We start from the raw sequence: 139,413 nt of genomic DNA on the forward strand, positions 1-139,413 counted from the left end.
AGCGGCTCCTTGGGCAGCTCCATCGTCATCCCAAGGGCCTTGCTTCTGGGGACCGCCACAGGTTCCATGCGAGATGTCCCCGGGGATGCGCCCGTCTCCATGGGCCCGCCGTGCTCCGGGGTGCATTGGCCTCGCTGGCCACGGCATCCCCCTCCCTGGCCACCTGCCTGATAATGGCAGTGTGGCGCCGGGGCCACCAAGAGCGGGGACCAGGGCTAGCGGCGCGGGAGGGCGAGCTGAACCCGCGTCGCCCACTCCCCACACAGGAGCATCCGCTTTCGGGGGGCCACCACCCCCTCCCCGCCCCAGCCGGGTGGGAGGAGGAGAAGGAGGAGGAAGAAGAAGCGCTGAGCCCTCCGCCCCCTGCGGCGGCGCGGGCGAGGCGTTAGGACCCGGCGGCGGCTGGGCGGTGCGGGGCTGGGGCCAGAGCCGGAGCTGGACCCGGAGCCGGAGCGGTGCGGAGGGAGCCGCCGCCGCTTCTCCCGTCCTTCCTCCCGCAGCTGCCGCTGCCCGTCGAGGCAGCGCTCCCAGGCTCCCCCGGGCCGCTCGGCATGAGGAGGATCAGGGCCAATGCCATCGCCATCCTGACGGTCGCCTGGATCCTGGGCACTTTCTACTACTTATGGCAGGACAACAAGCCCCGCTCGGCGGCCAGCGGTAGCGGCAGCCCCCGCAGCGGGCAGCGGGCGGGCGGGCGGCCGGAGCTCCGCCGGGAGGAGAGGACCGTGCCCCTCGCCGTGAGTGAGCCGCGGCCTCGGGGAGGGGGTGGGGGTGGAGGTGGAGGGCGAGGGGCTCCGCTTTGCCTCGTGTTTATTTTAGCGTTCGTCCTTGTCGCCATGGCAGCCGGTACAGGCGGGGAGCGGGGTGGGCAGAGCGCGGGGGAACCGAGCGGGTGAAGTCTCCGCGAGTTGGGCTGGGCCGGGCTCCGCTCCTCCGGCTGCGAGCGGCTGCCCGCGGCGGAGGAAAAGGGCGCCTGAAGCAGCTGGCGGGGGGTGGTTGGTTCGCGTTCAGGAGGCGCGCACATACATCCATATGCACGCATACACATGGGTGTGATCGCAGTTGTTTCCCATCGGGACCCCTCACCAGCTCTTCCTCCGGCCAGAACCGGGGGGCTCGGGGCAGCTGGTACCCGCCTCTGCCTCCGCTCCCCCTGCTTTGCTACCGAAACGGGGGACCCTAGGCTCAGCTCCCGAGTTTTGCCTGATTCAAGCCAGAGACGAGACAGGTCAGGCTCAGGCTAGGGTTTGGGCAGAGCAGGGGGTGGGGGGGCCACCTGAGGGGTGGTAGCGGTGCCCTGATGCGCTGCTTCAAAATTGCTTTCAAAGCCCTGCACTCTGCCCTCCCTAAAAAAAACGATGGTAAAATCGAGCTTCTGGCTTGTGGATGATGAGGACCTTTCTGCTCTGTCCGTGGAGGAGGTTCATGCTCCTTCAGCCTGTATAATAGCGTCAGTGAGGCTCTGCCGGCAGTAGCTTCATTAGAAATGAGCCAGCCCCTGGAGCAAGAGTGGCCCAGCAATGCCATTCCCAAGAGTGATCCAGCTGAAGTGGTTCGGGAGCCGTGCTGTGTGTCACTCTTTGGCTGCAAATCCATTTATGAGCCGGTTACGCACACATGGAAGCGAACAAAAGCAGCAGCCGGGTCGGAGTCTGAGCACGGCTGGGTGCCAGGGCTCTCTGCTCCCCTGCTTGGCTGGCACTAGGATTTTTGGCCTGTCTCTCTCTTTTCTCTGCCTGTAAAGTGCGGGTGGCAGGTGTGCGTGGAAGTGTTTAGGAAGCCTCGTGAATGTTTGGAAAATTCTGTCAGAGAAGCCCCAGCTCTCGGTGTGCAGGGTAGAAACCCTTCAGCTGAGACGCTCAGCCACTGCTTGCAGCCACTGAAACTCAAAAGTCACAACCAAGGCTGTTGGGCAGAGCGAGGATGTTCTTCTGCTCGTTAGGGCTGGGGCTGCCAGCGGTTCAGGCTGTGAGACCCTCTGTGGAGCAGGGCTGTGGAGATGGATACAGGCGAGGAGCTCTGGGTGAGCGCTACCGTTGCCGGAGCCCTTCGGGCGTGCTGGGAAGTGCTCTAAGCTGGCCAGGGCCAAGTTGAACAAGCGGCGGATTTGCTGCCTGTCAGATTCCACCTCAGCGGTGGGGGAAGCTGCCCCTGAGCCCCTGATTTCTTGCGCGTGCTTGAACATGCTGCTCTGGCAGTTTTATTTCTCTGTTCCCCCGCTTATCCTTCTATTTTTTTTTTTTTACTGGATTTACTTCACTCCCTTCAGAGGGTTTGTGAGGTTACATGAATCCATATCTTCTGCCAAGCACCTTAAAATCCTTGGGAGGCGGATGCGGTGGCAGTGCCGCGCGTTGCGATATCGCTGTGCTGTTTGGGGGGCGGCGATACGCGCTCATGGCTAACCACAAAGCCGCTCATTACAAGCTACAGCCCTGTGCAACAGCTGCTCCAAATCTGGTCCTGCTCGCGGAACGACGTAAAGCATCCCAGCTCTGCTGCACGCCTGAAATCCCAGAGCGGGGAAAATAATAATCCTTTGCCTCTCCTGTCCCTCTGCAATTGGGGTCCCAGGATGCGCCAGCCCCGGCCCTGGGGTAAGTCCCGGTCCCCTTGGTAGGCAGCAGCTGGGACGAAGGAAGACCCTCTCCTGATGCACCTGACAATGGGGCACAGTGGAAGTACCACATCCTGACCTGCCACGGTCCCTTTTGCATAGAGAAGGGACACAGGAGGGGTTTGTGGTGTTTGGGCTTCCCCTTGTGCGTGCGGAGTGGTTTCCCTTGGGTTTGGTGGGCTGCTGCGAAAGGCAAGCTGGTAAAGTGCAATACGTGTGCTGCTGTAACTACGCAGGGGCTTGGCTGTCGCAGAGCCTCACAGGCTTCGCTGCAATCTGCTGCTGGGGCAGAGACAAGGGAGCGACTACAGGTGGGCGCGGGGCAGGAGGATCGGCGGGGGCCTGGGGACAGCACCCCCCTGCAGTCAGTGGCACGTAGCCACTGGGGTGGCTGAGCAGTTGGTCTGGTGGGCTGGGTTGACCGTGTGAGCCCGTGGAGCTGGTTATGCAGGGGCTGTAGCTGTGCAAAGCGGCCTGCAGCACGCATCCTTACCCCGGCTCCTGGGTGCACTGCGTGCGGGCTGTGGCACTGCCCACCGCCCTCTCCCAGCCAGCGCGGAAAACGTGCCCTTTCAACCGCCCTGTTGGAGAAATGATTAATCTAGAGAAGCGGCTGTCCTTTTGCAGTGCAGAGCCCTCAACCCCGAGTTCATTCCCCACGAAGTTAGGTTACTTGACTTAATAGATAATGGCAGTCTTGTGTAAGAGGAGGTGTGCCTGTGCTCCGCATGCTTCTCGTGTCCCTTGGCCTTCTGCAGAGCCACTGAGACAAGCTGCCCGTTTTCATCCAGCTTTTGGTTCCCTCTGCTCTGCGTGAGTGATGGTGTTGGAGTTCAGGTTTGGGCTCATCTGCAAATAAGGGTGACTCATGTGACTTACGGGTCTCTGGAAAATATTTTTTCAATTTTCTAAAATTGGCTGCTTTTCTGTCTGGGACAAAAAAATCTTGTCTTTTGGGTGAGTGAGTCCAAGAGTTCTGCTCTTGCGTCTATGTTGTGACATTTCAAATCCTGGGTAAATTAAGGTGAATTGCATGGTTTTAAAAAATTGAAGTGCTTTCTGGGCTTGTGGTTTTCTTCTTTGTTCTCTCCCAATGCGAAGAATAAAAATCACCTCAGGTAAATACTATAGTCGATTGCAAGTCTCAGCTTGAAATAGCTTTGTTATTTGTTAACCTTGTGTTTATTAGCAAAATTTTAAACTTAAAATGTGGGTGTCTGACTCCCAGAGTCAGCAAGGAAAATCTTTGGGTGTTAAAGTTGTGGGGGAGCTGTCAGAGATCAGTGTTCCCGAAATGGCTCGTGCGTTAATGGTGATCCTCCAGATCCCTGTTTTGTAGTAAAAAATTTTGAACAGTGGGCTCTCTGCAGTAGCCTCTCCCCAAACAAGTCCTACAGGTGCTTGAAATAAAAGTGCAGAAATTGGTAAAGGGCTAGGGTGACTCGGTGGCATGCTGAGCCCCTGCACACTTCCCCTTCCACCCACCACAGAGGGTGGAAACATGAGTGAGTACCACGGTCCTAGGAATGCATTTTTTCTCTGGAGCACGGCATAGTTTCATATCAATTAGGAGGAGCCCAGGGACCTCTGGCAGTTGGTTTGCATGTTGGATGTTTCTGGAGGATGGACTTCTTCCCTGGGCTCTCTTCTGTCCCTCCCAGGCAGGAGGTTGTCTTCTGCTCTGTTGAAATTTCCCAGGGGCAGAAGCTGTGCAATGTATCTTTTTGAAGGGCTTCAGCATCATTTCCGCGCTACGCACAGGCAGTTAATCATTCACCACGTGCTGCTCATCCGTTTTAGCACAGTGCTGATGGGCAGAGCCTGGGACCTGTTCTCCCGCCTCTGAAGATTGCAGCGTGGGAAGCTCGCCTGGTATATCTGTGTCCCACTGGAGAGAGCAAGGCCATTGCTGTCACATGGGCAAAGCTTGGTGGTCGGAGGGGTGGCTGGTAAGTGGCTTCAAAAGGGGAATTTTGCTCTTGGCTGTCTGGGAGCTGAGGATGGGAGTGTTTGCTCCCATTCCCCAGTCAAAAGCTGGATGTGAGGCTGCCCTTGGGCTTCTCCAGCTTGCTGGCTTCTCTGCGGTGGTAGGAAAGTACCAATGCACCTGGAAGATGGAGACAGAAAGTGCCATTAGTTAAATGCTCTGAATCATGTTAGGCTGGTGCCCAATTACTCTTTGGTGCCGGTATGTTGTCTCTTTTGCTTGTCCTGCCAAGTTTTGTGATCTGTGTAGCTCCTCTGTGACCCCACTGGCGCCTGTTTGGCAGCTGAGAGACCCAGTATTGTAACCCTGGCTCAGGCTCCTGGGCTCAGCCCTCCTGGCTGCTCCCTGCCTCTGTGCTCCACCATGTAAAATGAGCACAGGGGAGATGAGATCAAGGCATCCGTTTCCCTTGTAGCAAAGGGTTTCTAAATGCTCTGCAAACACTGCTGAACTGAGCATCGCCTGCCTGTGGTGAGACAGCGAGCGGGAGAGTCCTCTGGGATGTGCCGCTGAGAACGGGAGGTGTCTGTAGGCATCGAGCAAGTTGTCAGGGAAAGATGTCAATCGTTTGATTCTGCCGTCTTGTTTAGCCAGAAAATAGGCAGTGCCTGGGGTTTAGCTGCTTCACTGAGTAGCCGGCGAGTTTAGCCGCACTTGTATTTGCCACTGTGTGAGACCACTTTGATGTATCCTTTTCAGATCCTGGTAGACCTAACTAACTTGGCCGAGCAGTGCGATCCGCTGCGCTTGTTTTCCGCTGCCTTTGGCTGTGAGTATCTGAATCCTGTGGAGCAGGTGCTGGCTGATGTTCACCATTCGTGAATGATTTTACTCCCATCCCGTCATCACATTCCCTCTGCGTGCAGCTTTGAGGGGGTGCTGTTTCCCTAACAACTGGGATAAGCTGCAGCTTTCATGGATCAATAAGTGATGCCATTTTTCAGGGACTTGTATCCCGTGGGGCTCCTGCATGTTTGCCTGACCGGAGGCAGGTCATGTAGCCTCAGGGATGTAACTCTGGGAATCGAGGTGGATCCTAAAAAAAAAAAGTAAAATAAAACAAGAGAGGGAAGAGCGCTAATTCCTTACATTGACATGTTGTCAGGCTTGTGAAGTACAGGTTTGATTTCATGTCCTGCTGTGCCGTGAAGAGAGAAGGCCTAATATTTAACGAGATGCCACAGCTCATTTCAGCAGCCTCCTTACCGTTTGACTCTTACCAGCTTGCTTGTTCTTGAGTCTCCTGCCTTTTGGGGCAAGGATCAGGAATGTGGCTCTATAGGTTTCTTTTCGCTCTTACGCTGGGCACCGTGAGTTTGCACACGTGTGAAGGCGGCACAAGAGACTGGCTGTAGGGTCTCCCCGGGGCTGTATGGATCTTGGTGGGACTCTTATAAATGCCAGATGACAGGCTTGTGCCAGCTCCCTGGGAAAGGATGACTTGGTAACTATTTCTCTGGGGGTATTACTGAAGGAGGAAGATTCAGTGACAGTCTGACAGCTTAATATTTTATTTACAGTATTTATGTTTTTAAAATGTGGGAATGAATGCTGCTTACCTAAATGGCAGAAAATGATTTTATATTTAATTTGTCCCAGTGGCCCATGTGGCACATTAAAAAATAAAAGAAATGGTTCACAACAATAACATTAATAAAATTCAGTTGGCAGTGCTGGCCTTCATTGTTCGTCAAAGTGACGAGGTAGCTGCAGCGAGGCAGCAGCGGCTTGGGGAGCGTGGCAGTCTGGGCAGCCTGGGACGGTGTGTAGAGGTGTGGGGAGGTGAGATGCAGACCTCCTGAAGATTATTTTTTTTTGCCAAAGCCATTCCATTAAATAAGTGGGTGAAGCAGCTGCAAGTTTTAGCAAGCTGAAGCGTTCTTCCAGTATGCAGCTGTTTCCCCAGTTAGATTTGTCTTTGCATATACAAAACTGCGCCGAGATTTAAAAGCTAAAAATTTACCAGTGTTTGCTGGAAACAGAAGCCATTGAGAAACATCTCTGTTTGCTCTTTGCCGTAGTGAAACTTGGCCCGGATGCTTGATCCCGAGGCGAGCAGGGTTGGTAGTCACTTGGAAGGCAAGGGGAGAAGATCTGGTTTTGTTTCAGTGATGCCAAACTGGGACTGCCTGTGTTAGAGCTGTGAAAAATGACTTAATTACTGCTGTTAGAAAAAGATGCAGCGTAGCAGAAAGACAATGAAATAAAGAGAGGCAAACATGCTGGGGATGAAGCTCGCCAGTGCCGTGCAACTGAGCTGCAAACTCCTCCTCCTTACAGGCTGCTGTGCCTCAGTTTTCCCAAAGTCTAAAATGGAGATTTTGTCTGCCTCACAGGGCTTTCAGGAGGCTTAGCTTGCAAGTTTTGTAAAGGGCCGGCGATGAGATAACCTTAGCAAAACATTAGGTTAAGTTCACACTTTGTATACCTTTGAACCAAGAATGAGATTAGCAGAAACGTAGCAGGTCAGGAATGATGTGCTGCAAGAGGAAGATGTTAACGGCGCAGCACGGGCTGCTCCGTGCGCTGAACAACAGGATTTATGAGGAAAGGCTGCATCCTGCCTGCTGCTATTTTTCATTGTATTTTTATACGCACATATTCTTACATCTAATAAAAGTGATAAAGGACAGGAGGTGGACTGTCCTCATCAGCTTTCCAGATCCCAATTATGCATGTGTCTGTAGAGACAGTGAGATATATAGGAGTATATTTAAAAAAAAAATAAAAGGAGAAAAACAAAGTGGTCTCTTGGGCCCCGTCTTTGCAGAGAAGTTACTCATGTTGTGATGTGCTTTGAGCATATGGGTAATTTCTCAGTGTTGGTAGAGCTTGGGTTTTTGATAGGCAGCTGCTTTCTTTTGGCTGCTTCAGGGGCATCGTCCCTGCAGAGACTTGCCCCAGCTCCTTCTGTGGTCGCAGCGCAGGTCCCGCAGCACTGTTGGTGTCTAAGCCTCGTGCTACCCGAGGATTCGAATGAAACTGCCACCTGGGGCTGGCCCTGGGTAGGGAAGCTGTTTTGGCTAGTCAAGTGGTGCTTGATTGGTGGTCCTGCCATGATGGAGCTGTAGGGTAGACTTTGCAGTTCAGGCTTCAAGGCTGCCATGGTCAGGCTGGGTTAATCCTCCAACTTCTGAGTCTGTTATAGCACAGGCACTGATGACATTAATCTAAAACTGCAGAAAATTATCTGCTTTAATATCTTGTTTTCATTCTCTTGCTTTCCAAATTTTTCATATTGTAAGCTGAAACATGGGCTTTGTGAGGAGGCTTTGTTTTAAGGTAGCAGAGAGAGCAAACAACTGTGCTGAAACCTGCATCAGCTGTTTTGTGGGCCTGGGAGGAAAAAAAAAAAGGAATATTTTTCTTGCTGTTTTATTTTGGATAAGCTGAATCCTGAAATAGCCAGGGCTTGGCTGGAAAAGTGCTCCTACCCCATGTAGGTGTCTTCAGAGGTTCTCTGAAAAAGTCTTCCTGCAGGACAAAATTGGAAAACACTGATGCTTTCCATCTGCTCGCATGCTGAGTGCCCCGAATGAAGTATTTGGTGCCAGAGAGTGTCATGGTCAGTAGTGCCGTGCTGTACCTTTGTGCCTTCTGGTATCAAGTATACAGTAAAAAGCCTTGTAAATGAGGAAGAGCATGCAAGAGCCGCAAAAAGCAGCGCAGCTCCTTGGGTAACTGGAGAGTTGGTCTCCGAGTGCGCTAACGGGGATACAGTGGCAGTGCAAATGAGAGCCATCATATCCATACAATGAAGTTTGAAAAATTCTGTGCTCCCTATGTAGCTTCCTGAAGTAATTTTAAATTGTAAAAATTAATAGTAAAGTATCGGAATTAGGAAATGTGAGTGTTGCAAGTGCTCACTGCAGACTCCTAGTGCTTGGTGGTGTGATCATGCTGTATTTCCCAAGTGCTGTAGTATGCAGGTGATTTTTTTGTTTGTTTGTTTGTTTGTTGTTTTTTTGTTTTTTTTTTTTTCTTTACACCTTTGTGGGAGATTTTTCAGATCTAGTTGTGTGGCAGGAATTACCAGCTACACCAGGCTGCTGATGGATTTGTCTGTGTATGTTTCCTAACCTTCTGGGTTGTCTCAGTTTGGTTGAAGTACCTGTTCTATACTTGAAGATAGGGCATAGCTTCTCAAAGTGGTCTCTGGGCGGGTTGGTAGGGGCAGTGACAAACAGGTAGGGCATAGCCCTATCCCCGGCACAGGGACGCTGAGTTGCCACATCCCCACTGGTGCTACACTTGCTTCTGTAACGCTAAGGCTCTCAGTTTTGTGTTTGGAAACAGCAGAGTTTCCAGCTGCAGTACCAGCTGCCGGCTGGGGTGTGCACAGTCTTGCTTCTCCCATTGCTCGGAGCGCTGCGGTGTTTATACTGAGCTTGGGCTGGCAGCAGAAGGATGGATGCTCTGCAATGAGGTAACCCTTTCAAAAACTCTGCCGGAGCAACTCTGAGCAAGCTTGGCGTCTGTTCACATCCTCTCTGCATTTGGGTGGCCTAAGTCTGGTTGTGCCATGCCCTGGAATGCCAGATTGCTGTGCCGTGCCGGCTAGCTGAGCGTCCCTGTGGAGCATTTCCAGTCTGTGCTGGGAGAACTGGACCACATTGGCTAGGCGCTCCCAAAGAAATTTTGGGAAGGGCTGGGAAATCAATGTTCCCTGAGGACTAGCTGTGGATCTGTCAGGTCAGGCGATGATGACATGTGGTCAAGTGAGGTCTAGCCTCTGAGAGCTTGCCCAACACCTATCAAAAGCTCCCTTTGCCTGAGGGTGAAAGAATTTTAAGTCAATGGTTGGACTGCTGGCTTGGGTCAGGTTCTCAAACAGACACAAATCTCATGCTACATGTTAGGTGAGCCATGAGGAGGTGGTTTACAGTGAAAGCAAACACTGTCCTTACAGCGCAGGGTAGAGGTTGAGTTACATCAGGTAGTAGGAAAAATCTGCTGATCTGCTTGCATCACTAAGCTTCTAGCATTATTAAAAATAATTATTAATTGTAAATTATTTACTCATTAATTTTCTTGGGCCCAAGGCTTCAACTTCAGGAGGGATGTGTTAGAGTTGAAGCGAAACACGGTGGGGTGATACAAATTATTTTGCTTGGCAGGGCGAATACAGAAGACAGGTTATTTGCTACATTCTTCTTTTTGCTGCAGTTCAGCTGTTAATAGTGTAGCTCTGCCCTGCGTGGTTGGTACCACTCTGACTTTTGCTGCCCCTTGTACCTGTGAATAAAGGGTGCTTCAATCTGAGCGCTTCTGCCACCCCCCCTGGTTTTGGATACATAAGTCTTGGCTTGGCAATGCCATGGCAGTAGAGTCCTCTTGCCCACCGCTGGCATCCTCGGGGCAGGCGGTCTCACCAGCTCTCACCTGCCCATACTCACTGAGGAACTGGCAGGGACAGTGTACTGTGGGGACCTTGTTAGAGGCGTACAATGAGTGCAAAGCTGAGCCCTTTAAATCTTGGTGCCCTACTTATCTGGGATTTAGTCCTCCCAACCTGTCACAGCCCATCTCATTTTTCCTCCTCTTTCTTTTTAGTTAGAGGATTATAATTGTTGCATTGAGCTTAAAGGGGATTGGGATGCTCTGTATCTTTCTTTTGCTTTTCCCCAGTATCTCCTAACAGACATCATAAAGAAGGGCCAGGAACGGATGAACAGGTATTAGCACCACTACAAGTGCTGAAGAAGGGGTGAGAAAACTCTCCCTGACCTATTGTGCTTGTGTTCTTGCAGGGTCTGCATGGGATGCTCTGTGACCTAAGCTCCCCAACATGCTGGCGTTAGTCCGTGTTCCCACATTGCTTGGCGTGCAGGAGCATGGACTCCTGGCAGTCAGTTGTGCAGGACCAGCAGCTGCAGGAGGGGAGAGTGCTGATGGGAACTGGTGTATGTATTCTTCTGTGCCTCCTGTACCTTAGGGTCCTTTTAAGGTGTTGTTCTAGTTCCCCATCTTACAAGTGCACAAAAAGGAACTTGCTGCTGCCAGTGGGTTGCATGTTCAGAAAACACGGTATGCGGATGCACTCAGTTCCTTCAGCAGAATCCAAAATGGTAACATCCAAACTTTAAATGAAATATCTTGACTTTTTTTTTGAGGGGGGGTTGTAGGTGTGTGGTGCTATTAACCATGGAAGAATCCTTAGAAGTGTTAGACAGCAGAAACACAGAGTGTCCGTTTGAACTCCCTGGTTTCTATAGCACTGAATCTGAGATATTAGGAAATAACACCACACACAGCATTTATTAAATGTCCAGGAATTTGCTAAACTGAGTCTTGTGACAGATTCATTAAGACTAAGTACATTTTGAGGATCTACATTACATCATCAATTTTCTTGTCTAGCTTTCTGTTAATGCTTTTATAATTCCCCTAGACAGACACCTCCCACTGCAGTATTTAACTTGCTCGCCCTGTGTGAAGCTTTAATTGTGGTCCTCACCATTCTCTGTGGCAAGGACAGCCATGAAGCGTGCTGCCAGAAGGTTATTTTGGATCATTAAAAGCAATTCATATCTTTCCAGTCTTAAGTAGGTGAGTTGAATTTGAATGGAAAATATTTCTTATTAAGATCAGAATTTGCTTTATTGGTTCAATGTTTTTCTTCCCAAGGTAACTTCCCATATCTTTTTGTCCTGTATCTGATCGGGGGAAATTTAGGTGCATTTTGGTCATTGCCAGTCAGTCGGGGGCCATTTGAGAGTCAGATGCTGCTTAGCCTGGGGTGGGCTTGGCACCCGGGCAATGCAGGGGTCAGATCTGTTCTGGATTGCGACCAGAGTGACTCCAGCTGTTACGTGGGTCTGCTTGGCAAGAGCTGGGTGAGTGTTGGCAGCGTGCTGAGCGTTCAGGTGCAAAAGGTGAGATGTGGAGAGGAGCTGTTGTCTATGAACGCTCAGCCGGCTCCGGCAGCTGCCAGCCTTTCCCTGCCCTGGCTGTGACTCCATATGCTGGGGTAGTGCATAGACCGGCTCACAGCTGGACTTCTTTTGGGGCTCTTCTGGGATGGGAGAGCGAGGCAGGGGGACCTGCTGAATAATAAACCGTTAGGGGCTGCCGCAGGCTGGACTTAGCAGTTGGCTTCCCATCCTTTTCCGAGCAATTTGCACCTCAAAGGGACACAGCCTGAGATCTCCCATATGTCTTGCTCCTAGCCCAGGCCTCACGTACAGCCTGTGCTGCTGGGTCCCTCCTGCTTGTCTGCAGATCCCTCCGTGTAGGGGTGCTTAGGTATCCGGACTGGGGGCTTTTCTGTGCAAGGCGAAATGTAGATGAGTAAGATAGAAAGGTTGGGGATAGAAAGTGTTCTTCCTTGTGTTTCCCTGATGTAGAGCTGAGATTAAGCCTCAACCTCTGCTAAAAGGAAGAAAAGAGGAAAAAAAAAAGTTATATTCATTGTTCAGATCTGCTAACGTCCGGTTTTTAACTCTGATTAAAATACCAGTGAACCCAAGACAGCTCAGACATTAACTGTGTACCAACATGAATTCAAAAAACTTGACACTGGATTCCAGCTACTACCCAGAGATGATTAAAACTCGTTTTGTCCTGTGGGAGCTGCTGTTGTAACTGGCTGTACCTCATTCTTGTTAGTGTTTCACGCTTTGCCGTGGTAATTTATTTGGACCACCTCCCCATCCCTCGTAATTTCTGCGGTCAGTGATGGGCTGGCCACCTAAAACCACTTTGGCACTTTGTGTAACCCAAGGGGGCTGGGACAGCTTGAAGGGAATAAATTTGTCTCTTGGCTAGGGGGGGCAGGGGCGGTGTTGGAAAATTCTGCCCCCCTCCCTCCCCCACCAATTACCCCAAGTGCCAGGTTTTGGTGTGCATTTCTTTTTGCATGCTCATTTGCAGGGAGAAGCAGCATTTGAGGACAAGCTGCTGGGAACAGGAGTAGGGAGACAGGTTAGAAAAAGCTTCTAGATGATTCCTGTGTGTGCAAGTGTTAATCATTAAAAGTGTTACTGCTGAACAGCATGGCTTCTCGTCATGATAACCTGCTCCTCCAGGCTGAACAGGAATAAATCTCAGGGTATTTGCTGAGCTCTGGGAGCCGGACTTCAGCCTCTCCCACCTCAGCCCTCATACTGTTCCAAGCCTCCTTAGCGGGCTGTGGTGGGCAACCCCTGTGGCCGTGGGGCTCCTCAGGGCTGCTGCTGCTGCTTCTCCAGTCTTAACTCTGTCTTCAGTGAATTAAATTCTCAGCTTAACCACGGTAAAGTGAGGTTCCCCGTGTCACGTTGTTTTCAATGCTGAGTGACATCCGTGACCATTCTAGTTCTGTGCTTAGACCAGTAGCCTGTGTGATTTGCTCTTCTGGGGGACAAAAATACCCTTATAGGGACTTTAATAATTCTCTCTGCAGAAAAGGAGTGTTTTCATCTGGGAATACACTCCTGGCATTTGTAGTATGTACTAGGTTTTTTGTCTTGCTACCAAGTTCTTTAAGCAGATGGGTAACAGCAACGTGAGTGCCTGCACACTGAAACACTTACACCCCTGTCCGCTGGCACGTGGCACAAGTTGTATTGGGCAATGCCATCTGACTGGGCATATGGCCTTTCTGCCACAAGTTATTAATAGTCAAATGCAAGCACAAACAGCAGCATCTACTCTGTAGGAGCAGAATTGTGCAAGGGTGAATTCAGCTGGTTGTACTCATTTCCCCCCAAACAGGAGTCTGCCTGTAGCACATCCACTGCTGCTGCTGCAACCCCAATTTTGTGTTGAGGAGGGGTGCTTAACGAGTTCAGGCTCTGGCAACATCAGCTAGGTGATGAAAAGTTACAAATGGATGAGTAGACCTTTACCCCTGTTGTTTTGGCAAGTGATACTGGGCAATATGTGTGGCTAGTAATTCTGTGATGGAGGCAGGGGAAACTTATCAGTCTAAGGCGTGAGGGCCCTGGGGTACCTGAGCTGGATAACCTACTCTCTGAGGCACACTACAGACCATCTCTCCTCATCAGAGACGTGAGGAGCAATGTTTCTGGGGCAGCAGCAATATGCCACCTCAAGAAATCTCCTAACAGCCACAAGCAACTCTGAGTCCCTGGGGAAGTCTGTCCTGTTTGACAGAGACCTGCTGTTGCTTCCTGAATGTCTCCATATGGAGCTATGGTACTGGGACAGAACTGGTTCTTAAGAACTGGTTCTTAAGAGTAGCTCTGCCCTGTAAGCAGAAATGGGCTCTTTGGAGTTACTTGAGGGGAAAAAATGGCCAAAATAGACTGAAAACCCTGACGGTTAGAGGAAATACCTTTGCTTCCAGGGAAGGGTGAGTGGAAAGTCCCCACCTGTGTGGTAGGGGCACTCAGGCTCCCCGTAGGCTGTGCTGTTTTTTAGTTTCCAGAACTAGCTTATGCGAACTCAGAGGAGCTTCTTTGGTGCTTCCCGTGGATGAAGAAGTGTGGGGTGCAAGGACTTTAGTATGTGCTCCTAGTGTAGGGAGGGAGTGGAAGTATTAAAATATATTTAAAACATTTGAATGTTTGCTGAAATGTAGACTTGTCTTTCTTACTTTGTCACTTCAGCTATTTGAGTTTGTTAGGAAAAAAGAAGGGTTTGTTTTTTTTTTATTTATTTCCTCTTTACACATACAGTGCTGTTTGTGTCAATCAGAGAAAGTGCAGGTTTTAAAATAACTGTATCATCCCAGCAGCCTCCCTGCAGATGCTGACTGCCTCCTGTGGTGATGGCCCACACTGTCTCTTAGAACCTCTTGCTTGTTTAAGGAGGTGCAGAAACCATCCGATACCTCTTCCTTCCCTCTGTCCCGTTAAATAGGTTGACAATAGAATACGCAGGATGCACAAAGGATTTAGTCTGTATTGAGCCAGATTGAATGCTCAAGGTCCAAAACCAGAAGGAAAGATTATTGAAGGATGCTGGGATTCTAGAGTAGCATTCAATGTCATTGGGCTGGAGCTGGCTGCTCCTTGCTGTAGAAGGAGCTCGGCCACAACCCCTCCTTTGAAGATGTGTGATTTGGGAGGAGAGGCCTATCTGCTCCTCCAGAGCTAATTTAACAGCTTGCCTCCCATTCAGGCAAGGGAAATGCCATCAGTGGAATTTTTCCTGTTGTATTGAATGACCTGGCTGTACGTCATGGCCTAAACCGCAGAGAGCAGTGGATGGAGGATGATTTTCCTTCAATGTTTTCTTTGCTGCGTGGGAAAGGGGTTGCTCCCATCTGATTCAGCTGCTAGGCAGCCAGATTTCTCTCTGCTGGTCGATAAACAGGAATTGCTGTTTTGTCCACCAGAAACTGGGGTACTGGCTGCTGCTGTTACAACTTAGTTTCTAGTGGCAGATTAGTTAGGAGTTAGACATTGCACCAAGCCAAGGACCTGTCTACTAAAGATGTACAGGCTGAAAGTGAATCTATGTTTCTGTGTTACGCAGACTTGTAGTGGCATCTGTTCTGCCCAGAAACAGTCCAGAGACTCAGTCAGAGACCTCGCGAGACACTTCAATTGCTGCTTTTGGTAATAAACATTTTTTTTTGCGTTGACACATCTGGTGCACTTGGCTCTTCAGAAATGTGGTAAGTGCTTAAGCATCTTCTTTTACAGATCAAGAGTCTGAGGGAGGCTCAGAAAGGTTAAAGTCTTGATTTACACTGATTGCTCAGGCTCCATTGACTTTCTCTTTGAATGTCTTTCCCACAGGGCGTTTGACTGACTTCTTCTTCCCTAAAGCTTCAGCGCGTGTGCAAATAGGCATGGCTCTTTTGCAGGGAGGCGAGGTGGATTAAGGAAAAGAGAGAGGAGTATACCCCGCTGATGCACAGTGCCAGCATGCTTTGCCCCCCCAGGATGACGCTTCTCCTCTTGGGGTGTCTTTGGGATGCTCAGGTCTCTGTTTGCAAAGGTTTTCAAATTCTGATCTCATAGAAGTATTTTCCATCTTGCAGTGCTGCAAGGTGAAGGCCCTTGTAATGAGTGGCTTGAATGAGGCAAACAGTAAGGAGTTGTCCAGGAATGCTTCGTTGGCTCCTGCCTGGCAGAAGGAAAAGCGTCGCTGTGATTTGTGCTTGCCTAGCTATGCAACTGAATTTTATCCTTGAACTGGGTTCCTGGTTTAGACAAAATCCCTCGGGTGAGATGCATGCCATTTGCACAGGGTTCATAATTAGAAGAATTAATCATAAATGTGGGCATCTTTCTCTCATTAATATGGCAGGGGATAGAGTTAATTACATCAGCAGAAATGTGTCTGTTGTTGTTTACTATTTCTGTGAAATGTGGCAGTCCTTGGTGTCTGCAGACAGAGATGAGGTTCCATATGATGTTGTTTTGCTGCCACTATTGTGCTTTTAATTATTTAATGAATTACTGAGGTTTGAGGTGAGGTAGCTCCACAAGGCTTTCGATGTGCTGATCGGGAGATGCTTAAAATGTGCATGTTCGAAAATGCCTAATCTGCAGTGATAAAGGGGGAAAATCATGGCCCTCTCCTGAAATATCTGTGTTCTCCTCTCCCGTACTGCCAGTAGCAAAGGAAGGGATAGAGTGCAAGGAGGTAGTTTGCTATGATAATTTCAAAATTAACAGCTTAGTTTGGGATACAAGTAGATCTTGCAATCTGCTTCTCTCCCCTCTGTCCTCCCTCAGCTGGCCAAGGGATACCATTTTTAAAGTGTCTGAAGAAGAGGAAGTTCATTGGCTGTGCAAAGCTCAAGAATTGGAGATTAAAATTGCTTATTGGGTGGTTCTATGTGAAACCTAGCTTCCAGCACCAGCTATTATTGGTGTATGTTCACGTTTTGAAGGGTCTGTGTCTTTTGCAGAGAATAATGCGAGAACATCTTGCTGGCTCCAAAGCACGTAAGCATTATTTGCAACGCTTGCCAGTGGGGTGCTGCAGGCCTCTCCTGTGAAGCTAGTGGGAACAATTACACCACTAGTTGGTTTTTGTGGGATTTTTTGGCCAATAATTCCCATCTGTCTCCTTAGGGAAATCTTCTTTTAGCTGATTTGGAGAGGAAGAATCCTCTCCAGATGGATATCATGGTATGAACAGATTGCTAGGGAGAACTGTTTCCTTCCCTTGCCTAAAAAGGAAGTGAACGTATGGAAGCTGTCTCACAGAGACAAGTTTTGAGCCCTCTTTTAACTTGGCAAAGACTTTGCTTTCACCCCAGGAGCTTTGAGGAACAATACCAGCGTGGCAGGCAGAGGCAGAAAGGGAAGCCCGCATAGATGACTTGCAGGAAAAATGGACAAAGTGTGTTTTGAGGAGGTTGGTGTTGTAGCAGTTGGGTACAAAATGTGTTTTGAGGAGGTTGGTGTTGTAGTAGTTGGGTACACCTGTACTGCCCACTCTGGCTCTCACAGTACATAAAAGTTGTGATTTTCAGCTGCTTCTGTCCTGTACGCACATAAACTGGGTAATCAGTGGTATTACTAGAGAGGAGATGTGTGTTTGTCCATGTGTTTAATTAAGACCTGCTCTTCAGTGAGTGCTTTATTGCAGATGCTCTCTGCACACTTCTTGCACTTTTCTTTTGGATTTAAAGTGTTAAGAAATCTTCTTTATCCCCTTGTTTTCTGTGCTCTCATGTCATGAGTTAGGGATGAAAGTGCCTCCTCTGCCAAATACGATCTGATGGGAGGTCTCGCCTGGAAGATTTCTTTTGAGTATGAGATTTTTCAGGTGTAAGTGGACATTAAGTTGGACTTTAAAGAAATATTTCAAGATGAAGGAGGGTAGAACAAGCATTTCTGCCTGCCCTTGTTCTCAAGCGTGCAGTGCGTGTCACTCTTGGAAGGGGAACAAGGGGACTTGTTAGGATGCCTGAAGAGTCACTGACCTGTGGGCTGTGGTCCCTTCTCTGTCCAGAAAAAAAAAATAAAAAGAAAAGAATAAGAATAGTTTCTGTGCTGTTTTTTAAATGTCTAGCTTGCCGTTTTGGGGGCCCAGACATTAATGATTTTAAGATCTGTCGCACGTCTGAGGACGAGAGTTACAGACTCTTAGAACAGATAAGAATTTAGTTAAAATAGATAAGATTTTACTGACAATCCATAGCTTATTGGATTCCTGCATGTAAAATCTCATGAACAGCATTGAGGATTAATTGGGTAGTCTTCTCTAGAAATATTTATTCTTTAAGATGTGAGTAATGTAAAATTGCATTACTGGATCAAAAGAGCATAAAAATAGGAGTTTAAAGTGGCTGTTGCCAAGCAGACAATACTGTTATCTGCTTTTAATTATAGGACAATATTTTCCTTAAAAAAAATAAAAAGGTGAATCCAAGTCTTTTGTATCCTTATGGTGAATGGAAGCAGTTAATTAAAATAAACACTTTGGGTTTGAGAATTGCAAGGTCTTTCAGATGAAGGGTTTACATAGACTTGGAAGTAGGTGTTTTATGAAGCTGTTTCCTGCTCTGCGGTTCTGTCTTTGAGCTGAGGTGGAAAGGAGGTGTTAATCACTTCTCAAGGGCTCTGCCAGACATTGCTGCGGTCTTGTGAACATCACTGATTGTGTCCTCCAAAAGACCTTGCTGGGGCCATGCAGCTGGAAGAAGGGATGGACAGCTGTGGTAGCTTGCTGTGAAAGAAGCACGAATATTTGATTTAAGAGCCTGCAGGCACTTACTACTGCTCCTCTTGCTCTGTTAAGTTGCTAATCTTATCTTTTGCTCTGCAGGTTACCGTGAACAGCTGTGCCATTCCTCCAGATTTTGCCAGCTGCCAGCAGGCACAGTGCTTGGGAGGTGAAGAAACACAGGAGAAACTGTCTGCAAACGATGCTTGCATTTCCTTGTCTCTGGGGATTGCCTCCCTTTTGGGCTGTGAACAAGGCAGGGGCTGAGCCAGTACAGCCCCATACCAGCAGGAGACAGGGACTGTGCGAGGTCATGAGAAGACTGGGGGCAGAGTGGTCATCTTCCAGTAGCCGGGCTGAGAAGACACTGAGGGATGCGAGGTGCATTTGGAAGGAGTGTAGGGAGAAACAGGAGGAATAAAAGCCAGATTGGTCTCCAGCGGGTGCTGGCTGTGGTCCCTGAGGAAAAGCGTTTTTGCTCTCTTGCCTCTGATGTTTGTACTCAAGGTTAAAGCACTTTGGTGGAAGTGAAGACACTGTTCTGGGAATGTTTTGCTTCAGATAGGTTGACTGCAAGGAGAATTCTTGTTGTTAGCCTGGTATTAACCTGGGGCTATGAGATGGATGATGACTCTGTCACTTGCCTAGTAAGGTGGAAGTATGCAGCGAAGGGTGACATGAAGTCATTATCAACTAAAAGAAGTTAAGGGAGTTTCTTTCTCTCTTGGTTTAGAACTTGTTGCTTCACGTAAGTTAACACAGTGCTCTGGGAAGAGATCAGAAGGTTGAATGTGTGTAGGAAAATGGAGATTGGGGACAGGTGTTCTATATATGCTTTTCCCACTTGCCGTTTCCCTCCAAAATGTATCAGTCATTTGGGAATTGGTTCTGGCATATTGCTCTTTGTTATACTTGGGGGAGTCTGTTAAAGGCACATCTGATGGGTGATGAAGTTCTTGTATGAGCTTTCATCTGTTAAGGTGTTATCAGGTTAAAGGTGATCGTTTGCTGTGGTGGTTACTGCACCCCCATCTCCAGTTGAGCGTTGAGTGGAAGGACCGGGTAGAAAGGTGCCATTTGGACTAGCAGCTCTCAGTTCAGCTCTGAGGGCTGCTGGAGCGGCCTTGCTGGAAATATCCTTGCAGTTTGAGTCACTGGCCTAAATGCTGGCTCCATAACCTGGAGAGTTATTATTAACCTGGAGACAGGAAAGTCTCACGACCCCTTACTCAGTGCATCTAAGTGACATGGAATGGCGAGAGCTTGCAGGGTGCCAGGCAGGATGAATAAAGAAAGTGGATTTGGAGGGGAAGTATATTGCAATCTGGCAAGATGGGACCAACATTGTTTCCTTGTGCTTTTTCCCTTGCGCTCTAGACTGCAGAAACCAGCAGCTATTTAAACATCCCTGTAGACTTTTCTCACTTTCAGATGAGGAAAGAAAGGGACAGTATTTTTTTAGGAAACCTGAGGTGTGGCTACGTGCACAGTTTCTGAACTTAGTTGTCTGGGAGATGTGTGTGTGTTTGTGTGGGTGTATCCTGACAGCCTTGAGGTTCATGTTGCAGCCCAGCTATGAGTGCGTGCTGTAATGATATTTTAATTGTGATAACTTCTGAAGACTTTTTTGTTCAGTACAGAGGATTTTCATAATCTTTGTACTTACTTTCCTGTTTTATTTAAAGTAGTAATTCAGATCTAGTGTTTCTCCTGCTGCTCTAAGTGGTACAAATGAAGTAGTGACAAGCCCTTTGACCTCCTCAGCAAAACTGTTGGAGGTCTGGGGATGCCTCCCTCTGTCTACCAAGGCAACTGACATACTTGCCTAATAAGGGACCCAATCAGGTTCATTTGGCTGGTGCGTTTCTGTCCCCAGCAAGCAGAGGTCCCTCTTGGACACCTTTAGATTGAAAGCCCCAGAGCCATCCAACAGAAAAGGCTGGTGGCAGTTGGCCTGAGGACCCAGCTGCCTGCCTTCCTCTTGAATTTCTCTTGTCTGCAGCATCCCTGTCAGGACCTGGGGCACTCAAGAGCTGGGGACAAGCCAGATGTCCCCTCCTGTGTAAGGGTGGGATTGCCCAAGACAAGATGACTCATGTGCGCATCCTCTGATGAAGTCACCAGGGCAGCAGTGACTTTCAGCAGGTAGAGCCCTCTTTAGCTGGAGGTGATCTCTGAGCCTTGCAGCAGAGGCTCTACCAGCAAAAACTAGTGAAGCTCTTTCAATTTCATTGATTAAAACTGCAATAAATGAGCACTTGCTTGTGATGCCTAAGTGAAGTTCTAGTACCTCAACCCATGAGATTTTGTTGGATGTTTCAGTGTTCCCAAGCTAACAAGCCTCCTCTAGATAGGTATGTCTTTTCTCTTGCCTATCATTGTGTCTCAGATCTGGCACAGTAGGATTTGATCTGTGTGGCACTGGTTAATGCAGAGATATAAATTGCTATTGCATTACCTTCGCCACGGTGCATGATCTGTGTCAATTGTCTCTCTCCAAGTCAGCCATTTTTTAAGCAATCCATCACACGCTACAATTTTGCTTTTGGTGAGGAAGACCTCTTACTTTACTGCAAAAAGAAACATAATTTCTTCCGTATTCTATGATTAAAGACCAGTGGACTTTTGAAAGATACCTTTCTACTTTCCTTTAACAAAATTATTCATTCTGTTGTTCCGCATGGCTGACAGATATATATCAACCCCAGGCCTTTGGCATCGCAGTACAAACCTCTACTGCCTGTGTTTAAGGACTGATTATCCATTTGCAGGAACAGTACCAGGCAGTTGTCCTATGCAAACCGGCCTACAGAAATGGGTTGTGTGCAGTCCTAGCAAATCAGGAGGATAGGTGTGCAAAAATTGCTCCGTTTTATGATGGATGTACCTTACAAAGATTTGATACTGTGAGATGGTCTTCTGTTGTTTAACTTAAGTGCTAGTTTCTAATGAAGAGTGTGCTGCTAAACTCGTATTCTGCTCGTTCCGGTTGGGGCATTGGTTGCTAAAGGGTCAGCTTTCCCGAATATACCAATTGCTTGGCTCTTTTAAGCTTCTTGCAAAAGGATACCTTTCTTTCCGCTTCTGGAAAGATTCTCCCTTGGATATCCTTAAATTTCAACATGACCACAGATAGTTATGCTTACTTATGGGGGGTGAATGTCTGGCAATGAGCTTGTTTCATCTTTTGCAAAGCCTTTGGAGTAGCCAATGAATGACATGCTGAAAACCAAGCTGTTGACCAGTGTATGTTGATACGGCAGAAAACACCCCTATGATAGCTGTGTTAAGGCTTACATGCATCACTACCAGACCCTGGAAGTAGATTCTAGGGAAGGAGTCTAAAGTTGGCTTTACATTATTTGTGCTGGTTTTGTAAGCTGCTTTTGGCTGAGCTGGTTATGGGAGAAGCTGAAAATGGATGCTCGTAACAATCTGATGATTGTTCTGAGAAAAGTTAATCACAAGAGCTCCCTGAGGAGGCAGGGAGGTACAGCAGCATGGTACTCATCAGCGTGGGTAGGTTGCTACCTACACCTTGCTGGGTGCAAGCATTTGAAATGGCTTTGGTGAATGAAGTGGGCAGAGCCCTGCCATCGGAGTAGGGTGTGAGTCAGGAGCTGAGCATCTCCCCTCAGCACCCTGCTCCCAGGTAGGAGACCCTGCTGCATCTGCAGCACGCTGTGAGCATTAATTTCCTTTTCACGTAACCGGGAACTGGCTGTGTTTGCACTGGATGAGAACCTAGCTTTAAAAAAAACATAAAAGCAACAAAACAAACTGAAAATTACTATGGTATTGCTATGGTAACAAACATCTAGAAGTGCAGGCAGATCTCTGTATCAGCTGCAGGCTTGGGCTTTATAGCCTGGGCCCTGATGGTTGCATATGCAATCAGAGACAGAAATGATGCTGTAAAGGGAAACACCAGTGGGTTTATGATACCTTAGGATCTTTCAAAAAATGAGACCTACTGCTCCCTCTGCTTGAGGCAGGCTAGGAGCAGTTGCGGGCTGTTGGTGCGCCTCTGTTGTTGCCTTTCCGCTACCCACCCAGGCAATGAGAGATGAGGGGCCAAATGCACTTCATACCACTGTTACGGCTGAGCAGACGTGGCTGATTATGGGATTGGTGCTGGAGTATCCTACATTGTGAGTTTAAGGACACCTTGGCCTCTCATCAGGTTTTTGGGGGCCTTTGACTAGTTGGAAAAGACAAGTTCATTTCGCATATAGTGTATCATTTGCAGCTTCCAGCAGCATGTTCAACAGCAGGGCTCAGAGAGGGCAAAGGGAGCTCAGCCTCTTCCCTGGCATGGTGTTTAGTGCAGTGGTTCTGGGTTTTGCTTTGCTTTAATTCTTGTTTTTACTATGTTATGGGCAGTGTTAAAATCAGTGAAGTAGGAGGGGAGGTGCCAGCAGCAGAGAGCTTTGAGTTTCTGGCTGCCATGGAGCCGGTTCTTCCAAAGCACCCCTTAAAGCATAGAGCGTCTTGGTAACTCAGCCATCTTCCCCTCCACAAGCATCTCTCGAAATATATGGCAGGACTGGGCAACAGGGCAGGAGAAAAAGGGAAGAAGCTTCCACTAGGGCAGTTATGGAGATGCAGGAGACCCCGCTATAATTGTGTAGGCTGATGTTAGGAGAGAAGATGACCTGTCCTGAGAAGGCCTGGCTTTGAAGAGGAGAAAAGACCTTGCAATGCTGTCACCTAAAAGAGGTCTTGTTTCCCTGTAGCCCTCCCAGGGGGATGATCCTGACAGGATCCTGGCACAGTGTGCATGTGAAAATGAATCTGCCTCTTGGAATGCAAGGACCTCTCTGGCTTGCTGCTGCTCCAGCTCCCCTTGGGACCCAGTCGCAGGCTGATTCTTCCTGACTGCCATTTCTGGCTTCAAATTAGTGGAAGCTAAGAGATATGTGAGATAACACTGAGGTCTTGATCTGGATGCTTTTGGCATGCCACTTTTTTCTGTTCTGCTTCACATGTGATTGCAGGGAAGCAGGGGAAGAACATCAGGGCAAATGTTGGCATGCGATTCTGTGCAGTCATGCCAATTCATGTTTGTACTGGACATGTGTGGTAGGACTAGCTTTGCACTGACAATTGTACATCAGGAGTGCCCTCTGTGCTGAGTGCTCAACTCTACAACCTTAAATATGCCTTTAATATTGGTTTGGGAAGGGGCAGAGGAGAGAGCTATATGAAGTAATACGTATATATATTGATTGACAGTGAAGTGCCCTTCGTCTAAGGTGGATAAAGTCCTGAAGGACATGTTCCTGTAGAAATTTGGTACATCTCCCATCGCTGGCTTCAGAGAGCCAGAGCAACTCATGTTGCTTGAACATCTATTAAGTAGGAAGAAAGAGTGAAAAATGCTGTCCTGGCAACTGGCTGAATCCTGAGCAGCGCACGTTACTCAGTGGGCATGAGAGCTGCTCTGCGCCTTCCAGTTCACGCCCTGCGGCTGCAGCGATCTCACTGACAGCTGCCTTTGTGCTAATCAAAAATATTTGAACTGTTAAACCATTTTATTCAGTAGGAGGTGCTTCTGTCCTAAAGAGTGTTGCCCTTTATTGGCGTTGGATGTGTTGCTGGCCAGACCACTTTCTGCAGTGCAGATACCGACTGGCCGGAAGAAACAGGGCACGCAGGTGAATACACTGCCTGGGTGTTGGTGGCCATAGTCCCACCGTGTTCAGGCTCTTTATTTAGAGGACTTCTTACACCCAACCAGCTATAGTAAGAAATGCTTATTCCAGATTGTGTAATGCAGAGTTACAAGTTAGTTCCTCTTTCACATTCACCTTTTGTCATTTAAGGATAGGCCTCCCACATCTTTTTCCCTGTCTACTGGTTCTTTCAAGTTTTTCTGCGGTTGGTTTTCTGGTTTGGTTTTTTTTAAAGTTTATTTTGTGATATCCTTGGTGCTGTCTGTCCCTATGCTTGCAATCACAGCTCTGCTTTTGATTTTATGAAATTTTTTTAAACCTACTTTGAACAAACCTGTCAGCACATTTCCTTTGTGTTTCTTCATCTCCGTGTTCCATTCTGGAGCCAGAAATACAAAAACCCACAAGAGTGAGCCAGAAATGTGAAGAATGTCTCAACATCTTTTTCTATTTGGGAGAAAATGAGTTGTGTTACGGGCTCCGTGTCTCTAACAAGCTGTATTGCATTTAACCTTTACCTTGCCCCCACAACCTCCAGCTAGAAATTTATACATTATTTGTCTTCTGGATAATGAAAGCTATTTAACAAGGTATTAGTTAGAACAGTTTCTAAACATAAGCTATTTTCTAAGCAAATAGAGATTTGGAAGAAGGAGAATTTCAGTGTGTTAAGCAGTTTGACTTTTACAGTAGATTGTAGTAAAATCATGAGTGTGAATGACGGAAAGTTAGTGGAAGACTAAGGCCTCCATGAGCACTATCCGTGTGTTTCTCTCTGTTTATATTTTTGTTGTGGTTGAAATGCTGTCCTGCTGATGTCACTGGGAATTTTGCCACTGGATTTCGCTGGTAATTTACAGCACACTTAGATTTTTAGATGGTGTTCTTCTGAACACAAACAATGCCTCATGCTGGGAGGAGCAAGAAGACCTCACCGAGCAGAGCTCATCCTGGTGAGCAACCTGTGGTTTTCATGGAGCTGTGACAGGACTGAATGTATCTAGATTTTATTTTTCACTCATATTTAGGAAGGCCCAGGCAAGATTCTTTGACTATCACAGCACAGATGGCTTTTTGGAGCTGTGCACTCTCTTTGGTTAAATGAATCTGCGTGGTGAAAAATGCACCTGCCCAGTGCTCCTACCCATTGGGAGGTAGCCAGGCTGTCACCACCCAAAGATGTGAATGGAGATCGCTCAGTCCTACTCATTATACTCAGTTGTCATAATTTGGAAGAGGAGAATTTTTTTAAAAAATCAGATTTACCTTGAGAAGGGAAAACTGTTTTCCGTGACAGGATTGGTTATAATCACACGACAATCCTCTGGGAAGCCAAAGGTTAGGTTACAGCTCCAGCTATCAGAAACAGAGCGCCACATTTTTGTTATGACCCCATGCATGAACTTAATTTGAAAACTTGCTCACAGAGTGGGAACCGCTGAGCTGGTGGCTGGGTTGCGAGCCAGCCGCCCGTGGTGGGGGGAGGCTGTCAGAGGTGCAGTCTTTGCGTGGTGTGAGGAAAGTGGGACCCAACTGCAGGGCTCTGGGAGCTTTCTGAAAGTGAGATTTGGGCAAAAACTCACTCTTTGAATATGTGGAGAAAAATGTCAGATGTATCTTTTAATAAAACCAGGAGCTCCCAAAATCTGCCTGATCAGTTATATGGTTTAGCCAGGCCAAAAACCAGCTATAGACGAAGGTTTTTGTAGCTGTGTTATCACTGACCACAACCATTCAAACGTTACTTGATTTGAAAATCAGGTTTTATGTTCTTTATCTTCACCTTCTGGGTTTTGAATTTCTAGGTATCCACCTTTTTCTCTTCTGCAACTATGATAGCAAAAAATTATCCTTTCAAAAGAAAAGTTGTGAGTTCTCCTAACAACATGACCCAGGAGTTGCATCTTTACAAGATGATCCAACAATATGTGATTCACAACAGAACTGTGACCACTGTGTGTGCGGAGTCAGATGATGTCTGCCTTTTGTATTGGATGAGGATTGACAGAGATTTTAAAGATCCTTGCTGGTCATCGCGATCATTGACTTTATTTTGCTGCAGTTTGCACCTGCAAAGTGGGACAAGTGGCTGTGTGAGGGACCACTGTGCTTTGGGCATGAGGACAACTGTGGTTCCATGAGCAGTGGTTTTGGCCGTACCTATCTTGAGTGTATTTTTGTGATGCCCGCTTCAATGATTCTGCTCTTCCTTATTTGCCCAGCTCTTTCTTGGTTGACAGTGATTAAATGGCAGAGCAGAGAGGCTGTTCAGGAGGCCTCTATTAATAATAATTGAAGTCTAGAATGACAGAGGCCTGCATAGTGTAACACAGGTTTTTTTTTCATATTTGACAGGCATATATGAGCCCATTGCATGATTCTTCATTGGTATGCACCATCCTTGATTAAATTTGCTATTGGGGAGGTGAATTAAATGCCTTTGCAAATGGAGACCCAAGCAGGAGCAGCTCTGAGCGTCTTGTCAGTTCAAATTGATTGCTGAGTCCTGGAATTGGAGCAGTGCAGTAACTGAAAAATTAATCAATTAAAATAGAATATCATTTGGCTGCTAACCAAAATACCAACGGCTTGATGTTCTCAAATCTTCACTGACAAATAGAGAATGAGTTTTTCCACTACTAGAAGACAATGTTGCGTGCCGCAGGGCTGAATGCATGGCAGAGGATGTATCTGAGTGAACAAAGTCTTGTGCAGAAGGACTCATTTTTGCAATGAATCACGGATGCATGTGTACCATCACCATTGTCACTACAGGAGTACCAGTACAGTGCCTGGGGATAGAACCTCCGAAATACAAGTCCACTTTGTGAGCTGTAGGTCATTCTTGAGCTTCTCTAAGAAACCAGGTCATGATTTGGTGGTAGCATGAGGAGTTATATTAAATCACTCTGTTAAACACCAGTTTTGTTGTTGGTTCACAGACAAGTTGCATTTTAATATTGGGCCTGGCTAACTCCCAACCAACAGGTCCTGCCAAAAGCCTTTGTGTGTGATGTTCAAAAGCTAATGTGAGGAAGAGCTGTATGGAGCATTGTGGTGAATCACCTGACTCGTCAAGGTTGCGTCCTACCCAGGTGTTATCTCCTGGGAAGACAAACTCCATGCAGGCTCTGGGGCGGTGGGCCAGCCTCCAGGAGCAGAACGGTACCCCAGCTGGCACAAAGGCAAGAGTGTGACTCCCTGAGGCCAGTCTGTCACCAGGCTCGGTCTGCAGGCCGTGCCGTGCCTCCCACCTGCGTGGTGCAGCTATCAGTGAGAGGCTGTAACAGGGTCTATCTGGTGATTGATTTAATCTGGGAGGAGGACAGAGTTGGTGTGGAACTGGATAATGTTTAAAACCATGACTGACTGAGCAAGACCTGCTAACAAAAACATGTTAGGGAAAGATCCTTCCTTGCTGGAAGATGGGGAGAAATTCCCACCTCCTGCTGTGGGGCTGGGTTTGTCCCTGGTGGGGGTGTAAAATGTCCCCTTGTCTTCCTGGCTCAGCTGTGCACATGCACGGTATTCCTGTGGAGTGTGAATGTTGGCTGGTTGTAAAGCCACACTACTTTAGTCTTAGTCTTCTAATCTCCATTTAAAGTTCTGACTCTTGAGGATGAATGATTAAGAAGGTAGTTCAACTTCCTTTCTCTTGCCTTAGCATCAAGCCCTTACAGCGTGACCTTGAAGGCAAAGAAAATGAGCCCCAAGCTTAATATAATTAAATGTTTTAATGCTTTAGGTGAGCAGTACTGGCTCCTCCATGCTAGCTGACCTCTGCTCAGCTCTTTGGTAACTAGTTCACCACTGACTACATTAGCAGCTTATGAGGTCTAAAGTTGCTTTCTCCTTCTCTGCAAAAATATCTGTGGCAGCATCTGTCACTCCAGACAGTTGTGATTCACTGGGAGGCAAAGGCTGAATGTAGGTCACTTGAGTATAAAGGGAATAGATTAGTGCATCAGCACGAGAGGCACATAACACAGGTTGTGCCTGTGCAGGCAGTGTAGGTGGGAGAGCGGGCATAGAGAGACAATTTATGTGACTGCAAGGTTTAATGAAGACCTAGCCCACCCTCATTTGAACTGTCTTATTGGCTTCATAGGTGCTGCCAGTAGTCATGAGGGCATCATCTGTCTTGATACAGAATGCTGTATGTCAGTCTGCCATGATCTAGATGCTGTAAATCAGGGTTGAGGTAATGCCTAAATGGCCACCGAGCATCTAACACTTAGAAAACAAATAACAAAACATTGTTCCTTTTTGTTCTTTGTTTTAATAATTCAAAATCACTTGTAAACCAGGGGCATTCTTTGCATATTTAAATGTCTACAAAGACCAGGATGTTTTTCCAAAGGAAGAAGTGCAGCTTCCTATAGTGCCTTTTTTACTCAGCAGGACCTCAAAACACAAACTGTATGTATAGCCTTTAGCAGGGCAATATTCCTATATACAGTTAGTAACCTGGATGGCTTTTGCTAAGGTTTGCTATGTGGTACTAAACAGATGTCTGAATGCTCACAGCTTCATGTCCATGTGACAAAACCTTCATTTTCAGAGACACTGCATCCCCTGCTACCCATTGAGATCTCTTTTTGACAATGCTGCTGTTTTGGTGAGGGTGCCAGCATGAACTGCCTAGTCCCTTAGGTATTCAAACAGTGTGCTGTCATGTCTGTCTTCTGCCTGACACCAGACGTTGTCATGGATATTGACAGACAGAGAGAGGTGTGCTTGGAAAACAAGTGCTCTTCCAGGGAAGAATAACCCCACAGACCTCATCTCTCTCATGCTGGTACTCAGTAATTTTAAAGACCATCCCCTCACTATTTTTCAGGGTTTTCTCCAAGTTGTTTTTCTCCTGAAGATAAATATAAAAGCATAAATGTTTTGATCAGCAAAAATGTCACAACAAAATTTGCCCAATAGGAAAAAAATTACTTTAGGGAATGAGATGGAGATCAAAGGAATACAGAAGCCAGATGTGTGTGTGTGTCTGAACATGTGGGTGTTTATACAAAATCAATGTATGTGAATGCCATAAATATATTAAAAACAAAAATTGTAATGCAATTTTTCAGTTTTGCATAATGGACATCTGTGTGCATTAGACTTCAAACTGAGGGAAGGAATAGGCCTTGGCAACTGCTTCACCTCATCTGGGGTCTGGATTTCCACCGTTCTGAGCAGCCTCATTTCCTCAGAGCTGCTTGGAAGAAAGTGCCCTTGGGCATCTATCTTTGAAGCCCTTTTGGCTTCCACTGCTTTGCTTTATTCAACACTCCTAAAAGCAAAAGACTAGAAGGATCCCCTAGGGCATCATGTCCCCTCCCTCCAGTTATGGGCAAAGTCTTCCTGCCTCTGGGCAGGTGGGCCAGAAGACTCTGCAGAATCTTGTTAACTGCTCAAGGTCTATTCAGGACTACATATCTGGGTCAAAGATGGACATACTTTTATAGAAGTCATCTCCTGCTATATATTATACCTATATATGCTATACTTGTATCAGCCAGCAGTAGAGCATGATAACCAATACCTTAGTGCACCTGTCACATATGAGGTTGTATAATAAATTCCAGCTTCTCAGGTTATCATTCTACAATGAATATACATCAGGACTGTATTCAGAGAGGAATCCAAGTTGGCATGATTTATGCATGGACTGCTAATTTACATGGGAGCAGAGAGGGGTTAGTTCGTGCTGGGCCAGTCTTTTGGAAGTGACTTGTTTGCATGCAGTGCGGTGCTGAGTTCATATAACCAGTGTGGCAGAGTGTACCCCACACTCTTTAGGACTGCTGTCTGCAAAATGAATGAGGCTGATGTGTGCTGTAGTGCTAGTGCTTGTGGACTGTGTGTTACTTTTGGCTGTCCTCCAGTTGACAACCCGTGCTGCTTTGCATACCTTTGGGATCTGGGCAAAGTCATCCAGATGTGCTTCCTGGAAGCACCTCTTCCCTCCCTTAGAGGAGGACAGGCAGAATCAGGACGAAATACCACAAGAAGGATGGTTCTCCACAGAGTTACTAAAGAGATGGCTAAATAGGATCATTAGGCAGAAGTCACATGGCTGCCTCAGAAGCAAGATTGTGAGTTCTTAGACATGAAAGCAAGGACTTTGGACTGTGGTAGGACAGGCACCACCTTTTCATGTGCTGAAAAGTTTGATGAGGGTAGTGGTGTATCAGAGAACGACTGCTGGAGATAGACAGAGGTAGTAACTTAATTGCTCTTGGTTTTTTGTGTTTTTTTTTTTTTCTGCTCCCCCTGCAAACTTCCCCTGCACTGTTTTAGTCTCTTGTATTGCCCACTTTCTTCTCCAAAACTGCCCAAAAGACCAGCTTGTCAAACCATGGCAAGTCTGCTTGAAAGGTAGTGGCCAAGCCTTGTTTATTAACACACTATTGTGACCTGTAAGTCAGCAACATCCTGTTTCTAAACTTTTCACACTGAAAACCCATGTCTGCTTGTGACAGACGTCACAGGAGAGTGTGATATTCACCTCATCCAGGCTGTAGGCAATAACATGGACAACGCTGTGCCATTTTCTGTGGCTCTTGGAGGAGGCTCTGAAAGTTGCATCCAAGAATTGATGGGTGTGGGGAGAACGTTGCTGTGGAAACCAAACAGAAAAATAATTGTTCCTCCTTTCTTGCCTTATATAGGATTTCCACCTTTTCAGCCCGGATGCTTGAGGACACTTTCCTTGTCAACAGCTCAATGTTTGGCAAAACTATGAGGGAAGAAGAGAAGAACAAATTAGAAAATCTTTGGTGGAATCCCATGACTTCCTAGTCATGGTGCAGGAATGGAGAGAAAGGGTTTCTCAGGGCTAAAACAGAAGAGAGCGGAGATGCAGTCTTGCAGAACTGGCAGAGTTGCCTCTGCATGCACAAAAGGCAATAAATGCCAGGAGACAGTGGAAAAGAATAGGGAGGTGGAGAGGCACTTTGGGCAAGCAGCAGTGCTGGAAACCAAGCCCAAGGAGTCTTTCCCTGCTTCTCACTCCCACCATCCCTTGGCTCTGTCACAGGGCCTGGAGAAACGCTGTGAACTGGCAACCTGGGCCTCGTCTCAGAGGGCGTTGAAAATAGCCTCTGCTGGAGGCCCACCACTGGTCTCTCCAGCCTGATTTGGAACTGGAAGCAGACCTCAAGATTGTCCAGTGCTGATGGCAGTAGACCAATTAGTTGCTGTGGGAACCAGTCAGTTCAAATCGCTTTACTGTTTCCATTGTATTACTCCAGTTTATGCGAACTACAAAGAAAACATTCAAATCAGTCTCTGAGCTCCTCTGTCAGCACTTGCACTTCTTGAAGAACAGAGATGGTTCTATTTAACTGTGGTAATTTTTATTAACATTTCATAACAGAAGTTCTGTAAGAGCATGGTTCCTAAACCACTTTTAAAATGCTTTACACAGTTAGACAAAGGATGGATAAATAGGTTCTGTGCTGTCAGGCACAGTGTTTTCTCTTAGAATATTTTGAGCCATTTTTTCAGGGAAGTATACAAACGATTTCAAGAGAGATAACGAGCCATGTGCACACTGGAATTTCTAAACCTAACTGGAAATGCAACACACCCTCTAAAACAAATGCTCTTGGCAACAGGCATTCAAGAGACGATATCTTGCAAGTTCAGCCCGTCAAGAGTAGCTTGCTCCCTAGGCAAGCAGGATCTCCTGGGAATTTCTTGGGAGTTGCTGCAGCTCTCAGCCCTGCTCTGTCTGCACTCCGTGCCGTTCATAGCCCATCCATGTGCCAGCAGATGGATTACAGAGCTGAGTAGCACCTGGCTCTGTAGCATCCCCAAGCACTGCTGTGCTCCCCAGCATCTGATTACTCGTGGTGATGCTATGCTGTCCTGTCCCCTCTGGGACTTGTCTTCAGGTCACTGGGACAGCATATGCAGCAAATGGAGTAAGCCCATGGAGAAAAGTGTTACATCATATGGGCCCCAGTAGCTCCACTGTGGTTTACAGAGGTAACTCGGCCCTTTGCTCTGAGAGAAGAGGATTTGCTCAGGCAGCAAGGTTGTATCTCAGTCCAGTGGGCTGAAGCTGGCATTAAACCGGTTCAGAGGGGGTGGTGGGAGGGAGGTGCTGGCAGGGTTGGAGGTCATGGCAGTGTCAGTACGGGAGGCTGTGGCGGCAGGATCAATCAAAGGGGGCCTTGAGAGGGAGGAATGTTTGGTGAGGTTATTACTCCCTGGATTGTTTTGTGTCCATGTTCATCAATTAGATCTTCCTGGTCAGTTAGTTTTTCCAGGGAAAGACTCTTACTGGGGATGGCTTGTGATTGATGCTTTTCTGTCCTGGGATTTGATAGAGCTGATACAATTATGAAAATGAGCTTTAAGCAAAAGAGAAGCGTGGCAGCCCCCTGCTCCTTTTGTTGTACTAGTGCTAAACACTTGCAATAAAGATATGCAAGAGCTGCAAAGTATACGTCCTGTTGTATAAAACTGCTGTTGGACTGATTTCACGGTATCTGTAAAATGATTAGTTACACTTACCTTTGAGAGTTTTGCATACCTAACTAGTTAAGTAATGATTCCTCATAACCCCTCAAGTATGGTTATCCTTTCTGAATTTGGCCAAGCCTGCTGTTAAAAAAAAACCACTTGGGACCCTGAAGTCCCCAACTCCTCTGTTTTTAGGGGCTGTTTGCACGATGTTGGAGCTGGCATGCCTGTGTCTGGTTGCAGACAGTGACAATGCACAGAGGCGAGTGGCACTGTCTGTATTACAGCCTTGTTATTTTACAAGTGATCGGGCCTAGAGGAATATCACTGGGCTAGCTGAGAAATGAGGCTCTCAAGTTTTCATAGACATGCATGACATTACTTCCTTTCCCTTAATCCCTTGCTTATGAAGTTAAATTCACTACTTAAGCAGCTTCTGGTCTCTTGAACTGTGTCAGAACACAAATAAGAACATGCTTTCAACAGCAGAAGAGCAACTCAGTCTGTTCTGTCACAAAAAGGGAAAAGCATATGTGAAAATGAGAAATGGTGAAATGAGATCAGAAAGTTTACAGCATTTCCTGAAATTTTGTACGTGAATTGTGTTGGAGGTTTCAGCAACATTTGGGACAAACCGTCATTTGTGCAAACTACTTCACTAATCCATAGTCTAGACACTCACATTTCCAGTGCCTATTCATCTTTATTTCTGCTTTCATCTAGCAAATTTTTTTTGGTCTATCACAGAGCATCAGTCAGAAGGAACTGGGCTCTTCCGCTCCCATAACTCCCACTTGTAGTTCTAGCCTTAAGCATGGGGATACAGGGTGTGTAACTACACAGAGAACTTACATGGGTGTGAACTGTCCTGTTGATGTGGTAAAAGTCTTGACTCTGCACTCAGCTGTACATACTGTGCCTTTAATATATCCAAAGTCATACATGCTTATATTGACTTCCTGCAGGGAGAGAGATTAATGTGAAGGGAGAGGGAAGAGGAGGTGGACGTTAGTCTGCCCTTCTCAGAGGATTTGGCAGGGGACTGACTACTTCATTAGAGACCCTATGTTGCTCCTGTCAAGTGTGTTTTCAGTTAAGTGATAAATGTCCTGTAGTCAAACATCTATATTCTAGGAAAAGAGTCTGATAAAGCAAGTCAGTCCTTAAAGATAAGATTTGTATTCACTTTGCCAGGCTTGTTCGTAGCTGTCTGGATGGTGTTTGCTCTCCTCTCTTAATGTGACATTGCTGTTGTGTGTTTTGTAATGAGCTATAACATCTAGGGCTTTTCTGAGGAGCTGCTGCCTTGCTGTTTCTGCTATGTTTTGTATTAGCAGGACCTGATGAACTGTAGAGGTCTGTAGTGCCCTTATTGAATTGCATTTATTGTTTTCAGACTTTTTTTTCCCTGCGCATTGAGATAATTTTGAATTCTAATCTCATTCCCCAATGTCTCTGACATTTTTGCTGGATTTCCTATGGACTTGATAAACATACTCTGTCTCAATATCCAAGGTGCTTATGAAAATACTGAATAGAGCTGGATCCAGAACAAACCCCTGAGATGTGCTCTCACCATAGCCCGTCTGCTCAGACAGTGAACAGCTGGTAATTCTGCTGGCTTTCCAGCCAGCTTCACCTTTTCTGCATTAGTCTCATCTAGACTGTTATTTCTCTAGCTTGCTAGTGACAATGTCATACTAGCCCCTATAAAAAACCTTACCAAAGTCATGATGTATCTATCTACTGCTTCCCCACACCCTTAAGACTAATGACTCCATCACAGGAGAAAATTAGGTTGGTCTGACATGATGCAGTCTTGACAAATCTCAGTTGGCTCCTATTTATTACCTTGTTATCTTCTTGGTGCTCACAGATTGTTGTTTGATTACCCGTTGATAACCTGTTGATTAGCTGTCTGTCTGGAAGCTGAAGCTAGGCCCTCTGAGCTGTCACTCTCCTCCCACCCCCAATCCTCCCTTTTCCTTCTTCCAACAGAGCACAAAGAGATAGTGACTGAAATGAAAATGAGAAATGTTCTTAACAGACAATTAATTCCCAGTTCTCTTTTACCACTTTTTAAGTTTAATGTACAATGGTACAATAGCAAGAACCATAGTATTTAGAGGAATTACCCCTAATAGTTCAAGTTGAAATGTGTCATGGCCCTGAGGGCACCGATGGGCCTTCCTGTCCCTGCCCACTCTCTGAGGCTCCCCTGACCCTGTCCATGGCCCAGGACCCCATTTGAGCTCCCTGGGGTTCCCTCCACACTGCCCATGTCCCAGGACCCCAGGGGCTGTCAGCCCCTGCCCCGTCATGGGCTCAGCCAAGGTGGGCCCACAGCCCAGTTGCCCCAGTGCCCAGCGCCCCAGCTGGAGGGTGGGACGGGCCCTGGCTGCCAGGCCCTGCTCTGAGCCCCGCCATGGGGAGCCCCTGGCCTTTGTGGTGCCCTGACAAAATGGCTTCTGAGGACTTGTTGCTACTTCCAGTGTTTTACATTACATTCATGGCAATATAAACCGAAACCAGCTCTTGCTTTTTCACAGGCTGAAGAGATTGAGAGAAGTAGTAAAGGGCAAGCAAGTGACTGCAAAATATTTAAAGGTGCATGATAAGCTGGGCTTTTGCTACAAATCAGTGTTGTTTTCTAGGGCAAGAGCAAAAAGTGAAATGGAAGCTAAGTTTGACAAAACACCTAGTATGAATTAAAGGAGAAAAACATTTCAATTTCTAAAGTGCTAAAGTAATTATTTTCCTCCTCATACTGAAAATATAGTTTCAAAGGAGAGTTGAGGCAGCAGGCTGTGAAACTGGCCATGCAGGTAACTGAGCCATTGCCCTAACCCAGCGACGTGCCGGTGCCCGGCCGATGCCAGGGTGGTGGGGGTTGCGGGGGGTGGTGGGGGGACAAGGGGCAGTGGAGAGATGGCATCCTTTGTGGTGGGGCGGTGGGGCAGGGCCCTCGCTACCTGGGGGGGCAGAATGGAGACAAAGTATCTGCTGAAGTGTGCCTACAGGAGTCCTGCACTAGGGTAGGTCCATATGCAGCAGCTTCGTTGTGCAGTGGTTGAGTAAGTTTGTGTTGAAAATAGTGGCACTTCCCTCCCCTCTCCTGCCTATGAAAAGACATTTCCGTCTTTCTTGTATGCTAAGAAGGGGAAATCTAAGCATTGGGCTGACCTTGGCTGTATTAGGTATAATTTTATGGCCCATCTTCACATTTTCTCTCATTTCATTTATCTTCTCTCCAAATGGAATAGTCCTAACCTTTCATAGAATCATAGAATCATAGAATCGTTAGGGTTGGAAGGGACCTTCAAAGGTCATCTAGTCCAACCCCCCTGCAAGGAGCAAGGACATCCCTGACTAGATCAGGTTGCTCAGAGCCTCATCCAGCCTGGCCTTGAACGTTTCCAGGGATGAGGCCTCCACCACCTTTCTGGGCAACCTGTTCCAGTGTTCTATAACTCGCATTGTAAAAAATTTTTTCCTAATTTCCAATCTAAATCTACCCCGCTCTATTTTAAAACCATTACCCCTCGTCCTATTGCAACAGGCCCTACTAAACAGCCTTGCCCCATCTTTCTTGTAGGCCCCCTTGAGGTACTGGAAGACCACTATCAAGTCTCCCCGGAGCCTCCTCTTCTCCAGGCTGAACAGCCCCAACTCTCTCAGCCTGTCCTCATAGGAAAGGTGCTCCAGCCCTTTTATCATCTTCGTGGCCCTCCTCTGGACCTTCTCCAACTGGTGCATGTCCTTCTTGTGTTGGGGTCTCCAGAACTGGACACAGTACTCCAGGTGGGGTCTCACCAGGGCAGAGTAGAGGGGGAGAATCACCTCCCTCGACCTGCTGGCCATGCTCCTCTTGATGCAGCCCAGGATGCGGTTGGCCTTCTGGGCCGCAAGGGCGCATTGCCTGCTGATGTTAAGCTTCTCATCCACCAGCACTCCCAAGTCCTTCTCCTCAGGGCTGCTCTCAATCCATTCCCCGCCCAGCCTGTATTTGTGCTTGGGATTGCCATGACCCAGGTGCAGGACCTTGCACTTGGCCTGGTTGAACTTCATGAGGCTGGCACGGGCCCACCTCTCCAGCCTGTCAAGGTCCCTCTGGATGGCATCCCTCCCTTCCAGCGTGTCGACGGCACCACACAGCTTGGTGTCATCGGTGAACTTGCTGAGGGTGCACTCTGTCCCACTGTCCATGTCGCCGACAAAGGGGTTGAACAGGGCCGGGCCCAGCACGGACCCCTGAGGGACACCACTCGTGACCGGTCTCCACATGGACACTGAACCGTTGACCACCACTCTCTGAGTGCGGCCATCCAGCCAACTCCTTATCCACCGAGTGGTCCATCCATCGAACCCATGCCTCTCTAGTTTAGAGAGAAGGATGTCATGCAGGACAGTGTCAAAAGCTTTGCACAAGTCCAGGTAGATGATATCTGTTGCTCGTCCCTTGTCCACCGATGCCGTCACCCCGTCATAGAAGGCCACCAAATTGGTCAGGCATGATCTGCCCTTGGTGAAGCCATGTTGGTTGTCACCAACCACCTCCTTGCTCTCCGTGTGCCTTAGCATGGTTTCCAGGAGAATCTGCTCCATGACCTTGCCAGGCACAGAGGTGAGGCTGACCGGCCTGTAGTTACCCGGGTCCTCCTCGTTCCCCTTTTTAAAATTGGGGGTTATGTTCCCTCTCTTCCAGTCATCGGGGACCTCACCAGACCGCCACGACTTCTCAAATACGATAGCCAGTGGCTTGGCAACTTCATCCGCCAGTTCCCTGAGGACCCGCGGATGGATCTCATCAGGTCCCGTGGACTTGTGCACCTTTAGGTTCCTACTTGTGCACCTTTAGGTTCCTTATGCACCTTTAGGTTCCTATTCATTTCTCTATTAGCTTCTTTCCAGAGACCAGTTTGACAAAACTTGCGTTCTGCCCATGGCTGCTGAGCTGTCACTGATTTTGCCTACCAGCATTCAGGATGGTTTCAGTTTTCTCTGTGTCATTTGCAGTGCACTCTATTTGCTATATTTCCCATCTCAGCAGACTGAGTGTGGGATTTCGTTGAGCTGTCCATGGGGATGCTCAGATCCGTAACCCCGGTGGTCACGGTTCATTTGAAATCCATCAATGTGCACGAGTAGTTAAATTTGTTTCTTCTAATGTTCATTATTTTGTGCTTGTCTATGCTGCATTTCATCTGCCATCGTCTCACCCAACTGTCTGCTTCTCTTAGGGTTGTCTGCACTGCAAGGTAGCGCTTCTCGGAGAAAGGTGCGGAGATGTTTGTTCCTCTCTCCTTCTTCAGGAAAGTGCTGTGGTCCTGGGTCTCTTGAGTTTTTTCCCAGCCCACTAGGATGGCTCAGCCAAAATGCTGTGTGGTATTGGGGAATGGTCCCTGGTCTCTTGCCCTCTAAAACACCTAGGAAGGAGCCTTATAGCAGAGGGAGAAGCATGATCAAGCTTAGTATTAGAGGGTATTCAAACTTTTACACAGAAGGATCTCAAGATCTGGGGACTGTCCATTGCTTTGGATGAGATGTGGATGTGCCAGAATCTGCCTTTTCTGCAGTTTTAGGGAGCAGTTTTAGGGAGCTCCAGCACTCCTTCGTACAAGGCTGGGAACTTTTTATGGCTTCTTCATGATTTAGTCTATCAAATGGCTACCATAGACAATTTGTTAAACTACTTTTATCGTATAAATAATCCCAACTGCTTTATAAATACAATTTTACAGTTTCTAAGTTGTTTCCAACTGATATCTCAGCTCCAAGAGTTCAGTACAGGCTAGGACTGTGTCCATCCTCCCTCCCAGTGGCCCCAGTGAATGCTCTTCAGGTGCTGACATAGCACTGACTCCGTGGCCTAGGAAAGCTAGAGGAAAATGAGGAGAGGAGAGCAATGGCCCTGGTGTTTTAGCTTTTGTGGGGGACTGGGGACAGTCACATGCGGTTTCCAGCTTTATCACAACTTTTGTGAGACTGGGCAAAGCTGGGCAAGGTCCAGCGGGGAATGTCTTAAATCAACTGCCTCTGTGTTTGTATGTGATAGCGATTGCTGAAAGGCTGAAACTGTTCTTCCTCAAAATATTATGTTTCAGCCACATTGGCTGGAAGCTGCTCTCAAGCCCCCATTGCCTGGAAGGGTTTCCAAATGCCTGCAGTCTCGCATGTTCTGCGTTAACAAGCGCTAAACAGAATTTGGCTCTCCCTGTGTTATCAGGAAAGCAGCTTTTACCCAAGCTCAGTTGGTAAGGATAGCGACGCCTGCAATTTTCCTCAGAGAAAGCAATTATAACGCCACATCTCTGAGGGTTTCCTGATTTTCTTTTCAAGCTCTTGCCTGTCCTGCCTCCTCCCATACCTGAGTCACTTCCAGATGTGTGGCAAACGGCCTGCGCCTGCCTTAGTGTATGTGCATCTGAACTTATTACTTGTGTCTAAACATGAGTCAGCTGCTCTACCTGATGCTCTGATGGTTGTCTCTGCTCTAGATAACAAGGGCTACCCAAGGAGAGAAGAGCAGCCGGAGGGCTTTTGATGAAAAGGCTTACTTGTCCTCAAAGCTGCTGAAGGCCGGAGAAGACCCCTACCGCCAGCATGCTTTTAACCAGCTAGAGAGCGACAAGCTCAGCAGCGATCGGCCCATTCGGGACACCAGGCACTACAGGTACTGTGCAGCCCTTTCTCCAAGCTACAGCTGCTGCTTGGTGTGGGGAGTCCACTGCCCTCCTGTGTTGTTCTGCAATGTTGACAAAGGATGGTTTTATTTCACCACGGTTGGTCCGTTACTTCACTGTATTTCATGGTTAATCTGGAAAGGTCTCACATACGCAGAGACCCCTGACTGATTTGGCCCCAACTTCTTGCTTTTTCAGCATCTCTTCTCCCAGGTCCATGCACCATCTTGTTATTACAGCTTTTGGGTTTCAGCACAGCCCCTCCATTGCAGCTCTGATTGCTCATCTGGCAGCTGTTTTTTGCACATGTCTCCTTGTACTTATGACTTTTTTCAGTAACCCTCTGTCCTGGCTGCCAGGTACATCCTTGTTGCTGCTTTGCTTTACTCTGATCTTCCTCACCTGTGTGCCCTGGTTGTCTGAAGCTGGTTCGGTGCCTTCTTTCCAGCCTGACCATTACAGTTTGGATGAATGCTGCTGGGGTGAGGATGAAACTAACAAGTGAATGTAGGGAATATTTCATGGATTGCAAAGTGCTCATCGTTCTGTCCTTGTTTCACTGGGAGTGAATTTATTCTGCTGACTAAACTCATCCTTAAATTGCTTATTGTGCTCAGGTGATTATTTTGTACTTTCTGGAGTACAAAAAGATCACATTGTACCTTGGAAACTGTAGGTTGGCTAGTGATAGGGTAGTGTAAAACAGCCTACTTCAATGAAGAAAAAATAGAAGCAAACTAACCATGTCTGAAATGCTTGTCTGTCTGGGCTGCACCTAGACCCTACCTAGGGTTGTAAAGCAACACCTCACAGCTGCTGGGAATGGGAAACCAGGCATCTAACTTAACTGAAACTGTGAAGGGGATGTCAGAAGACATGGAGCTTTGTGAGCCTGCCAGCAGTGACAGCCATCAGGGTACTTGGTGAATGCAAGTAGTTGGGACCTTGGTTGTGAGATGAAAGTCTTGTGCTCCTGTTCCTCGGCATAGTACTTGGGACTGGCGTCCTAGTGATTCAGAGGCAGTGGTGCTGTGTCCTGCATTACTGACAAGTCTCCTTGCCATACAGAATTGCTATTTTCTGTTAATCTGCTGTCATGTTCTGGCCTAAAAACAGCTGACTTCAAAGGTGAATTATTGTTTATTTTGAGCTGTGGTAGCATGCCAAGCATGCTGTTCTGGTTTTATTTAGTGAGGGTGGGCTACGGTGAAAAGCCTCGTCTTTGCACTTCAGTATGAAGAACATGTATGTGATTCCCTGGAAATATGTGGCTGTTCCAGCCCCAGCTTTGCAAGGATTCTCTTCAGCTATGGGGAGTCCAAAGCAGTGTATAATCAGAGCAGATAAACCTATTTCCATGTGCCTCTCCTTTGCAGGAGTGGCAGTTTGGGAATGAGGGAGCTGGTTTTGAGTAACTAGTCTTGTAGCATTATTGGAATGGTTGCTCTGATGGCAGCTTAGGATGAGGACTTATTTCAGCTGGTACAAGTTAGATGTAGTTTGAGGAAGGCCCATTCTTGTGTCACAAGTGGACCTGGCTCTCTATTTAAGGAGTGGGGAGTCAATAGATCACTAACATGTCACTTTTCTTCAGGCACTCAAGCAGAGCTTGGGCATACTTGACTCCATATCCTACAAGCTCCTTCTGACCTAGCATCTAGCTGTTTTTTTGATTCGAAGCAAAGAGAGGACCAACTTTAAAGCACAAACTTTGTCCTTGTCCTCTGTGGTGCTGTAATAAAGCTGAGATCTTGGGAAGACTTCCCCGAATAACATATAAACCAATATCTTCTGCTTTTCCACTTCCTGATGCCTTAATACATTTTATATGCATTGTGTCATGGAATTATTTTGGAGCAATAATAGACGTGGTATGTCTCCTGTCTGATCTCAAGTTTTCCACTTTAGTCTTTATCAAGGCTTCTTTATACGTTTGAAAATTACTGTAAGAAGCTGCTGTCCCCTTAATAAAATATTACAATGAAAAGTCATAAACTAGTGGGATTGAATGTGATGATAAAAACAGTACCAATTTAGTAATAAGCATAAAAAAATAGTAAGTAAATGTGGGAGTACAAGTAGCAGCTGTAAGAACTGAATTGTATTCCTCCCAGCATGGATTCAGTCTATATGTGGCCTTGAGTCGTTAAAAACACCAGGCCACAATTTCAGGTGTGCGTTCTTCATAGGGCAGGGAATTAGTGCAGATTGACTGGAAGTTTGACACTGGCTAGAAGTTGAGAAGGTGGATGCTCTGGAGGCACAGATAAGCCCAAATTTGCCGTTCCTAGTATCTGCCAGAATTGGACCCAGGATTCACATCTGTGAGTTGTTCTCCTCCAAGAATCCTTGTTCTCCGCAGGGTATGAGCAGCCCTGGTGCAAGCTGATCCTGAGTTAATTCTTGGTTTGAGTCTGAGAATGAATGTATGTACCTAACATTACAAAGTCAGATTGGAGGGTGAGTGGAATTGCCTTCCATTGCCAGCTGAGGTATTAGTGTTGAACCTCAGCAACTCCCTGATGCAGATCACAGTACTAAATAGTGTTTCCCCTTGCTTTAAGCCCAATGTCCAAAGAATTTGAAGTGCTTTATGTAGCAATGCCTGGATGTATCAGCTGCATGTATCCTTAGCATGTGCATGTCCTATAAACAAGATTTTACTCGAGTCGCAGGTAACTAGTCCAGGGACTAGAGTCCACGATATTGAACCCTTGATCCCCATGAAAACCACGTGCTCTCCTCAGCATGCAGCATCATGAGTTTAGCTATCACAGCTTCAAAACTTTGCTTTTGAACAGGCACGGTTCTTTTTAAGCTCTGTCAACCTTGGTACAGGGGCTGCTGAGGCCTCCCTTGCTGCAGCTCAACTGTGCTGTTTCTGGTTTTAGTGTATTATTCTCTCCTATTTTAGAAATTTTAGGTATGTTGCTGCAGTGCATGTGGTATGTGGCTGCTGCTGAGCACAATGTTTGGCTTATAATTTTGCTCTCCCGTGTTGCAGGTGCACTTCTGTACGCTATGACGCAGATTTACCAGCCACCAGCCTCATCATCACCTTCCACAATGAGGCACGCTCCACCCTGCTCCGCACGGTGAAGAGGTGAGATCAGCAAGGGGTGTTGGGCCCAAACAACGGTGCCTGGAAGGGCGCTGGTGGAGGGTTAGGCATTTTCCAGCAGTTAGGCAAACAGAGTGCTTGTGGTCTGCCCTCGAGCTGGCCCACTAGGACAGGTCAGGAGCTTGGATTGGCAGTGTGGGTGTATCTTCAAAGACAGAGCATATCTGCAGTTAACCATTACATAGCCCCTTTGGGAGGAATCATTATCAACAGGAAGGGGGCTGCTGGGCCTGGATCCACAGGTGGGAACGGTATGTATGAGCTTGGTTTGGAAGAATGAGGAGGGATCAAAGGGGACACTGTGTGTTGGTAGATGCAACTGAGGGAAGGGGCTTGGGAGGGGCTGCAGTTCATAAATGGGAACAAACAGCCAGCCGCCTGCAAGGGCACATGTTACAGGAGCTGGGGCTGGCTCAGTGAGGGCAGCGGGCACAGCTTGCAAGTCTTTCAAGCAGAAGGTGATGAACTTGAAATCTTGTGGAGACTAAGCCCTTGCAGTCTGAGTAGATGCTTAGAGTCACTTGCTGGTAAACAGTTTCTGAACCCGACGGATCTGGATCTGGATCTGGAGGGTCACCAGATCCTCCCTGGGGCTTTGCACACAGACCCTGCTGAACCTGCAGGACCCTTACTATCTTGTACCAGTGTTTCCTCGTATCTGAGTATCAGCAGTGGCCAAATTTAATCAAGTAGATAGGTGGCATAGGGCCTGTCAGCATCCCCAAGTAGATGGGAGCATGCAATTATCTGTACCACAAAGTGATGTTCCAGCTGCTCCTTCCCTTCCCCATCCCCCCCACAGAACCCAGGGAGGCTCTTTTCCTTTTAGTTTTTACACAAAAAATGGCCTCTGCCCTCTCTGACTTATCAAGTGATTTCTCAAAGTGTCTCTGAAGCCTGCAAGCAGGTCCAGGAACAGCCTGTGGAGGCTGAAGGAAGAGTGAATTGTCCGGGTAGAATGTTGAGCTGATGGTATCACTAAACAGGAATGCATTATTCATCATCACTACTTCTTCCTCTGTCAGATCCTGTGGGCTTAGAGAAATGTGCTTTGTGAATAAATAACAGGCTTTTTCAAGTTGACATCATGGCTAGAAGGCTAGGTTTCTGTTTGCCAGGTTTGGTGCTGCTGTGTTTCCAGAGACCTATATATTTTGCATTAACACGGGTTGCCTTTTTACCTCTATCGTTTCCTTTTAATCTGAACCATAAAATGAGTTCTACACACCCACTGTTCAGGAAATGAGCAGATTTGTTTGGAACATGGTGCTGCTAGGGCAACAGGAGGAGATTTCTGCCGATTACATCATAGGTCAGACAATAAATGGTTAGGTGCTCAGAAGCCATGGTACTAGGATCCTCAAGAAAATCTCAAGGCAACCAATCAAATAGTCAGATACCACAATAGTTAAAATGAAGAGATGTCATTCAGAGCATCACTAATGCAGAAGGAGGGAAATTAATATCCCGGTCCTATGGAGGTGATACGTACTAGTGAGCAGATGAGTGTTGCCAATGCGTTGACAGGCCAGGCTTGCTCGAAGCAAGGTCAGCTAGAGTAGGTTGCTCAGAGCTGTGCCTGGTCAGTTTTTAGTATCTCCAAGGATGGAGACTCTGCAACCTCTCTGAACATTCTCTTCTCAAGGCTAAACAACCCCAGCTCTTTCAGCCTCATCTGATATGTCTGATGTTCCAGTCCCATAATTATCTTAGTGGTCCTTCACTGGACCTGCTTTCAGTATGTCCCTCTTTTTCTTGTCTTAGAAGCCCAGAACTGGACACAGCACTCAAGATGTGATATTACCAGTCTCTCAGATGTGGTCTCCTGCAACCCAGATCCCCCAACAAAGACCTTGAAAAATGAATGACCTATCTGTTCAAATTGGTCACTGCAATCCTGCTGCCACTGGAGGAGTGCTGTTGTGAGGGAGCAGCTGCACTCTGCTGTGAATGGTGGGGTGGATGGTATTTCCTCCCAGATCTCTGGCTACAGCTGAGTCCTCATTGCCAGATGATTTACAGCCAGTGCATGTGGTTGATTTACTCCGTGCTTACATCAAATGTCAGAAGTGTCTATGATTTATCCCTTTCTGATGAGGGATCTTGAAGGCTGAATTCTTCTTGGGCTCTATTGTATTTTCAGTGTCACATAACCAAGCATTGGCTAGTAGCCTTGTCTTTGAGGTACAGGAGGTTTGACAACCATACACAGAGGTGAAGGCTCAGGTCATAGCTGTGCAGTTAGAAGAGGCATGGCGCTGAGTCCCACTTGCAGCTGCACAGTGATGTTACAGAGGGAGTTGAAGATTTCACGGTGCTCTTCAAGGCCTCTTCTGTAACTTGAGAGTCCTGTCTTTCAGCAAAACACATCTGAATGTTCCAGGCTGAATTACTGCTGTGAGTATAATTGTCCCTCAATTCGCATACACAGTCAGTGTACCAACTGCTATCTAATTACTTTGCAGCACCTTGAGATAAGTCAAGTATCAAAGGGACAGGACTATTCTGTTCTGTTTGGTTTATGAACTGGCTGTGAGTCTGCAGAGGACCACAGTGATATTAAGCAACATGAGGCATAAAATTGCACTGCCTACTTACCTGCTGACTAGTCAGGCTTGCAGCCTGTCATTATTTCTATATCCTTAAGAGCTTTCTCAAGCCAGGAGGAGCACGATTATTTAGATAATTAGAATTAACCATTTGAGATGCACCTGGTGAAACGCAAATATGATCCAAATGTTATGGGCCTTTTTCCAAGTTTAGTTATAATAATTACACTATGGGGATGCTATAAGAGAAGCTGGGGTGGAAGAGGACTACTGATGGAAATGAGCAGCACTAACAACAAAATTTTTAATGGCTGAAAACTGGTTTTAGAGGCTCAATCTTTAGAGGTGAGTAGAATATGTACTACAAGTTAAAGTTTTCATACCTGAGACCTTTAAGCCTGGCTGGTGAGTGCCTGAATTTGGGCACTCAAAAATCAGCTGTAAAACTTTGGGAAATTCTAAAAAGAAATAGTTGAAAAGGCTACTGGGTTTGAACTGGTCTTAAATTAAAACTAGAGTGAGCCTAAATGCACTCCCCTGAGCCAGATGCTGTCTTACTGTCTTTTTCTGACAGCTCTGCAACATAACTCAGCTAAGTGACCATACTGATACCAAAAGATCTTAGGAAGTGACCCAGGGATGAGACTCCTGCATTATGGTTTATTTCAGGGTGATCTAAACATGGCATCTGTAGGGGCCAGACCTTGATCTGCAGACCCGTCTTGCTAACCACACCCGCACATGTGCACACGTGGACTCACACAAGCATCTCTGGCAGCTCAGCAGCTGCCAAGCTCTCCCTGCTGCCCCTGCCCCTGGGACCTCTGCTGCCAGGTGGAAGCAATGGGAGTGATGTGCTGTTGTTGCCACTTCAGGGTGGGAGAAATGTTTGTGTATGAGGGAGAGGTGGAAATAGAGGAATGACTGTGAGGATGATTAACAACTTCTCTCCAGCACCCTGTCACTCGTCCCTCCTGGTCCCCAGAGGCAGCGTGGGCTGCATGTCTGCCTGCTGTCCTTTTTCTCTTCTGCCCTAGGTAAAGGCAGCAGGCAACTGGGCCTGGTGCCCAGCCTGTGAGCTGCCAGAGAGACCAGGCCAGCACACCAGTAGGCAATGCTGCCTTCACTGATAAGAACTCTTGTCTCCCCACCCAAGCTGTGGAAGGCACAGGCAGGGACTGCAAGGATGAAGAACCGCCCACAGTGCTCGAAGAGCAGGTTCGAGATCATTTAAGGAACTTGAAGGTGCACAAGTCCATGGGGCCTGATGAGATCCATCCGCGCGTCCTGAGGGAACTGGCGGATGAAGTTGCCAAGCCACTGGCCATCATATTTGAGAAGTCGTGGCGGTCTGGTGAGGTCCCCGATGACTGGAAGAGAGGGAACATAACCCCCATTTTTAAAAAGGGGAACAAGGAAGACCCGGGCAACTACAGGCCGGTCAGCCTCACCTCTGTGCCTGGCAAGGTCATGGAGCAGATTCTCCTGGAAACCATGCTAAGGCACATGGAGAGCAAGGAGGTGGTTGGTGACAGCCAACATGGCTTCACCATGGCTTTATGACGGGGTAACAGCATCGGTGGACAAGGGACGGGCAACGGATATCATCTACCTGGACTTGTGCAAGGCATTTGACACTGTCCCGCACGACATCCTTCTCTCTAAACTAGAGAGGCATGGGTTCGATGGATGGACCACTCGGTGGATAAGGAGTTGGCTGGATGGCCGCACTCAGAGAGTGGTGGTCAACGGCTCGATGTCCAAGTGGAGACCGGTCACCAGTGGCGTCCCTCAGGGGTCCGTGTTGGGCCCGGCCCTGTTCAACATCTTTGTCGGCGACATGGACAGTGGGATAGAGTGCACCCTCAGCAAGTTCGCCGATGACACCAAGCTGTGTGGTGCCGTCGACACGCTGGAAGGGAGGGATGCCATCCAGAGGGACCTGGACAGGCTGGAGAGGTGGGCTCGTGCCAACCTCATGAAGTTCAACCAGGCCAAGTGCAAGGTCCTGCATCTGGGTCGTGGCAATCCCAAGCACAAATACAGGCTGGGCGGGGATTGGATCGAGAGCAGCCCTGAGGAGAAAGACCTGGGAGTGTTGGTAGACGAGAGGTTCAACATGAGTGGGCAATGCGCCCTTGCGGCCCGGAAGGCCAACCGCATCCTGGGCTGCATCAAGAGAAGCGTGGCCAGCAGGTCGAGGGAGGTGATTCTGCCCCTCTACTCTGCCCTGGTGAGACCCCACCTGGAGTACTGCGTCCGGTTCTGGAGTCCCCAACACAAGAAAGACATGGACCAGTTGGAAAGGGTCCAGAGGAGGGCCACAAAGATGATCAGAGGGCTGGAGCACCTCTCCTATGAGGACAGGCTGAGAGAGTTGGGGCTGTTCAGCCTGGAGAAGAGGAGGCTCCGGGGAGACCTGATAGCAGTCTTCCAATACCTCAAGGGGGCCTACAGGAAAGATGGGGAGAAGCTGTTCAGTAGGGCCTGTTGTGATAGAACAAGGGGTAATGGGTTTAAATTAGAAGGAGGTAGGTTTAGATTAGATATGAGAAAAAAATTTTTTACAATGAGAGTTGTAGAGCACTGGAACAGGTTGCCCAGAGAGGTGGTGGATGCCCCATCCCTGGAATCGTTCAAGGCCAGGCTGGATGAGGCTCTGAGCAACCTGATCTAGTCAGGGATGTCCCTGCTTCTTGCAGGGGGGTTGGACTAGATGACCGTTGAAGGTCCCTTCCAACTCTAACTATTCTATGAAGTTCTGATGATCCCATGCAGGCAGTCCTTCAGATTAACTTTGTTGATTCATTTTCAGTGTAGAGGGAGATAATTGGTTAAAAATATCTGGCAAGAGACTAAGAAGGGGGTAGGGAAAAAAAAAAGGGAAATAGGCTATCCACCAGAACCTGTGAATGTGCCACTTCAAATGGCTTCTTGCTGACATTCTCGGTCCTGCAGGAGATGCGTGTCAGTCAAGAGCTGCTTGCCTGCATGATATCTCCTCCTCGGCAGGACATAGCTGTCACTCCCAGACCAGTTACTTGCTTGGCATCCTGTTCTCCTTCAGAAATAACTGTCACTCAAAATGCGTTTTGCATTTGATGTGTGTGCCTGATTAGTCATTAAGCGATACCATCACTTCTGCTGCAGTGACCATTCTTGCAGAAGGGAAAATCAGCTGCTTTGTTGTCTTTCTATTTATTTCTGATTTCAATCAGTAATGCAGGTACTATTTGGTTTTGGTGCAAATGTAAAGGTGAATAGTCAGACTTTAAGTCAATGAACTTGAACAGCTGTCTGGTTCGGTGCCTATGCAGAGAGCTTGTATAAATTCTGATTAAAAGGGTGCTGTTGTAATGCTAGAGCGTTTGGTATAGTAATTCATTACAATGACAATTTAAATAATGGCAAAAGAGGAGATTATTTTAGAGCAAAGGAAAAAAAAGAGAGATGCTCCACTGCTAACAGCTGGAATAAACGAGATCATCTGTGAGCTGATGAGGGATGGACGGATCAGCAGAGAAGAGAAACTCATTGGCAATACTGATGTGGTGTCATGCGACAGAGTAAGGACGCTGATACTGAAAGAAGAAGGAAGCTGTGAGAAAAGACAAAGACGGTAGAGAATCTATGAAATGAGGGGAGAACAGTCTGTGTTTCTGCTGTAAAAGGCAATTGTCGTTTGGATTTTGGAATCCTAATAATACATTTTGTGCATAAAAGTAATTGATTGTCATGCCAGTCTCTGCACCTCACTGAAGGGAAATACTAGGATTACTGTGTTCCTTGTTAAAAAGACAGGCAAGACAAAGTGCAAAGAAGATTAAGTACCTTTCCCAGGGATCCACAGCAAATTATTGCAGAGCCAACAGCAGAACTGAGCATTGAACAATGAGCTATGAACTCCTCAAGGACTGTTTTCTCTCTACTGGGGAACTGGTGGACAGGTGAGGAAGAGGGAACAAAGTACTTGCTTTTTTTTCCCTAGTTATGTTGAACTGGAAGACTTGAAACTTGTGGAGAAAATGTGAGCGTTTCTAACAGTAAGACTACTGGGAGAAGGTATAGAATACCATTTTAGAGCCATTATACTGCAGGATGCAGCCTGTCTGGATTGGTTATGTTTTGCATTGAGTTTGCTCAGACAAGAATTTCAGCGCAGGGCAACCTCGTCTGTAAAATATGCAGATGATGGCTATGCGGGAGAAGCTGCACTTACAAATGCAAAGAACATTCCCCACCTCCCACCCTACCATGCTAGAGGATTCAGAGAGGTATGAGCCAACAGAAGCAAATGAGATTCAGCTTTGAAAAATGCAAGCTCAGTCATCTAGGGACACATAAGCTCAAAATACAAATACTTTCAGAGACATATGAAGCAGCACAGATCTGAAATAGAGTGGGATGTGATACTGAGCAGCAAAGCAGTCAGGATTTTGCTATGTGAGACAGCAGAAAACCCTCCTAAACTGAGGAAACTTTGGCTCTGTATGCAAAGCCATCAGTGATGCTACTTAGCAAGATGGCAATTTATTTCTCTGCAGCTCCATTCCTGGGAGTATGAGATTACTCTTGTTGCCCATTTCCTGTATAAAACAAAAAAGGCAAAAAAAAAAAAAAGAAAAAAAGTCAACAGTCTTTCTGCAGAATTGCTCAAAATCAGAGGAGTGGCTACTACTGAAATAAGATGGGTTGCTAGAACCGAGAGAACAGTATTTACCTCTGTTTTTTAATATTAAAATTTGCACAGCTGTCCTCATGACTGGGGTGACTAAATACGACTGAATGATCTTGTTGAAGGCAGTGCATAGAGGCGTTGAAGAAAGAGGCTCGAAGGGGCAATGTGCTCTGTGGTTGTAGTAGAGCCAGGGGAGGGACTTGAGAAAGGTGATGGAAAATCAGTTCAAAGTCTTAAACAAATGAGAGGGACGAAGAGATCAGAATCAGGTTGCCCTGACTCCAGGGTACCAGAGCACATAAATCTCTGAGGAGGGCACAAGCTTTTATTCCCTTTCCTTGTGTGTGAAAGCCTCTGTGTCCTGCAGATACTAATCCACTGCAGTCCTGAGGGAATTGTGGGCTATGGTGCGACCAGCCCGAGGAAAGGCAGGTGCTCTCAGCAAGTGTGGGGGCTGGTTTGAAAGAAAGGCAAGTAACAAGCAAAAGAGGAAAAAAAACCCCTAAATACAGAATATTGCCAAAGTGAATTGACTTTCTCCCAAAGAAAGGAATTGATGAGAAAGCCCCAACAGGCCTCATCTGTGGCATTGATACAGAGCTCCTCGGTGGGGAAAGTGTGGGCTCTCTTTCCGCTCCCTAGCAGTGACGAGCTTTGATCAGAGCCTGGCAGATGGAAATGGCCTCCTGGCTGTCTTGGGGCGGGTGGTGCTCTCCTCTTTGCCTCTCTGTTTAGATGCAGAGAGCTATTCTGTAGCGTGGTTTGCTAGCTTCCTGGCTGTGGGTCCTTGTAAGGTCCAGCTGAGATGCCATAGCTCTCTGGCATATTTCTGCTTGCAGTTTGGCTCTTGCCAATGAACGTTGGTACAAGGGCAAGGTTACCTCTTCCACATTACTGGAGTTTGGTATTCCTGCTATAATGCATAGCAGAGCAGATTTGTATCAATCCTACCATTGTCGTTATTATGGCAGCTCACAAAGATTGTCTTTTTCCTCCCTGGATCACTGCAGCGTCCTGAACCGCACCCCTCCCAGCCTCATCCAGGAGATCATTTTGGTAGATGACTTCAGCTCAGATCGTAAGTATGGACCTATTTCCCTTGCACTTGTTTCTTCCCTTCTGTTTTCTGTCTTTTTGTTTGCTCTGTTCTATCCTCCTTCCTCACAGAGATTCTCTCCTTCCTGTATGCAAGAGAAAAAGAAAAGGGTGGAAGTTTTTCTGTGTTTAGTTTACCTCCATGCATGGCAGCGGCCAGAACTTCTTCCTCTTTTTTTCCTTTCCATTGGGTCTTCCCTTTCTGTCAGCTTGGCAGTTTTGGCCAGGTTGTCAGAGATCTCTGTCTAATTTTCTTATGCACCATTTTGTGAGCTGTTTAGCACAGTTATGTGTGTGGTAATGGTGTACGTGAGCAGAATGGGTAATTACAAACCAAGAGAGAGCAACAGGGTGTGATGGAGCCTACAGAAAATTGCTGCCTGGGGTCCTGGAGGCAGACTGGGCAAGACTGCCTGCCTGCCTCCATGTGTCTGGGATCCTAGCTGTCCCTGTGGGAGGCCATGGAAAGGTTATTGCTTTGGGCAGTGCCATACCTTCTCCTGCAGCTTGGTGCAGGGATGGAGTGTCTTTGGCATGAGTCCCACCAGACCTACAGACTGGAGGCTATGGACTCTTTCCTTCTCTACAGTTGCTCTTGCTCCTGGCTGTTATGTAGTAACAGTGAGGTGGTGGGGACAGAAGACTTCTTGCTTCTCCCATGATGTGTGCTAGATTTAAGGACAGTCTAGTTGTGTGCTACATAATAATCAAGAATTACTCCTTCAGAACACTTTAAGATAGCTGAGAATGCCCTCCTTGGCCTGCTGAGGTAAGGAAGCATTGCTTTTTTGATTTTTCAGCTAAATACTTATGTGGCTTTGGCCAAAAAAAAAATTTTAAAGGAGGATGCTGAGATTAGGGATTTAACTTTCTGAGGGCCTTAGAGTGTGATATGGATAAGGACTGAGCTGTGCCCCGCTGTTAGGGTTGGGTGTCTCTGAGCAGCTCCAACAAACAGTCCTAAATGTTCCATATTTGGCATCTAGAAATTCAGTTCTCGATGGCCAAAATGTACCAGATCAGCCCTGAGGGATCTCTGGGACCTGTACTGCACAGGGCTCAGCCAGACACTCCCATTTAGGCTCCTAGGTAGATGGAAAGATTTTTTTAAAGTCCCATCCTATGACAGCTCTCATTTTTCTCACTGGCAGCTAGATATTTGTGGATACAGCTGCTCCCCTGAGGCACCTGCATGGAGGCACTTTAGCACGTTTGAGGTCTGATGCTTTACTTTGATGTCCGGCTCAGTTTCTCCAAAGGTACAAAGAGCCTGTCAGCTCTGTCAAGTAGCTACAGAGTGATGTGCTAAAGTACTGGAGAGTGAATGACTTAATAAGGAGTCTCACACCTGAAGTTGTGACGTGGCCAAGATGAGTGTTGTCTTCCATTGTAGCAGATGTCCAGCAAAATCCTGATACTCTGTAATTAAGAGCACCTGCCACTTCACTTGAATGATGCAGCAGCTGCCAAAGTGCTCACACAAGAGCAGTATTTCAGATTGCATGTATCCTTGAGAATGGAAATGCTGCTGTAGGAACATGCCAAGAGATGCACTTTGGCTAATGGCCTTTGTGTTCTCCCCAGAGCACTCAGTCTCTGGGAGGACGACAGCAGGAAAGGGGAGTTGTGAGATGTGCAAAGAACGTGGAATAAATAGGAAACTGGGGTGAACTTGGTGGAGCAAGGGAAAAGAGCAAGTTAGAAACTGTTATTCCTGTGACCTCTGCTAGGGCAGGAATAGAGAAAGGATAACAGAGAACTAAAGACCCAGTGCTGGTTGGTACAGCTGGGCTGGAGCTGGTAGCTGTTCCTCTTCATCATCTTCCCTGGGCAATGTAAATGAGGGATGACATGAGCTCCTGGCAATCCGCAGCAAAGCCCTCGGTTAGGCATCCATGTGTTAATGTAATGGTGTCTCCGAAGAAGCAGGTCACACCCCTGTGGCCTTTATTAAATAAAATCAAGCAGAAGCTGTCCCAAGAACAAATGATGGGAAATGCCCAGATGAGCTGCTGAAGGCAAAGAGAGCTGATGAGATCACTTTATATGATAGGACTCTCTTTTACTTGGCACTTAGGTGGTTTGCAGCCCTGGCTCCCTGCAGTCCCTCCGTTTTGTCAGTACTTGGTGCCACATTGCCAGCACGTGCCCCGTTGTTCTTGTGAAACACTGAGCACGGGAGGGCAAAGGCCTGGCTGCTCAGAGTATCAGGAAGAGCGGGCTCAGCTGTCCGAGGAGGACAGCAAGCAAGCAATGCTCTTTTGTGTATTCTTTAGACAACAGGATTAAGGCCATCAGGTTGATTAATGTGATGTTAAGTGAAAGCAGAATTTCCCTTCCCATGGAGAAGCAGGAGAACAGTTAATTGGAGCTCTCTGTTGAAGCCAAATAATTCATACATGTATGCCAAATGTTTTTTTTTGCCTTCCCTAAGCTGAGGACTGCCAGCTCCTTACCAAGATCCAAAAGGTCAAGTGTCTACGAAACACTCGGCGAGAAGGTGAGTGTGGAAAACTTTGTAGGAACAAAGATTTTGTGGATTTTCCCACATGGCCCTGTTTGCTTGCCAGCTGCTTACATGTTGTTTCTTATGGTTAGAATTTGTTTTTTTCAGTATAAGAGTTTGGTGTCCTAGCTTGGAGGCTCTGTGGAGGGAGAACCTGGCTTATCAACTCTTAGGCTTCAGGGCTCTCATTTCATACGCTGAATAGGGAGAAGTGGTGTCCAGAGGCCCTGGCTAGAACAAGGACCACAGTTTAAGGTCTTTATGAATATAGATGCAGATATAAGTCTTGCCCTTTTAAACTCAGAGTGCAAGATAACAAGACATCTAGGAGATGTGGGGAAGGGAAAAACAAACACGTATCTGTCATAAATAGATACAATTAAAGAAAGTTATTTATCTTATATCTCATGTGCATAAATGGTAATGCTGACTTTCCCACCTGTTCTTCAGTTTGACTCACATGTGCTGGCTGATTTCTAAACCTGTCAGTGCACAGCAGCCCTGGAGCAAGGATCTGGAATGGGAGACAGGAGTCACTGCTGAGTTTACAAAGGGCATCCGAGGCAGTGGGATGGTCTGTAAGAAAGTATGGAGACATCTGAGAGCCACATTGACGTCTCTGACTGCAGGGCAGAATAAAGGACAAGTGGGATAAAGTAGATAAGCAGTAAGAAAGGCAACAAGCAGAGAATAGAGCTTGGTCCCACGTACGTAGAGAGAGAGGCTGCAGGGTGCTCTGATAGGAGAGACACTGAGAAGGCAGCAACAAGGTACCTTTGGGGAGGGCTGGAAGAGAAGGGGGATGTCATCAAGGCAGAAACCAGATGAAAGCTCAGTGGCATAGACTGAAGTGACAGGTGAGGTCATTCTTTGTGTGCTACGAGGGTTCAGCTGGCAGTGTGTCCCCCAGGGTATGCCCTGCGAAAGCTGCTCTCTGCTTCTTGTGAAGATGTGATATAGGAGAACCACCTGCTCTTCCCCTGTAATGACCAAGCAAAGTGTTTTATTTTCTGAAGGAGGCTCAACTGTTTCCCTTCCTAACCTTCCTGCTCCTCTGCTGTCCCTTCCTCATTATAGGGTTGATTCGCTCTCGGGTACGAGGAGCTGAAGTGGCTACTGCTGACATCCTCACCTTCTTGGACAGTCACTGTGAAGTCAACAGTGAGTGGCTGCAGCCAATGCTTCAGAGAGTGAAAGAGGTGAGCACAGTCTCCCCCGCTGGAATGGATAGGGCTGAGTTGTCTTGTGCTGGTGGATCCTCTGCTCTCAAGTACCATCAGCAGTGCCAGTGAGGACAGAGCATTCCCAGGTACTCCTCAGGCAGGCAGTCACAGAGAAAGGTACAGCCTAAGCTAGATGGGCAAGAGATCCCTGGTGGGCTTCTGCTTTCTGCTGATGTGGCAGGGTAGGAGGTGCTCTGTGATGGGTGCAATGGTTCAACCACTAACTTATACCTCAGGTCTCCTGCAGGTGCTGTGCTTCCTAGTCCTCTCTGCGTGTACATAGGACAGCCACTTTGGCAGCACACACTGTGCAACTTTTCCGTGATTGCCATCTCCCTTCTTGCTGCTGGACCCTCCCCTCTGCCTTGTTACTGCCAAAATTTTCCTTCCATTAATGCTCCTGCCGAGCTGCCAACACACACCACTTGCATGCAGGCGGTTTCCTAGCACGGAGGAGCTGTCTGTGAATGCAGGGATGCCCCTTTGCTGTTTCCTGTGACAAAGGATTGACGTGAGGCTGGAAGAATGAAAATGAGACAGGAATATTAGCAGCTGGCACCCTGACTGCACTGTAGGGCTGGAGGGGAAGACATATGGCTCTGCTGTAAGTGCAAACTGGGGAGAGGTGATGGGAGAAGTCACATCTGTGCTTGCAAGTAGCTGGGATTGATCTGCTCCTCTGAAAGAAAGGATCCCATGGAGTAATGGGCCCCAGGAGAAGGGGTGGAGGCTCTAATGCTGCCTTGTATTCATGTCTACTTTGCTTAATACGAAGGAGTGGAAGAAGGTGAAACCTCGGGACCGATGACTTAAAAGCTTCTGCTTTTTGTTCCTGCTCAATAAATCATCCATCTCAGAAGCCCATAAATGTTTATGTTACTGCTGCTCTTTAAGTGAAGCTGTGGCAGCAGCAGCATAGGGGTCCCTAAGCAGAAAGGACCTCACAAGTTTCTTCAGGGAAGGATCTAAGTTGCAAAAGCTTGGGTGCTGACTCCAGTATTTACTGAGCGGATTTCAAGTCAGCCTCTTTTAGACCTGCTTCCTACGTTTCTGGTGTGTGTCCTGATTCAGATTTCAGACTTGCCCTACCCAATCCCAGCACTGGCTGGTTGGAGCAGTGGCTGGAGCAGCAGCTCCCCACACTGCGGGGAGGCTCAGGCTGTGCAGACATACTCTTGCTGTGCAGCCATTGTGGCACAGAGGGGAATATGCATGAATGATAGGCTCTTGCCTAGAATGTGCCATCCTGGCCAAGCAGACTACGGCAGGAGGAGCTGTTACAAGGCATAAAATGGAAATTTAATAGCAGAGGCATGGAGGTTGGCAGCTGTCTGGTAACAAGATGCTATTTCTGGCATTACCAGCTCTCATTTTTATCGTGTATTTCAGCTATCACAAGACTGTCTTTAATGCCCTGTCTCATGATGTTGAAAAAATTGTTACAATCTCAACTTCTACTTAATAAAAGGATTGCAAAGGAAAACTGTAAATATCTATGCACCTTAATGCCAATAAAGTATTCCAAATATCTTAATATTATGTTATATTTTTTTCAGTTTGCACTGTGATTCTTAAGTGTGGGGTCTTGATTCATAGTACTTGTTAAGATGCTTTGTTAGTGGGTTGATCATTTCTATGCTGATCATGAGTTAATTCAAGAATGGCTGAGCAGAAGGTATGCTGTCAGTAGATATCAAAACCAAGCACAAAACCTTTGGGGCAGTGATTCATGTCCCGTGAGCTGGGCAGGAAATAAAGAGCTGTTTCTTAGCAGCACTCCTGGGTGTTGGGGTCTCAGGCTCCGTTTCTCATGTCCATGGCATGCAGTTGGCTAATACCAACATCTCCATGTTTGGTTGTAGTGGCTACAAGTCACTTGCTTAGCTACCAGAACTGTATTGGAGAAGCCAGACAAAGATTACATGTGCAGATTTGTGGGTTTTTTTGGTCTCTGGCAGCCTTGCCAGATCTTCAAGAAAAGCCTGACTCCTTTTTTTTCTCTTTCTCTCTCTCTCAGGATTATACCCGAGTAGTGAGTCCAATCATTGATGTTATCAGCCTGGATAATTTTGCCTATCTGGCAGCATCAGCAGATCTGAGGGGAGGTGCGTATCATGAAAGGCTTGTGTAAGTTAGGCCTGAGGGCTGGTGCATGAAAAAGAATTTATTCTCTTCAGCTTTCCAAGAAAACAGAGTGATAATCTTTCCTGATGAGTTCTCTGTGCTATTTTTCCTGCAACTTGCAAAGTCAGATCTTTTGCAGAGTTAAAATAAAACCCAACAAGTGTTTTCCTCTTGAGCTTGCATCACCGTCACAACATTTTGCAGTTTCAAGGCTTGCTTAACTGATTAAACATATCACCATACCCTCCCTACACTACATGTACACTGGAGTCTGACAGGCACTTCCAGTTGCTACTCCTATCTGCCAGGCTATCTCATAGCATCTTCTGAAAAGCATTTTTGCCTCTCTCCTGGCAGCTGAACCCCCTTGCAGCTCTTCCTGTGGCCACCCACAGTGCCTGGTGCTCTTCTCCCTCTTCTATGGCTGGGGTTCACTGCTGCGCTGCTTGCCTGCCAAAGGCTGCTTGTTCTGTGGCTGCCCTTAACAATGGTATAGTGTTAGTGACTGTGCCGTGCTCAACTATCCCCACAGGCCAACTATAAATAAATGGTACTCTTGAAAGAGGTGATGGTTACAATGATCTGCTGGCCTTTATTCGTAGAATACATCACATAGCACAAAATCATTTGATTAAAGCCTCGTAATTTTGGCAGACAGGGAAGTGTAAAACAGACTGGCCAAAATGAGATTACGTCTCACACTGACAACACTGTCTGAAGATACACAGTGGAATTGAGCAGAGATCTGTAATGCTAAGTGATAGGGATGCCAAGACAAAAGCTGGTGACTTCTTAGCTGCATTAGAATAGACTCTTGCCATTTTGGGTAGACTATGAGGGAGGTCAGGGAGGGAAAGTAGGGGTAGCCTGTGATGTAAAGGTGGAGACTATCACTGAAGCTAGAAGAAAAACAATAACAAAACCTATTTGATTTGGTTTTTTTTCCTTCTCAGGGTTTGACTGGAGCCTTCACTTTAAGTGGGAGCAGATTCCTATAGAGCAGAAGATGTCCAGAACAGACCCAACTCAGTCTATAAGGTAGCTGTCTCTGATGAACTGTGTACAGTCCTCTAAATGCATTTACTAAGCCTTCACCTGTATGGCAAAGAGTGCATAGAGACTGCCTTGCTGAGGACAAAATGGCACAGTGTTCACTTGATGGTGACAAACTCTTTCTGAGTGCATTGAGGTGCGTACCCTTATTCTGAGAGTATTACTCCCTGAATATTGTAAGAATAGCAATTATATACTATCATAGGCTTGTAGCCATACCACCTCTACAAGGCACCTCTTCTTCTGTATGTTTGTTTTTGTGGTGTCACTCAACAATCTGAATGCCTCAGAAGTACCTTTGGGGGTTTTTAATTACCTCCGTCTTCATAGTGAAGAGTTAAGGAATGAAGCAGCTAAACAGTCACCCAGGAAGTGTAAAGCAGACCTGGGAACTGAATCTTGCCTAGTAATTTTGGCATAGAATTATCCTTCCCTCCTAAGTATGCATGTCCATGGACAAAACAGACTGTTGGCTGGAACAGTTATTGCCAGCCTTGCTGCTGTGTACATGGCTCTGAGGAATGTAGAATGTGACAAATCCTGACAGAAAAAGTCACAGTGCTTGTCTGTATAGGCAGATAGTTGCCTGTTTGTAACGTAAAAGTATCATTCAATTCCTCTGTGTAATTTGTGAGCCTCTGTTTGGTACTGCAGAAGCAACCAGCTTGCTAACAGCAGAGCAGTACATGCAGCAGAATCTCTCACACCATATCTAGCTGGTGAACACAGTCATTGGACAGTGCCCTTGTCATTCCTTCACACTGTGTATATTTGTATAAATGTAAAAGACGCAGCATTACTTATGTAGTGCTTGCAGGACCATCTAACAAAGGCAGGAGGATGATCTAGTGAAGGGGATCTGAGAAGCCTGCTGCAGGTTCACATCCCAGCTCTACTATTTTTCTCTTTTAAATGAGATACAATTTGTCAAGCCAGGACAAGTTGTCCCCCCTCTAAAATGAAAACGGTCTTCATATAGCATCCTGTGATGGTATTCATATACCTTCATATGATCATTTTGTGTGGGGTTGTGTTTTCTTTTCCAGAACCCCTGTCATAGCAGGAGGCATCTTTGTGATCGACAAGTCCTGGTTTAACCACCTGGGAAAATACGATACTCAAATGGACATCTGGGGAGGAGAAAATTTCGGTAAGTTTAGAGTGGTTTCAGGGGAATGGCACTCTTAAGGCAGATCCACTTCCCAGTCTTCATTGCCTACCAGAACTCTCCTTTTGAGAGATCTGATCTGCATGTTGATGTAAGGCTAGAGGCGTGGTCAGGTAATCCCCATGTTGGTCAGAATTGTATTGCTGTCAGCTTTGTGCAAAGTAAGTGGAGGCTTTTTGCAATCAGAACTATCACTCTCGTATGGGTATATGCACTACTATACAGGTGCTTCCACGGTACAAGAAAGAGGAACCTCCTGATATTTAAATTGTTGCTTGTTTTTGGAGAGTGTTCCTCCAGTCCTTCCCATGACAGTCTGTGTCGCCTCAGTTCTGAAGTGGAAAATCACTCCTACAGTCTCTTCTACCTGTTACTTTTTCCCAGATAAGTCTGAGTTGCTCTCCCGGCTTGATAGGTCAGAAGGATGTTTTTCCTAATAAAACAAGCCTCTCTGTAAGTGAAATTTGGATACAAATAGATTCAGAAGGCAAACATTTAGAGGCAGACTTGAGCATCACAAACATCTGGGGAATTCAGATGCCCAGGGCAGTCTGTCCACTCAAGTGCTGTTATCTTCTAGGGCATGGTGCTTAAACCGACCTCCTTGCACTTAATGGTGACACAGATATTCCAGGCATCTCTCTTTGCCCTGTGTGAAGGGATGCTGCAATGTCACCAGGTGTTAGTGACAAAAGGAAGAAGCGTGATGAAAAGAGGTTCAGGGAGACCTCAAGTATTTGGGGCATTCATTTAGAAATGATGCAGGTGGAGCTGAAGAGATAAAAGCCTTATTCTGTTTTGCAGTCAACTTAAATAGACTTTTCTGTAGCTAATGCTCACAGAAAAATTATTCTGTTTCTACAGTTGCCATAAATGTCACAGATTTGTAAATAAATTCCTTTCTACAGTTTCCATAAGTGTCATAGATTTGTAAATAAATTCCTTTAAAGAAGAATTTATATGGTGTTTTCTAGCACCTGGAGGACCAATTAGGAAGAAATAGTCAGGAAGAGGAAACTTCTGTTCCTCTGAACACAGCTGGGAGAGCTGCCTCTTTCTGAAATGCTCTCTGAAGCCAGGAAATAATATTCTTGGCTGATAACAGAATACCAATGTACCACTTTTTAAAAACAAAGTATCTAATAATGAGTGCTTGTGTTCTGTGTTTTCCAAGATCTTTCTTCAGTTTTATGATATTCATAATATTAAAAAGAGATATTAAATGGGGCTTGCATTGGGATCTTGGCAGTGCTAGTGGCATCAGCTAAGCACTGTAGACAGAAGTGACAGGCAGCCTTTACCCAGGCGTGGAGATCCCCCTCTCTGGTGTCTCCCTGCACAGCCAAACTCAGCTCCTTGCTGTCACTAGCCCTGCTCCAGCTGCAGAGCCAGCCACTTGGCCGTCCTTCCAGCCTCTGAGCTGCAACTGTGTAAAAGCTGTAAACCTCAAAGATGGAGAAAGAATGCTTTTTAGGCTTTTGGTTGTCTGCTTCTGCCCACCTGGGAGCCCAGTGTTGTTGTTTGGTGTGTATGTCAGTAGCTTGATGCTAAGCAGAGCTCTCTGCCGTAAGTGCCCATAAATTACCTGCACACCCACAGCCCTTCTTGCACATAGAGCTGGACAAAACCTCCACAGAATTGCTTCATTCTCCTTCAAATTGCTCTTGTAAAGCCTGGCAGTGACTGGGCCAGGCTGTGTGGGACTGGGCCAAGTGTACAGGGCCAGCTTTGCCTTGTTGTGTGATTTCCCTGTAAATTTGTTGTCTCCCATCACTTGTCTCTTATCCGTCTACCTGCACTCTTCACTTCAGAGGGCAAAGCTAAGTGCACAATGCTGTGTTTTATGGGGTTTCTCCCTAAGCTACATTGCCACACTACCACTGTGATGATGGCAGTGGGAAGGTATTTTAAAAACAAAACAAACTACTTTTTTTAAAGCTAGCTTTTTTCCAGCTTTTCAGCATAATGTGAGGCATCAACCAGTGACTTCTACATTGAGCCTGTGGCTGTTGCATGGCAGAGAGGTGGAAACCAACCTGTAAATTTGTCAACAAAAAGTGTTAATTTTCCTTGAAAAAGTATTCAGGATGGTTAATTTGCACTCTTAAAAAAGTTTTCAATACTTAATTCAAAATTTGATTTAATGATCAAGAAATATGTTGATAATGTTCTGAAACACTGTTTTAACTACAAATTTGAGTCTTGAGTGGAAAGGAACTGGTTGGATAAGGTCACAATTTGTGGATGAGGTAGGAGAGTGGTTCTGACTAGTTTGGGTAGCCCAGATGGGCCCTTCCCTGCCCACAAAGGCCATTTTTAATAAACTTCTTTGGAACTTTTTTCCCCTGTGAGGAAACAGGATAAGAGAATATATGGAAAGAGCACAGAGCTGGACAAGCTCTATGCACACAGCAGGTACACAGGAATGATCAGGTAGCAATTACCAGCTGCCTAAATATCCTTCTAGCTGGATGTGAGCTGGTAAACCCCTTTTTTTCCACTGTGATGCGGAAAAGCCACAGTGGTTAAGTCATTTAAAACATGTATGAACTAGGTCATGTCCTGGAAAATATACAGCAAAAAGGTCTCATATGCTTTCTGTCAGAGGATAGATGAAAGTCCTTGATAAGTTATGTTTGATCTCCATTTTCTCTTCTGTGCCCAAAATCTGCATTCTTTCACTTCTTCTTTAAAGAATTCTGTCCTTTACAAACCTGGACATGCAGTCTGTCTGTGTGCCTACGATATCAATATGGTGTGAGGAATCCTCTCTTGGGAAATGAACATTGCTTTAAGTCAAACATGCTAGATTAAGAGTTTTGTTTTTGTTGCAGGCCAGAGTGAGTCAGAACCTCATTCCAGGACAGCAAACGCCAGCTGGACACACCACCAGACAGAAACTTATATCTTGGCCTTTTTTTTTTTCATTTTTAAAGCCCTTCCTCTCTTCTAAGCTGCAACTCCCTGTTGAAAAGAGACTGAAAATAATAAGCTCTAGGAAGGAGTCAGGGAGAGGCAACAGCTAGTAAGAAATGCCACAAAATACGGTCTAATAAAATAATTTTTTTACTTAGAATCTAGATTAAATACACCATCTTCCCCCCCACAAAACCACACTGTTTAAACAACTTTTTCATGTACACAGAGAAAGCTATGGAGTAAGATAAACTTTCTCTGTGTACATGCTTTGAAACAGCCATTAGATCTGGTTACATAATTTCTTTTTAATTTCTAAACATCAGAGCCCCGTAATTCAGGCATTACTGGAGGGAGATCCCAACTGAGTAAAGTTTTTGAAGTAATCAGTCTACACAATCTGAAGCCCTTTTGGTAAGGACTACCAAACTACCCAGCTAATTTTAATTTTTCTTCTTCCTTCTTTTCTTCTTATGGCCACATGAAATGCAATTGGAAAACCGCTCCGGTGTGGCAGTGATTAAACTTGTGAGGACAGACCCGTAAGCTTAAGCAACATCACATCTCTTCCGTGATGCAAATAAGTGCCTGTACATCAAAGCTTCATATTCTTCTAATCCTTTAACAAAATGTTGAATTTAGCTTCCAAACCAGCTAGGTTTCTTCAAGTAGAAATATTCTTTCCGTATTTTTATAGTCACACTGTTAGACTGCTTTCTGCTCTCAGTAGCTCCCCCAGCAGAGGCAACTGCTGAGAAACTGTATGCCAGTCATCCACTTTTTTTTTTTTTTTTTTTTTTTTTTTTTTTTTAAATTAGCAGAACCAAGCAGAAGAGGAGCAACAAGATATTGTAGGGTAGATTAGATAACATAGAGGTATGAGGGAGAGGACTCTCTAGCCATCAACTCACTTCCCATGCCCTCATCTTGTTCTCTTCTTTCTCCTTGTCTCCTAAACGTGTCTCCTTTCTTCCTCACGTCATTTGCTTTACATGGTGAATTCTTTTTTTGTCTTCCATCCACGTGCAGGGCTGGAGAGTTACAGAAGTCTAAAACAAGGTGGGTGTGGGGGTAATCTCAGTCTGTTGCCAGATGCCATCCTGAAGGCCTGACAGCAGCCACAAGGACCTTTCCAAAGGTAAAGGTGTCTCACTGATCATGCTCAGGGGACCAAATTGAGGAGCAGGACTGGAGAAGGCTAGGAAGTCTCTGAGCCACAAGAGTTGCCTCCTTTTTAACAAAGAGAGGACAGTTTTTTTCATTCTCACTATGGCATCGCTTTTCCTGGTTTTGCTGTTGCAGGCAATACATCTAGAGCAAAGGGGCAAGTATTTCAGTCACACTGCTGAAGTTGCCCTTCTTGGAAATGCTGCCCGTCTGGCTGCAGCTGTATGACTCTTGGGGTCTCTTCCAGAGCTCTCTTTCCGAGTGTGGATGTGCGGTGGCAGCTTGGAGATCGTTCCCTGCAGTCGAGTGGGACATGTGTTCAGGAAGCGCCATCCCTATGACTTCCCTGAGGGCAATGCACTGACTTATATCAAGTAGGTGTTGGGTAGTTCCTGGTAGCTGCCAGGTCACCTTGATGTTGGGCGTGCTTAAATAAGCCTGAATTCTTTGTTGTCTTTCTGCCCAGTGTCAGAGGAGAACAGCTTGTGGCTGAGCATGTGTTCTCAAGGGAAGGATGAGTTACTGTTTTCTATGAACAAAATCTGTTCCCTTCTCTGTTGTTTGTATTAGTGTGTCTTGTTCTTCCTCAGTCTGCAATGGAGGGTGGGAGCAGTAGCCCAGAGAGAGCCCCTGGCCATTCATGGATATTGCCCTATGACATGTGCTTGGGTATGAGCAGTCCTTAGGCATCTCTAGTATCTCTGAGCTGCTTTTGAGTTCAGAGATCCTATTGAGCTGTATCTGCTCTGAGACAAGCCCTAAGGACAACTTCCACTGCAGGACAGATGGAAAGAGAAAGCAGATGAGACAAAGTGCTTCACAATGAGAGCCGTTAAGGGCACAGGGCCCCAGGGCACAGGGCCCCAGGGAGCTGTTGCAGTCTCCATCCGTGGATATTTCAAAACTCAACCAGACAAGACCCTGAACAACATGACCAAACCTCAAGCTAGTCTGCTTTGGGCAGGAGGTTGGAGCAGGTGACAACTAGAAGTGCTTTCCAAGCTGAATTATTCCATAGCATTAATCTAATCTGGGGAAGGGGATACTGTAAAGCATGGTGATGATGACAGTCAGTCCAGCTGTCTCTGCAGAGGGAACATGTGTGAAAGAAATCATGGTGAACTATGGCTGTTAACATTTTAACTTCTAAACTGGAACATCCTTACAAGGCTTTGTAGACTTAACACATTCAATTTATATCCATTTGTACTGCCCACTGTGTCTCATGTTTGGGACTGTCCCCCTCTCCCTCCTGGCAGACAGGCCTTGAGTCTGCCCACCCAGTGCCTGCTCGCTCAGAGGGCGGGTTCTCTAGCAGCACTCGGCAAACCGTCTCCTCATCCCCACCCAGGAACACCAAGCGCACAGCAGAGGTGTGGATGGATGAGTACAAGCAGTACTACTACGAGGCCCGACCATCTGCCATTGGCAAGTCTTTTGGAAGGTAAGCTGCCCCCAAACCTCAATAGGAGGGCTCTGGAAAGCCACTTGCTAGCAAGAGTTTTTGGGTCTTCTCTGGGGCTGAATGTGCAAAACAGAAACAGAAACGCTCTGAATGGCTGGCTTGCCTGCTTGAGTGTCTGGCTAACAAGGTTTGCTTCTAATTCGCTTTATTTTTCCCCAAGTAACCCTGCATAAATCATTTGTTAGCAGAAGACCGAAGGGATCTGTAATGAAATTAAAAGGCCAGACATTTTAAGTGGATAGATAGGAACATTTTCTAACACAGCATGCAGCTGCTCTGGAAGTGAGAGCTATGCGGTTACTAGAGCTTGATCCAAAGTTCCTATGCGGATGCAGAATCTGGGGCAAGCACAACTAGCTGGTGTGGGGTAGGGTGCACCTGTGCAGAATTGTGCTCCTTACAGCACCTTTGCTAAAGGTGTCTCCAGGCCATGTGGGACTCACTACGACAGGCTTAAGAGTTCTTCATCACCCAGAAATCAGTGATAGACATCAAAACCTGGGATGAGGGGAGAGCTTGCTCTCTGTGCTAACAAACCCCTATGACTCCCAAATAAATGTAAAAAAATCTCAGGAGTGGTGTGTATCCGTGAGTTATATCTGCCTATGAACAAGTGACTATTGTTGCATCAGCTTAAGGACTTGGCAAATGTGGTTGTATCTCAAATGTATAGCTACCTGCACTGGGTAATGATGCATCTGCTTATTTGATGACAAGCAGGTCTGGTCTGACCCACACACACTTTTTTGGTTGTACATTGTGCCTTATTATCATGATGCATTACATATTTTTGTACAAATAGCTTTGCCTACCTAATTTATCTGTCTTTGAGCTGACTGCAGCAGCTGAGCTGGGGCCAAATAGCTAGTAACCCTGCTTCTCGTGAAGGAAACCAGACTAATGCATATTGGACATGAATATATTGCTAATATGTTTTAGGGCCAAAGCCTGCAGTTATTGTTCACACAGACTTCCTAGTGGCTTTACTGGCAGCATTGGCTGAATGAGAGCTGGAGCAGAGCTGTAGGATTTTATTTCAATTTCTTGACCTGTAGTAACAGCCCTGTGTACCTGCATTAAATCTAGATTTTATAATGCATATGCCTCTGGCACCATCACTGTCCACTGGGCCTGAAATGGACCTTTCTTCTCCACAATTTTGGTGTGATATAGGATCTAAGTACATTCTCCTGAGGTATGGACAGTACAGTGGCTTCTGTGGGCTGAGATTGGCAAGGAGCATGGTTGCGGTTGAAAGTCCTACCCAACACACAAATATGGTGGTACAGCTTGAAGAGGAGGGTCCATAATATCACTGCTCAGTAGGATTGCTTGAGGGAATCCTCTTCCTCAGCCAGCAAAAGCCAAGCAAATCAGCAGTGGGAGGACTGCTGCAGCAGAAGCTACCAAGATGAGGAGTTAATTGCCCCTTATACACCTCCTCTTTCCCAAAACTGCTTAAAAACAAGTAATTATGTTCTTTAGGTCTGAAACCCAACATGAGCCTAGAGCTACTGCCATGTTCCGTCACCTCTAGCACACACAGATTAACCATTTGTGTATACCTGAGCACAAACACTTTCTACGCCTTTTCAGGAGCTGATGGTTGTGCAGCCTTCATGGTATGCCTCTACAGGATCACCCAGAGGCAGAAACGCTTTCATGGCCTTACAGTAGTTTTACTGCAGTGTATTATTTGACACTGTAGGACCTGGGCCCTGCCATAATTCTGAGCCAACAGAAGTACAAGTATTGATCCCTGAAGGTGCTTGTCTTTTCTATTTTCTGCCGCTTGCCTCCCTCCTCCTTTTCACCTGGAAGTCACTGCTAGTGCTCTGAGCCCAGCCACAACTAGATAGGAGATTGAGTAAGGGGGAAAAGTCACATAGTCTTCCTCAAAACTCCTGGCCAATCTTCATTGTTCCCTTCCCTCCTGTTTGCTACTTTGTCCTGAACAACCTGCCTGTGTTTCCAGTGTTGCAGACCGAGTGGAGCAGCGACGCAAACTGAACTGTAAATCCTTCCAGTGGTATCTGGAGAATGTCTACCCTGAGCTCAAGTGAGTCAGTTCTCTGCTGGTAGAAATCTCTGAAGGATCTGGGAGGTGGGTCACAATGAGAAGCTGAGCCTCAGCAGCAGTGGGCAAAAAAGACTTATGCTTGGAAAAGGTTTTCCTCTGTTCTTTTTGGTGAGAAACATCCTGAGATTTCTTGACTTACATCATCACAACAACCTGGCAAAAGTTTTGTTGCTCCTGCCTCTGGGGAGCCCTCTGCGCTGCCCCATACAGCTATCCCTCAGAGATGTGCAACAGGGGTGTTTTCGAAGGTGTGGGGGTAGCTAAGTGCCAGAGCAGTACATCCCTCCCAGTTAAGGCTTGGTCTCTGCCTGTTGGATGCTCTGCCTGGAGATAGTGGGCCAAGTAGAGCTGGACAGCCTGAGTGCAGAGGTGTGGGGTGGTTCAGAGAAAGCCCCAGTGAGTGCCAGAACCAGCTGTGCCTGTGGCTTCCCTGGCCCTGGGTCAGGATGCAGCAGTGTTGTGGAAGGTAGCCTGGGTAGAGCTGTGTTGTTAGCACTTGCTAGCTAACACACCCTGGCAACACATCTTTACATCTCAGTTAAACAAAGTCTGTAGCTGACATGGGTCGAGGCTAAAATATCCAGCTGTAGTCTGGCCTTGACAGATCTTTCCTGTATTCCAGTGAATATGTGCTAACACTAGGAGGAAGACTCTGGAAAAGGGGGAAAAGCAGGATAAATCAGTGTGGATGTGGCTTTTTACTGGCAATGGCCTCTTTCAGAAGAAACAGCACACTGAACTGCTTGGGGTGCACCTAAAGCACCTTATGCCTTCTGAAACAAGAGAGCGCCAGCCCTTTGACTAAGTTCTCCATTGACTTTTGCCTCCCATGAGCATTTCCAGTGGATAGGTGGCATGATACTGTTAATTTTCTGTCAAATAAAGGGGGCTATGTTTCCATAAGGGGTCAGTTACGCCCTTGTAAATGTGTAAGTGCTTTGGACATTTCTGTGTATGAAGTGTCATGCAGCTGTCATTTTACTTCAAGGGTTCCTGAAAAGGAGCTGATTCCAGGAATAATTAAACAAGGAGGAAACTGCCTGGAGTCTCGGGCACAGGATATCACAGGAAATATGTTGGCTGGCATGGGAGTCTGTAAAGGAACAGTGAACAATCCACCTGTCACTCAGGTAAGACAGGCTTCAGTTTGGTGCTTTGCGCATGCTTCTGCCCTTTTTATTACTGGTGGGTGAAAAGGCATCTCTGGCTTTGGTGGATTTATACAGAGATGAATGAAGGAAGAATTTGGCCCTGTTAATGATATTAATAGTAAGCAGAAAAAGAAGCTGTGCCCATCTCTTAGAGGTCTGTTGGCTGAGCAGACCAGCCAGTGAGGCATAGAGTAGGAAGATGTTCATCACTCAAAGGCAAGAGGTAGTGCTTGACTGCTCAGGGATGTGACTAGTCTGTGCAGCAGGCGTGCCACCCACTCGGACTGTTGCTTGGGTGTGCTCCGCTTCATTGTCCAAACCATGAGAACTGGTCCTGGGGTGTACTTGGCTAGTACCCTGGCACGTAGGTAAGAGATTTTCCCAGGATCAGAAACATCCCGTGGTGTGCCAGTTCTGCTGTAGCTGCAGATGGCTTGGATTGTGCTGTTTTACAGATGTGTTTCAGTATAAAGCCCAAATACAGTTTGAATAGCCAAGATCCCAGCTGCAATAATTTGGTGCAGCTCTCCTAACTGCAGTGGAGCTGTGCTGGTTTATACCAGCTGAGGGTTTGCACTCAGCCTCTTCTTTTTGTGACCAAAAGCAGCAGGGAAGCAACTTGAGAAAGTTAAGGGTCACAGTAGGATATTTTATGCCAGAAAATACATATTCACATCTGTTAACTGTTGGAAACCAGTTTGCAGCCAGCATTGAACATGCCATTTAATCTGACTCATTGTTCCATGTCATTACCATTTGAAATCTCTGAAACTTACTGCATTTTGTATTTCTTCCTTGGGGAAAGTATAATAATAATAGTTGATTAAGTTGGGTATTCATCTAGTGAGAGGGGGGAAAAATGAAGTGGCTTGTGCTTTATGTGCTGGTGATATGTGTTAGCCCACGGGTATGCTCGCATGTGTTTTGCTTCACTTGACAATCTATAGGTCCCAGATACCGGTTACAGAACATGTCTGCTATGTAAAATATGCAGAAGCACATAATGTAAATCAAGGGTCGAGGTCCTCCCTGCTTTGTAGGCCTAAATCTGTAAAGCTGCAGAGTGGGGAGTTGCATGGGACCCAAGGTTAATCAGCCAGCTCAGATGGTCGGGGGAGCCAGCTGCAGTCTTTGAAATAGTCGTGATGCACCAAGCCTGAGCATAAGCTTCTGATCAGGTGAGGACTGCTGCCATAGTCTTCCCAGGGAGCTGTTGTTAAGAGTTGAACAAAGGATACAGGTTTTTGAAATATCTGATAGAAAAAAAAAAACTCTTTCTGCCTCATCTGATCACCGTTATGATCCTAATGGAACCTTTCTTTTTCTTATGCCCAGGAGTGGGTATTCAGTGACCCTTTAATTAGACAGCAGGACAAGTGTCTTTCCATTACCTCCTTCTCTACTGGCTCTCAAATCACACTGGAAGCCTGCAATCAAAAAGACGGCAGACAGGTAGGTAACTCTGCACCTGTTTTTAATCCCTCCATTGCCACATACCAGTGCTCCTACATCAGTGCAGCCTGCAGGGGAAAACCTATCAAAGCGTATAAAAGTCCTTTCCATCTTCAGCATCTCCCTCTCTGGTGTGTTCCTTAAGCTCAAATCTATGAATTTGCCCGCTAGCAAAGCAGGGAGCACAGACCACACTAGTGTGTGCGTGTCTGCTCTGCCTGGGCCCTTGGCAGCGTGGTTAGCTCCAGCTCTCTAGCACCTCGACCTTGCTCCTTGGATGCATTTATGTTCAGCCAAATTGGTGCATGGATGAAGGACAGCATCAGAGAGAGGTAGATAAGCAGCAAATGCTTTGAGATACCCAAGGGAAGGGCAGTGTGTGCTATCATTTGTTTACTTATTTTGAAATGAGAGAACCATGTCCTTTGTGCTGTCTTTAGACATGTGAACAGATCTTTAAAACTGAGCGTGTGCAACTAATTTGAGAAATACCAACTTGACATAAAGCACCATATGTTCTACCCAAACTGCTCCCTGAGGAAAAATACACAGCAGCAATGTTCCCAACAGAATGCAGTGGTCCCAACAAAATGCAGCTCTGTGACTCTTACGCTGTTTCCGAGATGTGCATCCCTGATCTGTCAGGACACATAAGTCATTTTGCCTTACAGCACAAGGCAAGAGATGGCCTCTGCAATGGCCTTCACAGAGATGTCATGTGGGCAAAACACAACAGGTGACAACACAGCACTGGCGAACGGTGGTCTGGGTTTACTTTCATCCCTAGTTCCTGCACTTCCCTCTATACCAAGAGAAAAAAAATTTATATTATCTAAGGCTATGCTGGCTCTGTGTTTTCTGACACATCTATTGTTTTGATAGCCCAAAGGTAGGAGACGGCTCAGTTTGCTACCGGTCCACAGCAGTATTCTTTTTTGTCAGTACTTTTTAATCCTATATGAATCTCTGAATTTAGTTCTTCCTGAAAGAAAGCACTGAAACTTGGTCTTGCCCATTTGTGGGAAGCCTGTGTAGACTTTCCTCTGCAGGGTTGGTTAATGCAGAAATGTCTTGAAGAGTTGTCACCATGAATATGCTGGGAAAACTCTGAGTTTGGATTAGCCTTGCAAGGATATCCCAGGTGGGCTGTGCTTGCCTGCTCCTTTTTCTTGCTGGTAATCACTCATCCCCTTGCTGTGTAATTAGGTCACTTAGCTTCCCCTTAGGTGCCTTGCAGCATTTTCCACCCTGGCAGCAGAGAGGACTCTAGCAGCTGCCAAAATCAGCTGTCTTTCCACGCCTCCCCTGTCATGGAAGGATGAAGGTCCCCTGAAGCGGGGTGGAGTGCAAGCCCTGTTAGCCAGAAGATAGATTAATGCACACTAACACAAGTAAGCTTATTCTGCTGCTGGAATAGGATTTATTGAGCATTAATATGTTGATTATATCCATAATCATTATAAAAACATGCACACACTCTTAAGGACGTGAGCTGTTGTTTTCCATTACCTTATGGGAACAAACTGCACTTAAATCAAGGACTTGACCTAGCAGATGATTTAGCCAAATGACTGTAAGCAAGGATTTTGTTTAAGCATTTCAAATAACCAGAGATTGATTTGAATCATAGCTGCCATTCCAAACCGCCTTTGTGGCTGAAGGGATGAGGTAGGTTTGAGGTGGGAGAAGTGCACTCGAATTTTTAATTCAATTTGGGTTCAAATGCTCTGAAATGTTGGGGTTTTTTTTCGAAGTCCCAAGCTCCCATTTCAGATTTCTACTTAGAAAGCCAGTTCTACTTGCAGTGCTCAAGTTTGTTGTGTTCTTGGGGAATGTTGTTATGGTCCCTTCCTTCTGTAAACACAACAGTAATTGTTGTTAATACTGACATTGGATTTCAATTAGCTCGAAGCCAGTCGTCTTTGCAAACTATCCCATTCTCTCTCCTCCATCTCTTTTCTAGAGGGGCAACCTGCATTTAATGCAGTGTTTTCTGCTTACTTTGGGAACTGACTCTGTCTCTGCCGGGTCCTAGCTAGAGTGGAAAGTGAAGCTAACAGCTTTTATGGGGGTCATCTGAGAGTGTGTGTCTGGGCTGACAAGATGCATTTCTGGCAACAGCGAGCCAAGACAGAAAGAGAGTCTTGTTCTTCCTGGGTTGGCAGCTTGCAGAACCCCTTGCCTAGGATGTCACCCAAGCCCAGCTCCTGATATTTGGGAAGTTGAGTTTCAAGGAGACAACCATTGCTTTAGAAACTTTAAAGAGCAAAATGAAAGGGCAAAGCTGGAGGGAGCAAATTTGCTCAGTTGCCCTGCAACTTAGCTATCTCCTCATGGGTACTCAAGCCTGAAGTGTAAGTGCTGGAGGTAGAGCAGTATTTCCAAACTACACATGGGTGTAGCCACTCCTCAGTTCAAGTGGACTTCTCAGAAAGTTGGAGGACCTGAGTGCGAATGGAGGAAGGGAGGTTGAGCTACTCAGAGAGGTGGAGGTGGCAAGCGAGAGCCATGAGTGGGTGGTCTTGAGTGGAAGAAGGTGAGGCTGGGCAATGTACACCACACATAGAATATCCTGAGGAGATGGCGGCATGATGAAGGCCCAGCTTTGAATGTCTGTAGTATCACTGTTATCAGAGGTCTGTGGTGGAAGGCTTTTGGACTTCTCTGGATCTGGACTTCGTGTCTATGGCTGAGTGATGCAAATGCAAGATTTCTGACATAAGATGGGGCACGTGGTGGCTTCGGTTTTTATTGTCACCAGACTAGCTTGGTTAGATCCTTACGACAGCACCATACAGGTCCTAAAGTTGCTTTCCACTTTCAAACATACTGAATCTGTGCCCGTGCTACACAGCTGGTGTGCATTAAGCCTGTCCACAGGCCAGATAATTTTGTTGTTATTTTTGAGTGCTAACAACAGTCCATCTAACATATATGTAATACTCCAGCAGAGGCTTTATGGTATTATAAGCTGTATTCCAGACTATTACGTCAAAATAAGTCTAGACCTTTGCAAACAGGAGGATACGAGACAGTACTCAAAATTTAGATGATTTTTGGTTCTGTCAGACTATTCTCCCTTGGGTTGAAAGGAACCAGGAAAAAAATCTATTTGGCACCATGGTCCCATTGATCATTCAACAGCAACAGCTGGCACTGCTAGCAGAAGACCAGCCAAGAGCTATTCTGCATAATCAGAACTAGATTTCAAACCAGATGGATGTTATCCATAATGTTATTTGGAGAATAGCATTTTTAGTTGAATGCACAATAAATTATTGCCTTTAGCTTTGGTTTTGGCTCTGACTGACAGTGACAGTGGTGTTTTAATTTGTATTATAGTGAGGACAAATAGAAGGCAAAGTGAGAGTTAGACACTAAAACAAGAGAATGGAAATGAGAAACATTGGCACAGTATTTCCCAACAGAACAAGACGCATGCTGAGAAATCCTATTAAACAGCCATATTTCATTAAAATGTGCTGAAGGAATGTGACCCCAGCCTGAAAATGAGGACACCAAATTTTCTTGTGAGACAAACAGTATTTGAAGTCCCGTGTGTCTTTGGACATGATTGGGAAATTTTCCCTCCCTTCCTTCTCAGTGTATCATATTACCTGAACGGCAGACAAATGCAACTTTATATAGACTATGGGAAAAGAGAAGAAGTGAAAACCTGTCTGTTCTGGAAGCACCTGACTCAGCATCTTCATGATAATAAGCAGGTAAAACAGTACTGGCAATATGCCATAGCTTGAAAGCAATTTTCCGGACACAAGAGTTTCTCCCAGTTATGATTCTTTTCTGTATTAAGTCTTCCTCAGCTGTTTGCAGGGAAACTTCTGCCAGATGAGAGCCAGATAGCTCTGGGACCTGTGTAGGCACTGGGTTGCAACAGCTGGTGAGGGCATTGCAGTGCACAGACCGCATTGTTTCTTCCTCCTGCACAAACAGCTCTCATTTAGTGGTATCCTGTCTATCAGGGCAAGCAGTGCTGGCAAACTGATCCTGCCTCTGGTATTTAGTCTTGAAGGAATACACGGTCCAGGAGCAACAGATTACTCTGGGCCTTGCAACTGCCCTGCCCTCCAAGAAACGTAACCAGCACACAGGAGGAGAGCTGCCAGCAATATGTAAACATAACTGGATATCTTAAGCCACACAGCATGTGGCAATCTGTCTGCTGTGTTACCCAAGAGTTAAAATGTTAGGATGTTTGGACATTGTCTGGATATTGCAAAATTTTACTTATTCCCTTCGTCTATCATTTCTGCAACAACCTTGAGGTCCATCAGTGTTGTCAAACTGTTTCTTTTTCTTTATCAGTCCCATAGGTTAGCCAAAACATCGTCATAGTATTCCTAAGCTGCTTACTGACTGTGCACCCAGACCCAAATTCTAACTGGGTCATCTGTGTGACTGAAGAGAATGATGGGAAAATCCCTGGAGCCTGGAGGAATCAGTCCAATAACCTACTGATCTCAGCTATGCCCCACTGGAGGGCAATGGCACAGCCTCATCTGGGGGATCTCAAGCCCACAAACTCATTTCTACTTTATTTTTTTCTCTTCACTATCAGCCACAATGGTCCCAGTTCTTTCTAGCAAAGATGGAAGGTACAGCCCTTTCCCAGCAGAATTTGCAATTCAAGGTTAGGACATATGCTTTGTTTCCTGGAAAGCAGTGCAACCAAGTGGACCTTCAGGAAAGAGCTGCATGTGGGACTTTGTGGATATGCTCTGAGGGGAGCAGACCCAGAGGACAGCACTGCAGAGGGCAGAGTGATAATGTACTGAGAAGCTGTCAAATGGACGCTTATAATTTGAAATGTTGGCAGGGCAGAGAATATTACAAAGAAGAGCAAGCTGAGAAGAGTGCAGAGCTATGAAGAGCTTTCAGCATAGTGCTGATAAATATCTTGAATTTTATGAGAGGAGAGATGAGGGGCCATGGAAAAGAGATAGATATAATCTAGTCAAGCAGCAAGAAGTGTGATTTTTGCTTTCTGTGGATGGATTGCTTTCCATGCTGGGAGAGCTTTCAATACTTTACTTTCTATGGATTGGAAAGAAGCCATAGAAGGATTTCAGGTTTTGACAGATATCTGAATGCCTAGAGATGCAGGACAAAGAATGGCAGGGAAATTGTGAATATAATACACTTTTGAAAATTACAGTAGTTGCTGGTTTTTGTGTTGTTTGCCTTCTAGATGCTTCGGAATATTTAGCCCTATAATTCAGCTAAACTCAATCTCCAAGTATTGTTAATACAGGAAACCAGTGCTTTGGAGATGCTGCCCATACCCAGATTTTCTGCCTCTCCAGTTGTTAGGGTTTCCTTGAAGCTTGTGCTCAATTTTTCTCTTCCAGCTTGGAGGCACAGTTGCCTGGTGAAATTAAAGTAACAGCATGTTTCTCCTCGTGTTTTCTCATAGAAATGGAAGATGAAAGGCGGTTTCATTCAACATTTTGTCAGTGGTCTCTGCCTGGAAAACCAGAGTGGGAGAGTGGTGACCGACCCTTGCCAAGCAGATGTACCTGGCCAACAGTGGGAGCTGCTACAAGCAACATGATGGTAGCACAGAGATCTCCTTGTTTCTTTGTGCATGAAACTTTGGGAACAGAGGGAGATCGGGAAGGGAGGAATGGTTTTGTATCTGACCCTAAATGTTTTCATTGTGCCCATCTGCAAGCCACCATTTCAGCTGAGCACTTGGTGTTTTTGAGCTTTTCAGAGAAGAAGCTGGGCATGAGAGAGGGAGAGTTGTTGAAATCTTCCCATCTGTTGTCTTAAGTTCTCCTTTGTAGCTGATGTCTGTGCACAGCTGCACCCAGAGAGAGGGGGGGACCCAGCCCAATACTTGGAGCAACTAGAACAGCCTTGCAGCTCTCCCCATCCATTCCTTTCTCTGCATCCAGAGTCCATGACTTTCAGTCCAACAGCTTAAACGATGCTTATACAAACATTGGTAACTCTTTGGCTTCCCTGGCTTTTCGCTCTAACATCATGCATCATTTATGCACATGTGGCTCTCAGCGAGGACTGACTGGAAGAAGAGTCATCATGGAGGGGCTGGGAGGGAACTAGCAGACCCTGGGGGCAGGTTTGTAACCTCTTTGTGGTGGGCCCATTCCTTCCTCTGCCCGCCATAGCTGCCCTACAGCCAAGTGGGCTGAGGTTGGGAAATGGGGCCCAATGCTGACAAGAGAGCTGGAAAAGGGACAATCTGTTTTAGCAGCATAACCAGGGATTGTTTTGGGGACTATTCCCTGTTGAATTCTTGCTTGTAGTTTTTTACGGGTGGAAGGCCAGCCCTCCCTCCATGAGTGATCCAAGCCTGCAGGCAGCCCAGCTGGACCTGGGTTCAAGGTACCACACTCCTGGCATGGGGCACACTTCAGGATGCCATGGAAGCTGAGACCGCTCTGTGGCCGCTCTTCCTGGTGCTACCAGCCACTGCTCGCTGCACCCCACACTGAAGGTGAGGCGCAGAGCTGTGTGGGCAGCGCACACTGACAGCGCCACTGCACTTTGCTCAGTCCTGTGGCCGGAGCCCACCCAGTTCCCCATGGCAAGAGGCAGAATGGGACAGCCCCTAAGTCATTGCAGGTTTCCTGCTGCTGGCTGGGCAGGAGCACAGCTCTCTTGCTGGCTCTCCAGCTCTGCATGGCCCTTGTGAGCACAAGCCAGCATGGTAAGCCACTCAGCCCCTCTGTCTCATTGTTTTTCCCCTTCTCTCTCAAGAAGGAGGAGGAGAAAACGCCTAGGGTTGCTCCACTTGTGATGCTCAGCTCTCCTCCTGGTGGGCATCTTGGGGAAGTTAGTTGGTGAAGCTGAAACTGCCACCTGCACAAATGCTGCCACAGTACAAGCCTGCCCTGAGAGATCTCTCCTTTGTGTTCTGGAAATACTGAAGACAACTGGTGTCTTTGACTAACATCCCAGTCCTGCTCCCAGTTACCAGTCAGCTGTAGCTGAGTGTGGGTTTTCAGACCTGCCAGGGGAAGCTTACTTATTCAAATTAAAAAAAAAAAAAACCAAAACTACAGGATTACTTTTTCCTACTAGATGTGTTAAATTTTCCTCTTGGAGTTAGGTTTTGTAAACCAACCCGCCTCTCCAAGAGCCTGGCAGGGGAACCAGACAGCGGGGCTACTTTCAGTGGGCAATTGCTTACCTGGATCCTTTCTGATCTGGTGTCAAAGAAACAAGATACTCATTTGGATTGTGAACAGCTGGCTGCTTTTGATCATGCTTGTGTCCTTTTTAATTATTTCTCATACCTTGGTATTAGCCCAAACAGTTGACTAAAGAACAGATACTGTTCTTCTCATGTTGCATGTGCTCAAAAGTGCTTATGTGAGAACGGACAATTTGTTTTCTGTTCTTGCTTCTTTTATTTAAAAAAAATAAATCAGACAGGTGGCAGGAGCTCACCATTTCAATGCTGATTAACCAGATGAATGTTCTGCTTGCAAGTGTGAAAACTCAGAAGGCAGTTCTCTTTGTCCCAAGCTTACAGCATGGTGCAGCCACACTTCCGTGTGGGAACGGGGGCACTGACTGCAGACATTTCTCTTTCTCTATGTAGAGATGCTTTGGGCCTGAAGCACTGAGGCCAGGAAAGAGCAGAGAAGGAAAGAAAGTAGCCTAGGAACAGGAAGAGGGCAGGGCAGGCAGACTCATTGGAGAGATGCCAATTGCTTCTTTAAACAAGAATATGCAGGAGATGCTACTTCCAGAACAGCATCATTAGGCAATATGAGACAGGAACTGTCAAGTTCTCACATACCTGGCTGGAACAAAGTTGAAGTAAAGACAGACGAAAGGCCATTGAGCAGGTACTGTACATAGGCTCTGTATACAATGAAGTGCTAAAGGATTACATATTTTCATCAAAACGCATCTTAAGTGAGCCATCTGAGCTTCCCCCATTTCACTCTCCAGCAGCTTAACGGTTGCAGCTAACAGTGTGTTCACTCCTCCACCAGGTTCTGCTTCCTTCCTTCTTGCTCCCACTGTGTGTGTGCAGCTGTCTTGCAGATCCTTCCTCGTAACCGTACTGGGACTAGGGCCCAGCTCCTCTACAAACCATTCTCCTGACTGCTGCAGATCACAGGAGCCCTGCAGTCTCCAGGCCGTGGGCCAGCTCTGGTTCAAAGGGCTCTTGTCAGCACGCTGGCTACTGCCCTTGATTTTGTGCTTGGCTCCAACGCCGGAGGTTACTGGCCACTCCTGAAGCACAGGTACCTGGACTAGCTGTGTTGATTTGTGCCTGTCTTCCTACTGCTCACCACCTGGCAGAGTGTGAACTGGCATCCATTTGGGGCTGTAAGCTGGGGCAGCTGAAGTTTGGACACTCTCCTTCTTCAGACGCCCCGGCCTGGGGGAGAAAAGGGAAAAGGTGGGCATATGCTAGATGTCAGTAACTTAAATTGCCCCTGGAGTTAGGGGCTACCAGAGCCCTAACTGTACCTGGTTTTGGACATGTTCTCCTGAGGTCACTTCCCCACTGCTTACTCCGCTGTCAGCTAAAGCACTGCTCACAGGACCTTCCTGTAGGCCCAGTGAAGATCTCCTGCAACATCATCTTCTGGAAGCCATCATTTTCCGGTGGATTTTAGCAGTTGCTGAAAAAGAGGTGCATTACAAAAGGCTGCTTTCAAGTGTGGGCAAACTAAACTTATCCTCAGAATAAAAAAAGTCTTGTCCAAACTCGTTATTAGCATACTTTCCATTTCCCTTGCACTGAAGGGACGGTGAAATGATGTTATTTGTGCTTTTTTCCCCAATGTCCATGCAGTGCCACGTTTTGGAACAGGACTCCAGTGGAGTTTTTGAAAGCAAACTTACTGAGCCCTCAAATTCGGACCGGTGATTTGTTTCTTAAACGGTCAGAACAAACAGCTGCTCATCCTTGTTTTCCTGCTTACTTTGAACAGCCCTCTAGACTGTCAAGACAGAGCATTTGCATTGGTAATACTTTTTAAGAAGGCTGTTATTGTATCAGGTTTATTTAAGAGGAGCTGAAACTACTGTTGTACAGAAAACAATTTCAAAAGGTTTATTTTCCCCACTCACTTGTAAGTTGTACTTTGCCAGATGTAATTTATGTGAAGCCCAGATTTGTTTTCCCTTTTCTTGAAGAAAGCATGTGCCAGAACCTGTTTAATGCCTGGAATAAAATCCACTTTGAAAAAAGTGTTCCAGCCTGTTCTTACTCCCCCTTACTTCACATCAGAAAAGAGCTTCCATCCTTTCTTGCCTGGCCCCTGCCTCTGTCTCTCACTGGATTTGTTCCCCTAGGCGTACATACCCCAGTTCTTTGCATGGGGTCCTGAGTTGCTTCTAGAGGGATACTGCAGGAGCTTTCTAGGACACAGTGACATATCAGTTGAAGACGGCTGAAGAAGCCCTCCTCAGCTGGCTGGGCAGAAAAATATCCTTTCTAGCAAAAGTTAAGAGCAGTTAATGGACTGGCTTTTACATGCTGAAATAAAGAACTGGTGATGGGAGGAATTAATTCTTCCTGTAACTCCCTCCTTGATCTTTTCCTCAGGCTATCAGCCTGCCTGTTCCTCACTTGAGCCTCCCAAAAGTCTTTCTTTTGCCTCCAGCTTGAAGGCAGTGACACATCACCACCACAGATGCCTCCTAGCATGTACATTACTGAGCCTCAAATACTGTGACTCCGCAAGTAGGCTGGTAAACTTTCCTAATCTACTTTATATTATAAAAAAAAAAAAAAAAAGCACCCAGCCAGCAATGTCAATTTGGTGGCTTTGAGTTTAAAATCAGGGCTTGACTGCCTGCTGGTTCACCCACAGAGGCTTTTTCAAACTAGGATCAGTTGGGTCTGCCTCTACGGAGAGCAGCTGTGCCAGCACCTCCATCTGGAGAAGGAGAGTGAAGGTGTGCTGGAGGTTAGCTGGTGTGGGGGGAACCAGCGCTTCCCTGTGCTGCCTGGGGATGTGTCTGGTGTTCGAGTGCTGTGGGAACTCGATAAAAAGGAGAAGAGTTGAGGCTTTCTGTCTTGGTGCTGCTTCTGTAGCAGGATGTCAGTTGGGCTGTGTCGCTGGAGTCCTGCCACACATGCCCTGCGTAATGACCGCTGTAGTGCCCTAGAAACCAGGAGATTCTCAGGCTGTAGTGATGGCTGGGAAGACTTTAATTAGTCCTAGGAAAATGAAATATTGATCTTCTGAAGAGCCAGACTGGGGGGCAGGGGGAGAAATGAGTGAGCGATGGGTTCCCCTCTGATGATTTTGGGGTCAGACATGCAGTGATCTGGCACGTAAATAAAATAGAGAAGAGTTTGGAGTAGAAACAGTTGCATCAAAGGGAACTAGAACCAAGTGTGGGGAAAACTACAGGGGAGTAATTTCTTCGCAGGAGATTAAAAACATAGAAGCACCAGATCCACAGCAGTCACACAGTTGGGTCAAATTCAATAAATGCTTTATCTCAGAAGGCAAATCAAGTGTTGTTTGGATTTGATTTAGTTTGTGGGTTTTGTTGTTTTTTTTTTTTAAATACTCAGATAGTTAATTTTAGCACTCACAAAGCAGCTTATTTTTTTTGGAAACAGAGATGTTCTCCAAGCTGTGTTCAGGAGGAAAGATAGATGCTAGGAGATCTTTTTCTGCAGCCTGTTGAAAGGGACTTGCTTGATACAGAGACCTTATGTGAGCATCTCTTAATTCTCAAAACCCTCTGCTGCTGGGCTGCAGGGTGTGCTGAGGTGGGTATCTCTGTCCCTCTCATTGGACATCTCCTGCATTGTAGAAGTACTTGCTAATTGCAGAAACGTCTGGAAACCTGGCTGCTGCTCTTCCCTCAGGCAACCATCCTTTCTTTTTTGGTCTTGTACTGCTGGCCAACAGAGCTGAAGAGCTCTGTCCCTCCCTCTTAGGCCCAGGGGCTTCATTCCTTTATTACAACTTATGAGCGTTTTAAGCAGAAGCAAAGAAGCCTTGGAGAACTGCAAATGTTGAAATTAGATGTTTACCTGAAATAAAACTTGTTTTCAGTGTGTTTGTTTTGCTGCTATGGTAGCAAAAAGTCAGCAGTGCACTGCCCTGTGACAATAAATAGGGTGTTTGCAGCATGCTGGCCTTTCTGGCTCTGCTTCTCCAGCTCTGTGTCCACGTGTGGACAGGAGGTGTTGCCCCTCCGCCACTCTCCCAGCTTGGGTGCAAGGTAGTGGGGCTTCCATCCACATTTCTAGGGCTTCATTTCCGGAAGGTGTTTTGCAAACACCTGTGATACAGTCCAGAGCTGCGCGAAAAGTGTTTCTGTGCTGCAGCGTGTTGCAAAGCACGCGGGCAGTGGGAAGCCGGGTACGGGAGGGAAGTGAACAACCTTGTGCTTTTCTGGCTGCTCTGCATCTGTGTGAGAACTGCTGCTTAAGTCTCACCAGTGACTGACTGGTGATTAAAAACAGGCCAGAAGAAGGTAGTATTTCTGTGCTGGAAATGACACTGGTAAGTGTTCAGTCCTGCCTGTCTTTGAATCGGGTGCATCCCGTCAGAATGGGAATAGCACCTTCTGCTCAACGTCTTGATGAAACTTGTGCTCTACAGATCTGAGTGATTAAAATAAATCCAGCTTCATCTGCACTGCATGGTGCGAAAAGAAGAATGAGAGAAAAGATAACAAAATAATCCACTTGAGACAAAATTGTGGTTTAATGTGACTTCGGTGGAAACCAGCTTCTTTGGTTTTGGTTTCCATGGTAACTAGTACAGCGATGCCGCTTACCACTGCCTGCAGCGGAGCGGAGCCTGCCAGTAACAGGAGTAGAGATGTGCTGGGTGATGAGCTGGCCAGTGCCTAGGAGGATGCTCAAATTCATGAGCAACTGAACAAAATGGGGCCACTGACCCAAAAAGCTACCCATGGGTCCCTCCACGTCTCCTGGTCTGTCTCAACTTTCCCAAGGGCTCTTCTCCCTGAATTTTGTGGTCAGAGCCCCAGCCTGCTTTGCCTTCTCCGCATCTCTGTCTCAATTTGATGAGTGGGTCTCAGTGTTGTCTTCTCTGAAGCAGCCTGAGCTTCCTGAAAGTGTGGTGGCTGCTGGCTCCTGGGGTGGTCGTGATCTCTCACAGGCTTTGACCCAGCTCTCAAGATCCCTCTTCACCTCGCACCCTGACGTGTCATGTCACTGCCCCATGGGGTCTCCTGATGGTTATTTGGTTTCAACCTGTAGACCTGCTGTTGTCTGCTCCTGGTTTCCTTTCAGCAGCTGGGTGACCAGAACTGGCCCTGCAGGATAGCTGTATTTTGGAAGTGACCACAAAGGTTTCAAAGAAGTGGGGTAACTGCATACAAAGTAGAGAAAACAGCTTATTTGAAGAGGTGACATCTTTTTATGTTTCACCAGAGTGTGTGTGAATTTCTTTACCCACTTTGTTCCTCAGTTCTCCCAACATTCAATGAGGAAAAAACCAGAAATCATGTCAATGCTGGTGTATTTTGAAGGCAACAGTTTGAATTTTGCCCTTGCTAAAAAGAAGCAGTGTTGTTCCCAGTGTTCTGGCAAGCAGAAGAGTAGTGGAGGGGAAAGTGCTGAAACAGGTATGAGGGCACTCAAATGTGGCCATGGTTTCTGGAGCAGAAAAAAAAAGGGGAAGATGGCTGATGAGTGCCTGTGAGCCCGATCAGTAGTAGAGCACACTTCTCAGATCTGGGAAACAGACTCAGTTTAAATCACTTTCCTGCTTGGATTAAATTTCCGATTGTGCATTTTTAATACTGTTGGCTTTAAAAAATGCAAGTGGCTGGGAGAATGCTGCCAGTCAGTGGTCACTGGCTTTGTGACAGGAGCAGCAGTAGGGAGCTGGCCCTGGGGAGATGAGCCTGAGGGCCGGGGGGAGCTTGGTGCTTATTTTGCTTGGTTTTCCTTCAGCAACAGTCACAGGGAAACTGGTAATAAAACATTTAAATCTTGAATTGTCTACAAGGAAGGAGAGAAAAGCAGCTCATGCTTGAAGTAGGTCTGCCTTCTGTACTGGCAGTGTTCAGGGGATGCTCTGTACGGATCCTCCCTCGGTGTCCAGCATCACCTCTCTTCCCCTTTGAAACACCCTGCCTCTCTCGGGTTGTCCACTGACACTTCTCCCCATTAAAATCAGCGTAATGACAGTTGCTGTGCAATGAGGGCTTGGCTATGTGGGGTTCATAAGATCATCTGGATTGCTGCTGCTGCTGAACATGCTGCAGGGCGGGAAGTATGTAAATGGTGTTTCAGCAACTGAAGCATGGAGGGACCTCTCTGAGGCAGAAGTAATTTTTTTCTAGGTGACTTCTGAGATTTTTTGAGAAAAAGTAGTAAATTGTAGCAGAGACATGATTCCGAATTGCTGGATTTGCTCAGCCTGGTGTATTAGGCTTGCAGGCTGCTTTGTCCTTTTGGCCAGCCCTGAATAAAAACATCACCTAGACCAGGCTTACTGGCACAGGCTAGCACAGTGCAGCCTGACTGTGGGCTGAGATAGCAGCTGCCACGGGAGAGTTCAGTCCCTCGCTCAACAATTGCTCTTAACTTCTGCCTTATCTGGGATTTTCACAGGAGTCTTCACCTACAAGATTTTTCTTTAGCCTAAATTTCTCAGCCCAGCATAAGAAGGACATGGACCAGTTGGAGCGAGTCCAGAGGAGGGCCATGAAGATGATAAGAGGGCTGGAGCACCTTTCCTATGAGGGCAGGCTGAGAGAGTTGGGGCTGTTCAGCCTGGAGAAGAGGAGGCTCCAGGGAGACCTTATAGCGGTCTTCCAGTACCTCAAGGGGCCTACAAGAAAGATGGGGAGAGGCTGTTCAGTAGGACCTGTTGTGATAGGACGAGGGGTAATGGTTTTAAAATAGAGGGGGGTAGATTTAGATTGGATATTAGGAAAAAATTTTTTACCATGCGAGTTGCAGAACACTGGAACAGGTTGCCCAGAGAGGTGGTGGATGCTCCGTCCCTGGAAACGTTCAAGGTTGGATGAGGCTCTGAGCAACCTGATCTGGTTGGAGATGTCCCTGCTCCTTGCAGGGGGGTTGGACTAGATGACCTTAAGGTCCCTTCCAATCCTAACGATTCTATGATTCTATCTGTTGATGAAAATGAGCATTAAAAATGAGACACATAGCTAAGTCTAAAAGCACACCAAAGGGTCTTCTGCTTGGGGTTAAATTGCAGAGTGCAAATGTTCAGGCTGGTTCTTTCATGGCTCCTCTCAAGGCTTCAGTGCAGCATGTTTAATCTTTTGTATTTTAACTCTCATAAACGCTATTGTGCGAGATTTGTTGTGTGCATTTTTTAAACTAGAGGCTACGCGTTGTAATGCTGTTGACAAGGACAACCAAATGATGTCAAAGTCCCTCTAATTATCCCAAGCTGAAGTGTCACCTCTGCTTTCTGTCTGAGTGGATGAAAGCAATGTTCAAAGAGACCCACTTAATATTGGAGCATTTTTTAAGGCAATCAGCTGCTCCAAGCTCTTTTCCCCCTAAGCAATCTAAATGCTAAATGGATCTTTAAAATAATTATAATATCTGAGATGAGGAGCCATTTTCCCCTGCAAACACCTGATGCTCATTAGCGATATTTAACCTGTCACACATCACCTCTGTTTACTCTCAACTTTTTTTGGCAGGAGTTTGTCAGGTGACTGCAAGTGCTGAGCCTCTGCTGAAGAGCTTGGGGAAGCCTCTTGAGCACAAATCCTTTGTCCTGAGAGAGAAGAGGTCTGGATTTCTGTGAAACTCTTCCCCTTTTCCCCCTCCTAGCTTCATTTTGATTTGATTAAAAAAATAGTGTCGGTGAACAACACCACCCTGGCACCAGCCTAAGCTGGGTCCCCAAACCAGAGATGAGCTTAGCACTGAGGGACAGGGTGGTAGAAAAGCTGGCTTCAGCCTGTCTTTGTAGCTCCTCTTTCCCAGGTCAGACCAGGACACAGCTGGGTCACTGATGGCTGCTTGCAGCACCCAAGAGCCCATGGCAGGACCAGCAGCTGCCAGCATGGCTGTAGCACCTTTGCTCAGGAAACTACGAACCCCATGGGACTGCCGGAGGGCTGTTAGAGCAGCTTTCCCATGGCAAGTAGAGTCTTCTGCTACGGGAAATCCATAGGGAGAGGTCTGCTCGCTGAGCCCGTGTGGCTGTCAGGAATTGCTCCCACCCTTGTACCAACGAAGGAACAGACCCTCTGGGAAACTGGGGTTGCTCAAGGCGGAGGTGTTCCTAGCTCTGCCTGCTAAAGCTGCTCTGCTTTACACCTCGTATGACAATCAAGCTTAATTGGACAAAGGATGTATGATTCCAGCCTAGGGGTTCAAGAGCCTTCTGGCTGTGGAGCAAGGCCTGGAGCCCGGGATTGCTTCAGGTATTACTTTGCATTTTTATTCTGTAACCGTTTAATTTCAAGCTCATAAACAGCCTTTGGAGCAGTGCCTGGAATGCACTGGCATTTGGCATGCAAATGTCCCAGCTGCTGCTAGAAATCTGTAATTACTTTCCCTCTGGTGCAGGTCATCCTCAGATATTCCATACCAGGGATTTCACAAGAGTCTCGCTGTAAGATGTTCAGTATTTTGCCCTCTAATCCCTCCTGCCAGCCCCAGACAAGCCTATACAGCTTGGTGAAACAGAGAAAGTGGTGACTGTTCTTTTATTTTTGTGTTTATTAGTGGTAGTTGTGCTCTGAGGCGGCTTACCAAATGAAGAGAGATGGAGAACACCTTGTTTGTGAGTTCCCTTAGCAGTGAATCAGAGAGATGGTCTGAACAGAGCTAAGACTAAAGCACTCCTAGGTAGGAGTTGGGGCAGATCCTGAGTCATGAAGACCGAGATGTGCATGCTTGAGGTGGATCCAGCTTTGGACAACAGCTGAATAGAGGCTTTTTGGATTTCAGTGTGGGATCTAATGATTTAGATCCTGCCTACACTCTTTGGATCTGGGCTTCTGGACACCAAACATCATCTGGGGTACAGCTTGGAAAAAGAATCTGAAATCACGTGACTTTGAGCCCTATATTTTGTCTAGGATGCCATACATCCCTCTTAATGCGCTCTTCTCAAAGTTCTTATTCAAATGTCTCATTTGAATAACATGTGCTTCATTACCACAGGGGTTCTTCATCCTGTAATATACCGCAAACGAGGCTGAAGGTCTTGAGTTAGTGGAGTTCACGGGGCCCTTTCACAGATGCGCTGTGCATGGTAATGCTATCATCTGTGACCTCTGTGACCTCAGAGCCTCCAGACACCGTGTCCATTAGTAAAACCAATTACAAAATCTCCAAGGGTTTTTTTGGTGCTGCTCAGAGGAAAAGCAAGCACTGCTGTAGAAATCTCCTCTGAGTTAGACAGTAATAAAACCTGACCTAGAGGACTGTGAGTATGTGTGAGAAGGGTTATTTGGGGGCTTTCCCTCATACCCCAGGGCCCCCACCAGCTGATCTGTTCAATCACATCTTAATCTGACCGTAATCCCAGCAAGCTAATGAAAGGGGACTGGCAGGAAAGGCTTGGTGCCTGCTGGGGCGACGGGTGACCAAGCAGATCCTGAAAGCTGTAAAAGGTTTTAAGGAGATCAATATTCTCTGTGCTCCCATTTCTAATTGGGCTTCATTGCAGGGCTCTGATTCATGTAGTTCATTAAATGGACTCAGATGGAGTTTCTGTAACTGAGTTTATACTCCTAGGGCATAGGATCAAAATAGCAGCAGCAAGCAATTGCAAAGGCCCCTAGAACTCATCTGGAGAAGTAATTGCAAGAGTGCTGAAGCATTAGACTTCAAAGAAACATGGACGTGGCTAAATCAGTATTATTAATTGCATTTAAGTTTACAAAAATGTTATCTGCCATGTTAAGAGTTACTTTAAAAACCACTCAGTGCCATGAAAGTAGATATTTCAACTAATCTGTAGTACCACTTGCATTCTGGGGCAAGTATTTTCTGGGTCTTCACGAAGCCCACGAGTAAACATCTCCTAAGCAGTAACTGTATCAGCTGGAGTTACATCTCGAGTATTCTCATTTTCCTGACACCATGCCCAAAACAGCGAACTAGTGGAAACAGTCAGGAAAATACACAATGGGGAAAGATGCTGCCTATTGCACCTCCTTATGTACCTTAGGTCTGCAGAGACACTTTGCACTTCCCTGCAAAACATCTGCAGAAAACATTAGTGAAGTAGGGAAAAAACAAAAGAAAACAAACCAAACAAAAATCCAACAAAATAACCCCAACATAGAGTGCTGACTGTGCAGTGGATGAGGAGTTGGTTGGATGGTCACATCCAGAGGGCAGCGGTCAATGGCTCACTGTCCAGAAGGAGATCTGTGATGAGTGGTGTCCCTCAGGGGTCCATATTGGGACCAGTACTGTTTAATATCTTCATCAATGACATAGACAGTGGGATCAAGTGCACCCTCAGCAAGTCTGCCAATGACACCAAGCTGACCAAGGGTTGATATGCCTGAGGGAGAAGATGCAATCCAGAGGGACCTTGACAGCCTGGAGAGCTGGGCCCATGCAAACATCATGAGGTTCAATAGGACCAAGTGCAAGGTCCTGCACCTGGATTGGGGCAACCCCCAGTATCAATACAGGCTGGAGGATGAAGGGATTGAGAGCAGCCCTGGAGAGAAAGACTTGGGAGTACTGGTGGATGAAAAGCTGGATGTGAGCTGGCAATGTGCACTTGCAGCCCAGAAAGCCAACCGCATCCTGGGCTGCCTCAAAAGAAACGTGGCCAGCAAGTCAAGGGAGGTGATTCTGCCCCTCTGCTCTCCTCTGTGAGACCCCACCTGGAGTACTGTGTCCAGCTCTGGAGCCCTCAGCACAGGATAGACATGGACCAGTTGGAGCAGGTCCAGAGGAGGCCACAGAAATGTCCAGAGGGCTGGAGCTCTTCTCCTGTGAAGAAAGGCTGGAAGAGTTGAGGTTGTTCAGCCTGGAGAACAGAAGGCTCTGGGGAGACCTTATAGTGGCATTCCAGTACCTAAAGTGGGCTGATAAGAAAGATGGGGAGAAACTTTTTAGCACTGCCTGTAGCGATAGGACAAGGAGTAATGGTTTTAAACTAAAAGAGGGTAGATTTAGACTAGACATAAGGAAGATATTTTTTCCAGTGAGGGTGGTGGAACACTGGCACAGGTTGCCCAGAGAGGTGGTGGATGCTCCATCCCTGGAAACATTCAAGGCCAGGTTGGACGGGGCTCTGAGCAACCTGATCTTGTGGGGGATGTCCCTGGTCCTTGCAGGGGGGTTGGACTAGATGACCTTTGAAGGTCCCTTCCAACCCAAACCATTCTATGATTCTATGAACTGATCAGATGAAAGTGCCACCTAGTCCCTTAGCCTGTTTCTATCAGTGACCCAAACTGAGTGTCTAGGGGAAAAATGTAAGAACAGGGCATGGTGCTACTCTCCCCAGACACTCTCAGGACCCTCAATAACTTCTGATGCCTTGACATCCTGAACCAGGGACAGCATCCTTGCATTTAACAACCATTGATGGATTTCTCTTTACAGGGCTTATCTAAGTAAACGGGAAGAGAGGTGTGTTTCAATTCTCAGAGGATGTTCTGCATTAAATAATTAGTACTAATTATTACTAATTAGGATGAATGTCAGCGTTTGATGGAAAAGCAGGGCAAGAGATATCAGTTCAGGTAGACACATGTGTGAGGGAAGGAAAGGGGGAATTGGCCTAAGGTGCTCAGTGTGAAGTTCTCTCAGCTGGTGCATTTTATGGTTACATTACTCCAGGAGCGTGAAGGGAGCCTGGGCAAGTCACACAGGTAGTCTTTTCAATCTGAATTACTTGTCAAGTGCCTTTGAGGCTGGACCTCCGTTCTCCCTGCAACAAGATGTAAGTAATGTCTAACTTCTAATGGCAACGTGTGCAGAAGTAATAATGAATTTTTTACAGAAAGAGTTTAAATGGAGAACTCAGGTTTATGGAGCTTAAAATGTTTCATTTGAGGTGTCCTAGGGGGCAGAGGGAGGCTGATAAAAATTCTCCTGGCTGCTGTTTGCCCACAGGAGGAATCTGGGGCTGCAAATGAGCTGCCTGGGCTTCCCATAGAGAGGGAGGAGTGGAGCTGAGGAGTGAGACAGACAGAAGGCAGCGGGCTGAGCAGAGAGCTGCCTGGGTTATGCAATATGCTAACAAGACGATCAGTCCTTTAATTACAAGATGAACGGAGATGCCTATTTTTGCTTGGGATTTTCAGAAGGGAAATGCTTCCTGGCGCTATGGCTGCCCTGATTTGGGTGACTTTTTGCCACGAAACAGAGCAACACAATTTTGTGGTTAATGTAGCCCTGCTCCGCTCATTTCAGGCAGGCTTTGAATCCTCCGAAATATTCCAGGTGAGCATCGTCATTAAGAGGAAGATGCTTGGTTATTCTCATGTGTCTCTTTCTCAAGCTTTCTAGCTGAAGTTGCTTCATTTTTTTATGAATAATGAGTGCTTTTACTTGGAAATGATAGAGGAAAGGGATAGAGGGTGCACAATTAAGTGCATTGTAAACATGAAAACAACACATGCAATTTTAGGAGGCGTTAAATGATTCATTATTGGTTAAGACTAAGGAGATATCATTACCACAGTATGAAAGATGGGTAAACTTCATTTGGAGCTGCAGGTGCCCAGAATTATATCTATGTTCAGTTAAAGACAGACAGGAAAAGCTGCAGAGAACTGCTAGGATGAGCAGGGGGCAAAGCGACCCGTTGTAGGAGAAGAAACAATCAATCACGTGTTGCTTATTTAGCAAAACTGAGATGAGGAATGATTGCTTTTCCTGGGAGGTGAGGGGAGAGGTTCTTGGATAAAGAAGATAAAAAGATGCTACTAGCACAAAGTGGATGGAAATGAAAATTAAATTCATTTGGCCCAGAATCTAGAAGGATACCCATGAGCTGAGAAGTGTGTTCTGGAATGGCCTTAAAAAACAGGCAAGGAAAGCTGCATTGCTTTGGCAGTGGCTAAATTTCTGGAGTTGATGGCATGGAAAAGAAACAGTTCTGGATCTGAGAAATGCACTTCTTCAAAGAGAAAACTTAAACGCTGACTCTGCTTGCTACACTCGGATTATGTCTTGGTACTTCTGCTACATTGCAGTGTTACAGCAGCACAGCCGTACAAGCTAAGAGTTCCCTCAGAAATCAAATTATTGTATTGAGAGATGAGAGGTGTGTGTTTGCTTGTTTTTTTTATTTCATTCCTACTCAGAACCTGAGAGTAACCATAGCTAAGAATGTAGAGCAAGGTTTATTTCTAGGCCTATTAGTGTTGACTTTCCTCTTTCCCCTGCAAGTACGTTATGGGATGCTGCATTAGGATACCTTTGCCTCCCAATGAGATTAGTAGGGGGTGCTGGGCTGGAGGTAGAGGGACAGGTGTGATTGCTTTTCTCTCTGTTTTCATGTGTGACCTGTTTCTTACCTTCCCCTGGCATTTTGCAGTGTCCTTGAGCTGTCTGTACATCACAGATTCCTGAGGCCTTTTATCTCTTATACAGATTTTAATTTCTCAAGGGCTGGAAAGGCTTGTGGGGTGTGTGGGTGTAAGGAGGGGAAGGGGGACAGATCTCAGTGGCAGGTCTGGCGACCCCCTCAGGACTAAACCTCTATGACCAGGCATTATTCTCACTGTCCTTTGTGACACTTCTTTCATTCAAAGAGAATGTCAGAACAAGATCAAATCTGTTTGCACCCTGCCTTTGTCACTGGGGATGCGTTGCACTTTGTGTAGCCCAGTGAATATGACCATTGTGTCACGCAAACCTACTCACCAGTATGAGATAGCCTGCCACGCGCAGCATGGCCCTAGGTGGCCTGGGGAACGCTGAGTTCAGATGCCTGCAAGAAAATGGTCAGAGTAGGGATTCAAAGCTTAGGTTTTCCATTGTTCATGATGTGGGATGTTCCAGTAGTGAGTCCAATAGAATGACGGATAATTCAGGTTGGAAGGAAGCTCCAGAACTGATCTAGTGAAATCCTGCTCAGAGTAGGTTGAATCAGACCAGGTTGTCCAGTGCTGTGTCCAGTCAGGTCTTGAACATCACCAAGGATGGGTATTCTGCAACCTCTCAGGGCAACAGGTTGGTATTGGGAGGACGTGAAACCCAGTCCTCGAGGTAAGTGAGAAGGTAATAGTTTGAACTTAGGAGCCTGCTTCCTGCACAGTCAATGGAGCAATGCAGAAGCTGCCTGAACAGGGAATACATGCACCAGATGGAAGCACTAGTGCATTAGAGATCTGGGCCATGCAAGTGTCGTATTTAGCCAGCAGTAGAGTCCAGAAACACAGCCTCCAAGTACACAGCACAATTTTTCCTCTTCTCCAGGTCTTATTGACTTACATGGCACAAATGTAAGGCATGCAGCAGCTACACTGAGTTCCAGACAGGGTGAAGCATTAGCAAGGGTTTTGTTATTAATTTTGTGCACATCCTAGTCGATCTATGCAACCCTATGGTATCTCCATAGACCTTCCAACTAAAAGTGTTCCTATGCAGACACCTTAGCATCAGCCATCAGTGACATATGTACAGCTTCTGGAACCCTGTGTAGCTGCAAACTCGGCACAAATAGTAAGAATAAAACCTATAAATTGGAGCTGTGCCCAAACATCATCCAGATAAACTGTTCATACAGGCATAGTTCAGATTACAGTAATGAGAAAACTAATTGCTAGAATACAATGCTTCCCTGTAACAAATCCAGTTGGGGCTTACTTCAACGGCAATCCTTTTCAGACACAGTGAGGATGAACCATTTATTAATGGCTCAGAATAGGGAGCTGCCTTGCATTACACAAAACCAAATATCTCCGTTCAGTGTATTTCAGTGGCAAATTCATTCCCCTGCTATTTCAGTGAATGGTACGTTACATTCAGACAACACTAAGTAACTTTCTAGCAGACAAGAAACTTGGTGTAGAAAACCTCAGAGAATTGACTAATATGGCAGAGCTTTAAAATAATTTTCTACTTCAACAGACTTACTCTTGCAGTTTACATACAGCTAGTACAAGTTATTTATAATTTTATCTTGAGACAAACAGTGAAATCAGCACTCCAGGCTTCAAGGGAAAGTGAGTACTCAGACTCAGCTACTAGCCTCAGCCATACTTGTCTCCTCCTGGAGAATTGCTAAATGATGCTCCCTGGCTGCATAAATACTTCGCCCCCAACTTATAATAACGGTAAGACAGAGAATTTATAATTTACTTGTTTTAATGCTCTCCAGGGCCTAGTAGACACTTAACAGCAGTTGAAAAACTTCATAGCAGTTGAAAAACAGGAGCTTGAAATTACTTTGTACTTGTAATCCAGCTACCCTTGATTTTTCAGTGTTTATTAGCTTTCTTGATGGATTGTTTGAGTTCCCAACATAGCTGAGTTCCGGTACAATCAGGCCATTAAACAGTTATGCACATGTGCAATTCCCACTGAGTATGTGCGCTAAAGCAAAGTACCTGGAGCATTCCCCTCCTCCCTCTGAGAGTAAGTAATCTTAAGGAGCATCCTTGCTTTCAGTGCATCACGAACTAGCTCCTTGCTTGGCATATGGTAATGAGATCACAATCGGCAACACTCTTGCCTCTTTCTAATGCAAGTGAAAAATCTGGTGGTTCTTCCAACTTAAAAAATACAAGTGGTGAAGTCTCCTCTCACTGTAAACAGGTTTTTTAAAATCATGTATATTAGTTACTAACAAAGATAACAAGGTGGTCTTGGCTACTACTTACTCTTTTTCCCCCCTGTAGGTGACAGTGTTGTTAAGCACAAGAACAGACTGATGCAATGACAAGGATGCTACTTTCCTGCTGTGCTTATGATGTGTTTTGATGGATGTCATAACTTCAGTCTATTGTAAAATAACATGATGAAGGAAGAAACTGTAGACAAGTAATTTAACTACCTAGCTTATCTGACCCTCAAAGGAGGAACACAAACTCAATTTCGCCTTTCACAATCCCCTTCAGCACACTGACGGAGGCTGCAGAGTGAGATTCCTGTAAGAGCGATCCTGTTGTTATGGTGGTGTCAAACACAACTCAAATTCTAATCCTAGTGGGGTTACATCAGACCTACATCCTTGAACTGGCTGCAAGATTTTGGTCTGTACCAAAAGATGAATTAAAGTAAGTCATAGAACAGTGTCAGGCATCCTCCTCTGCCCCAGTGCGTTACTGACCAGCAGGAGCATGCAATGGTAGAGAAACTGGTCCTTTATACATATGTGACAATTTATCTACTGTTTTCTGCAACAGCATCTACCACACTTGACCTTGTTCTCAAAGCCTCAGATGATATTTCTTTTTTAAGTGACTGGCTACTCTGCTTGTTGGTACTCATTGGCAGTCCTGTTATCCCCTTTCCCACAACACCCAGCGTCTCTTCTGTATGCAGCATGGAGTACACCATCCCTTTCAACAGCACTGAACTGTTAGATCAGCTCGGCCAGCTCGCAGAACTTCACCTTACTATTTACGTAGTGAATAGCCATGCCAAGAAATGAATTGTACCGTTCTAGTCATGCTTCAACCTGAAATCCGTAGCAGGCACCCCAGAGACTGCATGAGGACTTGATGAGATGAGAAAAGCGGCAGCGTGTTTCATGGCTCCACAAGCCCAGCCGAAGTCAGGCAAGTACCTCAGTTGCTCTGTACTCCTGGAGATGGATGAGGGCTCGTACATCTCACTGAACTGAGGCTAGGCTTGTTTAATGGACTTGCTTTAAAAAAAAATTATTTCCATACTTGGAAATGCTAAGTCTCTGAATTCCATTCTTTATCCCTGTTTTACAATACTGTACCACCCTCTGGCAGAAACAGCCAATATAATTTACTTTATGGTTTACTCCCACACTGTAGCAGGTGTAACCAACACAGCTACTTGTACCTGTCCTTTCTGCAGGAAGCACGAGGCTACCTGCCACAGGCAAAGCACACATGGGATGACACATTCTTTTCTGACATACTTTCAGTAATCATGCAATTTGTTTATGGCTTTACTTGCAAAATGCTGCTGACAAACCTCACTTTGAAAGCAGCTGAAAATGTTTGGTATCAGTTAGTAGAAGTGCTGTCTTATCCCTCTAAGAACAGGTGCAACTGGAGAAAGGCCTAAGCACAGGGCTGTCATCCTTTACAGGAAAGGAGCTAAGCAGCAAACTGGAGTGTCATTTTTCACCTGGCCTGCTAGAGCAGACTACACCACTAGAGTGCCAGTAGAATGTCTACTGTCTTGTTATACGTTTCCAAATGCTCATAACCCTCTTTACTCTATTTCTGAAGGCAGTGATTACTTGGAGACAGCTTTCCAGATTTTTCTTTCTAACCAGCTGCACACGAGGTCGATGCTACAGCATTTTTTCCTTCTAAGTATATTCAGTCAGCTGCTCAGTTAAACAACAAACCTATTGTTTCAGGAGCAGTTAGTAAAGTGGAAGACTTGTAGCTGGGTGACAAAGGGGAAATGAGAGAGTCCCTTCTCTTAAACTGGTCTACAGACAGTATCTTTATAGCAGCAGAAGGCAGAGTGTGGCTGCAGTGGTATAAAAGGAACATTTACTTCCATTTTCCAATCCCAGGAAAACCTCAACTACTGAGATGACCACAGAAGTTTGTATTTAAAAAAAAAAAAAAAAAGTCATGTGAAGTAACCCTTACATTAAAGCGTGTTTACCTTCTACTTTCCAAAAAACATTCCTTCACAAAGTCCCTTTCATAAAGAAGAAATATTTATTACTGCCTGCTTTAAAGCACCTTCTTCCCACTTTCTGCTCTAACACGAGGAATTTGTGTTTGTACTTGTTTCCTGATCTTAGTTTGCAGTTATTATACTAGACCCAAAACCAAAAAAGAAGAATTTTTAATTAGACCAAACATTAGGTTATCTTTGAAGGAAGAGCTGTGTTGTGCTCCTAGTTCCTGATTAGCATGGATTCAGCCTGCTCTTTACACTTTTCACAATCAAGTAAGAGCCCCCATGATTGGTTTTCTTTAAATTGAAAACAAGCTCACAGAATGAGGAAAATATTAAACCAATATTTTTAATGTGAGAGGGGATGTTTATTTGGTGTCACTTAAAGACTGCAAAATTGCATCCTATTTAGCACCCTGAAGGATCCACCATGAGACTTTTTAACAAAAAAAAAAAGGTAACCATTTACCAGAAGTAAACCTCAAACGTGTTAGGAAAGAACATGTTATTCTACTATTTGCTATACAGGAGGATAAGCTATACAAGCTCTTCAAATAACATTGCTTATATTAAACCTGAATGTTATTATATGGGGCAATAGTGAATTTTAAAGTTTTACTTAGTGTGTCAAGCTGCATTTGGATATAAAACTTCCACACAGAGGTATTTACAGATTTAAGTAACCTTAAGTGGATTAATATACTTCTGACCTACCATGTTTTGAAAATCGCTACTTATAATAAAGGAAGCCTACTTTGATGTTAACAGACTGAATCAATTCCTGGTCACTACAACTGCACAGGCAGTAGGTCTGATCTCCCATTGGTACTTATGTTGGGGAAATAAGTTTAACACTCCCACCCACTATCTTTCTAAGAACTTCTATCCCTTCAGTAATTTGATTCCAAGTCTTCAGCAGCTATTACTTATCACTTAAGTGAAGCTATTTTCAATAAAGCTTTCCTACAGACAGTCAATTTGACCTCACATTCTTTTAAGCAAATGCATTTGCTCAAGGTCCATCAGAAACTATTGATGTGTCTGAGAAAGTTAAGTGCACTGGAGAGAATTACATTCCTATGTCAATCCTGGAACTGCTTGTGGTTGAGTATACCTGTACAATCTAAGAGTCAAATCTGTCCCTGTAGTAGACAAACTCTAGACTAATGCAAAGGCACAAAGTACCAAGACAATCTTGCTTTTCTACCTACTGTGTTTTTTTTTGTCTAATGTGTCCTCCAATCCAAACTCTTTCAGTAGAGCAAAATTACAAAGACATCAGTGTTCAAGATATCCAGCGGCAGATATAACTTTATAGTGTGTGGATGCAGTTAAGTAAAGAGAAAATGCATTTTGGGGCAGATTCCCATCAAACCAATTTGCTTTGTCTATTCCCTTATCAGGGGAAGGTTAAAAGTAGACTCACTTGTGGAGTTTGTGATGTGATACATTCAACTTGCTCTCTTACCTATCACCTACCCCAGAGCAGACACACTTACCTGAATATAAATGCCTGGTAGAAAGATCAAGGTTAGAGTGCAAGAGGGTTGCTGTATTTCCCAAAAATCCCCAGGAAAGACAGTAGTCAAGACTAGGCCAGAGAAGTTAATTTGGCACACCAGAATTTGAGCCATTCTGTAATACAGCAAATGGCTGTTGCTTCAGTCCATGTAACTTTTCAAGCCCTGTTCTTTGGCAAACAGGCAAGAAAGATTTAATTTATTGTTTGTCAAAAAACACAAAATTCAACACTCAAGTTTAACTAAAGGGTAGTTTTTTATTCCCCATTAAGACCGTCTCAAGGACATAACTAAGTGTTGGAAACCCCGCAGAAGGGCACATACAGTGAATGTGGCGAAGAACAATGTGAACAGCCCCAGAGGTTCAAATAAGGTAGGACCATTAGTTAACCAGAGGAAAAAAAAAACAAATTAAAACTCTGCTGAAGATGTTCCACTTTTTTTTTTTCCCCATTTACACTGAAAAAAAGTCAAATCCAACAAAATCCTTGTATGTCTAACAATACATTCAGTCCTGGCTAAAGAGTTTAACAAGATGGCAACAGGATGACTATAATACAAAACGTTCACTACTACACTCTGTACACACCTGTTGTCCAAGCCCTCCCCCAAACCCATGTAATGATGGTACCCCCATTATTTGCTTGCTTGCTGGGCCTGCCTGCGGAGGAGGACGTAGATCTTCTCCTTTATCCAGTCTTTATTGTACGGTTGGTATGTCTGAGTATCAGCACGGTAACTAGAGAGAAAAAAATAATTAATATAGTATCAGTAGGCCCTTGTAGTACATCTACAGGAAGAACTTCACAAACAATTAAGCATCCTCAAGTGTATGAGGAAGAAAGTTGTGTACAGAAAACAAGTAATATCAGAAGTAGATGAGAACTGCTACTTATCAATTCATCCTGTTCCCTAAAAACCAGCTACCCAGCAGATCAATAAGAACTTGAAATAAAACTAGATACTCTTAACAGTGTGCTCACATTTTAATTCATTTATATAATTACTTATGGGAGACAACAAATGGAGCACCTTAATATTCTGGAGCTCAGAATGAAGAATAGTTCCACCAGGAAGCAATCTAATTTGTTGTAATGAGCCAAACACTTCTTCAGCACTACTTCAAGCAAGTGTTCATGTGAGTTTTCAAGTGTTCCACTTGTTTGGAATTTTTAGAAAACTACTAAAATCACAATTTTCTACAAATTGCTAGACTCACAGATGGATGACAAAGATTCTTGCCAGTTGGCAGTGACAGGAAGCTTACATCTACCAAACAAGGAAACTTAATAAAAAGCAAACTGAAAACAAGACCCCACAGACACATTTTCTTCAGTACTCAGGGATAGTTCATAAAAACAGTCGACTAGCAAGATTTGCTGCCAGGGTCGGAGAATGCAGTTACTCAGGACACTGTTGAACTGAAGCAGAATTAGATTGAAAAATGAAAGCAAATTGCATGAAGTTATCTACGTAGATTCGTGCCCTCCTTTCCCCCTTAGTCATTGAAGTTGAATGTTTTTTTGATTAAGAGGGTACTTTCAGTGAATGCATCAAGAACTTCTGAAGTCTCAGTCAGTCTTTACATCTTGGTACACATATTTCTAATCAGATAAGAAGGGCGAGATGCTAATTGGTAAGAAGCTAGGTAAAAATCCAGAGTTAACTCAATCCGGAATAATTTATAGTTCTTAAGGAAAAAACCCTAAGCATTCTGTTTCTAAGAAAGCCTTGTTATTTAAAACCCAGCATGACTGGTTCAAGGCCATAGAAAAGAGTTTCAGGATATACTGATACAGTAGTTGTCAGGGGCAGCTCCAGTGCAGTATAAGAAACTAGGCTCAGGAAAAGTTACCAATTTCCACCCTAATTCATTCACAATGTTACACTGCAAGACCAGACAGTAAGTACTTAGGAATCTCCATGAACACAAGACATGTTTGGTACACTACGTGCTAGGTGTGCCACCTGCTGGAAAACTATAAGCTGAAGTGGCATGACCCTGAGTTTACAAGCCTAATGAAGAAAGGCACAAGACTGTACTAGGAAACAGTTGCTACTTCCTCAAGCAAGCAGCTAGTTTCACTTTGTTAGATTAACTAAAACAAAGTGTGTCTTTCAGACTGCACCAGCCTAGCACTATGATACCTGAAGATCAAACATGGCAGAACGTCTAGGAACAAGGGAACTCTGCAGAAACTGTATCCTGTTTTACTTAAATCTACTGAAAACGTTGGTAAATGGCATTTGTAATACATCACGATCTGTCACATAGATTCTATATGTACATCAGAATGCAAAGGAAAGCAATCTGACGCTCAGTTTTTAAAATTAAATTTTTATTTTAAACTGGAATTAACTGGCAAAGGTTGTTCACTGCGCAGCTGCACAAGTATTTGCACTGGGACTTCAGACACAGCGGAAATGTACAGTACAGCTGCAGGAATGTCCATACCACATACTCAGTGGCTTAAAAAAAGTTCCTGGAATTTTGAGCTTAGAAAGCCAAATACTACGTCTTTTCTTATTTGAATATGAGATTTGTATCTTTATTCCTACAGAATTTCTGCAAATTTGCTACCGCTGTCATATCAACCATTACCTTGAAATTTATGGTATGAAAGTAATTCATACCACTTAGTTACAATGTTAAGTTATGTTCTGAACAGTAAAATTTAACATTTGATTTCACAGTGTAGTCAGAATGGAAAGTACACAAGACTGCATTTCCTTGCTCATAACTTCAATACACAGATGAGAACTGGAAATGTGTTTGAAAGAACACTCAACTCTCTAGGGCTCTCTGGACAATTGATCTGTTCCTCAACTGCATCGTTAGGATTTACAGAAACTTCATCTTGCTATATCTCGACCGAAATAACCACTTGGCTGCAACGCATTTCTATAGACTTCTACCATACCACTAGTACAGCCCTCAGCTGAATAAAATTCCATAATCATTCTGCCTTCTTAAGAACTGGACCAAGCGCACAAAGGCAGATGCAGCCCCAATTTGAACAGATCCTAGCACTAATAAAACATGTAGCTGTGTTAAACTGTTGGACTTCAGTATTTGAAATGCTGGGAGCTTCAATGTGACTAAAATCCAAGTGGAACTGTCAGTTCCTAAGCTTTCTTTAGAAAGACTTTATTCCAATGCAGTTAATTGGTGAGGGCAACATGGCATGCCAGCTGTAATACTGTTGCCTTCCTAACACAGTATTGCAGAAAAACCTCAGAACCTTACCAGATTTCACACAGAACATTTAAGAGTTTACACAGAAGACTTCTGACTTCTCTAAGACACTGAAATGGACTTTTACAACTGAACTTACACAAGACAGCTGAGGTCTGCCAAGTCATCAATGAAGTCAAACAACTGGCTGATATCATATGTAATGGATGGACTGTTGGGATTCATTCTCTTCAGATGCTCTTCATACATTTTACAGACTCCTACAGAGAAACAAGATTAACAATGCAACGTTAAAAAAACAACTGTATCTCATTTGCTGAAACTTCTCCAGATATTGAGCCACAGATACAAAGAAAGTTTAGAGAGGACTACGATGAAAAGAGAGACATAAACTTCCTACTCAGATGTTGCAGAGCTGAAATGCTTTTGTTCTAGCTATTTGCACTGAAACATAATACTATCAAATCAGGCAAGATGCAAGGAAAGAGGCATTATCATCATCTAGAGGAAAACGTTTTAGTTCTGTCAAAAATGGAACTCTCCACACAGTAAGCTCCAACAGAAACACGAAATTATTTCTAATAATTTTAAGATTACAATTGCAACATATATTCCTTCTGTAGAAGCACCTGAGAAAGAGAAGAACTAATGTCAAATAAAGCTACCCAAATTCATAAGAGGTCATTCCTGATGAAAGAGTCAAACAGGGCTCATTTACAGCACAAGCCTGTGTACAAATAGGAATCAGTTTTAAGTTAGCCTATAAATAATTCAGATACATTTGAGAAGAACATAATAGTAAAGTGAGCACAGAGCCTTGCCTCGCAAAACTTCCTAGAATTAGAATTTTTAATGTTAAGTGAACTTCTGCATTTAAATCGTACAGCTGAAGTATTTCAGTCTTCTTTCCAAGCTCACTACATGTTTCAAAGGCACACAGGATTTTTCCTCTGGCATGCATGCTGTGAGGCTGCAAATTATGTGTAAATTGCACACTTAAGTTTGCTTAAACATCAGTAAACTAAAAGCATGAGACATTTTAGCATTTTTTTGTGAATCACCTTGGGAAAAAATGAACAGCAACTTATTTTCTTACTGAGTAAGAAACAGTTTTTGTCTACCATGTCTGCACCCACCTTCCATGCATTCATTCACCGATTCATAATCAGCATAAGTTCTGCCTTCTGGCCTCTTGGTAGGCTGGACAAGTAGAATTGTGTGAGACTGAAAAACAAAAACACAAAGAAAACCGGTTACTTGCAAAAGAAGATTTTTTTTTTGTTTTAATTTATATATCTGAATGAAGCACTAAAAAGAAGCACAGTATTAAAACACTGAACCAGCAATCAAGGACGCAGGCATTTTCCAAATAGTATTTACTGTTCATATAAGCTATGTTAACAGGTTTTTGTTTCCAATCAATCCTATCAATCCTTACGTAAGTTTAAAATGTGTGAAATCACCAGTAAAGCAGCTATTGTGTTGAAAAAGAAACCCCACTGAAATAGTAGTTTCTATTTAAACAGGAAAGCAAAGCAGTAAAGTCCATGTATAAAAGCTACGTCACTAGTGCATTTACTTATTTTATTCCAAATGCAAGCTGTCAGTATGATTTCAAACACCCCAATTAAAGAGTAAGGAGGGAGTCCAACTTAACTTCACTGTCAGTCTCACCTTAAAGATTTTACGACAAATAGCTATTTTAAGTTATTCTTTCAACTTCAAGGGAATACAAATTACACAACAAATCCGCGCTTAGTATTCAAGATTATTTACTGCAAAACAGATGCACTGATGTTTCATACTTCAGTGAGTCTACTGAAACAGTATTATGACACAGATAACTGTTCCAAATGTCTGTAAGCTTGTTCTTCTGCAGGAAGGACTTAAATGATTGTACAGTCTATGGCTTGCACAATTTCTGTAATATTTTTCACTTGGCTACAGCAAGTAATATGAGCAAACAACAAGGAAGATTTTTGAAGTGTACAGAATCTGTGATCTAATTAACAGGTTACACAGCACAGAAAGTTTGCAAGCTACAAAACACCAATTCCCGTGCTGCTAACTGGATCCAACATTTTCAATGCTAATATATGAGGTGAGCACACAACATGTAATATTCATGGAGGCAACTGAAGAGTAAGACACACTGGAAACAAATACCAAAGCATATTACTGGGCTTAAATTGTTCAGCTGCTGATAGAAAAATCCTGACCCACACTTTGGACATACAAGTGAAGATACCAGTTCAGTGTTCAAATGCAGTGACAGAAAAGAAAAATGGGAAATATTAGGATTTACAAGGAACATATAAGAACACAGTACAAATTTTTAGACCACTACTGATAGTGTTCCCATGCCTGGAATATAGTTTCCAGTTCTTTAAAATCTCTCTCAAATAACATGGTAGTAGGAGATTCAGAGAAGCACAGGAAAAAAAAAGTTACACAGAGAACCAGAAGCAGCAAGACTTTTCCCAATCAGAAATGGAAAAAGAGGGGAATTCAGAGCTATGCACTATAACAAAAATCATACAAAGGAGATCAGACCATTTGAGTCCACTTCCACGTGTGCCAGAAGACGCTAGATTTGAAACAAATTCCCCAAGGCGGGCTGGTATCTGGCTGTTCCTAAGTGCATTGTGCTTGAACAGGCATGTCTTACCAGGGAGTCCATATGACTGCCAAACTTTATTACAAAGTAATTTTTCCAGCAGTATCATTTTTATTTGTGGGTCACTGATGACAAGGCTCGGTTTCAGGACTTGCGACTCTGATTTCCAGGGAGCATTTGACTAAGGATCCCTTATTAACAACAATGGATGGGGTGCATCAGCCAGTTCAATCAATGTGTGCTAAAAAAAGGCTGTGTTACTTTAGCATCAGAATGTCTTGCAAACTACACTTGTGGTGTCTGATTACATACACATCTTTGTCTCTTTCAACTAAACTCAGTATTAAAAAAGTTGGGTCTATTTGACAAAACCTCAGAGAGCATAAATAAAACTGAACTGACCAGGAGTTACAGAACTGTATCACAATTGAGTGAATTCGGCATTCAGTCTCCCAGAGTGTTGCTGGGGAACCATTTTAGGCTTTCTGGCCTATAAATACCCAGGCTATCCCTCCCATTCTTCGAGTGTGAAACAAATGTATATATTCTGAAATAACCTCAGTAATCAGATTACAGAAAAAACTATCAGTAAGCCTGACATGTAAGCCAGTTCTTTTAGAACTTAGGTAGAAATTACTTGGGCTTCTGACTTGACATTGTTTATCACTTCAAACACTCTAAAATAGCCATATCAGATACTGGCCTGGAATTTATTAAAATTAATGCCATTGGGACCATCTGTATTGTAGAATTAATGCATTACATCTCAAACATTTCCTTGGGAACTTCCCTTTATTTCACCTTAAGGGGGAAAAAAAAATAAGTGGTATGATTTTATAAAATTTCTCCTCCTCTCCTACCACAGAAGTGCAAAAAAGTGACAAGTTCAGAAGCCCAAGAAAAGTTTTCTCCAACTATTAACTGCCTTAATGAATACGTGGTTAAGTGACTGGACAGAAATTAGTGTGATTGATAGCGACTGCATTTTCCTACAGGTATAAATCTAGGAAAAAGAAAACCAAAACTAGAGAAGATCCATAAACATTAATGAGCTAAGACCAGGTTATCTGGAAGAGGCCAATATCGATTCTTATTATTCTGATGCATACGTTGGGTTTTCTTGCATTTTCTTTTAAAATACAGTTGTACTGGCTGCTGTTAAGCAGGACACTGAACGAGGTACCACATGATTTATATTACACCAACTTTGAACTTCTAGAGAGCACTTCAGAAAATGCTCCAGTTACTCCAAACACAACCCTGTAAAAATGGTTAAGGCAGCACTGACAGCCAAATCAGTAGGTTTGGAAGCTAGACAGCATTTGCTCAAAGAGGATTCTACCAATTGTAGAGACTAGACAACAAGAAAGTAAAAAAACAAAACAAAACAAAAAAAACCAACAACAACAAAAAATGAAGATAAACAAATATCATAAGACCTGCAGTGATGCACATACAAGCAGTATACTGCACACACCTAAAGGTCTTTCAGTTACTCCTGCTAGGCATAAAAAGTGGTTTAAGTGTCATCTTTCACTTCAGACAACAGAGATGGGGTTTGCAGCTGCTCGTTCTAGCAGAAACTAAATGCTTTTGTGCAAGTGCCAGACTGATTAAGAACTTTGCTGCAAACCCAGAAGCAGTTGTCCTTCCACCGCAGGGCAACAACTTGCTTCGGTATATTCAAATTTACTAGATGAATGCAACAAACTATTGTGACTGGCAGGCCTTTGTACTTCAGCGTGCCACTCAAACCGCCCATCAGGGCAAACTACCGCCTTTCCCTCCTCCAAGTACTGGGAAGGAGCAGGGGAGGCAGCCCGAGCAGAAACAGCTCCAAGTCACGCCGAACAGCCATTTAAGGCAGGCGCACTCGGCGGATCCGCGGAGCCGGCGCTCGCCAGGAAGAGCTGCACTTCCAGCAGCGCCCTGGGAAGGGGCTGAAGCTCCCGGGCAAGCCCGCTCCGCGCCAAGGCCCGAAGCCTCCGCCCCCGTCGGGGACAACCGGCCTTTGTCCCGGGGAGCGGGCGGCGGGGCGGGCGCTTCGCGAGGCCGCTGCCCCGCCAGCACGTGCTGCCGCCCGCCCGCGCCCGGAGCGGCGGCCGCGGCCTTCTCCGCTGCCCGCCGCGCCTTCCCGCCCGCGGGGCCGGCGACGGCCCCCCACCCCCGCGGGAAGGGAGAGCGGCCCACCCCGCTCCCCGGCCCGAACCCAGGCAGGGCGCGGGGTGCGAGCAGCCGCCGCGCCCGCCCCGCTCACCATCACGGCTCCCGCTCCTCAGCACTGCCGCGGAAAAGAGGCGCGCGACGATCCCCCACAACCCCCCGCGCCCGCCGGAAGCGCCGCACCAACGGCCGGCGGTGGAGCGCGCGGCTCCCACTAGGGCGGGGCGCTGAGGATGCCGGGAGCGGCCGACAGCGCCAGGCTGGAGGGTGGGGCGGGGAGAGCGGCCATCTTTGATGAGGGAGCCGGCCCTTCCCGCCGCGGCCTGCGCGGGGTGCTGTGCGGCCGCGGCCGCTCCCGCCATCTTGAAGTCGGGAACTGCGTAAGTTAACCCGAGTGGGGGCGGGGTGTGCCGTGCCGTGCCCCGGAAGGGGAAGCGCTGGGCCGCGGAGGTGCCACTTGGCCTCCGAGGCAGTGGCGGGGGCGGGCTAGGGGAGGCGCGCATCGGTCCCGTAGGTTCCCTGCGCCTTCTCCCTACTGACGCGGCCTCCTTCAGGCCGGCGTTCTGCCAGGAGCTGCCTTGGCCCCCGCTGCTTGTTCCCCCTCTCCCTCTGGGGGTAGCGGAGAGCAGGGGAAGGTCCCGCTGCCTCAGGTGAGGGCTGGGCCTGCCCCGGGGCCGAGCTGCTCCCTCCCCCCGGCCGTCCCGGGGTTCCCTGCAGCGCTGTCGGGCCGCCCCGGCGGGATAGCGGCTGCCGAACACCAGGCCCAGAGAGGCCGAGCCGGCCGGAGCCGCCGGGCAAGAGAAACATGGCTGAAAGCCTTTCTTGGGAGCTCGGTGTCTGCACGGGTTGAGGCGTGCGGGACGAGGTGGAAAAGTTGCTGTTGAATTTCACTTTAAGGGACCGGACAGAAAGCGGCGAAATGGATGACTTCCGCTCCATCTGCCTGCTGTCTCTGGCCATGCTGGTCGCCTGCTATGTAGCAGGAATTATCCCCTTGGCAGTGAATTTTTCCGAGGTAAGACAGCCATGCCAAACTGCTCGTTGGTTGCTAAGGAAGAATAATAGAAGGTAGATGGAGAGATCTGCTAGGAGGAGTTAGTACTGTCGCCTTTCAAGTGCAGTGCTGTTAGGGCTGATGATGTAACTTTGAAAGTTTTTTAAGGAAGTTGTGAATGTGATACTACTTTTCATTCAAAATAGCAGTGTAAAATTATGCTTATTCTGCAGTATGTATAAAAGCCATTTAAACCTGCCAAATTTGATCTAAGTGTCTCAGCTACAAATTAAGAAAAGTCTCAGTGTATGGTGGAAGGACATGATAGCAGCTGGATGTAGTTCTTGGAGACTTGTGTCAGAAACTACCGAAGTCAGAAGTTATCTGTTATTTTGCATATATGGGCTACTCAAATTAGGGCTTTTAAAAACAATTTAGAGAAAGTTCTCAGAAAACTTCAGTTTGGTTCACTATTTTGTTCACAACTTGTGCTGCTGAAAGTTAAACCATAGCTCTTTGATTACCACACAACTTCAAGTTATGTTACTGTCCCATGGAACTCAAGGCATTCTTTTGGAAAAATATCTTGGATGCGTCAGGTGTTCTTATTGGAGGGGGAGACTTTCATAGATTGAATAGAGGAGTTCAGAAGTGAATGTATTTGGATGCTTCTAAGAGACAATTGTTGAGGTGATCATGACTGTTACAGGTGAAGGTCTCCTAATTCTGATGTCTGAGGGATTCTTCTGTTTCTAAATTACGATTGTTTTATACAGGTATGATGTAGTGAGAGTTGAGTTGGTTTAAGGTAATAAGAGCTCTCTTATGAGAGGTTTACTGTTTCTACTGGGAGCAGTGCTGCTTTTGGAGAGCAAGCTGCTGGAAGAGCGATGTGACTTGTTGACAATACATCAAGTCCCAGAGCTGGTTGCACCTGTCCTTTGGTCCCATTATTACGGGGAGCAGTAGACTCTAAACAGCATGGAAGGAAAGGCTGTTCATTTTGGTAACAGTACAGTTCAGCTAAATGGACTGAAACACGACCATGTATTCTGAAGTCTTTATATAGATATTAGCATAGTTCTGTGTTGCCATACTTTGATACTTCAATGAACCTTCCCTTATATATCTTCAGTGCTCTCTGACTTTTCAAAACTCACTTTTGCCCTGAAGCCTACAAAGGATTTTCTTGCAAATTTGCTGAGAACACAGCCTAGCATGCTAGTGTTGTCTGTTTTAAAATTTATTTTTGCATTTCCTCATGTTTGCGCTTGATAGTCATCTTTTACTTCATATTTGGTGTTGTTTGAAGGTAGAGTTTTTGATTTGTGTTTATGTGATTTGTATTTATACAGTCAAATCACGGGGATCCTAAATCTTTTGGGGCTCCCAACAGGTGCAAGAATACAGATCTGTTGTGGATCCAAAACCATAGCACTTTGTATACACGGTAATTACACGTTTCATAAAATCATAGAATGGTTTGGGTTGGAAGGGACCTTTAAAGGCCATCTAGTCCAACCTCCCTGCAAGGAGCAGGGACTTCTCCAACCAGATTTGGTTTCTCAGAGCCCCATCCAACCTGACCTTGAATGTTTCCAGGGATGGGGGACCTACCACCTCTCAGGGCAACCTGTGCCAGTGCTTCACCACTTTCATAATAAAAAATTTCTTTCTTATGTCTAGTTTGAATCTACTCTCTTTTAGTCTAAAACCATTACCCCTTGTCATGTTGCTGCAGGGCCCTGTTAAAAAGTTTATCCTCATCTTTCTTATCAGCCCCCTTTAGGTACTGGAAGGCCTCAATAAGGTCTCCCGGGAGCCTTCTGTTCTCCAGGCTGAACAACGCCAACTCAGCCTTTCTTCATAAGAGAGGGGCTCCAGCCCTCTGTTCACTTTTGTGACCCTCCTTTGGACCCACTCCAACTGGGTATCTTTCCTGTGCTGAGGGCTCCAGAGCTGGACACAATACCCTAGATGGGCTCTTACCAGAGTGCAGTATAGAGGCAGAATCACCTCCCTCTGTCTGCTGGCCACACTTCTTTTGATGCAGCCCAGGATGCGGTTGACTTCCTGGGCTGTAAGCGCGCATTTGCCAGCTTACATCCATCTTTTCATCCACCAGTACTCCCAAGTCTTTCTCTGCAGAGCTGCTCTCAATCCCTTCATCCTCCGGCCTGTATTGATACCAGAGGTTGCCTCAGTGCAAGTGCAGGTCCTTGTACTTGGCCTTGTGGAACCTCATGAGGTTTGCATGGGCCCACTTCTTGAGCTTGTCCAGGTCCCTCTGGATGGCATCCTGTCCCTCAGGTGTGTCAACCCCACCACTCAGCTTGATGTTGTCTGCCAAGTTGCTGAGGGTGCACTTGATCCCACTGTCTATGTCATTGATGAAGATATTAAACAGTCCTGGTCCCAATATGGACCCCTGAGGGACACCACTCATCATTGATCTCCATCTGGACAGTGAGCCATTGACCGCTACCTTCTGGATGCAACCATCCAACCAATTCCTCATCCACTGCACAGTCAGTACCTATCGAATCCATATCTGTCCAATTTAGAGAGAAGGATGTTGTGGGGGACCGTGTCAGAGGCCTTACAGAAGTCCAGGTAGATGACATTAGTAGCTCTTCCCTTGTCCACTGATGTAGTCACCCCATCTGTGACTGGTCAGGCAGGACTTGCCCTTGGTGAAGCCATACTGGCTGTCTTGAACCACCTCCCTGTCCTCCATGTGCCTCAGCACAGCTTCCAGGAGGATCTGCTCTATGATCTTGCCAGGCACAGAGGTCAGACTGACAGGTCAGTCGTTCCCAGGGTCCTCTTTTTTTTACCGCAGTGTTTCCCTTTTTCCGGTCACTGGGGACTTCACCTGACTGCCATGCTATTGAAATATCATGGGGAGCGGCTTGGAAACATCAGCCAGTTCCTTCAGGACTCTGCGATGCATCTTGTCAGGTCCCAGATGTATTAGCCTTTGTGTGTGCAGTATTTTCCAATGGTATACACATGTGCAATCAAGTTTATTGCGGTGTCTTAAACTCTCAGAAATTCTTGATTCAGTTTTACACTTAAATTAGATATTTTAAGGATCTACATGCTATGCCGGTTTAAAAGAGGAGCTGAATCTCTCTGCAAGTTACGTGTAAATACTACCTAATCCTGGAACTGTGTAGTGAGTTAGAATTGTTTTGTTTGAAAATGATTGCTTAGGCCTTTGCAACATGGGTAATTTTGAACCGAAATGACTGGACTGTGCATTCTGTCATTTGCAAAAGGTTTTGTACATAGCCTTGATGAGGAAAAATGCCTCCCCCCACTGGCCATGTAGAATAGTTAGAAAACAAAAATGAATGGTTTGCATAATATACCCCAGATGCTGGAGAAAAATAAAATTATTCATTAGTGTTAATACATTTATTCAGATTTTTTTTTTTTTTTTTTTTTTGCCATGGAACCTGTTGGTTGTGTTCTAATTTGATACTGGTTTATAATCTTTTAATTACATTTGGATATTCTTGAAAGTATAAAACTCCAGCAAAGCCAGATATAACAGAACATTGGTGGTAAAAAGGTACGCACTGAACAGTGTTTCACTTTGTATGCAGATATACGAGATGTTTGGATGTACCCTTTCAGCTTAATCCCGATTTGCAGTACTCTGTTGGGCTAACTTTGCTGTGGAAATAATGCTATACCAGTTGCTGAGGTTTTCTCCTAAGCTGTAGCCTAAACGCAGGAGTGGTGAATAGCGAGTTCTAGCACTTTCAGTTTTTGCTGGTGTTAACTGGAATGGGACTGCTTGCTGCTGAAAGTAGGTGTGAGTTTTTGCTCTGTCCAAGGCAAGAAAGAGTTTCAATACTGTGCAGATTTAACCCAAATACTGAGCTGTGGAACGGTTTGCTAATTAGAGGAATTAAAGGTTTTTCTGATGCTTTTTTTTTTTTTTTTTTAAGCACTGTTTACTATATTGGGGTTTTTTTGTTTGTTTGGTTTTTTTAACAACAGACACACACAAGTGCTTTCGTAACTGATATGATTTGATTTCTTGGATCAAACTAGATGACTTTTGCCTGTCTGGGTTGGCTGCAATTATTAGATGCTATATTCACTGTGTCCAAGTGTTTTGTACTGAAAAGGAGATTGAGACTTCTCCTGAAATAGTAACTTGTTAGTGTGTGTTGTTTTCATGGATCTTTAAAATTCACAGGTGCCCAAATGAGAGCAAGCAGTACTCTGTATTTGCAGTTGTAGTAAATCAGTATTACTTCTGACACTTTTTTTTTCCCTGTGTTCACATATATATGTATGTAAAAAAGATTATAGTGCTGCAGTATAAAAATAATCTTATTTTTCCTTGTAAGATACTATATTTTTGCAAAATGACCTTATGAACAGTGGGCGTTGAAGATTATATTTTCATGTAGATTGCCACTGTGTAACAAGTTACCAAGTATAATTGTTATATGTGCCAGTGTACAGTGCATGTTTGCAGAAACTTTGCAAGTGTTTAATTGCTTGCATATTACTGTCTGAATTTTCCCCAGTAATGCTCTAATTGTTTCCGTATGGTCACATTTGGCTTGCTTTCAGAAAGCTAGTTATGCATCTCTCTAGAGCCTCCTATTTCTTCTATGCAAATGTTGCCTATTTTGGTGAGATTAAACAACGTGTGTCACTATGATGCATGAAGGAGAACAAATAGCATAATAAGGACACGTGACAAGTGGTTTCCTGTTAGTCAAACACTGACCTCTGTCTCCAGGTCCTCAGTAATTAACGTTACTATTCTGGTAGCACCCAGACATCTCATTGTGTGTGAAAGATGATGGTGGTTCTGTTACAAAATGTATGCTACACAGTTGTTATGAGTATCTAAATTCCCATGGTTGCTATGTGCGGTATGATAAGGGGTTTTACAGAAATGATGAGAAACAATCTCTGTAAGTTGTGGTATTTTAGAGTCTATTAGATGTTTATAATTTGATTTTTCAGTACATGACTTTTACTTTAGCCTGTCAATGTGGTAGTCACAAGGAAGCAACAAGTAATAGTAACCTCTTCTTATACTGGTAAAACAGAATTTAGTCAGTTTGGGAAGGGTGATACCTCTCTAAGCTTTTTGCCCAAAGTTAGAATGTAACTAGGAAGATAACTCTTGCTAATAGTAACAAGTACTTATAACCTCTTTATATGTGTGCATTTCTTAATCTCGTTGAAGAAATTCTTATTGAAATATGAATTCAGCTATTTTTCTTTACTATAATATAAAACCATTAAGTTTATGTATTTTTTTTTGTTAAGGTTTAGTTGCAGATTTGCAATGGTTAGGTTTTAAAATAGATTTGTTACATATCTTTGCAGAGGGGAAGGGGGATTGCCATGATCTGTAATTACGTGCAGAGTGGAATATAATTTTATGTTGCCCTAAATGCCTTTACAGGCTTTTAACCCAATCTTAAAATGCTACTGGAAGGCTTAGAAATGGTTGTAAAAACAATAAGCACTGTTCTGCATTTATGCATCTCCTGATGAGATTAAAAAGAAGACTGACATGAGATGTATATTAGCACCATTATCAATTTGACTGGTACAGTTCCTGCATTCAAGCTCTCATTTAAGTAAGCCTTTTAAAAATATTTTTTTATAATTCTGATTTTGGACCTGTTTGAGGGATTCAGTCCTGACATAGCTACCTGACTTTCTGCAAGTACTGTGATACTGTTGTTCTAAAACTTCACCTGACACTTTTTTTTTTTTTTTTTAAATGTATGGAACACATCATCAGATGTTTCAAGTACAAAAAAAAAAAGTATCTTTCTCTTGAATTACTTTTTATCTACAGTTTTATGTTTTTAAAGAAAGTCTGTTCTTCAATGATACTCCATTAAATAGAAGACCATTAAAGTGTGGCAGTTTTAGGGACAAGCTTCTGGCACAAGAGTGGCTGTTTGGTTTGAAGACTGAAATATAGTTCATCTGTCATATAACAGTATTGTAACAGCTTACCCTCATTTCTTCTGTCTCTCTAAACCTGTATGTGAAAGTAGAGCTCCTGCTACTTTTTTTTTTCTCTGAAATCTTTCTTTTCTTTTTCTGTAGTCCTAAAACTTTTCTTGGCCCTTTTCTGTGTTATAAAAATATAGTGGACCTAGCAGTTTGTACTCGTACTCCACCAATGTATTTGTATCTATAAATGCATTTGTATGATTGATTCTCTTGTCTTACTGATTTTGCTTTGGTAATTTAATTTGCTTTCTAGTATTTTCTTTTATTTAAATTGCCTCTTCCCCCCATAAAAGCCAATCTGTCTTGCACTGTGCTGTACCTAGCAGAGATTTTAGGGAACTTGCACGTTTTAAGTATGATTTCTAGTAGGAAGGATATATTTGAAAACAATCCCAGAATGGAGATAAAACATAGGGTTGGAAACATACTTCAAAATTCTGACACTTTCAGTCTTTCTTTGTATCTACGGGCCTTACAGTTGGCACTCCTAGAGGGTGAGTTAGACTCAAATAATCATTAGTGCCAAATACAGCAATTATTGCTATTTTCATGTATGCTACATTTCATTTCCTAACTGACCTTAACAGTCAAATGGGTCATCTTTAACTTGCATTTCCTTCTTCAGTTGATTGCATCAGACACTGGTTACGTTCACTTTTCAGAAAGTTAATCATTAAAAATACAGGACTAGGCGATTGGGGCTTGAATAAAAATCAGCAAGAGGTTCTGCAGATCACTCTCTTCACTCCCCTCCCTTCCCCCTGCCCCAACCTCTGTTGATGAGGGAGAGTAAAGAAAGCATTTTCATTCTTAAAGATGATACTTGTTTTGTACTTGCTTGCAGGAAAGATTAAAGTTGGTGACAGTTCTGGGTGCTGGGCTGCTGTGTGGAACTGCCTTGGCTGTCATTGTGCCAGAAGGAGTACATGCACTTTATGAAGACATTTTGGAGGGTAAGAACCAAACCCCTGTCTGTAGATGGCCTTGTTCAAGACAACATAGATCACAGTGTTATGATTTACTGGGACTTGTTTCTAGGGTTTTTAACATGAGATTAGTGAGAGGGATTCACAGCAGCATGAGACAAAGCTGGCATAGAATCACAAAACTGCCATAGGCATGATATTGTATATTTATGGTGATTTGATAGAGAAATGCGATCATGCTTTGAATCAGATGACTCTTGCTGAGTGATCCAGTCATTTGAGGGTCCAGGTACTGTACTGTTCATGGAACCACAACCTGTTATGCCAGGTCAGGTGTAGTATTCCTTATTCTGGGGAGAGTTTAAGTTTACCTTTCACTGGAACTTCAAAGGAGATGTAAGGATACCTTCTGCAGAGAATGAAATTGTGGACTATTTGCTGTTGCTTTTTGTTGTTTAGATTGCATCTCGTTACAGCAATTGAGGAAGTGTTTTATAGATCTATACATACTTGCCCTCATAAGAATTTCCCCCTTTGAAGCTGAAGAGCATCTTGGAATTAAGTTACCTTAAATACTTGGCTGAAAACTGTGGTTATATAGGGTTACTTCAGGAGGCATTTCTTTCTGGGATGGTGGTGTCCATTACACATACATCTATGCACATGGTTCCAAGTTCAAGCATCCAGTTCTAGTCTGCTGTCACCAGTTGTCAGAACCTCACAGCCTCTAAAGAAGCAGCTCAAAGCTAACAGCGATTGTGTTCTGTAGGGATGTGTGGAGTACATCTTATACCCCAGAAGTCTTAGTAAACCTCGATTTGGTGTTATGACATTATTTTAAATATTCAGGGATCATTACCTCTGTTTGGAGTGCACTTCAAATCTTGCTGTAGTTTGGAGTGCTATTACATTACCTTTGTATGTGTGAGATTTTTCCAGAAATTTGGCTGAAGGTAAACAGCAACAACTTGATGGTCACAAGAGAAAGGACTATAAAGTTGAGGCTGTAGAGAACTTTGCGAATGTCTGATGTACCGTTATTGCTAATCTGGGATTGGGAGATAACTGTAATAGTCTGCTTTTCTTGTACTATTGTTTTTTTCTTGTTTCTACACTATTTTAAATTTCCTTTTAGTAATATGCTTTAATTTATCCTGTTTTAGTTTACAGTGAATTTATGTTGTTTTGCTTAGATTTAAAGTAAACAGAAGATAATATATAAAATACTTTATCAGGAAGTGAAAGAACCTCTGATTATACTTTTATGCTGTACCGCAATTTGTGCACTCTAATGAAGGATGTCTCTAATGAGCCGTAGTTGTGGGTTTGCTCTCCATTCAATTTTAATTCTATGTTGACTAAACTTTTGTTGCAATGATATGGCTAGCAGTAAATACAACTGCTGTGAACATTTGCATGCTTTTATTTATTTATTTATTTATTTAACTAAATGGGGTATACTGTTCATGTCTGAAATGCACGGCCTGCTGTTTAGAGCTGTATGCTGTGTAACTTAGTATGTGGAGAAAAAAGGCACTTCTTATTACTGCAGTAGTAATATCATAAGTATTTAACTAGGACAAATAATAAGTTCCATGAATAAGTTCAGACTCAATTCCTAACTCTCAGTATTATGAGTAAAGCCAGTCTCTCTGCAAAGACTTTTTTTTTTTATTATTGCAGAGAGGCAAAATTCATGGTTATTATAGATTTAACTACAAAAACTATTTCTATTTTTTTTATTACAAAAGTAGGCTATTCTAAGTTAAGCTTAAGATTCTGAGAACTTAACAGCTTTTTTTTTTTTTTTTTTTTTTTTTTACCCATTTATGTAATTGAACCTGGAAAGGTACCTAAAGAAATATTAAAATATATTCATAGAACTGGAGGGAGGGGGGAAAGAGAGATCTGTGTTTTCCCAGTTCCAAGTGTAATTTAACTCAGAGACTGGTTGCTTGTTATCAAAACAGGTGTTTGTCATTGACACAAAAGTAATTTACTATTACTTCTGTATTTTCCCATAGGCCACATAATAAATAACTTCTAATTTTTGATCTTGTAGGCTGTGGTGAAAACAGGTAGCATGGCATGATTGATGTTGCTATTCGATCGTAAACCTATATATGCATGTATGTATGTAGTGAAATATTGAATTGAGTATTACCAGCAAATAAAATTCCTTTGGTGACCTCAGTCCTTTGTCTTAACTGGTGAAGCTGCTGTCAGAAAGATCACGCTGAGTTGCCCACTGTGGTTTATGGTTTGAAATGATCTGAAGCAAGTTAATTTTTTAATATAGAATGCAACAGTCTTATGTGGTCTAAAATGATTTTATTGATTTTTGTTCAGCAAAGATATGTTTGTGAAACATTTCAAGGGCTGCCAAGCCTATTCTGATGTGCTTTGCCTGCAATAATGGCATTGTGCCAACATTTTATACAGTGAGATGTACAATTCCGTCTCATCCAAGAAGATGTATGAGTAGTCCATCAAGGAGATGACTTGCTAGAGTAAGTCAAGCTTTAACTGTTAATGTCTAAAACTTCTGAAGAGTAGTTGCCAACCAAAAGACCTCCTCAAAATGACAAAAGTTTTACTTTTGTCACTTAAGCCACAGATGTTGGGAAAGCCCTAATGTATGCTGTGCTCCATTTTGTTTGTTGCTATTTTTTTTTCATACAGTTAGTTGCATGAAAGTTGCACTGTCACTCACTTAAAAACAAACAAACAAACAAAAACCAAACCAAACCATAAATTACCTAGAGTGAACTTTAAAAAAGCTAAGTTGAAACAGGAGAGATATTCTGTGTTGAATTGTAATTATTATGATCAATTCAGATATGAATATCCTTACCTTGATTCAAGCAGAACAAATCAGCTGTTCCGAAGTCAAAAAGTTTTCCAGCACTGAACTGATGACTCCTCCAAAAGCCTTGCCTGTTCTCATACTGAGAAAACATTGCTTGCTGTTAGACCACTGTCATAGTTCAGCCCCGATCGGGACCAGACTACGCAGTCTCTCTCCCGCTCCCCCCACCCTCCAAGAGAATAGGGGGAGATGATATAAGAAAAACGGCTCGAGGTTTGAGATAAGGACAGGAAGAAAATCCTTAAAGTTACCGTTGGAGAAAACTATTCATTTATTACTAAAACCAGCAGGATAATGAGACAGAGAACAAGATAACCTCCCCCGACTCCTCCCTCTTCCTGAGCTTAACATTATCTCTACTACCTTCCCCCCCCGCAACCCCCCCAAGCAGCACAGGGGGGGAAGAGGGAATGGGCGTTGCGGTCAGTGCATCACGCGCTGTTTTACACCACTGCTTCATCGTCAGGGGAAGAACTCCTCACATTTCTCCCCTGCTCCTTCGTGGGGTCCCTCCCACGGGCCACAGTCCTTCATGAAACTGCTCCAGCGTGGGTCATCTCTTCCACGGGGTGCAGTCCCTCCAGAACAGCTGCCCCAGCGAGCCCTTCACGGGCCACAGCCTCCTTCAGGCATCCGCCTGCCCTAGTGTGGGGTCCTCCACAGGCTGCAGGCGGATCTCTGCCCCTCCGTGAGCCTCCATGGGCTGCAGGGGGACAACCTGCTGTACCATGGGCTGCACCACAGGCTGCAGGGGAATCTTGGCCAGGAGCTGCATTACTCCTCCCCCTCCTTCTTCACTGACCTTGGCATCTGCAGGCGTTCCTCTCACAAGAAAAGTTCTTCACAACAGGCTGGCAGACACCTCTCAGAATCTCTTCACATCATCCATCTCATCTCCTCTCCACTTCTTGCAGCCAGGCCGGGCCGAGTTGGGCCCAGTCGGCTGCCTGGCGAGAGGCCAGAGGGTGAGGCCTGCAAGGTCCATAAGGCCTACGCCTCCCCCTCTCTGCCCCCGCTCAGCTGCTTCACATCTTCTCTTTTTTTCCCTGTTTTCACCTTCTTAAATACGTTATCGCAGAGGCGTTATCACGGGGCATTCTGCTACCAATTGGCTCGGCCTTGGCCAGCAGCGGGTCTGCCCTAGACCCGGCCGAGTCCACTGAACAAAGGGGAGCGACTTCTAGCAGTTTCCTACAGAAGCTACCACCTTAGGCCCCCCTCACTAAACAAAACCACAACAACCACTGAAACAATCTAGTTAATATCCTAAGTTTCTTTTAAGTGCTGTACATTAATCCTTAGTCCTCTTACCATTAAATCTGATAAAAAATAAACTAAAATTAGTATCATTGGTTTTATTAAAGATTTTTTCAGAATTTTTGATGGAAACTTCTTGCTTAATCAATGTTGTTCTTTATAAGTATTGTCATCAAAGCATGCTGTCCTGTGAAATAGCAAGAAATACAAAGTGAAACAAAGGAAGAGTTTGCACATGTTATTACTTCAAGTCAATTTGGAATAAGTGTTTCTCAGGAAACAGAGTTCAGCTGATGGATAAGGTCAAGTTGGTAATTTCAAACTTGAGGAAGAATTAAAAAGGATAGACAGGAACAAGTGATTAATTCGTAAGTCTCTGTTGTCTTTATGCCCTCCCATCAGGTATTTATGTACAAGGATGAGATGCCTCTGAGCCTTCTCTTCTCCAGACTGAACAGTCCCAGTTCTGTCAGCCTGTCCTTATAGGAGAGATGATCCAGATCTGTAGTCATCTTTGTGCCTCTCCAGTATGTCCATGTCTCTCTTGTAATAGGGATTCCAGAACTGGACCCAGTGCTCCAGTTGTGGCCTCACCGGTGCTGAGTAGAGTGCAAGGGTCACCTCTTTCGACCTGCAGGCAACACTCTGTAGTGCAGCCCAGGACTCAGTTAGCCTCTCTTTGCCACAGGGCAAACTGCTGGCTTGTGGTAAACTTTTTGTCCAGAAGGATCTGATGTCCTTTTCTGCAAAGCTGATTTTCTGATTGTTGGCCCTCAGCATGTACTGGTATCTGGGGTCATTCCTCCCTAGGTGCAGATTTTAAGATCAAGTCAGATCTTAAGAGAAAATACAGTTCCTGATCAAGTATTTCAACATGACAGTCCTCTTCTTGTTCATAATTTATATTATAGTGCTAACTGTTGGTTTGTGAGGGAGTAGGAGTTTAATGTATCACCTGCTTACTTGTATTGGACTGTGATGCATATGTTCTCTAGGGCGCTGGAGCTTTGCAAATGGGTTTTGTCTTTTATTTCTTATTCAAAAACGAAGTTTATCTTGAGCTCCCATGTAAATACAGGAAAGTTGCGTATGTGAGTAACTATGTTCTCTAAGCATAGGGGAAGGATGGAAGAACTTAACTACAATCAGAGATTGTGATAGCATCATTTGATCTAGCAAAGAAACATAAAAGAAGAAACACTTTCTTAGTAGAACGTTAAAAAAAGATTTACAAATATTAATTGAACTTGCCAAATGTGGTTGCAAACATTGGCACTGTTCTGAAATGGAGGCAACCTGTACGGAATGGTAGGTAGTTCAGGGCTTTGGAGGATGACGTGTAACTCACAACCTCTGACTTAGCTTGAGCTATTAGATGTGGAACTAGATTTACTGTGTTCTGCCATTGGAAACCTTTGAGTAATACTTGTGTGTAAAGCGCCTTACTTGCTGTGGAAGTACAACTATTTATAGCAGCAGGCATGCCAAGGAGCATTAAATGCCTATTCTGCAACACCCAAAGGGCTTTCTGGCCTGATGTCTTGTGTCTGCCAGGGTCCATAAGGGGAAATATAAAAAGGAAAAAGAAAGATTATGTGATTCAGGTGAGCACAGAGTGTGAAACCAAGATGTCACATGTTTACTGTGCTCTATATGGTGGTTGGGAACTTAATTCAAAATTCTCTATTGCTGATCTTTGCTTGTACCTTTCTAACAGTGTTAGAAAGGTACAAGCATGCTGTTGGCAGAAGAAGGCTTAGATTCTTTGCTGCAAACAGTACCTAGAATTTTGCTGAAAAATAGCTTTATTAAATCTTTTACATAAATGTACTAAGGCAACTCTTACCAGTCTTTGGTGGCCAACACTGAAAAAGCTGTGTACTTCTGGATCTTGTTTGCTCTCTGTGTCAGATGGAATTGCAGAAGCACATAAGCAAGGTTGGAGGATCTCATGGATCTATCTTGGGAGCAACTAGACCAAAGACTACTGGAAATGTTAAATGCATGTGCTGGGAAAACCTTCTCCTTTCTCTTTAAGCCTGTGTAAATTCAGAGTGAGACTGACATAATTTCTGTTGAAATTGTTGGGAATTTTCTGTGTGGTGAGTATTTTGCTTGTGATAAGGATCACACATGCTGTAAAAATGGCAGTCTGTAAAAGCTGGTGAAGTTATGTTATGTCTCTGCTTTCTAAAAGTCATTGTAGGTAGAGATATTTGTCACTTACCTATGAAATATTTGAAAAAGTTTTAAAATTATTATCCATGCTCCAAATAAAGCATTTTCTACTATGGAAACTTAACTGAAAACCTATCCAGCTGTCTTTTTTCCCCTCCTTAGATTTTTAGGGTCATTCTGAGCTCATCTAATTTCAGGGTAGCTGGGCAAGGAACTAAAGCTTGTGTAGGGAAAAGAAACAACCACACAACATTCAACCCCAGGGCTTGGACTTTGGGTTTCTAGGATGGTACTGACATTTGTAAGACAGTGTGCTGACTTAACTGTTCTTCTAGTCCGTATCAATGGAATATATCGATGCTAAGTCGTTTAACTAGAACTTTGTATCTCAAAGCATCAGTCTCATCTTCTTAAAGATTGCATTAGATCTTGTAGTGGATGGAACCTGTATTATCTCCTCCTCTTGTATTGTCTCATTTAAATGAAGATTATGACTTAACTACTTGACAGTATCTCTGAATAGTGACAAAACTGGCAACTTCTATTGAAAAAGGAATTATTCAACAACTTTTATCAATCTATTTGTATTTAAAATGCAGTGTTTAAACAAAGTAGCCAGGCTTATCAAGTAATAATGCTTTCTTTGCTTTTCCATGCTGAAGATGTATGGGGAGAGGCCAACCAAATAAGTATGTACTTCCCTAAGTAAATGGTCTAAGACTGACCTTAAATGAGGACTTTTGAGTATTGTCCAAGAAAATGTGAGGAACCTTTCAACAAAAGAGGAGAAAAGTGACGATGCCATGTTTAGTCCCCTGTCTCCTCATCTGTTTGCTTGCCTGCCAACAGGGAAGCATCACCCGGCGAGCGAGATGCAGCACGTGATTGAGTCTGAGAAGGTAGCGGAAATCCCAGTTGTACATGAGCATGGCCACGACCATTCCAGGTTGCATGCCTACATTGGTGTATCCCTTGTCCTTGGCTTTGTCTTCATGCTGCTGGTGGATCAGATAGGCAGCTCTCATGTGCACTCTACAGATGGTAAGTAAAGATTCATTTCAGTTAGACTTGCTAATGAGTCTTAATTAGCAACTTGCCATTTTTTTTGAATGCTACTGGAATTTAATTTGACCAGTCATGTCCAGAGTTTCAGTAGGTGCTTTACAAACAAAAAGCAAGCTCTGTGTGAAATGTTTGTGCTGGAAATCTATCCTGGAATTCAGCATAACCTTGCTTCACTAACGTGAAATAATTGTACGAGCACATATGGTGTGGGGGTGGAGGGTGACTTAACACTTGAGTTATTGTCTGTTTTACAGGAATAGGGGATTTCTTTGACTTTCAAAAAACACTTCGGATTAGTCTTATCTTCATTTGTTTTTCCTACTTAATTGTCATACACATAGGTAAAATTTGCAAAGAACAAGAGGTTATCTTAAGTAAGACCGCAGAAATGACTAGATGTAAGCACTGGTCCTCTACTGTAACTGCACAGCTAGACTCTCACACTAGCCTAGAGCCTCACTTACTTCAAAATATGTCCTGCTTACTCCAAAGACTTCTCAACTTCATTGCAAAATTCTCAAAATGCCTGCAGTTGCCTTTGTTTCCTGCATCTGGCTTCACACTCAGACTGTAGCTTGAAACACACCACAGATGTTTTGCCATCTGAAAAGGTATTTTATTGCCTTTGGCTGGTCATTTTCTCCCATGTAATCTCCTCTGATCATGGAATTTGTCCCTCAAAAATTAAGGAATTGATCTTGAAGGAAAAGTAAAACACACACGAAGGAGGGGGATATGTTTTGGTTGGATCCTGCACGATTCGTAGTGCAGCTGTGCAAATGCTTGTGTAGGATTAGTGTTGTGGGACAGATGGAAGGCCAGTGCAGGGGCTGTGTCACCTTTGTGCTCCTGCAGAAGTGTAAATGGAGCCACAGCCATTGTTAACTGATTTTTCAGAGCTTTTCAAAGGAAGCAGTGGCACTGAGGATGACAGGGGGATGCAGGTGAGCAACCACCAGGAGAATCTTTGGTTTGTACAGGTTATGACTCTTTCCTGACCCTGTCTCTAATCAGAGCAAATACCACGAGAAAACTGACTATGATCTATGTTGTAGATACACACTGTAAAACAGGATATTAAGTAGTTTTATCTAGTCTGTACCTCTATCACAGGAAGTGTAGTAGTGTTTTTGTAATGGTTTTAAAGCTACCAAAGAAAAACACTTTTCTCATTTCAACCAATGTCTGTTAGTTTTGTTGTCTGCCAAGTGGCTAGATTTTACTTTGTATAAACTAGAAGAATCCTGTAGCCCAAATGGAGGTTTGAAATCCAAAGTGAACTCTCTCTTTGAGTATGTTTAGTTCTAGTCAATCCAAAACAAATTTAAAGGAAATGTTCTTTGTATCTCCTCCTGCTTGATGTGAGTATACCACCACAGTCATCCAAACGCAGCTTATGCAGTTAATTGCTCAAATAGACTCCCATTGATTCAGAAGAGCAATCTGACCAAAGAGAATACACCCGTTTTTAACGAGCTCACTTTCCTCCCTGGGCCACTACGTGGGTGCCTGGGCATGAAGAGAGAGACAGGAGGGCAGGCATCAGGCAGGAGGGAAGGAACAGGACTGGACTTTCTGTTTTGGTGGCACTGCAGACTTATTAAAGTAGCTATGTAAGTGTGCTTGCAGTCAGCTTACTGACCACTAGTATAATAAAATAATGACTGTTCAACTGTTTGGAATTAAACAGTTGACTAATAAGATATTTCTGTATTTGTGTAGGACTTCTCTGCCCTGTTCATTGCAGTGGTTCTTTGTAACTGTAGTTTCACTGCCGGTTGTGTAGTGGTAGACATTGCCCTGTTGTGCTGTATGAACTAACATGCAAATGTCCTCAGAGTACCTGTCAAACAATTGCATTCAAAACACTGTATCTCAAGCAGTGCTGGCTGCATTTCTCCTCTGTAGTGTGTAATGCTGGGGGGAAATCTTTGCCACTGCTGCTATGACAAGTAGAATTTATTGTTTACTGGAAATTGCCAGAGAATCAGTGCAACAGAGATTGCCCCAGACTGTTACCTGAAGGAAAATGCCAGCGCTGGGCTATGTGGGGAAGAATCATCCTGACTCTCTGAGCAGTTCTGGATTCTAGGGATGCAAAACTAGCTTTTCTTCCTCTTGGTAGCACAGAACTTTAACACTTGGTTTCAGGAGGTTAAGAAAAACAACTGCTTCTGCCTATTATAGAATGGTTTGGGTTGGATGGGACCTTAAAGATCATCTATCTAGTTCCAATCCCCCTCCCATAGGCAGGGACACCTTCCACTAGACCAGGTTGCCCAAAGCCCCGTGCAGCCTGGCCTTGAACACTTCCAGGGATGGAGCACCCACAGCTTCTCTGAGCAACCTATACACTGCCTCACCACCCTCACAGTAAAGAATTTCTTTCTATATCAATGATCCTGTAAATGGCAAAGGATTGTGTATGATTCTGTTACTTGTTTGTTGACAGAACTTCAGGCGATTAGGTATCGGGCTATTTTACAGTAAGTCTTAATGCAGAAATACAAAAGCTGATAGTTTTGAATATGACTGCTTAAGGACCTGGTAGAACGTGCGCAGTGATACGTATTTCTTCCAGCATGATTTATGTATTTGTTAGCTTTATCCTAACTTTCCTCATGACCATTTCAGATCCAGAAGCTGCAAGATCGGGCAACTCCAAAATCACCACAACGCTGGGACTAGTAGTCCATGCTGCAGGTAATGTGGGACCTATTGTTAGCACTTGACAAGGACTTATGTTGCTGTGTGGCTCATCTTTAGATGTAATGGAAACACTTGGGTTTTGGTTTTGAAGATGGCTTTTTATTTAAAAAAAAAAAAAAAGGCAGGGCGGGGAGAGCTAAGGATCTTCCCCAAAACGTACTGGGAAAACATATTCCAGTGCTCAGAATGTTCCACAGAGTTTTATTTGGGTACAGGATTTTCATTCCTTTATTTTTCCCATCTGAAAAGTTTTGTGACACACACTCGCTGCTTCTTCAATTCCTTTACTGGATGTTTTAGCTGCTAAATTTCAATACATGCTAACACATTTGATAAGTAGTATGAAACACCTTTGGGTTTGCTTGTTAGTTGACCTATGTTTAAAAAAAAAATTAAGTTTAAAAAATAATACCTTGTGGAAAAAAGAACATCATAGGGTGGACCGCAAAGATTTAACTCAGACACATTTGGGCTGACTTGCAAGGACTGAAAAAGTTATGCATGTGTTGCAGTCAACCCATGTTCATGTTGTAATTCTTCACTATATGTGTGTAGTATAAATATAATGCATTTTAATCTCTCCTGCTGAAAGTTATTGTCTAGATAAGTCATGAGATGTTGATCAAAAAGATATTTCTTCACTACACATAGTGTCTGTATATTACGGATTAATATAGTATCCATCTCCTATTTCATTCAGACAATACATTTATGCTAAATGGTAAAAAAAAAATAGTATTTTGAAAATTCATTTAAAGGGTAATAATTAAAATTCTTTTAATGCTTATAATCTAAAGCAGATTTTTAATTTAGACATGAAGCCGCTTCTACTAATGAAGACTAAAACAGCTGAACTTGTTACCTGGTTCTAATTTGTCAGAATGTGTCAATTCTGAATAAGTTCTCAGTATGTTTTTTATGGTCTTGGGAAATAAGAGACAGCTCCTGTTGAGGATTGTCTGGAATCCTGAAATCGTTGTGGCTTAAGAAACAAAGTGGTGTTGAATAATTTGTTGGGTTGGTCTTGTTAATGGCATTTTGAGTAACAGGACTTATTAAATCAACGTGTTTCGTACTGTCAGCCATTGAGGGAGTGGGAAAACTGAAACTGATATGGGGGAATAATCCATGAATTTGCACTCCTGTTTCAGCCGATGGTGTTGCATTGGGGGCAGCAGCTTCTACTTCTCAGACTAGTGTCCAGTTGATAGTATTTGTTGCGATTATGTTGCACAAGGTAAGTCATCATCCAAAAAATCTTATTTGTTCTTTGAAAGACTGTTAAAGCATACAGAAATTACTAAAGATCTTGTTTCTTTAATGATGTAATCTGTAAATGTGTAACGCCATTGAAATGAACAGGTTGGTAATACAGCTTCAAGGACCAAAAAGCACTGGTATACTGTATGACAGAATAGCAAATGGTGTATGCTGTCTGAATGAGGTACAAATGAGAGAGAATTTTGACTGCCTATGACCTGCCTTGGTTGGGAAACGGTTGGGAAAAGTCTCCCAAAAGTAGGGAGAAAAGAATAGCTTGTGAGGAAATGTGGCAGCTTCACACTGACTTTTTCTGAAGCTAGTCTGGTGTTGTGTTTTTTAAAAACAATCAAAACTGCCCAAGATTCTTACTGCTGTCAGAGATGTATTCCACAAAGTTCTCGAGGGTGAAGCACAGAAGTATATGCTAGTGTATTCAAGGAGGAAAAGCAGTTTTATGCTGATTACAACAGTTTTTTGGTTCTATGATGTTCTTAAGAAAATGGGAAGAATATTTGTTAGGAAGGGTTTTAGTGTTTAAAGGGTTAGTCTTTTGAAACCACTTAATATCAGAGTACTAAATTACAACTTCTGGTTACCTCTGTTACTGTGGTAGCTTCAACATCACTTGTATTCCATTTCTGCAGGAAAAAAAAAAAAAACTTTTTTTCTGATGGTAACAAGCAAACAATGGATCTTGAAAATGGGAAGATTTTTAATGTTTGTGCAAATATATCTCTTAGTTATACAGGTTATAAATGTGTGCAGCTGCATATTTTACTTACAGTAGAACATGCATATATTACAGTAGTTAGTCATACATTCAACCAGAATCTTGCTTGCATAATTGCATGTTCAGTATGTTAGGAAATCCAGCTCTAGTATGTCTTTTCTTCACTGTTCATAGAAGAAGTTGTGGTTTACATAACTCTCTTCAAAGGTGGCAACGTCAATGTTGCATCTTGCTGTGAAGCTTAGTTTGTGGCTATTGCCTAGTGAAACTTGCTTTTATTATTCTTAATGTTCAAATTAACTGACTTCTAAAATTGTACAATTTTAGAAGAGGAAAATTTCTCCTATGAAAGATTATCAAGAAATATTTGGTATTGAAAGAGAAATGTATTTTTTTGTGGTGTCTTTTTTTTTTTTTTTCCTTGTCTTCTGATCCTTATTCATGCTTTTGTCTTTCTCATCTTTTTTTCCATTAGTCATGGTAGTTGCCTTCCAGGTCTAAAAAAATATAAATTCTATGTATAAAAAAATGCTCAATATATTTTAGTTTGTCTTATCTCAAAAATGTCAGGGTGGACTGCTGTTGCCTTTATGCGAACAAAAGTGTAGTAAATTGTGTGAGTAGTAGGACAACAATGCCTTGTGGATAAGAAACTGGATGCCAAAAGAGGGAGAAGAAGGAAGTATTTGTTTCTTCCCAGTGGAAAAGAAATGAAACTGAATGGTGAACTGATCAAAAGAGCTCTTAAGTCTTTGTTCATGTGGGGGCTGACAGTTCTCTTTCTTTGGGAATTTTTGTATAATTTTTCTGATTTAAAGAAACTGTCCATCTAAGGATGCATAATAGTATCGGGATGAAAAAAGGAATTATGTAAGTTAATGGAGACTTAGAGATTATAGCAGTGATTCAAGTCAGAATTAACATTTTACTATTTATAATGGTTATACAAATATGTGTACTGTGATAGCCAGAACATGAGTTTCCATTAAGTACTGTTATTAAGGTAGGGCAGTCTGCAGAATTTTATTGATTTGAATTAACTGCAACATACTAGTGCTCTCCCTTGAATTTCTTCAAATTCAGTGCATTTCTGTGTAGTAAGTCATATTTCAACTTTTTCTCGGATTCCAGGGGCTTTTAGAACGTATTGTATTACCAGTGAATATTGTTTTTTGCAGGCACCAGCTGCCTTTGGCCTGGTTTCCTTCCTGATGCACGCTGGGCTGGAACGGAATCGAATTAGAAAACACTTGCTGGTCTTTGCGTTAGCAGCACCTGTTATGTCAATGGTGACATACTTAGGGCTAAGCAAGGTAGGTCTGTGATTTTCTGCTCAAAATGTAGCTTAGTGGTGGAATCTGGGGGAAGGAATATCACGAGTTTCATAGAACGTAACTCCAAACTACTCAAAAAACTTATCAGAATGGAGATTTTTTTTTTTTTTTAAGTAGATAAAAAGGTAGCAATATGAATGTGTGAAATAAAATATAACCCATGCTTTCTATCAGAACCAGTGATATAACTCCTCTGTAGAGTTTTGTATAGCTTTTCTTCGAAGGCTGATTTCTGTCTTTTCTCCTTTCTGCTGCTCTCTGCTGAGAACAACTTACTCATACCTAGTTTTATCTGATGACTATATAACTGAGTAATTCTCAGTGTTCCTGCATGCATTCTTATTTTAATATCCAGGTAGAAAATAATCTTTGCTAGTTTCCCCCACCATCCAAGAATTGGCCTTGTATGTTCAAAATCTTGTTCACACTATGTCAGAAGCTGAATGCTCGGCTAGAACAGCCTTTTTGCCTCTTATACTCCTTAAAGCATAGTCTTGTCTTGGCTCTGTACAACAGATGGCTTGTAAAATGGGCCAATGCACATGTGTTTATCATCTGTTCAAATTAAACGTTTCTGCTTCTCATAGCATTTCCAATGACGCTCCTGTATTTCTAGCTGCTGTGGGCCATGCTGGTGACACACTGTGGTGGTGTGTTGTAAGGAATCTAACGTATGATCTCATGACACTCAAGACATGAGAGGACAGATTAAGTAAATCATCTGGGCTGATTCCTGTACTTGCTGGAAAGGAGTTATACTTGATATTGCAGTACAGGAGACAGCAGAAAGGGTGGGGTTTGTAAACAGAAATGAGAATGCTGTTTGAGCGTTCCTTTGATGTAGACTCACTAGGAGCTGAGTTTGCATTTTGCACTTCAGAAAGAACAGAGAATTGACAAGGCACAAGGGCTGTCACAGTGGTTGTATAGTTCCAGAGCAGATGATGTATCTCTGTTCTTTGGAAAAATAACCTGGGAGTATACCAGAGAACAAACATCACACTTGAGTAGGAAATGGTTCAAGAAGCATTTTGAAACTGATATGAGTAGGTTTGCACTTCATTACATTTAATGATGTGTAGCATGATCTTAATCCTAGTATGCATGTGAAAAGGTGCTAAGTTTTGATTCAGAAGGTGCATTTCTTTATGAAGTTTATATGGAAATTCTGGAATAGTTTCGTACATATGAATGAAGTATTGAATGAGTGATGATTTGGGACTTAAGTCTAGCAAATCTTGCTCTGACCAGCAGGGGACCAGATATTTAAAGGCTAACATCTTATCTGAACCCTTTGTTTAGAAAAAGGAGAAAAAAAAAAAGTCAATCTTCCTAAAATTTGTGGCTTTACATTTTGTCATTTTGACATTTTCTGCGTTACTGTGAGATGGTCAAACAAGGTGCTTCGGCACAGACTGTGACTTTTTTCTTCTGTAAGGATTCCTAGAAGTCTGAAGTGAACTAACTAGGATGAGAGGTGTCTTGCTGCCCCTCACATGAATTTTAGAATGCCAGTCACTACACTTAATGTGCAAGACACAAAGCAACACGGTAAGCCATTGTCATTGTGAGAGAACAAGAGTTAATAGAAATCCTACTGTGTCTGGACACTTACAGATTATTTTTATTTATTTATTTATTAAAGAACTTCTGTGTATCCTATTTTTTTTTTCTTTTTCTCTTTTTTGCGTTTCAGAGCAGCAAAGAAGCCCTTTCAGAAGTCAACGCCACCGGAGTTGCTATGCTGTTTTCTGCTGGGACTTTTCTTTACGTTGCCACGGTTCATGTCCTCCCAGAAGTAGGAGGAATTGCTCATAGCCACAAACCTGAAACAACTGGAGGAAAAGGACTCAGTCGTCTGGAGGTGGCAGCCCTAGTATTAGGATGCCTTATTCCTCTAGTTTTGTCCATTGGACACCATCACTAAACGCTCAAATTTCACTGTTCTCCTCCTCGATCTGACGTGAGCAGTAAATATTGGCTGCTCTGTTGATCATTGTCTCTTACCCATCATCCATCCCATCCACTTTATGGAGTTCAGAGGAAACCTTGATTGCAAAATGAGGAATACTGGGAAAGTTTTTTGTGTAGCAAAATGTACTTTGGCAGCCGGACGTAAATTCTATGTATTTGTTTTTTTCCGAAGACATTTGCTATCTTAATTGTTACTTCTGGCCCTATTCTCAGGGAAGATGAAATTTGGAGTTTAAGAAGGGTGAGCGGGGAAGAACATAGTGACTCGTCATGAAATTGCAATCACCAAAGTAACCTGCAATTCAGCTTTCATAGCTGAGAGCAAAAACAAAGGATGACTGCCTTGTGAGATGTTGAAGTCTTACTAATGAAGAAAGGAACTCTTCCCCATCGGTTCTGTGTTGTCCTGACAATGCGGCTGGTCCTTGTGATGTTTCTCACTAATTGTGTTGCAAGAATGGACTACACTTGGAACTCCGGACGACTCTGCTATTGTCGCAGAAGTGTCACTGATAGGAAATAAATGATGTAGATGAAGTGTAGGATTATAGTAGGAAATCAGCTGGTTAAGAAAGTGCAAATTAATTTTCCAGTGTATTCCATTATTTAAGACAAAGGATAGAAGCACGGAGAATAGTGCTAATAAATTTTTAAAAGGTGGTATTTTTTGGGAGATGGTCTTCTGCCAAGTCAGTAAAGTGTAGGCACCAAAATGTTAGCAGGAGTTAGGTACTGGGTACTGCGATTACACTACTGCTACTGTTGAGAGAGATACCGATAGCGTCCTTTGAAATTGAGCTGGTTTGGTCTCTGAGGAATAGAAATCTGATGGAGACAGCTGTTGAAGGACCAGAGAACTTTACTAGCTTGTTTTCAAAAGTCTGAACTGCTGAAATCAGTGGAGGTGTATGGGGTTTTTTCATTAAATAAAAGGTATTTATGCTAACAAAACCAGATGTTTAGTTAAATATTTATGCTGCAGATGGAATACAAAGTGTTTCTAAGGCAGTTCTGAATAAAAAACCCCAACAAACAAAAAAACAAACTAGTGAGTTCCCAGTGGCCCTGTTAGGCTTTTTGCTTTTCCTTTGGGAATTGTGCATTTGCCTCTTACTGATAAGCATTAGCTTTGGTGAATCTGCTGGAGGGCTTATTGCCAGCTGCTGATGCCTCTCACTGCAGAAGAGTGATAAAAGAACCCTCCCTTTCCAAGGCACAGCCTTCTCTTGTCAGACACCATTTCTCTTATGCAAAGTATATTATACTGTAATAACTGTAGAGCATTGAAAAGTGAGGAATGCTTGACATGCACAGACTCAACATAAAGTTATTTCTTTAGGGGGGAAAGTTTTTAGTCCTGTACCCTTTTTAAGCTATACTCTGCCTGCACTTTTTAAAGATAACATTGCCAAATATATTTTTCTTTTGATTTTTTTTTTTTAATGGATTTTCAAGGCTTGAAATATCTTCTTAACTGAAGTGCTTCTTGTTTCCATTTGAATTAGTGTGTCTTTTTTGTGCCATTTATTACTTATACAGGCCACTGTGCCTCTTAACTGCTTTACATTTTTGTCATTGTCCTGTTTATCTACTAGTTCAGTAATGGATATGGTCTGGCTCTTGGACGAGTGATGGCTTTGTAACAATGCAGGTGTATCCCAGGATTGAACCTAGTGTTTATCCTCAGGAGTGCTTGTTCATTTGTGTGTTTTACTATACAAAATCAATGCAAAATTATTAGAAATCATCTTTTCCCACAAGACAGTATTTTCAGATAGAATTAGTGTATCAGGCCTAAACAAGCATTTTTGACATTAGAACTTGAAAAGTTAATTCTGTTCTGAAAAGCTGCTGCAAAATTAGTGACATGGATGAGATCTTCCTGCACATTCTTAAACTTTTCTTACAACGTACATATGCAACTAGCAAGTTACCCGTTTAAAAAGTTTTGTGATACAGGTTACTGACACGGGTGAATGATACACAGGGATGTTTACATCAGAGCTCCCAGTGTTCTTCCTGATTTTCCCCTAATTACCTTCTTCCTTGATAATCTCACAATTTTACCTTGCTTAATCATTCCACGTAACTGTTCCCAAAAGCTAGAGAGTTCGCAAGATCTGCAGCAGAAGCAGGAGATAGCTTAGTGCAGCACTAGATGCTGACATTTAATAAAACAGTAAGTGTTTTTCTTTAAACTGTCATGTGCAACTTGCATGTGCACGACCCCACTGGTCAAGCTGGCATCCTTACTGCATTCCACATCAGCCTCACTTTCCATGTAACAATAGCAGTGGTTTAGGGAGGTACATAGGTATGGTCCTATTTCATGCCTTTTGCTCCAGTGTTGGAGCATGTGGATAGTACCTTCTGATGTGGATCAGTGTGTATTGATGAGGATGGGACAGCCAGTCTTTTCACTGTTGGCATAACCTCTGGTGTAGTAATCATAAGAGGTGCCACTGCTGAGAGGTCATCTTTCTTTTCTTCTGTCCCTTGGATCGTGTTTCCAGTTTCTGGGGCAGCCACCAAAAATGGTAATAATCAGTTTAATGATTCATGATTAATGATTCATTCATAGAGGCCAAGTTATAGCAGCAGTTGAGGGATTTTAAATAAAAATTAAATTTAAATTGGCACAAAAATTCTGATATAGCCTACTTTTCATTTGGGCACTTGGTTAAGTGACAGAAGACTTCTGTGATGTTTTGGTTTTGTTTTTTTTTGTTTTGTGGGTTTTTTTTTCCTCCTATCCATTTGGAAGTACCAACAGCATTTTCTTTTGGCTGCCTCTGTTTTCTTTGTGTTGAACTCTTATTTTCAGTTCTGTAGCTGAAACTGCAGTGACTAAGGAAGCTTTTGGTTAGGTGATAAGGAGAATATAAAATTTTAAATGATCAAATCTTTCCAAATTGTTAGTTCCACATGGAGAATTATTTTCTTGAAGCGGAGTATTTTAATGAGTTAAATAAAATGGTCCATTTTATCATAGCCTCTTTTTTTACCTGTCTCCCCATCTGTCGCAGTAAATCCAAGCACTGCATGTAGTCAGGGCCATCTGGTATAATTTTCTACTCCTCAGGGGACCTTGGTGCAAACAAATTCTTCTTACTCTGATAGCCATCTCTGCTTGTGCTTTCTACTGTGAAGTAGGTGGCAGCAGGTCTAGCAGGTAATGGTTTAACCAAGTGCCAGGCATGTCCCCCTTTCCTTTGGTAAATCCCTCTAGGAAATCTGTAATCTTCTCATTAACTGGTTTTTTTTCAGTTAATGATTTCTTAATTGGCATTAGGAATTGGACTAAAGCTGTTTCCATTTTTCTCAGTGTGTTCAGGTACTTTCCCTGCTGTTCTAATTCTTTTATTGTTCTATATATAAAGAAGGGAAATATTTCTTTTTCAGCACCTGATGACAGATGCAGAAGCTGCACTGGCATTAACTTAAGTGAGGATGGCAGAGCTGTCACAGGGAGATAGGAATTTTTGATAGTTACAGCATGTCAGATGGCCAGATGTTAAACACAGAAACCCACTGCTGACTTCAAGGAGCCATTTCCAGGTGGATTGTGTAAAAGGTTAGTGTTATCCAAGAGACCCAGGCAATCTACTGTGTTTGTTCAGGAACTAGTTCAGAGCCTTCAAGGAACTTTTGACAGTAGCAGATGTGTCCGTGTGGTATCTGCAGAATAAGAGAGAAATGCTGTGGAATCCGTGCTGCTGCTGCTCCCTTCCTGTTCTGTGCTAAGACTTGGGAAGAAGAGGAGGGAAGTGTATTTGTGTTCTTCTGTGGGTGGAAGGAGGAGGAGTGGTTGCAGTATGGTGGGAAAGTTTATGATGAATTTCAGATTCCTGTTCACCTGAAACTTCTTTTAAACTTTTTTTTCCTCTTTTTTTTTTTTTTTTTTTTTTTTTCCCTCCTTACTGTCCTCTTATTACATCTCTTAGCAGCCTTGGCTTTCCAGGGAAAAACATCATATGGTCATTGCTGTTTACCTGACTCCATGTATGGAACTGTAATTTTAATGTCTCTTTTTCCAAACCATTTGTACACAAAATCATTCCATGAATGGCTGCCTTATAATTTTTCCACTTTAATTGTGAATGGTTAAAACAATGTTGCCGTTTTCAATTTGTTTTATTATATTAAATTTTTATTAGGTGCAGTGCTTTGGAGTTGGCTTATCATTTACTGCATGGGGCTTTTGTGACAGCTCTTACAAAGTGAAATTACAGTCTTAAGTGGGGTACATGTGCTGCAGACAGGACCCTCCATTTTTGTATAAGTGCATTTGCTGTTTTTCTTCATTATGTTTGAGCCCCTCCTGGAAACATAAGTGTGAAACTGCATGTTGGGAGGCAGTCTAGCAGGTCGATTTGGACATGGCTATGAATGTGTTTAGAGGTATAAATCCAGAAAGGATTTGATAGCTCTGCTTGAGAGGGGCATTTGATGACAACTGTTTCCCACAGAGTGTTTAGGAGTTGGCACTGCCCTGAAGCTCTCTTTTCCCTCACCCCACCCCAGGGAAATCTCTGAGGTTTACACGGCAGAGACCTCTTTGGAGGGCCATAAGGAGATGATTGACTCAAGATGGCTCCAGGCCACTGTTAAAAGGCTGGAGGACATGTTGGGGCTTAAAGAAAATTGAGAGCATAGGATGGAGTGAAAACAATCTTGTCAGCCCCAAACCCAATGTGCAAACACTGACTGTCTTTTTGGAGATTTTGTGACAAAGTAGCCCTTCCCCTGTATATGTGCCTCTGTGAGATCTGTATTAAAAGTCAACTTTATCCGTGCAAAGATGTGAAGAAAACCCTAGCCCTAGACTGCGTTTTGTTCCTGTGTTGTGGGAGAAAACAGCTCTTCTTGGTGGTTTTGGGCACGGAGTCACAGCCCAGCTTTCCTTGTGACTGCCCTGTGATCCTGCTGCTTACCTGTGCACAGCTCTTCAGTATTGCTCCGTCTTCACCATTGACACAGGTTTTCTCCATGGCAGCTCACCTTCTTCCTGCAGTGCACAATGAAATTAAGGCCTGTGTTAAGCCATAAGCTGCCTAATGCTAGTCGTGGTGCTCACTGTAAGTGAGAGTGGATTGTCTTCTCACTGTGAAGAAAAATTGTCTCCTCAGGCTCCTAAATTTATCTGGAAGGGTTTTATTTGCCTCTGGCATAACTTTGAGTTGCAAAGAATAGTTGGAAATTAAATTTTAGTAGTGTCTCTAAGAGGTGCTCAGGCAGGGGATATGAGGAGAGCTTTGAAAATTAATTCTGTTTTGTTCCCAAAAACTTGCAGGACTGTCTTCTTTTTCAAATAGGACATTTTAGTTCATATTTTTAGGGTTTGCAGGTTTTATGAAAAAGATTCTCAAAAAATGCAGTGAGTTGCTTATTGTGTGCTGTGATTGCAGAAGGGGCAGACTTTTTGTATAAAACAATGAATTACTTTTTTTTTTTAAAAAAAAAAAAAAAATCCTCCTTCAGAAAGAATGGCCACAGCTAGACACCTCTGATTAAAAATGTTACTTTACCAAACTTCGTTGGGACTAGATTTAACACTGAAGCACATGTAGGGCACAAAGAAACACCTAGAGCCAGTTGCCCAAGACTGTGTCCAGATGGCTTTTGAGTATCTCCAAGGTGGGAGGCTGCACAACTTTTCCGGGCAACCTGTGCCAGTGCTCAGTCACCGTAAGAATTAAAAGCTTTTTCTCTTATGTTCAGAGGAAACCTTCTGAGTTTCAGTGTGTACCCATTGTGTCCAGCCCTGTCACTGGGCACTGCTGAAAAGAGGCTGGCTCCATCCTCTCCGCACGCTTCCTTTGAATATTTGTATACATTGATGAGATCCCTCCAACAGCTGCTGACTTGACACAGTTTATAGATATTCTTGCTCTCCATACTCTCCAGCTGCCATGTAAGCAGGATTGGTTTTAAGACGTAAGTTTTCAGAAAAGAGAAAGGGGAATTACCCTTACAGAATGGGTGATGTATGCATTCCCAAAATCTTCGTGCATCTGTTTGAGACACACCCTGATGGAGATGACTTGTGAGCAATTCATTAAAAAAGGATATTTTTTTTTTTCTCCTACAGTTGCTATCTACAGACTTATCTAGGATTCTGTCACTTTAACAGTTTGTATTTTAGCTATTTCACTCAAGCAATAAGAAATCTCAGATAATTGCTTACTTTTGATTTTTTTTTTCTGGTAGCTCACAGGACTCGTGTGGTTAGGAAAAAGTGTAATCTCTTTCTACTGGCTTAATCACGAGAGAATGGTTACTGTAAAGTCAGTAGGAGAACTGAAAGAAATTACAGTGTTGCTATTGTAGCTAGTACAGGCAGATGCAAGGCAGTAAGGATTGGAAGCCAATACTTTGTCAGAAAGGCTCTTGTTTTTTTGGCAAGTAAAATTCAGTTTTAATGGTGAAGTATTCTGCAGTACATTAGCATTCTTTTAGGGCGTTTAATAAAAATGTCGTTTTGGTAATGGGAGACTTAACCACTGCAGTCTGTTGTACATCCTTTTGGAGATGTGAGAAAGTGCTTTGGGTGCATTTATGTTATGCATAACTAAAAACTTAAATATTGAGGAGGTGTGGTGTTGCAGGCTTCCTGATGATGGCTGTAGAGTGTTTCTTCATTTGCTAAAGAAAAAAAAAATTTCATCAGCATTTTTGACAGACTCATTAGAGATGAGCACAGCAGCAAGAAAAAGATGAGCTGTCATCTATTGTTCCAGCTTACAAATTAAACCATTCTTATACTGATATGTGCAAACCTTATCCAAATATCCCTACAGGCAGAATTGCACAACATTCCACCCTCCTTATCACAGCACTTCTCCCTCTTGTCTGAGATGTCTGAGATTAACAAACCCTTATGGTGGATGGGGTGGTTAAGAAAAATGCCTCATTCAGAAAGCTTGTAGGCTGATTAAAAGTAAGCCGTAGCATGATGATTGACACCAAACCTATATAGTATTTAGAAAAACTAAAAGGCATGGTGAGATTATTAGGAAGGGGAAAAATGCTTGTTCTGTATCTGTATGCCCATCCAGTGTCTGAAGTTCTAATTAGTTTATGACATATAAGCATAGTTATGTTGGAGTCTGTGGAAGTTAATGGGCTTCTGCTGTCTGAAGAAACACTTTAAATAAGATATCCGTCGTTGCACTGGGCTGAAGAGGGCTGCTTACAAGCCTTTAGTACTAATCTGAATGACTCTTGCTGTAACACCTCTTAGTCAAGCTTGCCTGCAGAGGGTGAAGCTATAAGTAGAATGAGTCATGTTTTAGGACTGCAGTGAGTTTCCCATGTTCTGGGTTTTTTTTGACAGAGAAACTGAGGGACAGCTGATCTTGGACAAAACTTAGTACTCCTGGTATCTGTTCTGTACAGGTGCTGCACGCGAACATACTTTGGTGCATGTGGAGGGCTAAGCCGTGGATCTGTCTCGAGTTTTTCTGTGCTTATCCCTGCAGCCTGGACTTCAGCAGTATGAAAGGGGCCTCATCTACAAAAGCTGTGTGGCAGCATAAAGGGAGGTAGATTTAGATTAGATATTAGGAAAAAAAAATTTCCGTGTCCTTCCCTGCCAGGTAGTTTATTTCTCATCTACCTCATGGCTGTCTTCCACTTAGGGTTTGCAGTAGAGCTGTCATGGTCCCCTCCTGTGATAGATGGCACCAGTAGATCTTTGCGCCTCTGTATTTAGATAACCATTTGGGAATGCAGATAGGAAGGAGGCAAGAAGTATGTCTTGTTCCTGTCCTGCATATGCACACAGCATGAGTCCAGACCTTGCAGTGACTGGCAGTGAGCAGGACCAGAAAAAAGAGGGAAACTTGGAGTGGAAGCTGCTGCAGATTAGAGCTGACGGATACAGCACAATGTATAGGTGAAGGGTGAGAAGAACATCAGTGTTGTGATCCCTGCAGTTTCCACTCCTGAATGAAGTCCGAATTGTAGTGTCCTTAGTTTTGTAAGACCTTGCCTTCAATGCTCATAATAATGGTAAGGGAACACTGAATATGTATGCAAGAGTAATTACAGTCTCTGTGCGTGTGCTGGGCATTTTATGGGCTTCAGATTAAATAAAAACAGTTTAGCCAATTGGGTATATGTATTCTTGTGATGTTTTGGGTTTAATACCAGTGTCATAGGTGAGGAACTGTGGCTGAGAGAAATCAAGTTAACTTGCTCAAGTCAGGCAGGGACTGGAAACTAAGCCCTGGTGTACTGAACCCTACTTCGATGCCCTCATTACAAAGGCAACGGTTTTATGTGCTCAAAAACAGAACTGAGTGAGCAATTGCACCTTTGAAACTCTGCTGGCCCCCCCGTAACTGCTCCAAACCTTGTTTCTGATCTGTTTGCTAGACCTCCGAGTCTTTTTGCACCATAGGGTGCAAACTGCAAGAAAGTATTTTAAAATTGCTGGGCTGACCTTTATGTAGCCTTTGCTACTCACGTGGCATGTATATGCGTCATAGGTCGTCCTCAGCTTGGAGTTTTTCTGTGCAGAAAGCTTCTTGCAGAGCTCACTAAGCTGTGTCACCTTGTCGAACTACGTTCTGGGTAACTCTCTACTGTTGCTACTGTCATGTTTGAGGTTGGGTTGAATAATGTTGATTGCAACTGGGTAAGATATGGATAAAGTGAAATGCTCTAGGCAAGGCAAATAGACATGCAGGTGGTGTGTATACTAAGCTGTAAGCTTACCAGCTCTGAACACTACTATAAAACCTTCTTGGGGAAAGGTTTGTTCTTACCTCTCCATGTTTGTAGAGGTTCAGCTGCCCTCGGTGAGGAGGAGTGCTCCCATGGCTGCCATTGCACCCTTCCAAGCCTTGGAAATGGGACTGGGATTTGGCCGTCTCGGGCTGCCTGAGCAGTGCAGCTGGTTAGGCAGCAGCCACCACCGACATGCAGCGCTGCCCTTCCCCAGGGAGGAAAGGAAGGGACCATGTGCTGGTGGGTTCATCACCTAAGAAAAGAAAGAAAGCAAAGCTATATTTACTTACTGCTCTTGAACAGGATGGTGGTTGGAAGTAACCTGTTTAACTATTCCAGTACTCAGCATTTTCTGTTTATGTAAAGCCATGTGATCACTTAATGGTTTTTAGGCTTGATGGGGAAAAAACTGGTGTATTGCAGGAAGCCCAGAGGCTATCTTCTGGAGGAAGCTTTTTCAAATGTAGCTGACCACTCTGATGTATTCTAAAGTTCCTAGAAAATGTCTGTTTAGCAGAAACTTTTTTTTTTTTCAAAGCACCAGAATGAATGATTCTTCTTCCAGAAGAGATCTCTTAGTAGGATTTTTAAAAAGTGAAATGATCTCCTTTAGATGCTGAGAGAAATGGTCATTGACTGTGGTGTCAGTCCCTGAGCAAGCCACCCTGCAAAAGCCAGGCTTTGAGTGTTTACTGCCCACAAGGTGATTGGGCTGGCGGCTTGCTATCAGATCCCTTTCCTTCAGTAAACTGCCATCTTATTTTGCCTCTTCCTGTAAGTGTCCTGAAGTGGTGCTATATTCACAGCTAATAGTTTGATTAATGTGATCCATGGGCTGTCCAACATGGATCTGGGTGGGTTTGAAGGGCTGGGGCTGATGGAGGGCTTTGTGTGGAGCAGGGCACTAAGACCGTGTGATTCTCACCAAGGGATGATGTCAGATGGGGTTATATATCTACAAAGGCTCTTCAATTTAATGCCCATTTGCTGAATAACTCTTTGAGCTCTGCAGGACAGCTCTGACTTCCCATGTGGCACTAATAATTTAATCACATGCAGCAGAAAGATAATCTGTCAATGTCTCACACTAAAGAGATGGATTGATAGTGGTTGCTTTTGTTCTATTTAAAGTAGCCCCTGAGCACAACTGCATGTCTGTGAAGCTGGAGATTCATTTTGATAGGTACATGTGACGTTCTATCCTTGCAAGAATGATAGATCATAAATTAGGCTTGAGCTGGACTTTTTCTTCACATTGTTCCATGTACCTACTAATATTTCCCATAATTGCTAACAGTTCTCTGGGTTAAAACAGCTACAGAGCCTGTCAGAAGCTGTAAGAGGAAAAGGAATCCATACTGATAAAATCTGAATTTTTCCAACTCTGCAGCAGCTCTGACCCAAATCTTGATTTCCTGGCCCCAGCCCAAGGATTAGTTTGTTCTTTTCTGCATAAAATACTGTTGTAAGGCTGCCCAGAACATAAAAGTATAACTTTCACTTAAAAAAAAACAACAACAACAAAAAAAACCAAAACAAACAACATATAGGGCTCCTCATTGGCTGCAGTTAGCCAGTGTGTGCGTTCTTAAACTGGAAGAGAGCATCTTCCAGCTGGAGGGTGGCCTGTGGTGATGGAGTGTTACTTCTGTGCTAGCTTGCACTGCTGTCTACTTCAAAGGTTTGGGGGTTTTTTTTGAGTAAAATTTTATTGGCTTGATGTAGGAAAAATAGGGACAACATATTAGCAAAATAATTTGTGTATCTGTACAACCTGTCTCTCCACAGGAATATTTTTTGGAGTAAAGCTCCAGTGCTTTCTCTCCAGGATGTACAGCTGTGTTTCCCCTATGAGCCATCAAGAATGAAACATCCATCTAAAATCTGTAAATTATTATTCTGGAACAAAAATGTTTCAGAGAAATTAGGTGAGCCTAATTTGTATCCCTGGAAGGTGCGGCCACCTCAGATTGCTGTGCATGTAACGGATCCAACCATGTAAAGTCTTTTCGCCTCTACCGCTCTTGTTGCGAGGCAATTCCACAACTCCTTGCTGTGACGGTTACACACCTTCTCATTTATTCATGGCCAATTTAGGCCCATTTGTTTTATTGCAAGCATCGACCTTTACCAATGCATTAAGAGGGGAGAGAATGCTTGAAACTGGACCAGTCAAATTTTCCCCTTTGTTCTCATTTAAACAAGTGAAGTCCTTTTAGTTTCCTGTTATACTATGGCTTAACTATACGTGTGATCATCCCTCAAGTCCTTTTCTGCATCTCTTCAGGGCTGGGGAATCTGTCTGGCCAGAGCTCTGCAGAAGGGCTCTGGTGTGGTTTTGGTACAAGGGCTTATGTCTGCCTTCACTTGTAATGCAGACCACGGCTGCATTTTTCTTTTTGTACTGGTGTCACACTATTGTCCAGCGAAGGTCACGTTTACTTGGGTCTCCTTCCTCTGCTCTTACTAAATGATGAGCTCCCAGATGAAATACAAATGGATCATCTCTGTATAAATGTTGATGTGCTTTTAGGCTCTTAGGTTTCAGCAAGATCTTACAGCAAAACCAAGTCTGCTTGTGCTTCCTTAAGGGTTTCTGTCCCTTGGAATTTGGAGGAGGCACTTCTGCAGGACCTGACTCTCCATGCTCACCGTGGTGGACCCTTTTCTCTTGGCTGAGTTTTATGGCATTGCTCTTTTGATCTCGAAGTTCCTGGCCAGTTGAAGTAAGTTTGGCATCTGACAGAAATACCGTTGGAGAACCTTTAAGCTGGCCCTTCTGCTGTTACCATCTGTTTGTGGGAGAAGTTGCTTAGACCCGTTGTGTTGCTCCCTGCTCATTCCTTCAGTCAGCCCCTCGATTTATTTAGATTCGTACGCACGGAGGAAATGTTAACATGACCACTGTTGTTAGACATTACTTTGTCCAGACACTGGCAGTGACAGAACTCACACCACTGCTGTTTACTGCCCTAGTATTGCTGGCTCCTGCCCTTGTTTAACTCTTTATGACTTTCAAAAGCAAGCTGCTTTTTCCCTCCCCTGGAGCTGCCTACTCTAAAGAATTTACTGTCACTACTCAGTCCCTTGGTTGTCCTAGAAGTTTTCAGAGGAGAAAGTATCTGCATTTTTGATGCTTGAAGCTAGAGACCTCTTTTCTTTCTTGGTCTCTGTGAGATAAAATTAAGTAAAGAAGCAAAGGACGAAAACATGCTTTTCCTCACTGCAGGTCACTGCTCTCAGATCTTTGCATTGCTGGTGCGGTACAATTGCAGGGGCACTGGATCATCCTTACACAGGAGCTCTGTGGCTTTTCATTGTACGTTTATAAATTAAGGTGATACTGTTGGGCCCAGAATCATTTTTACCCTTTGTGAAACATAATTCCAGGGAAACTTTCCCCCTGCTGAAACCCTGGTTATAACTAGTATTTTCTTTTTAGTGCAGTGTGTGGAATGGTCACTACAGCATTAATACAATGCAATGCAAGGCTGTATTCCAGAGTTGGGGCTCAAGTGAGATGGAGGCATCACTGTTGCCTTCCCCTCTTCCCCACCTCTCTCTTAATATCACTCTGAGACTGGGTTTGCTGCTGTCTGGGACCAAAAGGCCAGTCAAAGCCAAGGTGAAAGAAAGTAACAAAGCATTGAGATTGCTGACTCTCTTATTCAGCGATCGATCGTGACTTTTATCAGGGACCTGCATCTATAATTTCCCTAGTACCAAATGCAGCCTGTGAGCCTAAGGCAGGCAGTCTGTGTTTCCTCTGCTTAAGATGCTTTGCAAGTGCCTGTGACAGTGTGTGGCGAAGCGGGCCTGTGTCCAGTGCTGTGATCTGGCCTATGGCACATCTCAGATTTCTAATCTCCGGGAACAAGAAAAGACTGTGTGTCTTCTGTGTCACTCCTGAATAACTGCGTTGGGAAGGGCTGATGTTTGGCAAGCAGAGCATCAACATCAATACACATAGGACGGCATAAGTCAAAACAGGAGGTGCCTCACAGCATGTATGTGTCTGTATTGGATATATGATACCCCAAAACTCCAGATGCTTTACCAGGTACAATGCAGGCAGTTCTTCCCCAAATCCTAATCCTGGAGGGAAGGCAGGATGCAGGAAGGAACGATAGATATGATGCTAATGTGCTTTTCTGTGCCCATTACAAAAGACGGGATCTTTTGAAGAACTGTCTATATCTGTGTAGGGAGGGAGGGTTTCAAGAGAGGAACAAGGACTTAGGGAACTGGTATAAAAAGCTTGTTGTAGGAGTACTAAATGGGAGATGAATGGAGACTCACCTGAGCTGTGTGACATGTTCCTGAGTCTCTGTGCTGTGGTCAAGAAGGAGCTGGTACCTAGGAGGCAGGGCAGAGGCTGTGCTTGCCATGTCAAGATAA

At 44.5% G+C, this 139,413-nt stretch overlaps 3 protein-coding genes across 6 annotated transcripts; 2 read left to right on the top strand and 1 right to left on the bottom strand.

The window, feature by feature from the left end:
• Positions 1–468: 468 nt before the first annotated feature.
• Positions 469–77,956, top strand: GALNT16 (polypeptide N-acetylgalactosaminyltransferase 16). Of its 2 annotated transcripts, XM_086749494.1 has the most exons (16): positions 469–737; positions 38,821–38,996; positions 42,011–42,109; positions 50,365–50,432; positions 52,884–52,949; positions 54,033–54,154; positions 56,196–56,283; positions 57,256–57,340; positions 58,402–58,505; positions 62,854–62,980; positions 63,958–64,050; positions 66,047–66,130; positions 67,140–67,281; positions 68,638–68,754; positions 74,189–74,328; positions 76,746–77,956. In XM_086749494.1, exons 1-15 carry the CDS (start codon positions 552–554, stop codon positions 74,324–74,326), a joined length of 1,695 nt encoding a protein of 564 aa, XP_086605620.1. In that variant the 5' UTR covers positions 469–551; the 3' UTR covers positions 74,327–74,328; positions 76,746–77,956. The 2 variants fall into 2 exon arrangements, with proteins under 2 accessions (XP_086605620.1, XP_086605619.1); XM_086749493.1 differs by having other exon boundaries at positions 74,189–77,956.
• Positions 77,957–95,227: 17,271 nt separating this feature from the next.
• On the bottom strand, positions 95,228–103,200 carry ERH (ERH mRNA splicing and mitosis factor). Its single transcript, XM_086749187.1, has 4 exons — positions 103,066–103,200; positions 99,328–99,415; positions 98,331–98,451; positions 95,228–95,734 (listed from the first exon to the last, which is right to left on the bottom strand). Exons 1-4 carry the CDS (start codon positions 103,066–103,068, stop codon positions 95,632–95,634), a joined length of 315 nt encoding a protein of 104 aa, XP_086605313.1. The 5' UTR covers positions 103,069–103,200; the 3' UTR covers positions 95,228–95,631.
• A 48-nt stretch (positions 103,201–103,248) lies between these two features.
• SLC39A9 (solute carrier family 39 member 9) lies at positions 103,249–130,444 on the top strand. Of its 3 annotated transcripts, none has more exons than XM_086749182.1 (8): positions 103,249–103,351; positions 103,869–103,986; positions 110,822–110,930; positions 118,057–118,248; positions 120,907–120,975; positions 122,133–122,218; positions 124,153–124,287; positions 126,005–130,444. In XM_086749182.1, the coding sequence occupies exons 1-8, from the start codon at positions 103,266–103,268 to the stop codon at positions 126,233–126,235; spliced, it is 1,026 nt and encodes a 341-aa protein (XP_086605308.1). In that variant the 5' UTR covers positions 103,249–103,265; the 3' UTR covers positions 126,236–130,444. The 3 variants fall into 3 exon arrangements, with proteins under 3 accessions (XP_086605308.1, XP_086605309.1, XP_086605310.1); XM_086749183.1 differs by lacking the exon at positions 103,249–103,351 and adding an exon at positions 103,373–103,621; XM_086749184.1 differs by lacking the exons at positions 103,249–103,351; positions 110,822–110,930 and having other exon boundaries at positions 103,378–103,986.
• The last annotated feature ends 8,969 nt before the right edge of the window (positions 130,445–139,413 follow it).

Source organism: Chlamydotis macqueenii, chromosome 5 (assembly GCF_036417535.1).
Source record: "Chlamydotis macqueenii isolate bChlMac1 chromosome 5, bChlMac1.mat, whole genome shotgun sequence".
NCBI lineage: Eukaryota > Metazoa > Chordata > Aves > Otidiformes > Otididae > Chlamydotis > Chlamydotis macqueenii.

Coding starts and splice junctions, on each gene's coding strand:
- GALNT16 (XM_086749493.1), top strand. CDS start 552: ATGAGGAGGATCAGGGCCAATGCCATCGCCATCCTGACGGTCGCCTGG. Junction 67,282..68,637: donor ACAATCCACCTGTCACTCAG/GTAAGACAGGCT, acceptor TCTTATGCCCAG/GAGTGGGTATTCAGTGACCC. Junction 68,755..74,188: donor ATCAAAAAGACGGCAGACAG/GTAGGTAACTCT, acceptor GTTTTCTCATAG/AAATGGAAGATGAAAGGCGG.
- SLC39A9 (XM_086749182.1), top strand. CDS start 103,266: ATGAGGGAGCCGGCCCTTCCCGCCGCGGCCTGCGCGGGGTGCTGTGCG. Junction 110,931..118,056: donor TTATGAAGACATTTTGGAGG/GTAAGAACCAAA, acceptor GCCTGCCAACAG/GGAAGCATCACCCGGCGAGC. Junction 122,219..124,152: donor TTGCGATTATGTTGCACAAG/GTAAGTCATCAT, acceptor TGTTTTTTGCAG/GCACCAGCTGCCTTTGGCCT.
- ERH (XM_086749187.1), bottom strand. Junction 98,452..99,327: donor GGTGAATGAATGCATGGAAG/GTGGGTGCAGAC, acceptor GTTTCTCTGTAG/GAGTCTGTAAAATGTATGAA. Junction 95,735..98,330: donor GCAGACCTCAGCTGTCTTGT/GTAAGTTCAGTT, acceptor TTTTCTCTCTAG/TTACCGTGCTGATACTCAGA.